Genomic DNA, 144,179 nt, shown 5'->3' with positions numbered 1-144,179 from the left:
TCATGACAGCAGTGTACAAAAGAGAGACAGAGACAGAGAGGTAGGAAGGACATACTGTGTTCTTTTAAAGTAGAAACTATTTTGTCACTGTCATCTTGGACAGAGAGTACAGGCACGGGACCAGGTAGCTGGCCTTCATCCAGTCAGGCTCCCTTCTTACCTCAGATTTGATTCCTTATCTGGTGTCACCAGGTCTTGTCAGGTTGCCATCAGAAGAGAGAGCTGTCTGTTCTCAGACTCTGAAGGAGTGAGGAAGACTTTATTTCAGTCACAATCAGGCTGCATTCCTGGAGATGAAGATAGAAGATTAATTGTGGATGATGACATTGCTCATGTTGATGAGAACTGGATGTTTTGAATACACCCAATTTCTGAAAATGTTCAGTCTTTTTCTATTGTCTCATATTAGTGAACATTCTTCCAGTGCTGCTCATATGAATGGAAAAAGCTTACTGTGCTCAGACATTGGTGATTTACATTAAAACCTGTGGGTGGTGGGTTCTCTTAGATAATGAGCTAAAGCTGAGCAGACCACAGAAGACACTGGAGCCTCTTACTCCCCAGCCTCCATCTCTGCACCTGCTATTTTTAACTGTGGGAGTTTGGTGGTTCCGCTTGTCCCCTGCTGACCCTGTCCCTTCAGGGAGGAAACGCTCTTCTCAGGCTTCACTTGAGTCCCCTCACTGTCTCTTCTGCACAGCACTCCATGCCGGGTCCTTGAGCTCACAGAGTCCTGCTGCAGAGTTCTACTTGTGACCGTGGCTCTGGAGATGGAAGTGGAGCCCGTGTGGGAGGGCTGCAGCTAATGAGACCACCACAGATTGCATGCCCAACACTCCAAGCTCTTCCGGACAGTGAGGGTCTGGTGGTGCTGATGGAGTTGTCCAGAGTCAGCGCAGGTGAGAGACAGGGTGTGTGAGAGCTTCACCAGCCAGCAGGGCCTCCTCCCACAGCACCTGGACAGCACACCTGAGGACAGAGAGCCACCAACCCTAGCCAAATCGCCCCAATCTGGGCACACACCCCAGGGATCCTCCATGTTCTTGCAGACTAGACCAGAAACAGTAGAACCTATCTTGAAGCGTGTGGATAACACAAATGTAATATACATCAATCTGATTACCCAGCCAGATAGTTATAGTTTCATGGGGGATTTATACATATATGTGAAGACCTGAGGGGAGGAGAGGGAGGAAGGGAAAGACACAGCACACTTGTCCTTACCCAGGATCCCCTGAATTGTAGATTCAGCTTTGCCCTCAAGAGAGCTCAGTCTGGATCTAGTCTCCAGTTCATCAAGGCCAGCATTCATCCTCACAACACCAGATTGGACATGTGGTAGGGGAGCTGTTCAGGGACCTGGAGGTATTCACAGAGGAAAGACAGTAGGGAATATGGAAACCTCCCTTCCCATCCCAGGGATTCGAAGGTATTTACACATCGACATCCACACATGTAAATATTGCATATGCAATTACATACACATAATCACACATGTGACATACCTATGTAAATGCCTTATGTGTATATACAAACAGATAAATACATATGGTGTATTTGTATTGCATACACATCCACACACCCATCATATATACAAACTATAGGCTGGCTGTGTGAATATGTATGAATTATATACACACAAAATTTAGATCAACACACACACATGTACACTCTTACCTATGAGCTTTCAAGACCAGGTACGGACTAGTTCAATTGGAAAGTTACTTTTCTAGTGTTTCATTTTTTTAAGTCAAACATCAAAACTCAAACTTGGTGCCTGATGCTTTTACTCATTGTTTCAAGGTCTGCCAACAGAGCCAGGCCTCTTAACCTGGAGATTCTTTGCACAATGTTGCCCACATTTTATTTGTGACACACAATGTAAATCCATGTGAGAACAAAGCAGGGCTGGCAATGTTTCATTGGGGCAGCACAGGTACTGACATTTTCTTCAACTTGAGGCCCCAGGCCTGCTATGAAGGTGTTCTAGCACTGGGCAGAGTTCCAGTCTTTGATGGTATCAGTGCCATTTTTGAGAAGGGTCTGGTGATTTGGGTCATATTCTCACCTGGAGCTCCATCTTCCTAAGTGAAGTTTCCATCATGGCTGGGATTATAAGTACATGTCAGCACACTGAGCATCTTTCTCTGAGATGGAGTCTCATGAAAAGCTTGGCCTGGCTGTGCTGGCCTGGTGAGCTGCTCTTAGTCTGCAGGAGTCCAGCTGACACACACAGACCACATCCAGCTATTGGTTGAAAAGTGTTTCCTGAAAGGTCTTGCTAGGGTATATCTCCAGCTACAAACACCCTGTGCTCTGTCTCCAGACAGCTCTGCTTATGGGCCTGGACCACGGGTACCTGTCCTGAGCACTGTAGGCACAGCAGTCACCTTCTTGTCTGTGTCCTGTCCGGTACTGTTCAGGGCATTTGCAAGAGCCTCTGGGCCCTGTGAGACACTGGCTTGTCAGAGAACAGTGAGGCTGAACCTCTGGAGGTGTGGAAATAGAGGCACCTGGAGAAAGGCCCTCAGGGCTGTCCTGGAGAGGGCCAGTGTGTGGTCTTCACACGTGTCTGTGTCCCAGTGATCAGCAGTGCTTTACACAACTGGGTTGTGAAGTTGATGGCGTCTGCGTCATGTTTTCCCTTCTTGGTCTTATGTGTACATTTCCATCATCAGTGTTGGACAGCTACATGCACAATCCACCTGAAACTTTTGCTTTCCTGGTTTTGTCATGTTTGCCTGACTTGTCCTTGAGCTCTGGATGTTCAGTGAACATCCAGAGTGTGCTGACACACTTCCATTAGTGAACAATTCTGTGTTCATGGTCAGCAAGAACTAACTTCTATCATGACAGATACAAGCCTGCAGGCTGCATTTTTTTGTGCTGTCCTGGGGATTGGAACGCAGGGCCTGGACCCAGACCATGAACTGTTGCTGAAGGCAACACTCTACCACTTGAGCCACAGCTTCCCTACTGCCATCTTGGATCATTAGATTTAGCAGCACAGACTTGCCTGCACAGGCTGGCTTCCCACATGAGCTTCAGATGTCAGACCCCGGAATAGCTAGGGTCAGAGGCTCCACTTTTCTTTTGAAAGCAGAGCCCAGGATCTCTTCATGAACATTTGGCAAGGAAGCTGAGATGTGAACTTAGAGAAGAAACAGGAAACCACCTGAGACCCTGAGGGGAAGAGGAAAGCCCAGAGGCTGCCAGGAAAGAGCAGCAGCTGCACCTTCCTGATGCCACAGTTCCTGCTGTGTTCCAGGAGAATGGTGCTCACCTGTGAGCTCTGCAGATCCTCCTTCCTGACCTGAGATCAGGTGTGGCTTTGCTGCACTTTACTTCATTCTGACCATCAACCAAGACAGCCAGGGTTCAGGCAGATTCCTGACACTGGGCTCTGGTGTATCATTTCTCACTGTCAAGCTTTCCTGTTTTTTTTTTTTTCTCCTGGTTCATATGCAGTGTGTATGTGTGACAATATCACATGTATTTTTTTGGGGGGTATCCAGTTGTGGGGCCTGAACTCTGGGCATGGACACTGTCCCTCAGCTCTTCAGCTCAAGGCTAGCGCTCTACCACTTGAGCCACAGCGCCACTTCCGGCTTTTTTCTTTTTGCTTATGTGGTACTGAGGAATCAAACCCAGGTCCTCATGCATGCAAGGCAAGCACTCTACCACTGAGCCACCTTCCCAGCCCCACGTGTATTGTATATTGTCATAACCTCAATGAGTCACTACATGTAACAGATTTCTCATAGGTAACCATTGATTTGGTAACTATCGATACATTATTTTCATGTTCTTCAAATTGATTTACCAACCATTTGATTCCTTGTTTCATACAATTTTGTACCCAACTTCCAACTTCCCTCTAATCCCATCCTCCCTCGATCCTTCCTCATTCTCTAGTAATCAACACTTCCTTTTCTGTTCTGTGCAGTCTATTTCTTCTAGACATAATGTGATACTGGTTTTTCTATGGTTGCTTTATTTCCTTTAAGCTAACTTCCTTTAGGTATATCACAAATGACAGTCTTTCTTCCATTCTGTGGGTTAGTTCTATTCCATTGTCCACACCTATCCCATTTCCTTTTTCTATTCTTCTCTTGTTGGACCTTTACTTTCATCTCAGGAACTTACTAAAATTAAAAATGTTAAAAAAAATCCCCTGAAAACCAGCACAAATCTTTGGAGTGTGCATTCTCAGCAGAAGAACTCCTCCCCACACTCTACCAGAAGACCAACATTTATTTTCTTCGATGTTTGTGATAACAGTCATGCTGACTTAGGTGAGGTAATATTCCACTACCATATTTTTTTGTGCTTGAATATTTGTTTATCTTTTTCAGGAACTGTCAATGCAGGATTTTGATCATTATGTTATTGAGTTCTAGACTTAGTTGTTTTCTTGAGACCTTTGTTTGGATGATACACCATGTACAGTAAATCACTTTAGAGACATTATCACTACTATCCTTATGATGAAGCTTTACTCTTTTGCATTATTTCATGTTGCTGAAGAGGTGTTCCCAGCAATCTCTTTGTGCCTTTATGTCTTTATTTTAGGCTGTTGCTGTCATATGGAGTAGGAGTGCAGTCACAGGAATGAGCGTGTCGTCTACATTTTAACGTCAGATCTGGCAGCACCACGTTCACTTCTCTCCCTTCCCTGTGTGTCACTGGTGGACATGGATTAAGGGAGTGCTGGTTCTCCCCTCTCATGCATTCAGTGAGCGGTTCTGACCTGCTGTGTGTGCAGAGGAGGAACTCACCTTCCTTGCCCCAGGCTGAGGTGAAAACCCAAGAGCCTGTCCTTTCTAGGCTCTCCCAAGTCATTTCACAGTTTCCTGAGAGGCTTCTCTGGTCTCTGTCACCAACCCTTTCCTCCCTCTGTATGTGAGTGTGTGGGATTATCAGACACGACATCCACACTGAACGTTGGTCAGGTCTCGGTCTTTGCCTTGCACCATATGGATTGTGGCCTTGGCAGGAATGTTGCCACCACGGAATCTGTCCTGAGCTTCGAAGGGTCCTCTGCTCCCACAGACTCATCAGTGATGGAAATGACAGTCTTTCCCGCTTCCCCGCTTTAGTGTGAGTACAGATTATCAGACACGACATCCACATCCAGTGTTGGTTCCGTCTCTGCCTTGTGTGGCTGTACAGACCATCTGTGCTGCAGGAGAGGTTCTGTGGCTGTGGTACCATCGATCTCTGTCCTGAGATCAGTTACTGACTGTTAAGCCCCCGGTGATAAGCTCACTCGCGTGCTAAGTTGTTCTGGGCCATTTCTGCCCTGAAGCAGGACCCTGGGCCTCGCTGCTCTGTCACACACCTGCCTGTTAAATTGTCTTGCATTAATTTAATGCTGAAGGGAAGGGTATGCTATTTACTGAATTTTATCATTACATATTACATTAGCATATCAAATTACTAAGATCTCTCTTCTAAATGTGTTGTGTAAATTTAAAGTATACAAATGTATCTTAGTGGTAGAACACATACATGATATTTAGGTTCAAATTGTAGGAGGAAATATAATTGTGCATGAATGGGGAGAAAGTTTCAATGGGTGACATTGATGGACACATGTTGATCAAACTGATTTCTTTCTTTTTATGTCTTTGTTATTGGTGGGCGTTGAACTCACCATGTGGGCACTGTCTGTGAGTTCCTTTGCTCAAGGCTAATGCTCTACCACTTTGAGAGACAGCGCCATGCGGTTTCTGAGTGGGTAATTGGAGATAAGAGTCTTGTGAGGACTTCTCTTCCCAGGATGTTTGGAACCTTGATCCTGAGATCTCAGCCTTCTGAGTACCTAGGATTACAGCCGTGAGCCTGGGATTTAAAAGCAGTCCTGTGAGACTGTCTGAAGACAGAATGCTCAGCTTCCATGGGGAGAATCTAGGAGAATCATGGAAAGCACCCGCCCTGCTTTCTAATCTCTTCTGAATCACCATCCAGATGTCTGCCTCTGCAGAAAGAAACTCACTATCTCAAAAATACACAATGGTGAAGAGTGCTGCAGGCCTGATTCTGCAGCAGATCATCGGATTAGCAAGTGTAAAGCATGGAGTTCGAATCACTTCACCACAAACAGCAAACTAGGAGCTTAGCACCATCCTCCATTCTTCTAATGCCCTGCATCAGTGAGAAGGCTCAGGGTCCCAAATGACAGATGGTGCTCAGAAGATAGGAAGACAGAAAGAGCCTCAGGAATCATGAAAGTGTAAACAGCACCAATCAAACCACGGAGAAACAGAACCAAGGCATGTCCAGAGGGACTGTGGGGTACTGGGGAGGTGTCCAGGCAGACCTCGGGAATGGGGGGAGGGAGCGTCACAGAACCTGACACCCAGCTCCCACCCAGCTTCTGGGGTGAGATCCAGGGCTGCTGGCCCTGAGCACCTCCACAGCTCAGGCTCAGGGTCCGGTGGACAGTCTGTGTCAGGACTCACACTGATGTCTCTCCTGGTGTCTCTTGCACAGTATTCCATGGCTGGGTTCCCGGTGGCCCCCCGCTCAGCTCATGGACATCTGTTTCTTGGCTGTGTCCTCAGATACTGTGACTCGACTCCTGAGAGACGGCTGCAGTTGAAGATGTCTCCTGTCCTTCCCAGCAGCTTCCCTGGGGCTGTGGGACCCAGCTCCATCAGTAATGACAGCCAGTGCCACCTACATGGTGCAGGCAGTGGACAGAGACCACGTGTGGGCTTGGCCAGGCCAGGCTGTGACTCCTGCAGCTGCTGGGACAGAATATCTGCGGACAGAGAACCTCAGGGCCAGGAATGGGGAGACACGGTGTGTTCCGAGTTCGGATGCAGCGTCCTCACAACATCCTAACTACATCCAGATGTTCTACACCCAGGAACGGCCAGCAAGGAAACAAAGGCCCACTCGGCATTCCAGGCATCAGGAAGATGTCTGTGACTCACAGGAAGTATTTCCAGGGTCTGGTAGAGGCTGAGTGTAAACAAGTGTCTCTGGCTCATGCCTGTAAATCCAGGTACTCAGGAGCCTGAGATCTGAGGATGGTGGTTCAAAGCCAGCCCAGGCAGGAAAGTCCCTGAGACTCTTATCTCCAATAAACCCCAGAAAACCGGAACTGGCGCAGTGGCTTAAGTAGTAGAGTGCTCCACTTGAGCTGAAGAGCTGAAGGACAGCGCCCAGGCCCAGAGTTCCAGCCTAAGGGCCTACCTAAAAAAAAAAAAAAAAAAAAAAAGTGAGCAGCGAGTGTCTGCTCTTCCTCTAGGAAGATGAAGGACAGCATGGGGAAGGGCAGATGGACTCTGCTCAGGATCTCTGCAGATGGAGAGAAACCAGTGGAATTGGAGAGCAATGTCCTCACCCAGCAAGGAGCCCTTAACACCCTGGACAGCTCTGTGGGGGACGCTGCGTCCTGTGGAGAGGCCAGACACACAGAGGAGTCAGGGCCTGAGCTCCACAGCTGCTCCTGTGACTGCCATGACCTCAGTGTGTGCCCAGCGCCCCCTGCTGGTGCTGAGCGCCCTGCAGGGAGGTTTGTGTCTGGCCCACACTGGATTTCCTGCACTGTGCCTCTAGCACAGTAATAGACGGCCGTGTCCTCCACTCTCAGTCTGTTCATCTGCAGGTAAAGTGTGCTCTTGCTGTTGTCTCTGGAGATGGTGAAGCGGCCCTTCACAGAGTCTGGATACCATGTGCTACCACCACCATTACTGATGGATGAAATCCACTCCAGCCCCTTCCCTGGAGCCTGGCGGACCCAGCTCATGCCATAGCTACCGAAGGTGAATCCAGAGGCTGCACAGGAGAGTCTCAGGGACCCCCCAGGCTGCACCAAGCCTCCCCCAGACTCCACCAGCTGCACCTCACACTGCACACCTGCAAACACAGAGAATCCTGGTCAGCAATGGTCACACACATCCACTGTTCCTCCCACTCATGTGCATTTGCACACTCAGTGTCCCTTGCTCCCCATGAATCACCTTTCAACAGAGCAACAAGGAGAACCCAGCGCAGCCCCAGCTCCATGGTGGTGGTCTGTGCTCAGTCACTGGTGGAATCAGCTCACAGAGCTCAGGTCAGGGATGGGCTGGTTTTCATGGGCAGAGGGACCTCCTATTTGCATGTCCTCTGCTATAAAGCAGCTCTGGGGCAGAAGTCTCAGCAGGGCAGTGCACAGAGGAGATGCAGTGGAAGACAGAGTTTGTTAGTTGAGTGGATAAACTGTGAAATTTCTCTAATCAATTAGCTCCAAGAAAACCAGATTGAATATGAACTTCTTTACAGAAGTTTAACTCTGCTTCCATTAGTCAAGATTGCTGAGCCATTTGCTTTTTAAAAAACATTTTCCCATTTCCTTTTGTATTGTTTACTAATTGTTTGTATTTGAGAAAGAATGGAGTCACATAAAATCTGGACAGGATGAATAAATATCACAGTGATAGTTACCAAACACTGGGGAAAATGGAGTGGAAATCTTATGGGTGGGGACAGGAGGGAAGGATTGGGAGAGAGCAACAGAAGGGGAAAATGGTTCATAAAGAACTGCACTGAGGACTGGGAAGGTGGCTCAGTGGTAGAGCGCTTGCCTTGCATGCCTGAGGTCCTGGGTTCGATTCCCCAGCACCACATAAGCAAAAAGAAATAAAGCTGGAAGTGGTGCTGTGGTGCAAGCTATAAAGCGCTAGCCTTTAGCTGAAGAGCTGAGGGACAGCGCCCAGGCCCAGAGTTCAGGCCCTACAACCGGACCACACCCAAAAAAAAAAAAAAAGAACTGAACTGATTGTACCTGATTCACGTAACTTTAACCGCTCTGTACATCAACTGCACAATTTTTATAAATTAAATAAAAACAAAATATAAAAAGTTGCTCTATGAAGGTGTTGCCGTTCAGTGAGGCAGTTTATGAACACACTGAGGCTTGATCAACATTGCCCCTTTCAACATTCCTGCCCACCCCTCCACCACCTCTTCCCTCTCTCTGCTTAATGTTCAGGACATGTATGCTGACATCATTGAACAAAGCAGTTTGTGGATTCAAGGCATGTGGATCTGTGTCATTCCTTCCTCACCTTTCCCCTTTGACCCACCCTTAGCTCAGTGTTCTCAATTCTGTGGCATAGGCACTGTATTCTTGCCTGCATTCTCCACGTTGTCTCCCTCATTCTTCTACCATTTGCCCCTCATCTCTCCACTCCCAGTACCCTCTTTCTGGTGCTTACTTTGTTGGTCTTTGACTTAGTCTTTGTGAAGAGCTGTACTCTTTGATCTCTCCATAGGGTCTATTGTATGTGTCTCCCAGTGAGACCTGTAACAACAGCAGGAGAGGACCATTAGCATCGTTGATCTGGGAAGCAGGGATGACCTGAGCTCTCTGCTCTTACTGCACATGGAGCACTGCTCTCATCCACGCACATTGTGAGAAACCTGTCAGCCAGGAAGGTGGCCACGCTAGACCCAGGTCCCCACCGCCACATTGTCCCCACTCCTCACTTGTCTCTGAGGAGCCTTTTCTCCAGTCCTTTACACAAACACAGCCTAGATACTGAGGCGCAGCACACTGGGTTTTGAGTGACCTAGGACTGGAAATACCCCCGGCAGATCAATGCCGCACATTAAAACCAAGCCTGTTGAAGCCTGCAGTGGAGGTGTTGTGTGGATGGAATGACATTCCTCACTAATTCCTCTCTGGCAACCTGGGTGGATCTGAGTGGGAACAGCCTAGAGAGGATGACATTCCACCACAGAGGCAGCGTCTGCAGCAGGCTCTGCGGGAGGTTCTAGATCTCTTCCTGACGGGTAATCCCAGGAGCTCCCACCCACCCTGCACCTCCACAGCCCACGTGCTCCAGGAGGACCTGGCCCCAGCCGGTCCTCAGTCCCATGTGCACAGGCTCAGGACAGTGAGGTGATGCAGGTGAAATCCCAAGTGACGACTGTTTCTACACTCATCCATGTGCCCTTAGCTACAGATATCCCCTGAGCTTCCCGCCAGAGTCCATAGAGAGGAGGACAGGACAGTCCAGGGCACGCAGCCTGGGGACACCAGTGAGTTCTTCCCAGGCATGCAGGAGCCAGGGCCACAGCCTCATTGACCTCCAGGTCCCAGTACTGGGCCTGGGGTCTAGAGATTGCATACAGGCCAAGTCTGCAGGGGATTTAGTGTGAAGGACAGGTGTGGACAACACAGAGACAATTAAGAGCACATGAGTCCTTCTAGGATCAAGCAGTGACCATATCCAGAACTGTGGCTGAGAACCCCATCCAACCTCGTCATCTACAGCGTGTGTAGAAAGGGATGGAGGCAGAGGAGCTGGTGGGGGTCACTGGGCCTCTGCAGGTAACCACAGCTCAGCTGTGCCTACGACTGGGCTCTGTGGGTCACAGAGCAGCCCCTGGTCCTGACCGATGGCCCCTCACATGTCACCAGCAAGAGGAAAGTGGACAACGGGATCAAAGCCGGGCTGGACGCCTGGGCTGTGTGAGCAGAACCGTGGGCCTTGAAATCCATCCGTGACATGGAGGCCCTGGCTCTGCACAACATCCCGTGCCCTCCGACCTGAGGATAAAGACTGACCTAGCCAGGGAGTCCACTGCGTCTCTCCCGAGTCTGAGAGGAGAGGACTGAGCAGGGATCTTGACCTTCCTCAGATTTGACCCCAGTGATCTCAGCAGTGTCCACCGACCGTGCATGGTGCTGTGTCTGGTCCTCTCAAGGATGCATCATCAACCACAACAGAACCACGACAATGGAGGATGGAAAAAGCTGTGTGCTGAGGGGTTGGAGAACAGCAAGAGCACAGTGGACAGCTCTGTGGGGGACGCTGCATCCTGTGGAGAGGCCAGACACACAGAGGAGTCAGGGCCTGAGCTCCACAGCTGCTCCTGTGACTGCCATGACCTCAGTGTGTGCCCAGCGCCCCCTGCTGGTGCTGACTGAGCATGACCTCAGTGTGTGCCCAGCGCCCCCTGCTGGTGCTGACTGAGCATGACCTCAGTGTGTGCCCAGCGCCCCCTGCTGGTGCTGAGCGCCCTGCAGGGAGGTTTGTGTCTGGATTTTCTGCACTGTTTGTCTGTAGCACAGTAATAGACAGCCGTGTCCTCCACTCTCAGGCTGTTCATCTGCAGGTAAAGTGTGCTCTTGCTGTTGTCTCTGGATGTGGTGAAGCGGCCCTTCACAGAGTCTGCGTAGTATGTGCTACTACTACCATAAATGGATGAAATCCACTCCAGCCCCTTCCCTGGAGCCTGGCGGAGCCAGTCCATGTAGTAATTACTGAAGGTGAATCCGGACACTGCACAGGAGAGTCTCAGGGACCCCCCAGTCTGCACCAAGCCTCCCCCAGACTAGACCAGCCATACCTCACACTGCACACCTGCAAACACAGAGAATCCTGGTCAGCAATGGACACACACATCCACCGTTCCTCCCATTCAGCTCCATTCACACACCCAGTGTCCCTTCCTCTCTGCAAAATATCTTGTAAAATGGCCATAAGGAAAACCCAGGTCAGAGCCCCCTCCATGGTGGAGGTCTGTGCCCAATGTTGATGTCAGGATGGACCCCCTGGACATCAGGCCTGATCTGCAGAGCTGCAGCTTTTCATGAGCAGAGGGAGGCCCCATTTGCATGTCCTCCTGTTATATAGCCAGCTCTGGGGTGGAATCCGAGCAAAGGCAGTGCAGAGAAGACAGGAGAATCAGGCAGTCAACAGTGACAATGATTATATGGAAGAGAACACAGACCTCATCACGAAGCAGAGCGAATGCTTTAGGAGACCTCATCTTACTTAATTTTACAGAGCACAGACAGTCATCGCTCACATTAGGTGTCATGATGTGTGCATGTGTCACATTGTTGGTGGTATGAATTTGTAATTGAAGAGTCTCTTGATTGCTAGAGAGGTGCACGGCCCCTTGAGCTGCGTGTCCAGCCGTCTTTGCTGTATTTTTCTTTAGTGATTTTGGGATATGGCCATGCATTTTTCCTGGTGTTATGGGCTGTGTTCTCCTATCTGTGCTTTCTGTGCAGCTGAACGGATTGCTGTGCATGACCGTGTTTATCTCTGGGCTGATACTGTGTCTCTGGGACTGGCTCCAGTCATTCCGGCCAGTCTCCCCTACCGAAGAGGGGCAACCAACCCATCTGACCATTTTGTCACTTTTAAACTATGGAAATGCACTTATTTTATTTGGTGGAAACTTGTTCAGCTTTACCACATAGAGGAGTTGTTTATAACATTTCATAAGCACCGCAGCACAGGGAAATCTGCTTCACCAGCAGCAGAGCCAGGAAATGGGGCATTCTTCCGGAAGCAAGTCCTTGGCTTCCGCTCTACCCCTCCTCCCACCAGCAGTGGTTGTGGGTTAAGGAAGGCTGTGTGCTTCCTACTGCAAATATGCTAAGGGGATCATTTTAGGGTGGTTGTTTTATGTTCACTTTTCATCTACATTTATTTTTGGATTTGAAATCTCAGCCTGTGTTTGCTCAGCAAGCTCTCTACTATGTCTTCAGCTCCTTTGACTGTATGATGTTTTTCACTTAGGGTGAAATGACTTTGTCCAGGGCTGGCCTCATGCTGTCATATTCCTAGGATGCCCATTATATTTGAGTTTACAGCTGTGGGCCCCATGCCTGGATTATTGTGAGACACGGTCTCATCAACTTCTTGTGCAGGCTGGCCTCAATCCATAGTTTGCTGGATGTTTTCCCCTGCATAGCCACCAAGTTCAGCTCAGTGGTGTCTTAGTCCATTCTTGGTGGTATAAAGGTATCCCCGATGGGGAAACTTATACAGGGTGAGGATTTGTTTCTCATAGTCTGGGGTCAATGTGTTCAAAGTCAAGCACTATACTGTCTGCTTTGGGCTGTTTTTCTGCTTCCTAGGTGGTCTACATGCTGTTTCCTCGTGTGGCAGAAGAGACACCTGCGTCCTTCCCTTGCAGGATGGGAAGGAAAGATCAGCTCCCTTCCTCAAGGGGACAGGAGGACACTCACCATCCATGAGTCAGGCTGCCTCCCTGCAAGGGTTAAATTCCAGGTCATGAATGTTGGGGAGCCAAGGCACGCACCCCATAGCTTCCCACCTCGGCCTGGACTCTTTTCCCATTGTACCTTCCAGATGATTTATCCATAGCACCCGCAGCAAAGCACTAGTGCCCCCAGGGCTAATTTTACATTCAGATTCCAATGTTTTACTATCGTCTGAATCACAGGGTGTTGAGTCACAAGTTACTTGTGTTGTAAATACAACATGAGCCTGGAATAGTGCAAATACTCCCAGAGGGATGATGGGAAAGAAAGGGTAACCATAGTTACCAACGAAATCCAAACATCAACTAGGAGACATGAAGCCTGAGAGACTGAATGATTTTCCTTGACTTGAGTTCCAGCTGGGTGCACACAGTGTGGACGTGTACACATGAGGTTTCACTCATTTATATATTGTACTGGGTACAGTTGTGCATACACAGTGTGGACTTGGACACATGAGGTCTCTCTCTCTCTCTCTCTCTCTCAAACACACACACACACACACACACACATGGTACTGGGAACACCTGGGCAAGGAGCCCCGTGCATGGGGTCTGTGGGTCTGCAACTCTCCCAGGCTGGATTTTCACTGAGCTCTGTCACCTGCAGTACTGAGCACAGGTCACTCCACAGGTCAGTTAGGCTTTGCCTCTCTGGGGTGCTGAGCCCATAGTTCTGAGGACGCTGTCTAGTGATCTTCCTTCGCTGTCCCCATTTCTCTAGTTGTCTCTGCCTGTCCCCAGCCATCCATGAGTCAGACAGTCTCCACACATCCATCTTGGATTCTATGCCCTGCAGAGAGACCATGTGACACCCCGAGGCCCGAGCTCCGTACAGGGTCAGCACTGAGCCCCACGCTGCCAGGACACAGCAGTCACCCCTGGGAAGACTGAGGTGGCCACATGGGCTTGCAGGGCAGTGTGGAGGGGTCTGTCCAGGGCGTCCTGGGCTGCACGGTGCCTTCACCATTCATGCCCGCTCTGTCCTCATCCTGAGCCCTGTGTCTGTGATGGAGTGGCTGCTCCAAGGCTCCTTTCAGGTCTCAGCTCAGGGAGCTGCACTTGGCTTCCTCTTTCCATCACAGTCTCTTATCAGAGCTCCTGGACCACTCCAGCGTTCATGCCGAAGCTCATCTCTCTGCTCTGTCGGGTTTTCTGTTTACTTCTTTATTTCCAGCTAGTCCTGGGCCTTGAACCAGGGCCTGGACTCTTTCCCTGAGCTCCGTTTGCTCAGGGCTCCCCCTCTACCACCAGAGCTAGCACCACGCCTGGCTTTGTCTGTGATTAATGGGAGATAAATGTCTCACGGAATTTCTGGCATAGGATGATTTTGAACTGTGATCTCCAGATCTGAGCCTCCTGAAAGCTAGGTTGACTGGTGTGAACCACCAGTGTTGGGCCACTTTTTCTTTTCAAATTAGCTTCATTATACCAAATAATGGGTTTCCTTATGACATTTTCACACGAGTGTGTAATGTACTTTGATTGCACCCTCTCCTGCCCCAGATCAATCTTGCTGGCTTCCACATGCTCTTGCCATTCCAATTTAATATTCTTGCTTTTGATCTTCTCCAGATCTTTATTCTACCTAAGAGACAAACACGCAGTATTACTCCTTTGGTGTCTGGCTTATTTTCATCAGCAAAGTGTTCTCTATTTTTTCAATTTTCCTTCCAGTGAAGTAAGTTCATTGCTCTTTATAGCTGAGTAATTCCATTCTATATACATTATTTCTCTTTATAGCTGAGTAATTCCATTCTGTATAGATAACAAACTTTCTAGGTTCATCCATTAAGGAATCCATGAAGGGACCCAGTCTGATCCCCAAACCTTTCCGATTGTGGACAGTTCAATACAAACACAACTGTGTAGTCACTATATCATAGACTGCCCGAGACCCCTTGGGTGTGTGCAGGAGTGAGGAGAAGGATCATTGGTGGCTTGGCTTTTAGTCTGTGGAGGGTTTTCCATTCTGAGTCCCATAGTGCACTCGCTCACATTCTGAGGGCACCACGGAAGGTTTCTTTTCTTGCAGGTTTGCCAGTTCTTGTTTGTTCTCTTTATGATTGACAGGGTACAGTTGGAATGCAGTGCAGTCATGATGTTCATTTCGTTTATGACTGAGAATATTGAAAGTCTTTTATGTGTTATTGGCCATACGAGATTCTTATTTTGAGCTCTGACCAATTCCTCTATATATTTATTAATGGAATTGTGTGTACTGGTGTTTAATTATTTGAGGGATTCATGTATCCTGGAAATTCATCCTCTGTCAGATGCATGTATTGCCAAGATTTCTTCCCCTTCTGCATATCCTGTGTTTAATGTAGGAATTGAATGTTATTCTCTCCTTAGTGGCAAAATGTGAATTAAGTCTTATCCTCTTCAAGCACTACTCCTTTTGCTCAAGGTCTTTGGTACTTCCACATGACATTTAAAATCACTTTCATTTTCCATTTCTGGGAAGAAGGCCATGGGACTTTTGATGGAGGTTGATCGAGTCTTTAGACCTCTTTTGGTAATATGGCCATTTTCACAGTATCCGTTTTCTCGATCCTTGTAACAATGTTCTTCCACTCCCCTGATTTTTATTACTGTCCCCTTCAATTACTTACGTCAGTGTTTTAGAGTTGTTATTGTAGAGGGCCTTCTGTCCTTGGGTATATTTATTGCTGGGCATTTTATTTTTTTACTGTTTTTGTTGTGAAAAGACTGTACAGAGGGGTTAGAATTACATGGGCAAGATAATGAGTACATTTCTTATCAAGCATTGTAGGCTCCTCCTTTGTTTCCCCTTCCCATCCCTTTCCAGCCTCTTCCCGCCCCTCCATCCAATCCTCCTCCTCCCCCACAACCAAAGTTGTAAAGTTCATTTTTGGATAATGACTTGTACATCTCATTGTTGCAATAGGTCCACCTGTATCCCTATTTAAATGATCTTTTTTTCTCTTCCCCTCCACAAATTACACCGACATCAAATAAAGTAAAAGGAGGGGTTATATGGTGGGGGAGGGATATAAAAAGCAACAAAATAATCTTATAAATGTGTTAGAAACAATCGCGTGAAAGGAAAAAAAAACATTTGAATACTTATCTTAGGTTTCCTTTCCCTAACATCAACTTATCTGACCTTTTCTGCTTGACTCAGACATATACTAGTTATTGCAAATAAGGGAAACCATGGGACCTATGTTTCTTTGGGCCTGGCTTACTTCACTTATTTTCCAAGCCTTTCCATTTCCTAACAAATGGGGCAATGTCATTCTTTCTGATGGAGGCATAGAATTCCATTGTGTATATATACCACATTTTCTTGATCCATTCATATTCTGAGGGGCATCTGGGTTGGTTCCATATCTTAGCTATAATAAATAATGCTGCAATAAACGTAGTCACGCTGGTAGCTTTAGATACACAGTTATTTTAGAATGGTGTATTTGTATGTGTGCATACACATTGACACACCCATCATATATACAAACTATAGGCTGGTGTGTGTAAATATGTATGAATTATATACACACATAATTGAGACTAACACACACTTACCTATGAGCTTTCAAGACAAGGAATGAAGTAGTTCAATTGGAAAGATACTTTTCTAGTCTTTTTTTTTAAGTCTAAGATCAAAACTCAAATTGGTGCCTGATGCTTTTACTCATTGGTTGGAGCTCTACCAATGGAACCAGCCTCCAAACTTGGAGATTATTTCTGCAATGTAGCCCACATTTAATTTAATTTAATTTAATTTTTTTTGGGTCTGGTCGGGGGGCTTGAACTCTGGGCCTGGGCGCTAATCCTCAGCTCTTCAGCTCAAGGCTAGCTCTCTACCACTTGAGCCACACTGCCACTTCTGGCTTTTTTTTACTTTTTGCTTATGTGGTGCTGAGGAATCAAACCCAGGGCCTCAGGCATGCAAGGCAAATGCTCTACCACTGAGCCACCTTCCCAGCCCCCCACATTTTATTTCTGACACACAATGTAAATCCACTCACACTGTGTGCATGTGAGTACATAGCAGGGCTGGCAATGTTTCATTTGGGCAGCACAGGTACTGATGTTTTCTTCAACTCGAGGCCCCAGGCCTGCTATGAAGGTGTTCAAGCACTGGGCAGACTTCCAGTCTTTGATGGTATCAGTGCCATTTTTGAGAAGGGCCTGGTGATTTTGGTCATATTCTCACCTGGAGCTCCATCTTCCTATGTGAAGTTTCCATCTGGGGATTATAGGCACATGTCAGCACACTGACTTTCTTTCTCTCAGATGGAGTCTCATGAACTGCTTGGCCTGGCTGTGCTGGCCTGAATCTCAGTCTACAGGAGTAGGGCTGTCACACACACACACACACACACACACACACACACACACACACACACACACACACACACACACACACACAGCAAATGGTTGAAAAGAGTTTCCTGAAATATCTACCTAGAATAGATCTCCACCTTCAAGTAGAACAGCTCTGCTTACCGGCCTGGACCACGGGTACCTGTCCTGAGCACTGTAGGCACAGCAGTCACCTTCCAGTCTGTGTCCTGTCCGGTACTGTTCAGGGCATTTGCAAGAACCTCCGGGGCCTGTGAGACGCTGGCTTGGCAGAGAACAGTGAGGCTGAACCTCTGGAGGCCTGGAAATAGAGGCACCTGGAGAAAGGCCCTCAGGGCTTCGCTGGGGAGGGCCAGTGTGTGGTCTTCACACGCGTCTGTGACCCAGTGATCAGCAGTGCTTTACACTACTGGGTTGTGAATTTGATGACGTCTGTGTCATGTTTTCTCTTCTCGGTCTTATGTGTACATTTCCATCATCAGTGTTGGACAGCTACATGCACAATCCACCTGAAACCTTTGTTTTCCTGGTTCTGACATGTTTGCATGACCAGTCCCTGAGCTCTGGATATTCATTGAATTCTAGTTGTGAGTGTGCTGACACACTTCCATTAGTGAACAATTCTGTGTTCATGGTCAGCAAGAACTAACTTCTATCATGACAGATACAAGCCTGCAGGCTGCATTTTTTTGTGCTGTCCTGAGGATTGGAACCCAGGGCCTGGACCCAGCTCATGAACTTTTGCTCAAGGCAACACTCTACCACTTGAGCCACAGCTTCCCTACTGCCATCTTGGATCATTAGATTTAGCAGCACAGACTTGCCTGCACAGGCTGGCTTCCCACATGAGCTTCAGATGTCAGACCCCGGAATAGCTAGGGTCAGAGGCTCCACTTTTCTTTTTAAAGCAGAGCCCAGGATCTCTTCATGAACATTTGGCAAGGAAGCTGAGATGTGAACTTAGAGAAGAAACAGGAAACCACCTGAGACCCTGAGGGGAAGAGGAAAGCACAGAGGCTGCCAGGAAAGAGCAGCAGCTGCACCGTCCTGATGCTCGGGGCCAGTACAGAGCTGAGGCCCAGCCTGAGATCTTGTGCAGGAGGCCCCTGTGGCTGTGCCTCTGTGGTTTCTAGCACAGTAATAGGTGGCTGTGTCTGCAGAGTCCACGCTGTCCAGTGTGAGGAACACCTGGCTGTTGGAGCTGTCCTTGGAGATGGAGAGCCGGCTCTTCAGGGCTGGGTTGTAGTACTTATCATCATCCCACCACACATTTGCCAGCCACTCCAGGGTCTTCCCTGGGGGCTGCCGGATCCAACTCACACCCACACCAGTAGTACTCAGAGAGAATCCCGAGATGGAGCAGGTGAGGCTGAGGGTCTGGGAGGGTGGCAGCAGCCCAGGGCCAGACTCCTTCAGGGTGATCTGGGCCAGGGCCCCTGTGGAGAAACAGCAGGTGGAGGTGAAGCAGGGTCGGGGGAGCACAGGAGACTTCCCACCCCAGGGCCCTGAGCAGAGCACTCACAGGAAGGGAGAGTGAGCAGCAGGAGGGTAGAGCACAGCCTGTCCATCCTGTCCTGTCCACAGCCGTCCTCAGCCAAGCTCGGTGCTGGTCTTTTCAACCCAGGCGTGGGAGGGGCCGGGTGCATTTGCATTCCTCTCACCTGGGTGCTGACTCCACCTCCTCCACTCAGGCTCCTGGCTCAGGAGGGGGAGTCTGAGAAGGGCAGGTCTGGTGCACTGTTGGGCAGCGTCCACGTCTGCTGGATGGGGATGGCCAGTGACACTCAGAACCAGGTTCTGAGCACAGCTTTGGTTCAATGCTGTGGTTCGGAGGCAGTGAGGCTCTGGGCCTCTCTCGGGAAGACAGGACCTATCCCCAGACTTTAAGGCAGAGACCCTGCACCTGGTTCAATCTGGAGAGGGTGGGAGAGACCAAGAGAGATGGAGCTCATTTTGTCCTCAGAGGAGGAGACTGTGTCTAGGGCAGGCAGGGAGGTTCCCCCGTGTCCTGCAGCTCTTGACCAAATGCTTCACGTTCACTCAGGTAAGAGGGCTCACATAAGGAGGCTCCATGCAGACACCTGGCCAGCTCCCCAGATGAAGCACAACGAGCGTGTGCCAAGTTCCCCAGCAGGCAGCAGACACGCTGAACACTCACCTGTGTGTTTGTGTTGTTGGTGCAATTGGGAAATTCTAGTGTTTCATTCATTTATTTGAGAGACACATGGAGAAACTTAAAAGTACTTTCATATCACATCTCACGTTTGAACCTGGAGGTTTTATCAGGTGACACATCACTGATTGAGGTTGATCTTCAGTCGTCAATGAGGTAACACCTCACCATGTAACATAACCTATTGTCCTTAGTGACACCTTCTCCAGCTGACAAGCACAGAGAGAAGACGCAGCTGACCTCAGGAAGGACTTCCAGCAGGGCTGAGGTTGGAGTTTGGAGTCCCAAGGTTTCCTGTGGATCTCGTGGGCAGACATGGCTGATGGCGGCATGCAGTGGTGAAGATTGGAGTCTGTGTGGCACCATGGACCATGCTGGGTCGTTGTGTCTGATATGTCTGAGTGACATGCAGCTGTCCTGAACTGGGAGGTCTGACCACCACACTTGGGCTCACATGGTGGGTCGAGGTCCTTTGTCATGTGGGCTGATCTCACACGTCTCAGCCTGGGACAAGTGTGTGCTACACAATGAACCAGGAATGTCTGGAAGGCCTGGACTGCCACTGGGCTCAGGAAACCAGTGAGGCACCTGATTCCTTGGTGTCCCACCAAGGTGTTCTCCTCATTCTGTAAAGGTTCAAGGCAAAGGCAGAGTCTGGGCAGCTGCTGGCCCAGCACGGTGCCCATGGGGAGGAAGACAGACCTCTGTTCACAAGACGGTGACAGCTGGAGACCCGCATCGCCAAGGCTCCTGTAGGAAGGCACTTGGCTCAGCAGGATGCTGGCTCACACATGTGCTCTGTCCACTCTGCTGTTATCCACGGGGTCCTGCTGCTCAGGGACACCGGGAACAGCAGCCAGGGTGTCACTGCTGATTAGCTAAGAGGCTGGGGCAGAGCCCTCACAGGAGATGCTAAGTCTGATAGTGATGTGAAGATCCATGGAAGCAGAGTGAATCTCACTCAGGTAGACAGGATTCCTATGAAATGTAATGTGTAAGAAAGCAGACAGAGAGGAAGAAGGAGGAGCAGTAGGAAGCAGAGGTGGAGAAGAAGAGAGAACAGAAGGAAACATTAAAAGGATGTGAGGATGGGAAGAAGAGCAGGAGGAAAACTATTAAAATGATCTCAAATGTAAGGGGAGGTAGAAAAAGTGAAGGGCTGGTCTGTGAGTTCATAGAAGTAGAAATCCCAATTTTAGTATTTTCAGTGAAGAAGTAGAAAAGGTAGCTGCTTAGCTTTTGTCTCTACACCCTAGAATTCCATCTCTCTCGCTCATTTAAGTCCATCCACAGGTAAAATTTCATGTACTGGATGACATTGTCCAAAAGAATCTACTCATTACCTGAGTTAGGAAATGGTAACTCGTCTGGAGAACACTTTAATAATGACAGTAACCTTATATTAAAAGCTGCGTGTACTAACTGTTGGGGAACAAAATATCTTCATATTTGGTGTTCCACAAATATATAATCACCTGAAATGTGCACTTATTTCTGTAAGCAAACATAAAAATAAAACATAAGCCATTCATGTCCAATTTAAATGTAAAAATATTCTGACAAGCTCTGGATCTATTGCTCTACAGTTGTACTAAGAATATTTCAAACTCTCTTCCAATAAAAAGGAATTAAAATCATCTGGTACTGTAGCTTATGAGTATAATCCCAGCTCCCTGGGAAGCTGATTTGTGAGGATCATGGTTTGAAGCCAGCCCGGGTAGGAAATTCCATGGCACTAACATCTCCATTAACTGCCAAAGTGGGTGTGTGTTGTATTGTACACCTGCACCTTCCCCAGGCACAGGCACAGGCCTGAGAAGATAAAGTACTTTCTAGTTGACTTCCTGGTTCATTCTGAGCAAATCTGGGCTTGCACTGCCCTCTAGTGCTGACGTAATGACAGCACACCAGCAGCGACTCCCAGCAAAGCTAGACTTCAGCAGCCTCCAGGCAGGCAGAGTGGAAGTGACCAGCACTGCAGAGAGAGCAAGGAACTGAGCCAAGGCCCGGAACAGCCCGGGTGCCCCTCACTGGACGAATGGACGGAGTGGTGTAGGAGCACCATGGAATTACTCATCTACTAGAAAGAATGATTTTACCTCATTCGCAAAGAAATGCACAGGCCTGGCAAAAGTTAGCTTAAGTGAGGTAAGTCAGCCCATAGAGACAAGGATGCAAGTTCTCCCTCCTGTGTGGAAGCCGGATCTAATCCATACATGTGCCCGTGAACACCGACGGGATTGTGTACAAGTGCACACAAATGTGTTACCTGACTCTGGTGTCTGCAATGCAAATGGTGTAATTCCTTAGAATACTAGCTGACACTCCAAGATGAGTAGCAGGCACTAGCTCTGGAAAGGTGTTGGAGGGGAAGGGGAGGGGTGAGAAAGCAGCCATGATATCAATGCATCTCTGAGGAAACTAAACAAATGAGAGGAGGGGAAGGGTCGGGAGGCTGAGGAGAACGATGAAAGGGTCACTTTGCTCAAGGAGGATTGTTCGTATGAACAGATTGGCTGAGGAGTCACTTCTTTGTACTACTTAAAGATAGTAAATATAAGTTCACTAAAGAAAGCAGCTTGAGTTTCTCTCTCCTATTTTTCTTCTTTGTCAGTCGTGGGCTTGAACTCAGGGCCTGAGTGCTGTTCTGGAGCTCTCTTTGCTCAAGGCTAGCTCTCGACTCCTTTGAGCCACAGTGCCACTTTCAGTTTTTGAGTGGTCAACTGGACGTAAGAGTCTCACAGGACTTTCCTGCCCAGGTTGGCTTTGAACCATGATCCTCAGGTCTCCGCCTCCTGAGCAGCCAGCATTACAAGGCATGAGCCACTGGTGCTCAGCTCACCTTTGAAGTTCTAGAAAGAGAAGGAAAAACATAGGTTGATAAGATGGACTGGAATAAATACCTGGCCCTCGATTGTCTAGAGGATATCATTTGTCAGCAAGTATGGAATAGTCACATATGGAGAATCATGTCCCATGTCAGTTATCACATCCCCCTGTAGTTTAGATCTAATTCCCACATATCAGAAGACCGTGGGCCATTTGTCTCTCTGAGCTTGGCTTACCTCATCACACAGTTTGTTCTAGGTCCATCCATTTCCCTGCAGATGACAACTTTGTTCTTCCTAATGGCTGTGTAAAATGCCCTTGTGTGTAGGTACCACAGCTTTGGATCCACTCCTTCATTTGGGCGTCCGGGCGGTTTCCACATCTTGGCTATTGTGATTAGCCTGTCGATGGACATGGACGGGCAGCTGTCCTCATATCCTGGCTCCTGATGTCAGGGTCAGTGCCCAGGAGGGCTATGGCTAGGTCTAGGGAGGCTCTGTCTTTCAACAAATATGTAATGGTCACATATGGAGAACTTATGTCACCCCCCCCCACATACACAGACACACACAGACACAGACACACAGACACAGACACACACACACTGAGGGGGGACGTGCATCTGGGCTGATTCTATACCTTAACCTGAAGACTCCAAAGCATCCTGGTTTTTAATCTTCTGGATAAATTGCCAGGAGTGGATTGCTGGACTACAGAACAGTTCAATGTTAATTTTCTTTAATATTTACAATGTTATTGAAAAGCTCATATACAGAGGGGTTACAGTTACCCAAGTCAGGTGATGAGGACATTTCCATTTGAACAGTGTCACACATTCCCGCATTTCCACAGTTTTTCTCCTCCTGACTCTCTTTCCTTCCCCCACAAAGTGGAGATTATCTTGCTTCCTGCACACATCTGTGTCCACGTGGACACAGAATTGATGCTTCTAAACAAGTGAATACTTGGTCTGATTATCCACAAAAACTGTCCCGGGAAAGCCTCAGATCTCGCAAGTCTTCTTCCTAAAGCCTGTAGAGTGCACACACAGGTTCTTGTTCAGGAAGTGAAGCTTGCTCTTCTCTGATCAGGATGTAATGGAGAAATAAACAAGGACCTGTTTGAGCAGGTGGGGGTGTTCGGGATGCAGGGAGCTCAGTCAGATTGCTGTGAGATCACCTGGGCCAGCCCCTCGTGCCCACGATGCGCGTGCACAGTGACAGTGCTCATGACGGAGCCTCAGGGACCCGGCCTCCATCCCAGACGGGACATCCACAGGACTCCAGAGCCATCGTGATGGAGGAAACCCCAGGACAGACGGGACCCAGCAAGGTCAGTCTACATGCACATGGCCTGTTGTCTGTCCAGTCCAACCCAGACTCCTTATGTCCACTTCCATGTCCCCATGGAGGACAGCAAGAGGGTCTGGTCAGGGGAGACTGAGGAGTCCACCAACATTTCCCAGGGCGCAATAGACTGAGCTTCAGGGGTATGGCCGACTCTGTGTTTTATGACTTGGGTCCCCAAGTACGTTTGGAGGTTGGGCAAAGAAAAAAGGAGGCTGAGAATATGAGGGTCACTGAGGAGGAAAATGAATTAATGGAAGAATTCTGAAGCCCCATGCTCAGTGCTACAGGTGAAGGAGAAAGGAAGGATTTGAGGCCTATTAAGATTCCTGAGTTAGTGAGCTGAGCTGTTTGTGTCTCTGTATCTGTCTCTGTGTCTGTCTCTGTCTCTCTGTCTCTGTCTCTCCTATATTGAACTCAGGGCCTCTTTTGTGAGGCTCAAACCTGCCAATTTAACCATGTTTCAACTTTTCAAATCTTAGTTATTTTTCTGGTACTGTGCTGTGGTTTTGCCTGGGGCAGGTTCCAGACAGTGATTCCACACTTGAATTCTGTGTAGCTGGAATCACAGGAAACAGCTGCCACATTCAGCTTATTGATTGAGATGAGGTCCTCAAAATCATTTTTCTCTCCTCCTCCCAAGTCTCTAGCATTACAGACACCAGTCACCATGCCAGGCGGTTTCCCTCTTGTTCGCAGAACAAATTCTAACTCTGTGAATCCTGGGATCTTTGTCCTGAGTCTCATGGGGTCTCCAGGGTCCCTGAGCTTCTTCAGGATCAAATACTGGTCCACACTGTAGCGCCATTTTTGCTTCCACCGGGATACTCTGTTCATTCTTAAAGTCCCAGCAAAGGACTGGAGACATCACAGAGGAGTGCGGGTCATGAACTCAGGAGAGATGCTGTCACACTGTGGACACAGAGGCAGGGCAGACAGCAGGAGAGCAGCCCTGGGCTCTGTGTGCAGCTGCTCCTGAGCTGACCCGGCTCCAAGCTGTGCCCAGCCTCCACTGCTGGTGCTGAGCGCCCTGCAGGGAGGTTTGTGTCTGGACCACACTGGATTTCCTGCACTGTTTGTCTAGCACAGTAATAGACGGCCGTGTCCTCCACTCTCAGGCTGTTCATCTGCAGGTAAAGTGTGCTCTTGCTGTTGTCTCTGGAGATGGTGAACCGGCCCTTCACAGAGTCTGCATAGTATGTGCTACTACCACTACTGATGTATGAAATCCACTCCAGCCCCTTCCCTGGAGCCTGGCGGACACAGCTTATGTCATAGTTACTGAAGGTGAATCCGGAGGCTGCACAGGAGAGTCTCAGGGACCCCCCAGGCTGCACCAAGCCTCCCCCAGACTCCACCAGCTGCACCTCACACTGCACACCTGCAAACACAGAGGATCCTAGTCAGCAATGGTCACACACATCTATGGTCCCTCCCACTCATGTCCATTTGCACACTCAGTTTCCCTTGTTCCCCATAAATCACCTTTCAACAGAGCAACAAGGAGAACCCAGCGCAGCCCCAGCTCCATGGTGGTGGTCTGTGCTCAGTCACTGGTGGAATCAGCTCACAGAGCTCAGGTCAGGGATGGGCTGGTTTTCATGGGCAGAGGGACGTCCTATTTGCATGTCCTCTGCTATAAAGCAGCTCTGGGGGGAAGTCTAGAGATTGGGCTCCCAGAGCAGAGGTGACTGTGCTGGAGCAGTTTGGTGACAATGGTCACCTTGGAGACATCCTGACGCACTGACCACGTGCTGTGGTTCACACTGTACCTGCAGCTCCTTGGGAGCCTGAGGCAGAGTGTGAAAACATTGAGAGCTGTCTGGGGTGCAGAGGGACACACATGTCCTCTCACTCTGCCATTGTGCCTGGTGATCGTTCTGTCAGCATTTCTGATCACACACAAAACACAAAGTGCAACACGCGTGTGACCTCCTTTTGCACTCGCACGAGTGTAAAACAATAGTGAATGTGTTTCCACACTGGCAGTGTCTCTCGTGGTATGAGCTCCATGGCTGGTCCGGGCTTGCACAGTCAAGGAGGGCCCACAGTTCCTGGTGTGTTCCAGGAGAATGGTGCTCATCTGTGAGCTCTGCAGAGCCTCCTTCCTGAGCCGAAATCAGGTGTGGCTTTGCTGCACTTTACTTCATTCTGACCACCAACCAGGATGGCGAGGGTTGAGGCAGATGCTTGATAGTGAACTCTGGTGTGTCAGTTGTCACAGTCTTTGTTGTTTGTTTTTGTCAGTCATATGTATTGTGTATTTGTAATAATTTCACATGTATTATGAAACACGTATTGTCATAACCTCAGTGAGTCACTGCATGTAACATACAGTGCTCATAGGTAAACACTGATTTGGTAACTGGTGATAAATTATTTTCATGTTCTTCATATTGTTTTATCAATCGTTTGATTCCTTATTTGCTTGCAATTTTGTACCCAACTTCCAACCTCCATGTAATCCTGTCTTTCCTCCATCCTTCCTCATTCTCTAGTAACCAACACTTCCTTTTCTGTTCTATGCAGTCTATTTCTTCTAGACATAATGTGATACTGGTGTTTCTATGGTAGGTTTATTTCCTTTAAGCTAACTTCCTTTAGGTCTATCACAAATGACAGTCTTTCTTCCTTTCTGTGGGTGAGTACTGTTCCATTGTCCACACTTATCCCATTTCTTTTATCTGTTCTCTTGTTGAATCATTACTTTAATCTCAGGCCCTTCCTCAAACTAAATGTGTAAAAAATATCCACAAAACAACACAAAACTTTGGAGTTTGCATTCTCAGCAGAAAAACGCTTCCCCACCCTCTACCAGAAGACCAGCATTTATATTTTCCATGTTTGTGATAACAGTCATGTTGACTTAGTTGAGGTGATATTTCACTGTGAGATTGATTTGCATTTCATTGATATTAGCATATTATCTTGTACTTCAATATTTTCTTTTTGTTGGCAGTCTTGGGGCTTAAACTTTGGGCTTGGGCACTGTCCCTGCCCTCTTCAGCTCAAGGCAAGAGCTCTACTGCTTGGGCCACTGTTGCACTGCTGGTTTTCTAATGGTTTATTGGAGATCAGAGCCTCACAGACTTTCCTGCCTGAGCTTGCTTTGAAGCATGATCCTCAGATGTCAGCCTCCTGAGTAGCTAGGATTAAAGACTCGAGCCACCAGCACCCGGATTATTTATCTTTGTAAAGAACTGTCAATGCAGGTCTTGTGATCATTATTTCACTGGGTTTTAGACTTGTCTTTTGTTGTTTCCTTGAGACATTTGTTTGGATGATACACCATGCACAGTAAATCACTTTAGAGACATTATCACTACTATCCTTATGATGAAGCTTTACTCTTTTGCATTATTTCATGTTGCTGAAGAGGTGTTCCCAGCAATCTCTTTGTGCCTTTAGGTCTTTATTTTACGCTGTTGCTGTCATATGGAGTAGCAGTGCAGTCACAGGAATGAGCGTGTCGTCTACATTTTAACGTCAGATCTGGCAGCACCACGTTCACTTCTCTCCCTTCCCTGTGTGTCACTGGTGGACATGGATTAAGGGAGTGCTGGTTCTCCCCTCTCATGCATTCAGTGAGCGGTTCTGACCTGCTGTGTGTGCAGAGGAGGAACTCACCTTCCTTGCCCCAGGCTGAGATGAAAACCCAAGAACCTGTCCTTTCTAGGCTCTCCCAGGTCACTTCACAGTTTCCTGAGAGGCTTCTCTGGTCCTTCCATAATGTCACCAACCCTTTCCTCCCTCTGTATGTACCTGTGTGGGATCATCAGACAAGACATCCACACTGAACGTTGGTCAGGTCTCGGTCTTTGCCTTGCACCATATGGATTGTGGCCTTGGCAGGAATGTTGCCCCCACGGAATCTCTCCTGAGCTTCGAATGGTCCTCTGCTCCCACAGACTCATCAGTGTTGGAAATGACAGTCTTTCCTGCTTCCCTGCTTGAGTGTGTGTGCAGATTATCAGACACGACATCCACATCCAGTGTTGGTCCCGTCTCTGCCTTGTGTGGCTTTGCAGAGAATCTGTGCTGCAGGAGAGGTTCTGTGGCTGTGGCACCATGGAACTCTGTCCTGAGATCGGTTTCTGACTGTTATGGCTGCGGTACTAAGCTCATTCCCTGTGCTGAGTTGTGCAGCACTGGTCTTTCCTGGGTCTGGTGCAGTGCTCTGTTGCTGACCGACACCACACTCTTCTCAGGTTTAGAGGACAGATTTCAGAGACCTGGTAATTCACTGTCTCTGGAGACAGATGTGCACATTTGCACAGGATGTTCTGGCCTTGCGGCTGTTATAAGCATACTAGCAGTTCCTCTTCAATGTCCTCTTCACGGGGCAGGGCCTTGGCCCGCTGACCTGTGCAAAGGTGCTGAGACCAGGCCTGGAATCACACTGCTGAGAGGCAGGGCGCTTCTGTGTGGCTGCCGTGGTAGCAGCTCTCGCTGGGGCAGCAGTGTGGGAACAACACCCCTGGTTCCTCTCTGCCTCAGTTGGTGGACCCAGCCCGCAGGACGGCAGTTAGCAGAGAGAAGGTGCTGCCGCCGTCCTGAGCCGCGGACTCCTAGTTCTCAGGTCTCAGGTCTCTCCTGCAGCAGTAAAACCTGCTGAGAGCATTGCCCAGCATTGAGGAGAGCATGGACAACGGCGCCTATTGTAATGTTACAAGTAATATACGTAGTTATTTTATGCACGGGCACATGTGGTGCATCTGTAGTAATTTTGCCTCCATGAAGCAATAAGATAACTTTTCCCCAGTTCTCGAGAACGTGTGAGTGCACATCTCTGTAAACGTCAGAGTTCGGTGGGTAGCAGTGGCCACGCACAGCTGCAGTCACCGTCCCCGCCCCACAGCCCAGGCTGCCGTGAGCCCCGTCAGCTGCTCCTGGGACCAGAGCCGAGCCCAAGCCGGTCAGCTGGGAGGCACAGGAGACCAGGCCACTCCATGGGGTGGAGCCCCACAGCTGAGGTCTGTGTCTGCACCCGAGTCACACTCGTCTGTGACAGCCCCGCTGCCAGCTGTCATTCTCTGGAGATCCTGGGAATAGACTGAGAATTCCCACCGTCTGTTCCCAGAGCCCAGAACCACGCTGACACCTGACTCCACACAGGAGGCTGAGCCTGCGCTTTACAGCACCTCGCCCACAATGTGCATTGTCCAGTGGAGAGAGAAGGAGAGGTGTGAGAATGAGTGTCACTGCGTGAGAAACTAAACTAGTTAAAAAGTCAGTTGGGTCAAATTCTGTCCTCCATGTGTCCAGCTCTACAGGCCTGGAAGCCCAAGAGACCAGTGAGGCTCATGGTCAGTGACACGGCTCTAATCTGTTCACCACGTGCATTCCAAGCTCTGTGCTGACCAGGAAAACCCAGGCACGGCTGCCAGGCTTCACCGGGGCTTCAGCAGAGAACCTACTTTCCTCAGGATGAGATTCTGCTGACCAAGTCAGTCACCTCCGTCAACACAAGGGTGGTGTATGTTTCATTCATGGGATGAGGGTTGTTGTCATTTTAAATTCACAGCAGAATCCAGAACTCTCTGAAATTGAGGTTTATTGGCCGGTGTTGGCTGTACAAGGAACCACATTATAACTCTCCATACCCGCACATGGTGTCCCCTGACAAACGCAGCTCCTCCGGCCTCCGCCTCCTCCCCTCCATCCTTCATCAACCTCATCAGGTTCCACTTTCTATTTGTATCAAGTATTTGGACTCAACTTAATATCCACTTCCTGCCTCACTTGCTCTGTTCTTCTGAGTGGACACACCCCAAACTAGAATGATTGGGAGATGTCTGGGAGGAAGAAGAGGGTCGAGTATGTTCAAGATTAAATAATATGAAAATATGTTGTGTCTGTGCATGAAGATGGCGTAAGGAAGCTCACAAACGCTGTAGAAAAGTAGAGGGATAAGGAGAATGTGGAAAGAATAACAGACGGGATTAATCCACCTACAGTGTAATACATGCCCTATGAGCTCCTAGGCTGAAACTCCTTTACATCATGATTAACCAGGGAGGAAAATGGAGGCCGGGCCTGGCTGTGTTGTGGACATCACAGGAGAGGTGGATCCTAAATCTAGACAGCAATCCTTAACCACCGCTGGACAGAGACCAAGCTCCAACACTCAGGCAGCCGGCCTTTGACCGTGCCTGCTGCTCCTGAGGTCCTGTGCTTCCTGTGTGCTGAGCTCTCTGTTCCTGAGTGTCCTGTGCTTCCTGTGTGCTGAGCTCTCTGCTCCTGATGGTCCTGTGCTTCCTGTGTGCTGAGCTCTCTGCTGCGGAGGGTCCTGTGCTTCCTGTGTGCTGAGCTCTCTGTTCCTGAGGTCCTGGGCTTCCTGTGTGCTGAGCTCTCTGTTCCTGATGGTCCTGTGCTTCCTGTGTGCTGAGCTCTGTGCTCCTGGCACCCGTGCAGGATGTTTGTGTCTGGGCTACCACTGAAGTTGCCTCACAGTGTCTCTGGCACAGTAATACACAGCCGTGTCCTCCACTTTCAGGCTGTTCATTTGCAGGTAAGTCATGCTTTTGGAATCATCTCTGGAGATAGTGAACCGGCCTTTCACAGATGCAGCATATTCTGTTGTGTGACCATTAGCTTTGTTTCTAATATAACCGACCCACTCCAGCCCCTTTCCTGGGGCCTGGCGGATCCAGTACATATAGTAATCACTGAAGGTGAAACCAGAGGCTTCACAGGAGAGTCTAAGGGACCTCCCAGGCTGCACCAAGCCTCCCCCAGACTCTACCAGCCGCACCTCACACTGCACACCTGCAAACACAGAGAATCCTGGTCAGCAATGGTCACACACATCCACTGTTCCTCCCACTCATGTCCATTTGCACACTCAGTGTCCCTTGCTCCCCATGAATCACCTTTCAATAGAGCAACATGGAGAACCCAGTGCAGCCCAAGCTCCATGGTGGTGGTCTGTGCTCAGTCACTGGTGGAATCAGCTCACAGAGCTCAGGTCAGGGATGGGCTGGTTTTCATGGGCAGAGGGACGTCCTATTTGCATGTCCTCTGCTATAAATCAGCTCTGGGGGGAAGTCTAGAGATTGGGCTCCCAGAGCAGAGGTGACTGTGCTGGAGGAGTTTGGTGACAATGGTCACCTTGGAGACATCATGACGCACTGACCACGTGCTGTGGTTCACACTGTATCTGCAGCTCCTTGGGAGCCTGAGGCAGAGTGTGAGAACATTGAGAGCTGTCTGGGGTGCAGAGGGACACACATGTCCTCTCACTCTGCCATTCTGCCCGGTGATCATCTGTCAGCATTTCTGATCACACACAAAACACAAAGTGCAACACGCCTGTGACCTCCTTGTGCATAGGCAAGAGTGTAAAACAATGGTGAATGTGTTTCCACACTGGTAGCATCTCCCGTGGTATGAGCTCCATGCCTGGTCTGGGCCTGCACAGCCAAGGAGGGCCCACAGTTCCTGGTGTGTTCCAGGAGAATGGTGCTCATCTGTGAGCTCTGCAGAGCCTCCTTCCTGAGCCGAGATCAGGTGTGGCTTTGCTGCACTTTACTTCATTCTGACCATCAACCAGGATGGCCAGGGTTCAGGCAGATGCTTAATAGTGGGCTCTGGTGTATCATTTGTCACTGTCAATCTTTGTTGTTTTTGTCAGTCATATGCACTCTGCACTTCTGACAGTATCCCATGAATTGTATATTGTGATAACCTCAATGATTCACTACATGTAACATACACTGCTCATAGGTGAACACTGATTTGGTAACTGTTGATAAATTGTTTTCATGTTCTTCACATTATTTTATCAATCATTTGATTCCTTATTTGCTTGCAAATTTGTACCCAACTTCCGATCTCCTTGTAATCCCGTCCTCCCTCCATCCTTCCTCATTCTCTAGTAACCAACACTTCCTTTTCTGTCCTATGCATTCTATTTCTTCTAGACATAATGTGATACTGATGTTTCTATGGTTGGTTTATTTCCTTTAAGCTAACTTCCTTTAGGTTATCACAAATGACAGTCTTTCTTTCATTCTGTGGGTTAGTTCTATTCCATTGTCCACACTTATCCCATTTCGTTCCTGTTCTTCTCTTGTTGAATCTTTACTTTATCTCAGGCCCTTCCTCAAACTAAATGTGTAAAAATTACCCACAATACAACTTAAAACTTTGGAGTTTGCATTCTCAGCAGAACTCCTCCCCACACTTTACCAGAAGACCATCTTTTATATTCTTCCATGCTTGTGATAACAGTCATGCTGACTTAGGTGAGGTGATATTCCACTGTGGAATTGATTTGCATTTCATTGATATAAGTATATTATCTTGAACTTGAATATTTGTCTTTTTGTTGTCGGTCGTGGGGATTAAACTCTGGGCTTGGGCGCTGTCCCTGGGCTCTTCAGCTCAAGGCAAGAGCTCTACTGCTTGGGCCACTGTTGCACTTCTGGTTTTTTAATGGTTTATTGGAGATCAGAGTCTCACAGACTTTCCTGCCTGAGCTTGCTTTGAACCACGATCCTCAGATCTCAGCCTCCTGAGTAGCTAGGATTAAAAATGAGAGCCACCATCACAAGGATTATTTATCTTTTAAAGAACTGTCAATGCAGGTCTTCTGATCATTATTTCACTGGGTTTTAGACTTGTCTTTTGTTGTTTCCTTGAGACATTTGTTTGGATGATACACCATGCACAGTAAATCACTTTAGAGACATTATCACTACTATCCTTATGATGAAGCTTTACTCTTTTGACATTATTTCATGTTGCTGAAGAGGGGTTCCCAGCAATCTCTTTGTGCCTTTATGTCTTTATTTTACGCTGTTGCTCTCATATGGAGTAGGAGTGCAGTCACAGGAATGAGCGTGTCGTCTACATTTTAACGTCAGATCTGGCAGCACCACGTTCACTTCTCTCCCTTCCCTGTGTGTCACTGGTGGACATGGATTAAGGGAGTGCTGGTTCTCCCCTCTCATGCATTCAGTGAGCGGTTCTGACCTGCTGTGTGTGCAGAGGAGGAACTCACCTTCCTCTGCCCCAGGCTGAGATGAAAACCCAAGAACCTGTCCTTTCTAGGCTCTCCCAGGTCACTTCACAGTTTCCTGAGAGGCTTCTCTGGACTTTCTGAAATGTCACCAACCCTTTCCTCCCTCTGTATGTACCTGTGTGGGATTATCAGACACGACATCCACACTGAACATTGGTCTGATCTTGGTCTTTGCCTTGCACCATATGGATTGTGGCCTTGGCAAGAATGTTGCCACCACGGAATCTGTCCTGAGTTCAGAAGGGTCCTCTGCTCCCACAGACTCATCAGTGATGGAAATGACAGTCTTTCCTGCTTCCCTGCGTGAGTGTGTGCAGATTATCAGACATGACATCCATACCCAGTGTTGGATTCTGTCTCTGCCTTGTGTGGCTCTATAGACTATCTGTGTTGCAGGAGAGGTTTTGTGGCTGTGGTACCATGGAACTCTGTCCCGAGATCGGTTGCTGATTGTTAAGCCCCTGGTGATAAGCTCACTCCCGTGCTAAGTTGTTCTGGGCCATTTCTGCCCTGAAGCAGGACCCTGTCCCTTGCTGCTATGTCTCGCACCTGCCTGTTAAATTGTCTTGCATTAATTTAATGCTGAAGAGAAGGGTATGCTGTTCACTGAATTGTATCATTACCCATTACATTAGCATATCAAATTACTAAGATCTCTCTCCTAAATGTGTTGTGTCAATTTAAAAGTATACAAATGTATCTTAGTGATAGAACACTCAACATAAATGATGTTTAGGTTCAAATTGTAGGAGGAAATATAATTGTGCATGAATGGGGAGAAAGTTTAAATGGGTGACACTGATGGACACATGTTGATCAAACTGATTTCTTTCTTTTTATGTCTTTCTTGTTGGTGGGAGTTGAACTCACAATGAGGGCACTGTCTGTGAGCTCCTTTGCTCAAGGCTAATGCTCTACCACGTTGCGAGACAGCACCATGCGTCTTTGTTTCCTTTTTGCTTATGTGGTGCCCAGGAATTGAACCCAGGGCCTCAGGCATGCAAGGCAAGAACTCTACCACTGAGCCACCTTCCCAGCCCAGCCATGCGGTTTTTGAGTGGGCAATTGGAGATAAGATTCTCGTGAGGTGCAGCATGATTTACCATAGCTAAGATATGGAACCAACCCAGATGCCCCTCAGTAGATGAATGGATCAAGAAAATTTGGTATATATACACAATGGAATTCTATGCCTCCATCAGAAAGAATGACATTGCCCCATTTGTTAGGAAATGGAAAGACTTGGAAAAAATTATATTAAGTGAAGTAAGCCAGGCCCAAAGAAACATAGGTCCCATGGTTTCCCTTATTTGCAATAACTAGTATATGTATGAGTCAAGCCAAAAAGGTCAGATAAGGTGATGTTAGGGAAATGAACCCTTAGATATGTATTTAAATGTTTTTTTCTTTCATGCATTTGTTTCTAACACATTTATAAGATTATCTCTTTGTTGCTTTCTATGTCCCTCCCCCCAGCATACCTCCTACTTTTGCTGTATTTGATGTCAGTATAATTTGTGGAGAAGAAGGGGAAAAACAATTCGTTTAAATAAGGATACAGGTGGACCCATTGCAACAATGAGAAGTACAAGTTGTCATGTCGAAAATGAACTTTACAACTTTGGTGGGGGAGGGAGGAGTGGAGAGGGGGTGGGGGGGCTTGGAAGGGATGTGAAGGGTAAACAAAGGAGGAGGCTACAATGATTGATAAGAAATGTACTCATTATCTTGCCCATGTAATTGTAACCCCTCTGTAAAGTATGTTCACAAAAAAAAAAAAAAAAAAGAGTCTGGCGAGGTCTTTTCTGCCCAGGCTGTTTGGAACCATGATTCTCAGATCCCAGCCTGCTGAATAGCTAGGATTACAGGTGTGAGCCTGGGATTTAAAAGCAGTCCTGTGAGACAGTCCTAAGACAGAATGCTCAGGTTCCATGGGGAGAATCCAGGAGAATCATGGAAGGCACCCGCCGGGCTTTCCATTCTCTTCTGAATCACCTTCCAGATGTCTGCCTCTGCAGAAAAAACTTACTATCTCAAAAATACACAATGGTGAACAGTGCTGCAGGCCTGATTCTACAGCAGATTATTGGATTAGCAAGTGCAAAGTGTGCAGTTCAAATCACTGTACCACAAACAGCAAACTAGGAGGTTAGCACCATCCTCCATTCTTCTAATGCCCTGCATCAGCGAGAAGGCTCAGGGTCCCAAATGACAGATGGTGCTCAGAAGATAGGAAGACAGAAAGAGCCCAGGAATCATGAAAGGGTAAACAGCACCATTCAAACCACGGAGAAACAGAACCAAGAAGAAAAAGGTCTACAGTTTGAAGCCCACCTCCCAGTGTAAAGAGAGGCCGAGGTCGGCAGTGCCTTGAGCCAGGCAGCTGTGGTGGCTGCAGAGGGCGGGATGAAGGCTCCTCGGCCTCTGTGGATGGTCCCCATGACAGGAGACGGCTGCACTCGGCTCACTTCCTCATTTAAGCCTGGAGTCATGGGACAGCACATTGTCTCTTTGTTTCACGTACATTTATTGGTTTCATAGGTAAACACATTTCAGTCCCTAGCTGAGGATACTCTTGTTCGAGGGATTTTTAGTGCAACTGAGTCTGCATTGTCAACCATGTTGGAACACCCCCTGAGAGACAGTCGGGCCTCCGTTAGACCCCTGGAAACCCCTGGGTGGGAGGGCTTTCCTCTCTGCCCTTGCTCTGCCCCTGCTGGGGACTGAGAGCTCAGGTGGATCTCCATCCCCCTCCATCCTGAGGGTGTAGACAGAGTGGAAATGACCCTCAGCAGCTGCCGTGCGCTGTGAAGCAGGAGTGTCCACAGAGTGGACAGCACGGGGGCTGAGGGGAAGAGGAAGGGAGGCCGCTCACCTGAGACAGGTGTGGGCATCAGGGAAGAAGGACACAGGAAGTGGCAGTGCTCCACAGGAAGCTGATGGCTGATCCCATCTCATCCACACACACAGGAAGTCCTTCCCTCCCACAGAGCCCCAGTGAGCACGTGAGGAAGAGGAAACAAAGGAAGGCAGGCATGTCCAGAGGGAATGTGGGGTGCTGGGGAAGTATCCAGAGGGACCCCGGGAATGGGAGGAGGGAGCGTCACAGAACCTGACACCCAGCTCCCACCCAGCTTCTGGGGTGAGATCCAGGGCTGCTGGCCCTGAGCACCTCCGCAGCTCAGGCTCAGGGTCTGGTGGACAGTCTGTGTCAGGACTCACACTGATGTCTCTCCCAGAGTCTCTTGCACAGTGATCCATGGCTGGGTCCTAGTGGTCACCGTGCTCAGCTCATGGACATCTGGTTCTTGGCTGTGTCCTCAGACACTGTGACTCGACTCCTGAGAGACGGCTGCAGTTGAAGATGTCTCCTGTCCTTCCCAGCAGCTTCCCTGGGGCTGTGGGACCAGGCTCCATCAGTAATGACAGTTAGTGCCACCTACGTGGTGCAGGCAGGGGACAGAGATCGTGTGCGGGCTTGGCTAGGCCAGCCTGTGACTCCTGCAGCTGCTGGGACAGGACATCTCAGGACAGAGAACCTCAGTGCCGGGGATGGGGAGACACGGTGTGTTCCGAATTCGGATGCAGCGTCCTCACAACATCCTAACCACATCCTGATGTCCTACACCCAGGAACGGCCAGCAAGGAAACAAAGGCCTGCCGGGCATTCCGGGCGTCAGGAAGATGTCTGACTCACAGGAAGTATTTCCACGGTCTGGCAGAGGCTGAGTGTAAACAAGTGAGTATGAGCACAGTGTCACTGGCTCACGCCTGCAAACCCAGGTACTCAGGAGGCTGAGATCTGAGGATGGTGGTTCAAAGCCAGCCAGGGAAGGAAAGTCCCTGAAACTCTCAGGGACTTTATTAGAGAATAAACCACAAGAAAATCAGAATTGGTGTTGTGACTTAAGCGGTAGAGTGCTTTCCTTGAGCTGAAGAGTTGAGGGACCGCCCCCAGGCCCAGAGTTCCAGCCCAAGATCCTACCAAAAAAAAAAAAAAGCAGCAAGTGTCTGCTCTTCCTCTAGGAAGACGAAGGACAGCATGGGGAAGGCCAGATGGACTCTGCTCAGGCTCTCTGCCGATTGAGAGAAACCAGTGGAATTGGAGAGCAATGTCCTCACCCAGCAAGGAGCCCTTAACACCCTAGACAGCTCTGTGGGGGACGCTGCGTCCTGTGGAGAGGCCAGACACACAGAGGAGTCAGGGCCTGAGCTCCACAGCTGCTCCTGTGACTGCCATGACCTCAGTGTGTGCCCAGCGCCCCCTGCTGGTGCTGACTGAGCATGACCTCAGTGTGTGCCCAGCGCCCCCTGCTGGTGCTGAACGCCCTGCAGGGAGGTTTGTGTCTGGCCCACACTGGATTTCCTGCACTGTGCGTCTAGCACAGTAAGAGACGGCCGTGTCCTCCACTCTCAGGCTGTTCATCTGCAGTAAAGTGTGTTCTTGCTGTTGTCTATGGAGATGGTGAAGCGGCCCTTAACGGAGTCTGCGTAGTATGTGCTACTACTACCATAGATGTATGAGAGCCACTCCAGCCCCTTCCCTGGAACCTGGCGGACCCAGTTCATGCAAAGCTACTGAAGGTGAATCCGGAGGGTGCACAGGAGAGTCTCAGGGACCCTCCAGGCTGCACTAAGCCTCCCCCAGACTCCACCAGCTGCACCTCACACTGCACACCTGCAAACAGAGAATCCTGGTCAGCAACGGTCACACACATCCACTGTTCCTCCCACCCATGAGCATTTGCACACTCAGTATCCCTTGCTCCCCATAATCACCTTTCAACAGAGCAAAAAGGAAAACCCAGTGCAGCCCCAGCTCCATGGTGGTGGTCTGTGCTCAGTCACTGGTGGAATCAGCTCACAGAGCTCAGGTCAGGGATGGGCTGGTTTTCATGGGCAGAGGGATGTCCTATTTGCATGTCCTCTGCTATAAAGCAGCTCTGGGGGGAAGTCTAGAGATTGGGCTGCCAGAGCAGAGGTGACTGTGCTGGCAGAGTTTGGTGACAATGGTCACCATGGAGACATCATGACACACTGACCACGTGCTGTGGTTCACACTGAACCTGTAGCTCCTTGGGAGCCTGAGGCAGAATGTGAGGACATTGAGAGCAGTCTGGGGTGCAGAGGGACACACATGTCCTCTCATTCTGAAATTGTTTTTGTATGTCTAATTGTTGCAACGTGTCCACCTGGATCCCTATTTAAATGATTTTTTTTCCTTCCACTCCACAAATTATACGAATATCAATTACAGTGAAAGCCGGGGTTATACCCTTGGCGAGGGACATACAAAGCAACAAAAAATCATCTTATAAATGTGTTAGAAACAATCGGAAGAAAGATAAATCATTTGAATCTTTATCTTGGGGTTCACTTCACCTAACATCAACTTGTCTGATAGTTTCTATTTTTCTTAGACATATACTAGTTATTGGAAATAAGGCATAAGGTGATACTGGTGGTTCTATGGTTGGTTTATTTCCTTTAATCTAACTCTCTTTATATCTATCACAAATGACAGTCTCTCTCCCAGTCTGTGGGTTAGGTCTATTCCGTTGTCCACACTTTTCCCATTTCCTTTATCTGTTCTTCTCTTGTTGGACATTTACTTTAATCTCAGCCCTCCTCTGCCACGTTCTCCCTAGGATGTCCTGTGCTCCATGCTCCACTGCCCTGTCCCTAAGTTCTATCTGAGAAACATCAGAATGGCCTTTGCCATGCATCTTGCCAACTTCCTGTTAAGAACACGTAGCTATAAGCAGTTCATCTCACAACAATGTTTGGGCAGTGATGATCAGGATATATAAAATTGTCCCACAGAATTATGGTGCAGATAAAACATTCCTATTATTAGTGACCTTGTGATTGTTGTAATATCATAGCATCACACACCTTGGCATGTTCATGTAGATGATGGTAACTAGCCTAGGCTGCTACTAGTTGCATAAAATCTAGTAATACATTGATGTACAGTTTACATTTGATATGATAGTAAATGTGTTTCCTCATATTCTTGAATTCTGTACATCGTGAAACACATTATGTAAATTATGTCTCAGTGTTTCTGGGAGATTTGTTGGCAGCATTTTCTGTTATGCTTGGGTGGATTTGTGTTTTTCATCTCTAGCCTTCCTCAGATCTGATCTTGGAGATCATGGCAAAGTCACTTTCCCCAATGTGTTATTCTCCGTGCTCTGTTGAAGTGAAGTCTCCCTATGTTTAAGTAAACCTCACAGTGGAAAGCAGAACATCTGATCCAGACAGTCAAGGATGACTACAGACACAGACATGGAGAAGTCCCTGGGAGACTGTCAGGGGATGAGCAGAAGTAGGGCAGACACAGAGGAGAGCTGGGGCAGGAAGAATAGAGGCAGGGCCAATGCATTTGTTTACCAATTATTTTAGTTATTATTATAAAGGATATACGTTAACAGGTACTGGTTATTATTCAACAGGTATATACATTGTTAAATGACTAACATCTAAGTAGACACTTTCCTTTCTTCATCTTTTTACAATGATTAGTGTTGTGCTACAAGATACCAGCTCCTCCTGATGAGTTTTCACATCCAAATGAGGACCCAAGACACCACAGTCTCCACATGGACAGAGTAATGGATGCCTCTTGGTGAGATGAATGATTTGTCTCATCATCCACAGAAACTGTCCAGGGGAAAACCTCAGAACTTGCAAGTCTTCTTCCTAAAGCCTGTACAGTGCACAGACACGTTCTTGTTCAGGAAGTGAAGCTTGCTCTTCTCTGATCAGGATGTAATGGAGAAATAAACAAGGACCTGTTTGAGGAGGTGAGGGGGTGTCTGGGATGCAGGGAGTTCAGTCAGATTGCTGTGAGATCACCTGGGACCAGCCCCACGTGCCCACGATGAGCGTGCACAGTGACAGTGCTCATGACGGAGCCACAGGGACCCGGCCTCTCTCCCAGACAGGACATTCGAAGGTCTCCAGAGTGATCGTGATGGAGGAAACCCCAGGACAGACGGGGCCCAGCAAGGTCAGTCTACATGCACATGGCCTGTTTTCTGTCCAGTTCAACCCAGACTCCTGGTGTCCACTTCCACGTCCCCTGGAGGACAGCAAGAGACCCTGGTCAGGGGAGACTGAGAAGTCCACCAACATTTCGCAGGGTGCCATGGGCAGAGCACAAAGGGTATGGCCAACCCCTGTGTTTTATGATTTGGGTCCCCAGGGATATTTGGTGGTTGGACAAAGAGAAAAGGAGGCTAAGAATATGAGAATCACAGAGGAAGAAAATGAATTAATGGAAGAATTCTGAATCCCCATGCCCAGTGCTACAGGTGAGGGAGAAAGGCAGGGTTTGAGACCTGTTAAGATTCCTGAGTCAGTGAGCTGAACTGTCTCTGTCTCTGTTTCCATTTCTCTCTGTCTCTGTCTCTCTCTCTCCCCTATTTTGAACTCAGGGCCTCTTTTGTTAGGCACATACCTCCCACGTTAGCCCTTCCTGCAGCTTTTCTGATTTTATTAATTATCTGGTAGAGTGTTGTGGATTGGCCTGGGGAAGGTTCCAGACAGTGATTCCACACTTGCCTCTGGTTTAGCTGGAATCACAGGAAACAGCTGCCACTTCCAGGGTATTGATTGAGATGAGGTCTTCAAAATAATTTACTCTCCTCCTCCAAAGTCTCTAGGATTACAGACACCAGTCACCAGGCCAGGCTGTTTCCGTCTTGTTCACAGAACAAATTCCAACTCTGTGAATCCTGGGATCTTTGTCCTGAGTCTCATGGGGTCTCCAGGGTCCCTGAGTTTCTTCAGGATCAAATCCTGGTCACCACTGCAGAGCCATTTTTGCTTCCACCATGATACTCTGTTAATTCTTAAAGTCCCAGCAGAGGACTGGAGACATCACAGTGGAGTGTGGGTCATGAACTCAGGAGATATGCTGTCACACTGTGGACACAGAGGCAGGGCAGACAGCAGGAGAGCAGCCCTGGGCTCTGTGTGCAGCTGCTCCTGAGCTGACCCGGCTCCAAGCTGTGCCCAGCGCCCCCTGCTGGTGCTGAGCGCCCTGCAGGGAGGTTTGTGTCTGGCCCACACTGGATTTCCTGCACTGTGTCTCTAGCACAGTAATAGACGGCCGTGTCCTCCACTCTCAGGCTGTTCATCTGCAGGTAAAGTGTGCTCTTGCTGTTGTCTCTGGAGATGGTGAACCGGCCCTTCACAGAGTCTGGGTACCATGTGCTACCACCATCTTTATCAATTTGTGCAACCCACTCCAGCGACTTCCCTGAAGCCTGGCGGAACCAGTCCATGTAGTAATCACTGAAGTCAAATCCAGAGGCTGCACAGGAAAGTCTCAGGGACACCCCAGGCTGCACCAAGCCTCCTCCAGACTCCACCAGCTGCACCTCACACTGCACACCTGCAAACACAGAGAATCCTGGTCAGCAATGGTCACACATGTCCACGGTTCCTCCCACTCATGTCCATTTGCACACTCAGTATCCCTTTCTCCTCATACATCACCTTTCAAGAGAGCAACAAGGAGAACCCAGCGCAGCCCCAGCTCCATGGTGGTGGTCTGTGCTCAGTCACTGGTGGAATCAGCTCACAGAGCTCAGGTCAGGGCTGGGCTGGTTTTCATGGGCAGAGGGACGTGCTATTTGCATGTCCTCTGTTATAAAGCAGCTCTGGGGGGAAGTCTAGAGATTGGGCTCCCAGAGCAGAGGTGACTGTGCTGGAGAAGTTTGGTGACAATGGTCACCTTGGAGACATCATGACGCACTGACCCCGTGCTATGGTTCACACTGTACCTGCAGCTCCCTGGGAGCCTGAGGCAGAGTGTGAGAACATCTAGAGCTGTCTGGGGTGCAGAGGGATACACATGTCCTCTCACTCTGCCATTCTGCCTGGTGATCGTTCTGTCAGCATTTCTGATCACACTCAAAACACAAAGTGCAACACGCCTGTGACCTCCTAGTGCACATGCAAGAGTGTAACTCAATGGTGAATTTGTTTCCACACTGGCAGCGTCTCCTGTGGTACGAGCTCCATGCCTGGTCTGGGCCTGCACAGCCAAGGAGGGCCCACAGTTCCTGGTGTGTTCCAGGAGAATGGTGCTCATCTGTGAGCTCTGCAGAGCCTCCTTCCTGACACGAGATCAGGTGTGGCTTTGCCACACTTTACTTCATTCTGACCACAAACCAAGATGGCCAGGGTTCAGGCAGATGCTTGATAGTGGGCTCTGTTGTATCAGTTTCACAGTCTGGCTTTTTTGTTTGTTTTTCTGGTTCATATGCACTCTGCATTTCTGACAGTATCCCATGTATTGTATATTGTGATATCCTCAATGAGTCACTACATGTAACATACAGTGCTCATAGGTAAACACTGATTTGGTAAATATCGATAAAGTATTTGTTTGTTCTTCAAATTGTTTTAAAAACCATGGGATTCCTTATTTGCTTGCAATTTTTTTTATTGTTGAAATACCGTACAGAGTGGTTACAATTACACGATCACGATCATGAATATGTTTCTTATTAAGCATTGTTGACACCTCCTTTGTTTCCACTTCCCATCCCTTCCATTCTCCCTCTCCCACATCCCCCTCCCCCCATTCCTTCCCCCCCCCCACGTCCCGCACCCAGGCAAAAGTTGAAAAGTTTGTTTTCGACATAACGACTTGTATATCTGATTGTTGCAACGTGTCCACCTGTATCCCTATTTAAACAATTTTTTCCCTTCCCCTCCACAAATTATACCAACATCAATTGCAGTGAAAGCAGGTGTTATACTGTGGGGGAGGGACATACAAAGCAACAAATAATCATCTCATAAATATGTTAGAAACAATCAAAAGAAAGAAAAATCATTTGAATCTTTATCTTGGGGTTCACTTCACCTAACATCAACTTGTCTGACAGTTTCTGTTTGTCTCAGACATATACTAGTTATTGCAAACCAGACATAACATGATACTGGTGTTTCTATGGTTGGTTTATTTCCTTTAATCTAACTCTCTTTAGATCTATCACTAATGACAATCTCTCTTCCAGTCTGTGGGTTAGTTCTATTCCATTGTCCACACCTTTCCCATTTCCTTTATCTGTTCTTCTCTTGTTGGACATTTACTTTAATCTCAGCCCTCCTCTGCCACGTTCTCCCTAGGATGTCCTGTGCTCCATGCTCCACTGCCCTGTCCCTAAGTTCTATCTGAGAAACATCAGAATGGCCTTTGCCTTGCATCTTGCCAACTTCCCGTTCAGAACACGTAGCTATGAGCAGTTCAAACAATGTTTGGGCAGTGATGATCAGGATATATGAAGCTGTCCCACAGAATTATGGTGCAGATAAAACATTCCTATTATTAGTGACCTTGTGATTGTTGTAATATCATAGCATCACACACCTTGGCATGTTCATGTAGATGATGGTAGCTAGACTAAGCTGCTGCTAGTTGCCTAAAATCTAGTAATGCTTTGATGTACAGTTTTCATTTGATATGATAGTAAATGTGTTTCCTAATATTCTTGAATTCTGTATGTCTGTATATATGTTTCATTATGTCTCAATGTTTCTGGGAGATTTGTTGGCAGCATTTTCCGTTAGGCTTGGGTAGATTTTTTTTTTTCATCTCTAGCCTTCCTCAGATCTGATCTTGGAGATCATGGCAAAGTCACTTTCCCCAATGTGTTATTCTCTGTGCTTTGTTGAAGTGAAGTCTCCCTATGTTTAAGTAAACCTCACAGTGGAAAGCAGAACATCTGATCCAGACAGTCAAGGATGACTACAGACACAGACATGAAGTCCCAGGGAGACTGTCAGGGGATGAGCAGAAGTAGGGCTGCCACAGAGGAGAGCTAGGGCAGGAAGAGCAGAGGCAGGGCCAATGCATTTGTTTACCAATTAATTAATTTAGTTATTATTATAAAGGATATACGTTAACAGGTACTGGTTATTATTCAATACAGTTATACATTCTTAAATGACTAATAGTCTAAGTAGTCACATGCTCTAAAGTATTGATGATTTTGTTTTGGTGAAATCTTTCCTTTCTCCATCTTTTTACAATGATTAGTGTTGTGCTAAGAGATACCAGCTCCTCCTGATGGGTTTTCACATCCAAATGAGGACCCAAGACACCACAGTCTCCACATGGACAGAGTAGTGGATGTCTCCTGGTGAGATGAATGATTTGTCTCCTCATCCACAAAACCTGTCCAGGGGAGCACCTCAGAACTTAGAAGTTTTCTTCCTAAATCCTGTATAGTGCACAGACACGTTCTTGTTCAGGAAGTGAAGCTTGCTCTTCTCTGATCAGGATGTAATGGAGAAATAAACAAGGACCTGTTTGAGCAGGTGAGGGGGTGTCCGGGATGCAGGGAGCTCAGTCAGATTGCTGTGAGATCACCTGGCCAGCCCCTTGTGCCCACGATGCGCGTGCACAGTGACAGTGCTCATGACGGAGCCACAGGGACCCGGCCTCCATCCCAGACGGGACATCCACAGGACTCCAGAGCCATCGTGATGGAGGAAACCCCAGGACAGACGGGGCCCAGCAAGGTCAGTCTACATGCACATGGCCTGTTGTCTGTCCAGTCCAACCCAGACTCCTCGTGTCCACTTTCACGTCCCCATGGATGACAGCAAGAGGCCCTGGTCAGGGGACACTGAGGAGTCCACCAACCTTTCCCAGGGTGCCATGGGCTGAGCTCCAGGGGTATGGCTGACTCTGTGTTTTAAGCCTTGGGTCCCCAAGTACATTTGGAGGTTGGGTAAAGAAAAAAGGAGTATGAGAGTCACTGAGGAGGAAAATGAATTAATGGAAGTATCTGAAGCCCCATGCCCAGTGCTACAGCTGAGGGAGAAAGCCAGGGTTTGAGGCCTGTTAAAAAACCTGAGTCAGTGAGCTGAGCTGTCGCTGTGTCCATCTCTCTCTCTGTCTGTATCTGTCTCTCTGTATCTCTGTCTCCCCTATTTTGAACTCAGGGCCTCTTTGGTTAGGCACACACCTCCCACTTTAACCCTTCCTGCAGCTTTTCTGATTTTATTTGTTTTCTGGTACTGTGCTGTGGTTTTGCCTGGGGCAGGTTCCAGACAGTGATTCCACACTTGCCTCCTGTGTAGCTGGAATCACAGGAAACAGCTGCCACATGCAGCTTATTGATTGAGATGAGGTCCTCATAATCATTTTTCTCTCCTCCTCCCAAGTCTCTAGGATTACAGACACCAGTCACCATGCCAGGCTGTTTCCAACTCTGTGAATCCTGGGATCTTTGTCCTGAGTCTCATGGGGTCACCAGAGTCCCTGAGTTTCTTCAGGATCAAAAACTGGTCACCACTGCAGAGCCATTTTTGCTTCCACCGTGATACTCTGTTCATTCTTAAAGTCCCAGCAGAGGACTGGAGACATCCCAGAGGAGTGCGGGTCATGAACTCAGGAGAGATGCTGTCACACTGTGGACACAGAGGCAGGGCAGACAGCAGGAGAGCAGCCCTGGGCTCTGTGTGCAGCTGCTCCTGAGCTGACCCGGCTCCAAGCAGTGCCAAGCGCTCCCTGCTGGTGCTGAGCGCCCTGCAGGGAGGTTTGTGTCTGGCCCACACTGGATTTCCTGCACTGTGTGTCTAGCACAGTAATAGACGGCCGTGTCCTCCACTCTCAGGCTGTTCATCTGCAGGTAAAGTGTGCTCTTGCTGTTGTCTCTGGAGATGGTGAACCGGCCCTTCACAGAGTCTGGGTAGTTTGTGCTACTGCCACTTGGATTAATTTTTCCAAGCCACTCAGGAGTCTTCCCTAGAGCCTGGAGGATCCAGCTCATTCAGTAATTACTGAATTCGAATCCAGAGGCTGCACAGGAGAGTCTCAGGGCCCCCCCAGGCTGCACCAAGCCTCCCCCAGACTCCACCAGCTGCACCTCACACTGCACATCTGCAAACACAGAGAATCCTGGTCAGCAATGGTCACACACATCCACTGTTCCTCCCACTCATGTGCATTTGCACACTCAGCATCCATTGCTCCCCATGAATCACCTTTCAAGAGAGCAACAAGGAGAACCGAGCGCAGCCCCAGCTCCATGGTGCTGGTCTGTGCTCAGTCACTGGTGGAATCAGCTCACAGAGCTCAGGTCAGGGCTGGGCTGGTTTTCATGGGCAGAGGGACGTGCTATTTGCATGTCCTCTGTTATAAAGCAGCTCTGGGGGGAAGTCTAGAGATTGGGCTCCCAGAGCAGAGGTGACTGTGCTGGAGGAGTTTGGTGACAATGGCCACCTTGGAGACATCATGACGCACTGACCACGTGCTGTGGTTCACACTGTATCTGCAGCTCCTTGGGAGCCTGAGGCAGAGTGTGAGAACACTGAGAGCTGTCTGGGGTGCAGAGGGACACACGTGTCCTTTCACTCTGCCATTGTGCCTGGTGATCGTTTGTTGGGAGCCGACAGTAAAACTCCAAGGTCATCTTGACCCTTGTGCTCACTTGAAGGCACGTACGAGGAACTGGCTTTCATGAATAACACCAGGTGTCCGGGTTTGCCTTGCTATGTCTGTAGAATTTGCTTTACTTTCTATCAGTTGACCTTGTCTTGTTTCTTTCTGCACCCTTGTTTTTATTAAAGGCTTTTCTTGCTTTTCTGCACTATGGTGACCTTAGGTTACCTCGTGACTTCTAATTGTATAAATAAGGAGAGTTAAAAATAAACAGGGCTGCAGTCTTGAGCTGCAGACCTCCCAACCCCATCCTTTGTCTTATGTCTTTATTTTTCCGTCATCGCCCCCTAAATCAGGAGTCCCTTTCGTTGCCGGCTGCTTCAGGCAAGTGGCGCCCGAACAGGGCCCCTGAAAACCTGGGATCAAGGCAGAGGACCCCGCTAAGGTAAGAAGACGTGTCCAGAAAAAGAGCGGGTGATAGTATAGTCGGGAGTAAGAAATTATGGGGCAAGGAAACGGCCACACGTTATATGTGCAGGCTCTCAAGGGTATGCTTCACGCTCAAGGAGTGAAAGTTAGACAGAGTCAGTTAGAATGTTTCACTTTGTTGAGGAAGTATACCCCTGGTTCCCGGAGGAAGGAACCATTAGCTTTATAACTTAAAAAAAATTTTTTTTTTTTGGAAAAAAGGATTCAGGGACACCTTGATGCAAATGGCCTGTAAGTTAAAACATTGCGGCTTTGTAATTGTCTGGTATCTGTGTAGCCTGCAGGTTCTGTATTGGGGTTGGCAAGAGTCTTGGTGGATGCGCTATAAGACAGCCAATGGGACCGGTGGGAGACGTCCCCCGGATCCCCATCAGGGTAAACTATCCACTAGTGCGGACATTTGGGCCCATCTGTAGTCCGGCACCTTCTGTCTGACAGCCTACAACGAGCATGCTGTAAATGTGTTTTTTCTCAATGTTTGTGTATGTATTTTGGAATTCTTGGAATGTTTCTTCTCTCAGATTCATCCTGATGCGAGAGCCCGGAGGAAACTGGCTAACATCCCCTCAATATCTGTTTCTCTCTAGCTCCTTCTTTTTTACTTACACTTTAAACTGACCCCCTTTCTACCCTTTACTGCCACCTCCTCCACCCTCTCTGGATCCAGAAGTAGGGGAGTGATGGGTGGTGAAAAACCTGGAGGTTCTAACAATAACTTAAAAGGGGCCAGCAGGGAGAACTCGCAGCCAGATAAAACTGCCACTGACCACCTGCAAGTGACACCAGCATGATCTTAGCCTCGGGTCTTGGCCCAGGGGGTCTGAGAATGGGGGAGAACCTGTCAGTCTGAGGGGACGGCCGCTAGGGACTTCTTTCCCTTGCCCCAAGATGGCTGGGAATTCTCCTCCACCTTGGAAGGCCCCTGGGTCAATGTTTGCAGGAATCTAAAAGAAAAATCCTCCGGAGGTGAGTAGAGGGGGTCCGAGTCCCCGGGGCCGAGTCCCCTGGTAAGTGGGTTTGAATCTCACTTGTGAATGGTGGTGAGATGTTGCCCCACTCACTGAGACCTGATTTTGTCTTTGTGGCCACTTGTTTGTCTTGTTTACTTTAGTGTGTTTGTTTGCTCTATGTTTTCTGAGGTAGGGAAGTTCTGGGTGAGCGTGGCAAGCTCACTCAGAGACTTTGGATTCAGCTTGCTGAGTGAAAACAGCACAGAGTTCTGGTAGAGATAAAGATAAACTGGGGCCCATTAGTCCCAACTCAGCCTTTGGTTGTTGTCTTGTCTAGTTCTGTTTTAGAATTGGTACCAGTTTTAAATGTACGTACAACTGATTTTGATTCTTAAGCGCTTTAAGATCTGTGTGTGTTTTGTATGTGATTGTGAACATGTTCAAGATAAAAATTATCAGCATGCTGTAACAATTGGGTGAGTTTAAGTTTAAAATTCAAAAGGTTATGAGGTTTGGACATTACCAAAAATTTTAAAGAATTTTCACATTGTTTTAAATGACTTTTTAAGGATTCTTTAACTTTAAAAAAACCTGGTATTTTAAATGCATAAGGCTGTTTTCACTGTAATCAAGTTATCTGGCTTAACAAAAATGCATTGGCTGTTTGAAATTTAGTTCTCTTGGCTAAAATTTGGGGATAAATATTAAAAGTTTAAATATAAAAGTTTGTTTAACACTGTAAAAGACATTACCTGTTCTGTCTGTCTAAAACTGTGTATTTTCATTCAATAACCAAGAGATAAGAAAAGGAAAAAACTTTAAAGCCAACAAAAGACCTATCTTTGGGGGTAAGGGTTAAACAGGTAAAAGTGCAGTTCAGCTGGTCATACATGGTGGGACCGGCCATGGGAGGAGTCCACGCGTGGTGAAAGAGGACAAGCTGGCACAAACGCAGTTCATCTAACCCTAAAGAGTGAGATTAGGTGTGTGCCCATTCCACAGGAGGGGCCAAGTGGCCCAGCTTTGTTCTGTCCTTTTTCTCTACAGATAAATACTAAAAACATGATGGTAAATATTAGTGATGTGATGATCTGATTAGTATTGCTAAAACTGCCCCTTGGACTTAAAAAAGAGGGTTAAAAAATGTTTTTTGTATAATGTGACTTGCTTTCAATGATGTTCTATAATTAGGATATGTTTTTAAAAGTCATATATGTGTTAAGTTTAACTTCTTGGTACAGTGATGGTGATTGTAATTCTTGCATTAAGAAAAAATTTGAGTTTAAAAGTTTTAATGTGTATCTGTTTTAAAACAAGCAGCCAAGAGACAATGAATGACACTTGGCCTCAAGATTTTAAGGGATTTTTTTAATGTAACTAAAAACTAAAATATAAAATAATTAAAAGAGATTAATAGGAGGCTTAAAAAATAGGAATGGATTTTTGGATATAAAGTTTAAAAGTAAACTTGTTCTTAACATTTGCCTCAAAGTGAAAAAATTAGGATTACCAAAATAATGGCTTAATTGCTATTCCAGTTTGCTCTTATAGGCTTTTTAAGTTTCCAGCAAGCCAAGAGCAAAGCACAGAGGATTCTTATAAGTTTGTCAGATGTAACTTTGGCTCTTAACAAGTTTCAGGTAAGAGCATGCTTAATAGCTACTTCTATGTTGACCACCTTGTTGCTTTTAATTGGAGTAAAGTGGCCTTTTATAAGACTCATTGATCTGCAAACTGGTTCAAAGCCAGCCCAGGCAGAAAAAGGTCCCTGTGAGACTGTCACCTCTACTCAGCCAGCAGAGTGCTGAAAGAGCAAGCAGAGTTGCTTTGGGACTCATAGTGGCAGAGTGCTAGCCTTGAGCTGTAGAGCTGAGGGACAGCACTCAGGTCTGAGTTCAAGTCCAGCAACCAGCTAAAGGAAATGCAAATGAGGCATTTATCTCAGTGTAGAGAAAACACTACTGGGCCAAGAGCAATGGAGGAGCATCCAGAGGCAGTAAGCCACTGCTTGGATGGCAGAAATGTCAGATCCTAGAGTCATTTGTGAGTGGCCCTTCAAAAATTGGTCAGAGCCAGGAGGTCATGGGAAGATAGGTTGTAAGCATGCCTAATATCCATGACTATCTACTTTGTAGGGACAGAAACTTATAATAGTACTAAAAGGCTAAAGTTATAAAATGTGGGGTATGGTTTAAATCCCAACCCCTGTATGTGCCAAAAGCCCTAATTGACAGTAACTTTTGAGCTAACATCAGTTACATAAAATTTATCTGATCAAGAAAAAGGTTTGTAAACCTGAGAGTGTGTTTCTATTAACATCTGTCTAAAGGCCTGCACAGGTGACTTAGGCATTGTTAGAGTCACTAGAGGTCACATTCCTAAAGATGCTATTACAAACCAGAGTGTGAAACAAGCTACACTGCTGTAGCCAGAGAAAAAGTCTGTGCATTTGTCAAAGTTAAAATATTGTTCTTAATGACATGTAACCCTGGTAACCTCTTTGTAAAATAGACTAAGGTTATAGGTTCCTGGCTAGGTAAGACAACACCCCTGAGTCAGCTTGAAGAAGTTACAGAAGATGAATCTTCGCCCATCATCCCCTTTTTAGAACAAGGGACAAGAGTCATAAAAAAAAAAGGTGACAAAATAGACAAAAGAAAAAGACATGGAAAATAGTAGTACAGGCCTGAGCTCTCTATATCAGCCTAGAAAATCAGCCTTATTAAAAGAACTAACTAGTTAAAAAAGTTGTCATCTTGGTAAATTGTCCTGGGCTATTGTCTAGTCTTAAAAACTAGTGGGGCCACAACCTGCCAAGCCTATATATTACTTGTATCCTTAACCAGTCTGTATAGAAATTTACAGCCCAACACAAGGTGTGACAGTCCCTTGGAGCCACTGAGAGACCCTGCTGCTGCTGCTGCTGCTGCTACAGCCTGACAGTCACCTGGAGAAAATCTACATCGTTACCCTGACCACCTCCACCGTGGAAAAAGTAGACTACACTCCTGCCTGATTCCATCTTTTGGATGGCTTTGCTTTGTCCATGTTACCACATACTTATTCTAATTTTATTATGGCTACACCCCTTGCTGGGGAGACTAGCAAGCATTGTATTTCCCATTCTCTGCGTTGTTTCACCACTATGGGACTTCCTAAATATATTAAAACTGACAATGGTCCAGGATATGTTGGACAAGCTTTTCAAAATTTTTGTAACTCTTATCAGATTATTCACACTACAGGTATTCCCTATAATCCTCAAGGTCAAGGAATTGTTGAACGAGCTAATGGTTTGCTCAAACTTCAAATTTTTAAATTAAAAGGTGGGGAATTATACCCCATATCTCCTGTTAATATTCTTTCTCATGCTTTGTTTGTACTAAAATTTTTAAACATAGATTGTAATGGCCTTACTGCAGCACAGTGGTTTTGGGAAAAAAGAGAGCAAAGAGCTTTTGCAAGTAAAGTGGAAGGATCCTTTAACAGGTGCTTGGCATGGGCCTGATCTGGTTTTAACATGGGGTCGAGGACATGTTTGTGTTTTCTCGCAGGAAGAAAATGACGCCCGCTGGTTGCCTGAACACTGAGTTAGGATTGTGGAGACTCATTCAGATGACACAAATGCTGACACATTGGGCTTACGTGCCAGATCCCCCGATTGTGCACCCAGCGACCTGGGAGGGAGTTGAAGTAATCATTCACGTGAATAGATCAGCATTCAATACAGCCCCCGATCCCTTCATCCAGCACACCAAGATGAGAGATATCTCAGCTTCAGATATTGGAACTCCTTTTTGCTTTACCACCAGCTCTTAAGGCTCCATTCCAGGCTGTATTATAATGCTATCCATGACTCATAAAATTTGATTCCCAGACAAAAATCAAATGTACTATATACAGATGACATCTTTGCCAACTGGGCACTTAGTTTATGCAAATTCTACTCCATCCTTTAGGATACCCCGTTGCATTAATTCTTCACAAGTAGTAGAATCTACAGGAGAGCCTCATCCAATAAGGTGTAGGCATGTGCAGCCATTTGTTACCAATATTTCTGGAACTAATTCTCAATTAATGGACTGGACTGGAGCTAATCTTACTAATAAGTACAATCTTGGACTGTGGTGGATGAATGGGCATCCTCAACATCATGTTTGGATGCTGGTAGCTGCACTCAACAACATAACCTGGCCCAATTCATCCCTTTTAAAAAATATTATAAATTGTGTATCACCACCCCATGTCATTATGTATAGACCATTCAATATCTCTATAGGAGCTAATTATTTTAATGTCACCTGTTCTAATTGTTCTTTTATTAATTGCTTGTATAGCAGCATAACTGAATCCATACTTATTGTTAGACAACCATCTTTTGTTATGCTTCCTGTAAATATTTCTGAAACTTGGTATAAAGATTTTGGTATTCAGGTGTTAAAACAATTGAAAGAACTAATGCGCCCTCTTCAATTTGTTGGGCTACTTGTAGCTCATGTTTTGGCCTTTATTTCGTTAGCTGCCTCTGCAGTGGCAGCTGCTGTAGCACTAACACAAAATGTACAAACTGCCCATTATCTTAATCAGCTTGCTCATAATACTACACAAGCTATACCTCTGGACTCTAAAGTGGCAAAAACTGTTAAAAAACTGTTTAAAGGGGCTGGGAAGGTGGCTCAGTGGTTAAAGCGCTTGCCTTGCATGCCTGAGGCCCTGGGTTCGATTCCTCAGCACCACATAAGCAAAAAGAAAAAAGCCGGAAGTGGCGCTGTGGCTCAAGTGGTAGAGCACTAGCTTTGAGCTGAAGAGCTGAGGGACAGTGCCCAAGCCCAGAGTTCAGGCCCCATGACCGGACCCAAAAAAATTTAAAAAAAAAACTGTTTAAACAATTTCAATGCTATATCCCTTCCCTGACTTATGTTAAAGGATGCTAATGTCATTGCTTGGCCTGGGAATGCTTTTGTTGATGGTTTTCTATGCCTTCCTTGTATTACATGCACTACAAAACTCTCTTATGAGTTTAGCCAGCCAGATACATAAGATCAAGCTCCAAATAAATGAATTACCCCGAGAGGAACTGCAGCCAGAGATGGGTAAGAGGGGGTGCCAGTCTGACCAACCTAAGACAGGGCCTTCAGCTTTGCTCTGAAGAAGTTCCCAAAGATGGGTAAGACAGACAAGATGATCCACCTAACCTAAGACAGGCGGGTTCGCTTCTTCAAAAAAGAGACGAGGGAGATGTTGGGAGCCGACAGTAAAACTCCAAGGTCATCTTGACCCTTGTGCTCACTTGAAGGCACGTACAAGGAACTGGCTTTCATGAATAACACCAGGTGTCCGGGTTTGCCTTGCTATGTCTGTAGAATTTGCTTTACTTTCTATCAGTTGACCTTGTCTTGTTTCTTTCTGCACCCTTGTTTTTATTAAAGGCTTTTCTTGCTTTTCTGCACTATGGTGACCTTAGGTTACCTCGTGACTTCTAATTGTATAAATAAGGAGAGTTAAAAATAAACAGGGCTGCAGTCTTGAGCTGCAGACCTCCCAACCCCATCCTTTGTCTTATGTCTTTATTTTTCTGTCATCGCCTCCTAAATCAGGAGTCCCTTTCGTTGCCGGCTGGTTCCGGCAATCGTTCTGTCAGCATTTCTGATCACACAAAACACCAAGGGCCACATGCGTGTGACCTCCTTGTGCACACCCAAAAGTGTAAATCAATCGTGAGTGCATTTCCACACTGGCAGTGTCTTACGTGGTATGAGCTCCATGCCTGGTCTGGGCCTGCACAGACAAGGAGGGCCCACAGTTCCTGGTGTGTTCCAGGAGAATGGTGCTCATCTGTGAGCTCTGCAGAACCTCCTTCCTGAGCCGAGATCAGGTGTGGCTTTGCTGCACTTTACTTCAATTTGACCATCAACCAGGTCGGCCAGGGTTCAGGCAGAGGCTTGACAGTGGGCTCTGGTGTATCACTTATCACAGCCTAGCTTCCTTGTTTGTTTATCCTGTTTATATGTGTTTATTTGTAACAATATCATGTGTGTTGTTAATCTCAATAAAAAAATCTCAATTAGTCACAATGCATAACAATGTGCTCATAGGTATATTGGTATTTGGTAATTATGGAAAATGCCTTGTGTCTTCTTCAGATTGTTTTATCAACCATTTGGCAGTTTCCTTGCATCTGTCTTTCAGGTCATTGGTTACAGTGATTCCTAGTGCTGGACAAGATGGTGAGCTGAAGGTGAACAGCACTTTTGTTCATGAACAAGAATCCACTGACACAAAGCTGAGCAGATTCTGAGGAAGAGAGGAAAGGAGAAGGGACAGGGAGATCCAGGGACCCAGGACATGGCAGAGAAGCAGTCAGGGTGGAGAAACTGTGGCACTGAGCTCTGACCTGTGTGCAGCTCTCCTGCTGGGGAAGAGAGCTGAGCCGTCAGCAGGTACCATCAGGTGTGCTCATAGAAGGACTGGCAGCTCCGCCGAGGGACACACAGCTGGGGACCTCGCTGCCACCCCAGAGTCTTGCGGGTGGAGACAGATCTGCTGTGAGAAGCTCTCAGTGTAAAGAGAGGCCGAGGTCGGCAGTGCCTTGAGCCAGGCAGCTGTGGTGGCTGCAGAGGGCAGGATGAAGGCTCCTCGGCCTCTGTGGATGGTCCCCATGACAGGAGATGGCTGCTCTAGGCTCACTTCCTCATTTAAGCCTGGAGTCTTGGGACAGCACATTGTCTCTTTGTTTCACGTACATTTATTGGTCTCGTAGGTAAACACATTTCAGTCCCTAGCTGAGGATACTCTTGTTCGAGGGACTTTTAGTGCAACTGAGTCTGCATTGTCAACCATGTTGGAACACCCCCTGAGAGACAGTCGGGCCTCCGTTAGACCCCTGGAAACCCCTGGGTGGGAGGGCTTTCCTCTCTGCCCTTGCTCTGCGCCTGCTGGGGACTGAGAGCTCAGGTGGATCTCCATCCCCTTCCATCCTGAGGGTGTAGAGAGAGTGGAAATGACCATCAGCAGCTGCCGTGCGCTGTGAAGCAGGAGTGTCCACAGAGTGGACAGCACGGGGGCTGAGGGGAAGAGGAAGGGAGGCCGCTCACCTGAGACAGGTGTGGGCATCAGGGAAGAAGGACACAGGAAGTGGCAGTGCTCCACAGGAAGCTGATGGCTGATCCCATCTCATCCACACACAGAGGAAGTCCTTCCCTCCCACAGTGCCCCAGTGAGCACGTGAGAAAGAGGAAACAAAAGGAAGGCAGACATGTCCAGAGGGACTGTGGGGTGCTGGGGAAGTATCCAGAGGGACACCGGGAATGCGAGGAGGGAGTGTCATAGAACCTGACACCCAGCTCCCACCCAGCTTCTGGGGTGAGATCCAGGGCTGCTGGCCCTGAGCATCCCCACAGCTCAGACTCAGGGTCTGGTGGACAGTCTGTGTCAGGACTCACACTGACGTCTCTCCCGGTGTCTCTTGCACAGTAATCCATGACTGGGTCCCCGGTGGTCACACGCTCAGCTCATGGACATCTGTTTCTTGGCTGTGTCCTTAGACACTGTGACTCGAATCCTGAGAGACAGCTGTAGTTGAAGATGTCTCCTGTCCTTCCCAGCCGTTTCCATGTGGCTGTAGGACCCGGCTCCATCAGTAATGACAGCCAGTGCCACCTACATGGTGCAGGCAGGAACAGAGACCACGGGGGCTTGGCCAAGCCAGGCTGTGGGATGCCTGCAGCTGCTGGGACAGGACATCTGAGGACAGAGAACCTCAGTGCCAGTGATGGGAAGACACGGTGTGTTCCGTGTTCGGATGCAGCGTCCTCACAACATCCTAACCACATCCTGATGTCCTACACCCAGGAACGGCCAGCAAGGAAACAAAGGTCCACCCGGAATTCCAGGCGTCAGGAAGACATCTGTGACTCTCAGGAAGTATTTCCATGGTCTGGTAGAGGCTGAGTGTAAATAAGTCAGTGTGAGCCCAGTGTCGCTGTCTCATGCCTGCAAACCCAGGTACTCAGGAGCCTGAGATCGGAGGATTGTGGTTCAAAGCCAGCCCCGGCAGGTAAGTCCCTGAGACTCTTATCTCCAACAAACCACCAGAAAACCAGAAGTGGCCCTGTGGCTAAAGCGGTAGAGTGGTCTCCTTGAGCCGAAGAGCTGAGGGACAGCGCCCAAACCCAGTGTTCAAACACCATGACCAAAAAAAAACCCAAAACAAAACAAAACAAAAAAAAAGAGTGAGCAGCGAGTGTCTGCTCTTCCTCTAGGAAAATGAAGGACAGCATGGGGAAGGCCAGATGGTCTCTGCTCAGGATCTCTGCAGATGGAGAGAAACCAGTGGAATTGGAGAGCAATGTCCTCACCCAGCAAGGAGCCCTTAACACCCTAGACAGCTCTGTGGGGGACGCTGCGTCCTGTGGAGAGGCCAGGCACACAGAGGAGTCAGGGCCTGAGCTCCACAGCTGCTCCTGTGACTGCCATGACCTCAGTGTGTGCCCAGCGCCCCCTGCTGCTGCTGACTGAGCATGACCTCAGTGTGTGCTCAGCGCCCTCTGCTGGTGCTGAGCGCCCTGCAGGGAGGTTTGTGTCTGGCCCACACTGGATTTCCTGCACTGTGTCTCTAGCACAGTAATAGATGGCCATGTCCTCCACTCTCAGGCTGTTCATCTGCAGGTAAAGTGTGTTCTTGCTGTTGTCTCTGGAGGTGGTGAAGCGGCCCTTCACGGATTCTGCATACTTTATGTAACTACTATCACTATTGATGTATGAGAGCCACTCAGGCCTCTTCCCTGGAGCCTGGCGGATCCAGTGCATGTAGTAACTACTGAAGTCGAATCCAGAGGCTGCACAGGAGAGTCTCAGGGACCCCCCAGGCTGCACCAAGCCTCCCCCAGACTCCACCAGCTGCACCTCACACTGCACACCTGCAAACACTGAGAATCCTGGTCAGCAATGGTCACACATCCACTGTTCCTCCCACTCATGTCCATTTGCACACTCAGTATCCCTTGCTCTCCATGAATCACCTTTCAACAGAGCAACAAGGAGAACCCAGCGCAGCCCCAGCTCCATGGTGGTGGTCTGTGCTCAGTCACTGGTGGAATCAGCTCACAGAGCTCAGGTCAGGGATGGGCTGGTTTTCATGGGCAGAGGGACGTCCTATTTGCATGTCCTCTGCTATAAAGCAGCTCTGGGGGGAAGTCTAGAGATTGGGCTCCCAGAGCAGAGGTGACTGTGCTGGAGGAGTTTGGTGACAATGGTCACCTTGGAGACATCATGACGCACTAACCACGTGCTGTGGTTCACACTGAACCTGCAGCTCCTTGGGAGCCTGAGGCAGAGTGTGAGGACATTGAGAGCTGTCTGGGGTGCAGAGGGACACACATGTCCTCTCACTCTGCCATTCTGCCTGGTGATTGTTCTGTCAGCATTTCTAATCACACACAAAACACAAAGTGCAAACGCATGAGACCTCCTAGTGCACAAGCAAGAGAGTAAAACAATGGTGAATTGTTTCCACACTGGCAGCGTCTCCTATGGCATGAGCTCCATGCCTGGTCTGGGCCTGCACAGCCAAGGAGGGCCCACAGTTCCTGGTGTGTTCCAGGAGAAAGGTGCTCATCTGTGAGCTCTGCAGAGCCTCCTTCCTCAGCCGAGATCAGGTGTGGCGTTGCCACACTTTACTTTATTCTCACTACAAACCAGGATGGCCAGATTCAGGCAGATGTTTGACAGTGGGCTCTGGTGTATCAGTTTCACAGACTAGCTTTCTTGTTTGTTTTTCTGGTTCATATGCACTCTGCATTTCTGACAGTATCCCATGTATTGTATATTGTGATAACCGCAATGAGTAACTACATGTAACATACAGTGCTCGGAGGTAAACAGTGATTTGGTAGCTATTGATAAAGTATTTGTGTGTTCTTCAAATTGTTTTAAAAACCATGGAATTCCTTATTTGCTTGCAATTTTTTTCATTGTTGACACACTGTACAGAGTGGTTACAATTACATGGTCAAGATCATGAGTACATTTCTTATCAAGCATTGTTGACACCTCCTTTGTTTTCACTTCCAATCCCTTCCATTCTTCTCCTCCCACATTCTCCCCACTTTTTTCTCCCACCCCCCACTTGCCCAGGCAAAAGTTGAAAAGTTTGGGTTTCGACATAACGACTTGTATATCTCATTGTTGCAACATGTCCACCTGTATCCCTATTTAAACAATTTTTTCCCTTCCCCTCCACAAATTATACCAACATCAATTACAGTGAAAGCAAGGGTTATACCGTGGGGGAGGGACATACAAAGCAACAAAAAATCATCTTATAAATGTGTTAGAAACAATCACCAGAAAGAACAATCATTTGAATCTTTATCTTGGGGTTCACTTCGCCTAAAATCAACTTGTCTGATAGTTTCTGTTTGTCTTAGACATATACTAGTCATTGGAAATAAGACATAACGTGATACTGGTGTTTCTATGGTTGGTTTATTTCCTTTAATCTAACTCTCTTTAGATCTATTACTAATGACAGTCTCTTTTCCAGTCTGTGGGTTAGTTCTATTCCATTGTCCACACCTTTCCCATTTCCTTTATCTGTTCTTCTCTTGTTGGACCTTTACTTAATCTCAGCCCCCCTCTGCCACGTTCTCCCTAGGATGTCCTGTGCTCCATGCTCCACTGCCCTGTCCCTAAGTTCTATCTGAGAAACATCAGAATGGCCTTTGCCTTGCATCTTGCCAACTTCCCGTTCAGAACACGTAGCTATGAGCAGCTCAGCTCACAACAATATTTGGGCAGTGATTATCAGGATATATAAATTTGTCCCACAGAATTATGGTGAAGATAAAACATTCCTATTATTAGTGACCTTGTGATTGTTGTAATATCATAACATCACACACCTTGGCATGTTCATGTAGATGATGGTAGCTAGCCTAAGCTGCTGCTAGGTGCCTAAAATCTAGTAATACATTGATGTACAGTTTACATTTGATATGATAGTAAATGTGTTTACTAATATTCCTCAATTCTGTATATCTGTATATATGTTTCATTATGTCTCAATGTTTCTGGGAGATTTGTTGGCAGCATTTTCTGTTAGGCTTGGGTGGATTTGTATTTTTCATCTCTAGCCTTCCTCAGATCTGATCTTGGAGATCATGGCAAAGTCAGTTTCCCCAATGTGTTATTATCTGTGCTTTGTTGAAGTGAAGTCTCCCTATGTTTAAGTAAACCTCACAGTGGAAAGCAGAACATCTGATCCAGACAGTCAAGGATGACTACAGACACAGCCATGGAGAAGTCCCTGGGAGACTGTCAGGGGATGTGCAGAACTAGGGCAGACACAGAGGAGAGCTGGGGCAGGAAGAGAAGAGGCAGGGCCAATGCATTTGTTTACCAATTAATTAATTTAGTTATTATTATAAAGGATATACGTTAACAGGTACTGGTTATTATTCAATATGTATATACATTGTTAAATGACTAATAGTCTAAGTAGACACATGCTCTAAAGTATTGATAATTTTGTTTTGGTGAAATCTTTCCTTTCTTCATCTTTTTACAATGATTAGTGCTGTGCTATGAGATACCAGCTCCTCCTGATGAGTTTTCACATCCAAATGAGCACCCAAGACACCACAGTCTCCACATGGACAGAGTAATGGATGTCTCCTGGTGAGATGAATGATTTGTCTCATCATCCACAAAAACTGTCCAGGGGAAAACCTCAGAACTTAGAAGTCTTCTTCCTAAAGCCTGTAGAGTGCACACACAGGTTCTTGCTCAGGAAGTGAAGCTTGCTCTTCTCTGATCAGGATGTAATGGAGAAATAAACAAGGACCTGTTTGAGCAGGTGGGGGTGTTCGGGATGCAGGGAGCTCAGTCAGATTGCTGTGAGATCACCTGGCCCAGCCCCTCGTGCCCACGATGCGCGTGCACAGTGACAGTGCTCATGACGGAGCCACAGGGACCCGGCCTCCATCCCAGACGGGACATCCACAGGACTCCAGAGCCATCGTGATGGAGGAAACCCCAGGACAGACGGGGCCCAGCAAGGTCAGTCTACATGCACATGGCCTGTTGTCTGTCCAGTCCAACCCAGACTCCTCATGTGCACTTCCACGTTCCCTGGTGGACAACAAGAGGGCCTGGTGAGGGGACACTGAGGAGTCCACCAACATTTCCCAGGGTGCCATGGACTGAGCTCCAGAGATATGGCCGATCCCTGTGTTTTATGATTTGAGTCCCCAAGTACATTTGGAGGTTAGACAAAGAGAAAAGGAGGCTGTGAATCACTGAGTCAGAAAGTAAATGAATGGAGCAATTCTTTTAGGTCAGAAAGTGAATGAATGTAACAATTCTGTCAGGTCAGTTCTGAACCCCAGAGCAATGCCACAGGTGGAGGAAGGAGGGCAGCATTTGAGGCCTGTTAAGAGTCATGGGTCAATGGGCTGTGCGCTCTCTCTCTCTGTCTGTCTGTCTCTGTCTCTCTTTCGGTCTCTCTCTCTGTCTATTCCCCCACCTCGTACAGTTTTGAACTCAGGACGTCTTTTGTTAGTCACACACCTGCTATGCTACTTTAATGATGTTCCTACTTTCCTAATGTTAGACATTGTCTGGTACTGTGCTGTGTTTTTGCCTGGGGCAGGTGTAGACAGTGATTACACACTTGCCTCCTGTGTAGCTGGAATCACAGGAAACAGCTGCCACATGTAACTTACTGATGAGATGGGTTCTCATTAAGGTTTTGCCCATTTGGCCTCCACAAATACTCATTTTTCTCTCCTCCTCCCAGGTCTATAGGATTACAGACACCAGTCACCATGCCAGGCGTTTTCCCTCTTGTTCACAGAACAAATTCCAACTCTGTGAATCCTGGGATCTTTGTCCTGAGTCTCATGGGGTCTCCAGGGTCCCTGAGCTTCTTCAGGATCAAATACTGGTCACCACTGCAGAGCCATTTTTGCTTCCACCGGGATAATCTGTTCATTCTTAAATTCCCAGCAGAGGACTGGAGACATCTCAGAGGAGTGCGGGTCATGAACTCAGGAGAGATGCTGTCACACTGTGGACACAGAGGCAGGGCAGACAGCAGGAGAGCAGCCCTGGGCTCTGTGTGCAGCTGCTCCTGAGCTGACCCGGCTCCAAGCTGTGCCCAGCGCCCCCTGCTGGTGCTGAGCGCCCTGCAGGGAGGTTTGTGTCTGGCCCACACTGGATTTCCTGCACTGTGTGTCTAGCACAGTAATAGACGGCCGTGTCCTCCACTCTCAGGCTGTTCATCTGCAGGTAAAGTGTGCTCTTGCTGTTGTCTCTGGAGATGGTGAAGCGGCCCTTCACAGAGTCTGCATACTCTGTGTCACTACTATCATCGCTGATGTATGAAAGCCATTCAGGCCTCTTCCCTGGAACCTGGCGGATCCAGTGCATGTAGTAATCACTGAAGTCAAACCCGGAGGCTGCACAGGAGAGTCTCAGGGACCCCCCAAGCTGCACCAAGCCTCCCCCAAACTCCACCAGCTGCACCTCACACTGCACACCTGCAAACACAGAGAATCCTGGTCAGCAATGGTCACACACATCCACTGTTCCTCCCACTCATGTCCATTTGCACACTCAGTGTCCCTTGCTCCCCATGAATCACCTTTCAACAGAGCAACAAGGAGAACCCAGCGCAGCCCCAGCTCCATGGTGGTGGTCTGTGCTCAGTCACTGGTGGAATCAGCTCACAGAGCTCAGGTCAGGGATGGACTGGTTTTCATGGGCAGAGGGACGTCCTATTTGCATGTCCTCTGCTATAAAGCAGCTCTGGGGGGAAGTCTAGAGATTGGGCTCCCAGAGCAGAGGTGTCTGTGCTGGAGGAGTTTGGTGACAATGGTCACCTTGGAGACATCATGACACACTGACCATGTGCTGTGGTTCACACTGTACCTGCAGCTCCTTGGGAGCCTGATGCAGAGTGTGAGGACATTGAGAGCTTTCTGGGGTGCAGAGGAACACACATGTCCTCTCACTCTGCCATTCTGCCTGGTGACCGTTCTGTCAGCATTTCTGATCACACACAAAACACAAAGTGCAACATGCCTGTGACCTCCTTGTGCACACGCAAGAGTGTATAACAATGGTGAATTTGTTTCCACACTGGCAGTGTCTCACATGGTATGAACTCCATGCCTGGTCTGGACGTGCACAGCCAAGGAGGGCCCATAGTTCCTGGTGTGTTCCAGGAGAATGGTGGTCATCTGTGAGCTCACAGAGCCTCCTTCCTGAGCCGAGATCAGGTGTGGCCTTGCCACAATTTACTTCATTCTGACCACCAACCAGGATGGCCAGGGTTCAGGCAGAGGCTTGATAGAGGGCTCTGGTGTATCATTTGTTATAATCTATTTTTCTCATTCATATGTATTGTGTATTTGGGACGAAATCATGTGTATTGTGAACTTGTAATAACCTCAGTGAGTCACACACAGAGTTAAACATAGGTAAATGAGTATTTGGTAACTATCAACAAGTGACTTGTGCCTTCTTCAAATTGTTTTATCAATGTTTTGGCAGTTTCCTTGCATCTGTCTTTCGATTCATTGGTTGCAGTGATTCCTAGTGCCGGACAAGATGGTGAGCTGAAGGTGAACAGCACTTTTGTTCATGAACAAGAATCCACTGACACAAAGCTGAGCAGATTCTGAGGAAGAGAGGAAAGGAGAAGCAACAGGGAGATCCAGGGGCCCAGGAAATGGCAGAGAAGCAGTCAGGGTGGAGAAACTGTGGCACTGAGCTCTGACCTGTGTGCAGCTCTCCTGCTGGGGAAGAGCAGCTGAGCAGTCAGCAGGTGACATCAGGTGTGCTCACAGAGGGACTGCCAGCTCTGCCGTGGGACACATGGCTGAGGACCTGTTAACTAGCAAAAACCATGAAATGAAGGAAACGAAAAGAAATAATCAACCCTGGTGTTGGTGGCACGGCTCAGTTGTTAGGCAGTTAGTCAATGAGAGAACACATCAGGTTCTGACTTTGAGTCCTAGTCATGGATACAAAAGGGAAAAGAAAATTGAGGCCTGACTCAAATGGTAGAGAACCAGCCTTGAGTGAGAAAGCAGAGGGAGAGTGCAAGGTCCCTGTTTATGCAAAAGTGCACAATAAAAATGCTCTAAAACATGACAGATACCGAGTGTTGGGGGCCAAGCTGGTTCATGTAAAGCAGGCAGGCTGACAGTGAGAATGTAAGTAAGAACGTGACTGGAAGTTGTACCATGGTCCATGAGCACACAAACATTAGAAATGCCATCGATTCCAAACTCCGGTAATGTCCAGTGGCTCATTTGTTTCTTATCTTCGGTTGGGGTCGCATTGTTTACATCAGCAAGCCAGGAGATTAACCCAGGTGTCCATGAGAGAAGGAATGGAGAAAGGAAATGTGGTGTCTTTGCAAAACAGGAGATTGTTCATCCATGGAAGGGAGGAAGTCCTGGCATTTGTGACAACATAGATGACTCTGGGGAGTTCACGTGAAGTGTGGTAATGCAGCTCAGAAAGACAAAGGAGGGCTTTTGACACCTGTGTGGTCTGTATTTGTGAAAACGTGTAAGTCAGCAGACCGCAAGCTTCCTCACTGTCAAAGAATGGAACCTGTGCGTGGTGTACCATCCTTAGCCCTGCGTTGACAATGGTTCCACAGCATTTGTGTGCATTGTCACGTTGCAATCTAAGTGTGAATATGCATCGTTTTAATTGTCAATGTTATGTCAAGGAAGTAGAAATAATTACAAAACTTTCTGACCTTGAGAACTTTTAGCAAAGTGGTGAGAAGGACACCAAATGTCACCATCTCAGCAGGAGCAGGGCACCATTGCCGTCCCTCCCTCTTCCCAGAACCCGACGCTCTCGGGGGCTCAGTCATCCGGAGCATGTGGGCTGAGCCCTCTCCTGAGCAGGGCCTAGACACCAGCAGCCCCTCCACAAGGTGAGCCTTAACTTTCCCGATGCTCTTCCTTATCTGTTATTTGAACTGACACTAAACAGAGTGGGCAGCCTGTCAGGTTTACTGCATGTATCTGTTGTATACTGTTTAGATCCTGTTAAACAGTTATATCCTCAAGCATTTATCAATTCTTAATGGTGTTTTGTCTGGGTTCTGGAATGTTCAGACTAGAGTATTTATTTATGTCCACACATGTTGCAATATGTGGAGCCTGGACTCTGGACAGTAATGGACACAGGTATGCAATCAGATTTCGGGACGCCTGGGTCCTAAAGCCTTCCACCAGCTTCAGGTGCTCTGGGGCCATTTTACAAGGTATTTATTGAGTAGGGTGCAGAGTGTACCTCAGAGAGTGAGGTCACAATGTCCTTAAAGTCACAAGCACCAACCAAGTGGTCTAATCACACTCCAGTGATAATGACCTCTTTATCTTAAGAAGCCAAAATAAGTAGTAATTGAGTCTTCTCTAGCCTAAGCTTCCAGAAAGCCTGGTGTGAAATTAGCCTACACCAGCATAGAAAGCTGCATTCCCATCAGGTCAGGACTGAGTGACCTTTTTAGGAAAGTCTCAGTGCTCTGAGGGTTCATGTGGGAGGTGGCAATGCATCCTCCCTATCCTTTTGGGTCTCAGAGCTTGAATTTTAGGACTCTCATGACATAGCAATGGCATTATATGCCCTTAATATTGAAATTCCACTTCTGTGTGCAATCCTTCAGTAGCAGATACACATTGGAAAGACCCACACAATGCAATCTTCATGTCAGCCAATATGGTGGAAGGATGACACTGATAATGCCTGGAATCCTGGAACTGTCAAAGTACGAGGTGGTGGGTTTGCTGGTGCGTCCAAAGGCTCAGTGGACGTCTGCCTACCAGCCCGGAAATTAAAGCCCAGAAATGTACAATCACCCAACGTCCAGGAGGCTGTGCAGGGAGCTTCAGGAGGATGAGGAAATCTATGGGCTTAGGGAGAACAGGGAGAACCAGGTTGACATCGATCCACCCTGGGGCAAATAAGGAAGTTTTCTCAAGAAGCAGGAGGAGCTTATAGGAGAATGGAGAGGAAATCAACAGGAAGTATCTGTACCCATGGTGGTGGTATTCACACTGCTGGTGTCTGTGTGGGGGCTCCTATGCTGGGTAAACTGTTGTATGGAAATGTGGTGTGGTATGTAACAACTCAGTGTTCAGCTTGAGGAAGGCTTTGCCATCCTGGAGGCCAAAATCTGAGTTCCACAGCTTGGTGTCTTTACTGTGGTGTCTGCGGTCACCATGGCTGCGGGACACACGGGCACCAGGATCCCAGGCCAGCAGATCACTGCACCCCTCCTGCTCCACACACACTCAGCAGGTACCTGGAGCGTGCTGTCTCCTGGTGAGGAGAAGGGTTTGTGATTCCACAGGATGAAACCTTCTCAGGTGGAAGACGCCTTTCCTAAGCCATGGAGTTCAGACAAAAATCCTTCCTCCAGAAATGAGCCTTGTTCCTTCGGGTAATGATGTGGTGAGGGAACAGGGCGTGATTTGTCTTTGTCTCAGGGAGGGGAGTGTGAGAGGAGAGTGAGGAGCAGCACCACAGGGGCCAGGATTTGGGGCAGAGGCCTCGGGAGGCTGCTCTGCTCAGCACAGGGTTCAGGGTGAGCAGCAGTGCCCAGACATGCACAATGCCAGGATTCACGGACACCTGCCCTCAGTCCCAGGCCTCACAGCACAACCAGGCAGCCCATGTGTCCATTTCCCCAGAGCCGTGGATGGTGGAGGTGAAACCAAGTGGACAGACTGGACAAGGCTAAGCTCTGCATCTCCGTCCCACGACTCCTGTTCAGCCTCCCTCCAGACCTGACGTCCACCTCCATTCCCACAGGAGGCCTGCTGAGAGGCAGCAGGAGAGGGCTGATGCACGCATGCTGAGACGTGTCACCGGCACTTTCCCCAGGTCTGCAGAAGCCCCGGCCTGAGCAACACCTGACACCAGGTCCTCACCTGACCTGGGGTTCAGTCCACATACTTACAATGGCCATTTCTGCTGACCAGAGAAAAGAACACACAGAGAGGAGAGTCTCTTGGCAGGAAAATGAGTCCACTGACACTACCCCATTGTCCAGTCATGAGCTGGATGTGCACAGGCGGGAATGGGAGAAAGGGAAGGTTTGCTAGCTCCAGGGGTGGTGGTCTGGCTTCTCCTCACAGGATTTGGAAGTACTGGGTTAGAACTCAGGCCTGTGCTCGTTGGGCCGTCGTGCCGTGACTGGCCATGCCTCTCATTTTGCTGTCAGCTGTTATTCGGGCAGAGCCTTGGTGTTGACTGAGGCTGGACTCGGAGCTCAAACGCTGTGTCCATAGCTCTGGTGTAGCTGGGGGCCCTGTGGGCCTGGGCTGTCACCCCCAGCTCCTTGACTGAGATATAGCCTGGCTAGTGTTTTCCCAGGCTGGATTCGAACCACGATCCTCCAGTCCCCACTTCCCACACAGCCTGGATTGCAGGGAGGACCTGTAGGTAGCCATGTCCCTCACGTTTTCAACGGGAATTTCAGAGCCTCCTCAGCAGGGAACCCCAGAGTGTCTCCCCAGGTCTGATGGGAAAGTGATCGTCAGGTCCCCTGGCCTTCCTCTTGGCCTGGGGACCACTGCTGTGTTGTTGCCATTTCCAGGACGATGCACTGATCTCATTGATGAGGGAGCATGCTTTATCGTTTGAAGATCATAACACGATCACATTGTGAACTCAGAGATACCACGGAGTGGCAGCCTTCCAGATCCAGAGGGGATCCCTGGCAGTCGGCTGGACAGACGCAGCCAGACGGCGACACCAGCCCTGAGCTGCACGTTGTGTTCTGGATGGACTCTGGGCTTGGGCGTGCTGGGCGTCCTTGAGGGTCCTGTGCGTCCTTGTGGCAGACTTGTGTCAGGGCTCACACCCGGTCGCCTCACTGTGTCCTACACAGTAGTGCAAGGCCGGGTACTAAGTGGTCACGGAGCTCAGCTGCAGGGAGCACTGGTCCTTGGAGGTGTGCACTGGCATGGTGACTCTGCTCTGGAGGCTCGGGCTGTACGCGCTGCTCCCACGTTTATAGATGTGTCCAGTCCACTCCACCGTTTTCCCTGAGGCCTGTCGGATCCAGCTCCGCAGTCACCATGCTGACGGAGTCACCAGAGACCGCACAGGAGAGGGACGGCGTCTGCACGGGCCTCGGCAGGCCAGCGCCTGACTCCTGCAGCTGCACCTGGGACAGCACAGCTGTGGACAGAGGAGCAGCTGCGTCTCGGCCCAGACGCCGCATCCCACGCTCCTGCCCAGTCCCAAGTCACCATCGCTGTGAGCTGCCAGCAGGAGCCCAAAGACCACACCTGCTCCACGGTCACAAGGTCACGTCTGTCACACACAGACAGCATTTCCAGAGTGCGGAAGAGCCTGAATTTAAGCGAGGGTGCGACTTCTCCGGGTGTGTATGCGGGAATTTGCATGTGGGGTCACTCTGCTTGTGGCTGCATACGAGGGGCAGCGTCCCTGTCACCTGTCCCCCAGGGGAGGTGACCGCGGGTCTCTCACAGATCGCACCCCTGTCTTGACAAGCTCTCCCCTCGGGGCCCTGACCTTTCAAGAAGGACGTGAGGTGAAGGCTATGAGGAGAGACCAAGAGATTTAATGTGTGCAATCAGCACAGTGTCTCTCTGTATCACACACACAGATAAACCCTACATGTATCTCTACACTCACCAGCAAAACAGACCTGCAGGAACATTGAAACACACACATCATTTATATTTGTATAACCACAGAAACACATATATACACAAACACACAGATACATACATTCACAGAACCTCAGAACCTTGATCAGGAAGTAGATCCAATGTGTGTCAATGGAGGGAAAGGGAAATAACAAGCATGCAGAAGCAGGAGAATCCTTGTGGACCAAGTGTTCTGGGACTGCAGGGCTTGTCCTGGTCTTCAGAGGTGTACTGAACTGGGAGGGAGATTGGTAGAAGTGACCGCTCATGAGAATGTCTGCATTCTGATAGATTGGCTCACTCCCATTTCTGCCATACCACCACTTCTGGCTTTTTGGCTGTTAAGGAGATAAGAGTCTCAAAGCCTTTCCTTCCTGCACTGGCTACAGTGTGATCCCCAGATCTGTGTGTGGTCCTCTCCTGAACTGCTAGGATGAGAAGGAGAGCACTGGGGCCTGGCTCCACTTGCTTATTCTAAACCACCCATTTCCTCATCAGTGTCACTGGGACACTGGGTTGGTGTTGAAATGCACACACTGCTGTGCAGCATCGGTCTCAAACAGTGAACAAGTAGTGACATCACTGATCCCGAGAACCGGGTCTCTCAGGGATCAGACTGTGATGGTGGAGAGGGAAAGTCTTCTACCTGTGCCACGGATGTACAGAGACTTACTAACCGTTTGTTCACTCCTTATTGCTGACCCGTGTGCTCTTGATATAAGGGAGCAGACGCCAGTTCCCACTGTGTGGCGACAGATGGCATTCTGCAGGGCAGGAGTGTCCTTATCGGCCTCGTAATGGGAGATGATCTTGCTTCCTGGAACAAAGACGCACAAAGCACCAGTGTATACACCCACTCCCCATCTGCTGTGACAAGTGCAGTGTTTCTCTTCCTGCTGTCTGTGGAGACGTCTGAATGAGACGGGACAGCAGGAGCCCACGGTGCTCCCTCACAGTCCTCATCCCGCCTCCATGTCACCCGGAATTCTTGGTCTCTGGAGCAGAGCTGAGCAACTCTTTCCAGAGAATTCCACATTTGACTGCTCAGCCCATGATTCTGGCAGCAGCAGATGGCAGAGGATGCAAGCCAGAAGACACAGGTCAGACCACGGAGCAAACGCCCTCCACGGGAGTTCATGCGTGGAATCCACGTCCCTGGAGGGTCGGCAGCAGGCCGGCCCCTGTGGTGACCCGGTGAGTCTGTCACTCGCGCCTCAGGCACAGGGTAGAACGACAGCGTCAGGCTCAGGACGTGGCCTGTCCTCACCCCGACCCCTGGAGGAGAAGCTCTGAGGAGCACAGGGCTCTGTGAGCGCTGCCGCTGCCTGCGCTGCGCTCTGAGGAGCCTTCCAATTACGGTGTCCGTTCCTCCTCCACTGCGCTTTCCTCGTCTTGAGTTCTTGGCTCTTTTTCAGTGGTTTGCCTTGCTGTCTCTTCTAAATATATGAATACGACTGTCATCCAATAGTGCTGAGAGGGGACACCACGGTGACACCACATGCTCTGTCCAGTAATGAAGACACAGGACACATTTCTGGTGGCGGCGTCTTGACCTTCACGGTCTCTCTGGAGAAGCACCAGTCAACCCGCTGTTGCTCCTTATACACGCACATGAAATACTGGAGCTAAAGTGAAGGTGACAGATGATTACTTTTTTATTTCTGGTGGTGGTCCTGGGCCTTGAGCTCCAGGACAGCCTGGGTGCAGTCTCTGCTCATTTCTGCTCCAGGCTCCGGCTCTACTACTGAGCCCCAGCTCCATTCCTCGCCTTTGGTGGTTAATTGGAGATCAGAGTCCTATGGACTTTCCTGCCCAGCCTAGCTTAGAACACAATCCTCAGATGCCATCCTCCTGAGTTGCTAGAATTACACGCATTATTGACAAGTGCCCAGCTAGGTGATGACAAGTTCAGGATCTAACAGTGTTTGCAGAACACGTAATGTAATGGCTCCAGAACACATCTTCTCGTCAGCACAGGGCCCGTCCTCCACGAGTGATCCTACAGCAGCCTCAGGACAAGTCTCAGAAATCCACAAGGCTGCAAGGAGGCCATTTCTTCAACAACAAGGAGGTTTCAAGTCTCAGAACCTAGAAGACATCATCTCTGCAGAATATGGAGGAGTGCATGTAAGGTGATGCTCTGTGGATTAGCTTTATTTAGACAATGGTTTCACATTAACTGCATCCTCGGGATCATGGGGCTGCACAGAAGTGGAAGGAAAATGCTGAGCAGAGGCAGCAGTGGTACTCACTAGACACTGTGTTGACGATGACTTATACAACTGATGGAGGGAGAAATGGAGAGATAGGGAAGGGTGGTATTGTCCAAAGAAAAATGTATTCTTTCTCTAACTTATGCAACTGTAATCCCTGTGAACAGCACATTTATAATAACAATAATAATTTTGGAAATGCTGCAAATCTAAATACATGTATATTTAATCATGAATTTGTTCCCATAGAGGTGGAACAATATTTTCCATTTTATAAAAATTTTGAAAAGTGTTTTCAGGAAACCAAAATGAGCACCAATATCAGAAGTATTCACACGTGCCCTGAGATGTTCCTTCCCAGTCCCCGTTACCCATGAAACACAGTGTGGCACAGTGCCTGGACCCTGAGGTCTACACACCGCTGACCTGCAGGCCCCTAGACATCAGTAGAGCTCACAGAAGGTTAATTGTATGTTTCCTAATTTATTCACTTTGGAATTAATTAATTTAGTTATGTTTTCATTATAATGGACACATGCCAAAAACAGGAGAGTATATAGTATTCAATACAAGCATACATTGCTAAATGTTCAGTAGGTTAAGATTTATGTCAAAACTATTGATGATTTCTGTTAGGTACAGATCTTCCCATCCTGTCTTCACTCTTTACAATGATGAATACAGAAGTGTCTTCCACAGTCCCCTTCCTGTGCTACGGGAACCAGGGCCTCCTTACAAGAGTTTTCTTTTCCACATGAGGTCATATCTGTCTCCACATGGACAGAGTAATGGATGTCTCCTGGTGAGAGGAATGATTTGTCTCATCATCTACAGAAACTGTCCAGGGGAAAACCTCAGAACGTAGAAGTCTTCTTCCTAAAGCCTGTAGACAAGTTCACACACACAGGTTCTTGTTGAGGAAGTGAAACTTGCTCTTCTCTGATCAGGATGTAATGGAGAAATAAACAAGGACCTGTTAGAGCAGGTGGGGGCGTCCGGGATGCAGGGAGCTCAGTCAGATTGCTGTGAGATCACCTGGCCCAGCCCCTTGTGCCCACGATGCGCGTGCACAGTGACAGTGCTCATGACGGAGCCACAGGGACCCGGCCTCCATCCCAGACGGGACATCCCAGGACTCCACAGCCATCATGATGGAGGAAACCCAGGATAGACGGGGCCAACGTTTCCCATGGCGCAATAGGCTGAGCTCCAGGGGTATGGCCAACCCCTGTGTTTTATAACTTGTGTCCCTGAATACATTTGGTGGTTGGACAAAGAGAAAAGCAGGCTGAGATAACAAGAATCACTGAGTCAGAAAGTGAATGAATGTAACAATTCTGTTAGGTCAGTTCTGAACCCCTGAGCAGTGGTACAGGTGGAGGGAAGAGGGCAACATTTGAGGCCTGTTAAGAGTCATGGGACAATGGGCTGTGTGCTCTTTCTCTCTCTCTCCCTCCCTCTCCCGTTCTCTCTATCTCTCTGTCTCTCTGTCTCTCTGTCATTGTCTCTGTCTCTGTCTCTCTGTCTCTCTCTCTGTCTCTCTGTCTCTGTCTCTCTCTCTCTGTCGCTCTATGTACTGTTTAGAACTCTGGGCTGCTATTTTAGGCACACACATGCATTTCAGCCCTTTCTGCATCTTTTCTGATGTTATTTATTTTCTGCTACTGTGCTGTGTTTTTGCCTGGGGCAGGTTCCAGACAGTGATTCCACACTTGTGTTCTGAGTAGCTGGAATCACAGGAAACATCTGCCACATGCAGCTTATCAATTGAGATGTGTTGTTAAGGTTTTGCCCATTTGGCCTCCATAAATACTCATTTTAATCTCCTCCTCCCAAGTCTCTAGTATTGTAAGCATGAGTCACCATGCCAGGATTTTTCCTTTTGTTCACAGGACAAATTCCAACTCTTTGAATCCTGGGGATCTTTGTCCTGAGTCTCATGGGGTCACGAGGGTCCCTGAGTTTCTTCAGGATCAAATACTGGTCACCACTGCAGAGCCATTTTTGCTTCCACCGTGATACTCTGTTCATTCTTAAAGTCCCAGCAGAGGACTGGAGACATCCCAGAGGAGTGCAGGTCATGAACTCAGGAGAGATGCTGTCACACTGTGGACACAGAGGCAGGGCAGACAGCAGGAGAGCAGCCCTGGGCTCTGTGTGCAGCTGCTCCTGAGCTGACCCAGCGCCAAGCTGTGCCGAGCGCCCCCTGCTGATGCTGAGCGCCCTGCAGGGAGGTGTGTGTCTGGCCCACACTGGATTTCCTGCACTGTGTCTGTAGCACAGTAATAGACGGCCGTGTCCTCCACTCTCAGGGTGTTCATCTGCAGGTAAAGTGTGCTCTTGCTGTTGTCTCTGGAGATGGTGAAGCGGCCCTTCACGGAGTCTGCGTAGTTTATGTTACTACTATCACCACTAATGTATGAGAGCCACTCAGGCCTCTTCCCTGGAGCCTGGCGGAACCAGTCCATGTAGTAACTACTGAAGGTGAATCCGGAGGCTGCACATGAGAGTCTCAGGGACCCCCCAGGCTGCACCAAGCCTCCCCCAGACTCCACCAGCTGCACCTCACACTGCACACCTGCAAACACAGAGAATCCTGGTCAGCAATGGTCACACAAATCCACTGTTCCTCCCATTTATGTCCATTTGCACACTCAGTATCCCTTGCTCCCCATAAATCACCTTTCATCAGAGCAACAAGGAGAACCCAGCGCAGCCCCAGCTCCATGGTGCTGGTCTGTGCTCAGTCACTGGTGGAATCAGCTCACAGAGCTCAGGTCAGGGATGGGCTGGTTTTCATGGGCAGAGGGACGTCCTATTTGCATGTCCTCTGCTATAAAGCAGCTCTGGGGCAGAAGTCTCAGCAGGGCAGTGCACAGAGGAGATGCAGGTGGAAGACAGAGTTTTTTAGTTGAGTGGACAAACTATTAATTAGCTTCAAGAAAAACCATTGATTGAATCTGAATTTCTTTAAGAAACTTTAACTCTGCTTCTGTTAGTCAAGATTACTGAGCCATTTGCTTTTCAAAAAATATTTCCATTTTCCTTTTGTCTTGTTTGTTATTGTGTTTATATTTGGGATGGTAAGGGGGTCACATATAAGCTGGAACAAAAATGAACAAACACAATAGTGATACTCAGCAGACGCTGTGGAAAATAAACTGGAAATATTATGGATGGGGACAGGAGGGAAGGATTGGGAGAGAGCAACAGAAGGGGAAAATGGTTCATAAAGAACTGCACTGATTATACCTGATTCATGTAACTGTAACCGCTCTACATCAACTACACAAAAAACAATTTAAAAAATTCAATAAAATATTAAATAAAACATTTTGATCTTTAAGTCGTTCTATAAAGGTGTTGCTGTTCAGTGAGGCAGTTTATGAACACACTGAGGCTTGATTAATGTCACACCTTTCAACATTCCTGCCTACCTCTCCAACCTCCTCTTCCCTCTCTCTAATTAGTGTTCAGGACATGCATGCTGACATCATTGAACAAAGCAGTTCATGGATACAAGCATGTGGATCTGTGTCATTCCTTCCTCACCTTTCCCCTTTGACCCACCCTTAGTTCAGTGTTCTCAATTCTGTGGCATAGGCACTGTATTCTTGCCTGAGTTCTCCATGTTGTCTCCTTCATTCTTCTACCATTTCCCCCCATCTCTCCACTCCCAGTACCCTCTTTCTGGTGCTTACTTTGTTGGTCTTTGGCTTAGTCTTTGTGAAGAGCTGTACTCCTTGATCTCTCCATAGGGTCTATTGTATGTGTCTCCCAGTGAGACCTGTAACAACAGCAGGAGAGGACCATTAGCATCGTTGTTCTGGGAAGCAGGGATGACCTGAGCTCTCTGCTCTTACTGCACATGGAGCACTGCTCTCATCCACGCACATTGTGAGAAACCTGTCAGCCAGGAAGGTCACCACGCTAGACCCAGGTCCCCACCGCCACATTGTCCCCACTCCTCACTTGTCTCTGAAGAGCCTTTTCTCCAGGCCTTTACACAAACACACCCTTGATACTGAGGCGCGGCGGCCTGGCTTTTGAGTGACCCAGGACTGGAAATACCCCCGGCAGATCAATGCCGCACATTAAAAGCCAAGCCTGTTGAAGGCTGCAGTGGAGGTGTTGTGTGGATGGAATGACATTCCTCACTAATTCCTCTCTCGCAACCTGGGTGGATCTGAGTGGGAACAGCCCAGAGAGGATGACATTCCACCACAGAGGCAGCGTCCGCAGCAGGCTCTGCGGGAGGTTCTAGATCTCTTCCTGACGGCCAATTGCAGGAGCTCCCACCCACCCTGCACCTCCACAGCCCACGTGCTCCAGGAGGACCTGGCCCCAGCCGGTCCTCAGTCCCATGTGCACAGGCTCAGGACACTGAGGTGATGCAGGTGAAATCCCAAGTGACGACTGTTTCTACACTCATCCATATCCCCTTAGCTACAGATATCCCCTGAGCTTCCCGCCAGAGTCCATAGAGAGGAGGACAGGACAGTCCAGGGCACGCAGCCTGGGGACACCAGTGAGTTCTTCCCAGGCATGCAGGAGCCAGGGCCACAGCCTCATTGACCTCCAGGTCCCGGTACTGGGCCTGGGGTCTAGAGACTGCATACAGGCCAAGTCTGCAGGATATTTAGTGTGAAGGACAGGTGTGGACAACACAGACAATTAAGAACACATGAGTCCTTCTAGGATCAAGCAGTGGCAAGATCCAGAACTGTGGCTGAGAACCCCATCCAACCTCGTCATCTACAGTGTGTGTAGAAAGGGACGGAGGCAGAGGAGCTGGTGGGGGTCACTGGGGCTCTGCAGGTAACCACAGCTCAGCGGTGCCCAAGACTGGGCTCTGTGGGTCACAGAGCAGCCCCACGTCCAGACTGATGGCCCCTCACATGTCACCAGCAAGAGGAAAGGGGACAACAGGATCAAAGCCGGGCTGGACGCCTGGGCTGTGTGAGCAGAACGGTGGGCCTTGAAATCCATCAGTGACATGGAGGCCCTGGCTCTGCACAACATCCCGTGCACTCCGACCTGAGGATACGGACTGACCTAGCCAGGGAGTCCACTGCGTCTCTCCCGAGTCTGAGAGGAAAGGACTGAGCGGGGATCTTGACCTTCCTCAGATTTGACCCCAGTGATCTCAGCAGTGTCCATCGACCGTGCATGGTGCTGTGTCTGGTCCTCTCAAGGATGCATCATCAACCACAACAGAACCACGACAATGGAGGATGGAAAAAGCTGTGTGCTGAGGGGTTGGAGAACAGCAAGAGCACAGTGGACAGCTCTGTGGGGGATGCTGCGTCCTGTGGAGAGGCCAGACACACAGAGGAGTCAGGGCCTGAGCTCCACAGCTGCTCCTGTGACTGCCATGACCTCAGTGTGTGCCCAGCGCCCCCTGCTGGTGCTGACTGAGCATGACCTCAGTGTGTGCCCAGCGCCCCCTGCTGGTGCTGACTGAGCATGACCTCAGTGTGTGCCCAGCGCCCCCTGCTGGTGCTGAGTGCCCTGCAGGGAGGTTTGTTTCTGGATTTCCTGCACTGTGTGTCTGTAGCACAGTAATAGACAGCCTTGTCCTCCACTCTCAGGCTGTTCACCTGCAGGTAAAGTGTGTTCTTGCTGTTGTCTTTGGAGATGGTGAAGCGGCCCTTCACGGAGTCTGCGTAGTATGTGCTACTACTTCCATCCATGGATGAAATCCACTCCAGCGCCTTCCCTGGAGCCTGGCGGATCCAGTTCATCCAATAACCACTGAACGTGAATCCAGACGCTGCACAGGAGAGTCTCAGGGACCCCCCAGGCTGCACCAAGCCTCCCCCAGACTCCACCAGCTGCACCTCACACTGCACACCTGCAAACACAGAGAATCCAGGTCAGCAATGGTCACACACATCCACGGTACCTCCCATTCAGCTTCACTCACACACCCAGTGTCCCTTCTTCTCTGCAAAATACCTTGTAAAATGGCCATAAGGAAAACCCAGGTCAGAGCCCCCTCCATGATGGAGGTCTGTGCCCAGTGCTGATCTCAGGATGGACCCTCTGGACGTCAGGCCTGACCTGCAGAGCTGCAGCTTTTCATGAGCAGAGGGAGGCCCCATTTGCATGTCCTCCTGTTATATAGCCAGCTCTGGGGTGGAATCTGAGCAAAGGCAGTTCAGAGAAGACAGGAGAATCAGGCAGTCAGCAGTGACAATGATTATATGGAAGAGAACACAGACCTCATCCCGCAGCAGAGCGAATGCGTTAGGAGACCTCATCTCACTGCATTTTACACAGCACAGACAGTCATCGCTCACATTAGGTGTCATGATGTGTTCATGTGTCACATTGTTGGTGGTATGAATTTGTAATTGAAGAGTCTCTTGATTGCTAGAGAGGTGCATGGCCCCTTGAGCTGCGTGTCCAGCCGTCTTTGCTGTATTTTTCTTTAGAGATTTTGGGGATATGGCCATGCATTTTTCCTGCTGGTATGGGCTGTGTTCTCATATCTGTGCTTTCTGTGCAGCTGAACGGATTGCTGTGCATGACCGTGTTTACCTCTGGGCTGACACTGTGTCTCTGGGACTGGCTCCAGTCATTCCTGCCAGTCTCCCCTACTGAGGAGGTGCAACCAACCCATCTGACCATTTTGTCACTTTTAAACTATGGAAATGCACTTATTTTATTTGCTGGAAACTTGTTCAGCTTTACCACAGAGAGGACTTGTTTATAACATTTCATAAACACTGCAGCACAGGGAAATCTGCTTCACCAGCAGCAGAGTCAGGAAATGGGGCATTCTTCCGGAAGCAAGTCCTTGGCTTCTGCTCTACCCCTCCTCCCACCAGCAGTGGTTGTGGGTTAAGGAAGGCTGTGTGCTTCCTACTGCAAATATGCTAAGGGGATCATTTTAGGGTGGTTGTTTTATGTTCACTTTTCATCTACTTTTATTTTTAGCACTTGGGTTTGAAATCACAGCCTTGTGTTTGCTCAGCACGCTCTCTGCCATGTCTTCAGCTCCTTTGACTCTATGCTGTTTCTCACTTAGGGTGAAATGACTTTGTCCAGGACTGGCCTCATGCTGTCATCTTCCTAGGATGCCCATTATATTTGAGTTTACAGCTGTGGGCCCCATGCCTGGATTATTGTGAGATACGGTCTTATCAACTTCTTGTGCAGGCTGGCCTCAATCCATAGTTTGCTGGATGTTTTCCCCTGCATAGCCACCAAGTTCAGCTCAGTGGTGTCTTAGTCCATTCTTAGTGGTATAAATGTATCCCCAACTGGGAAACCTATACAGGGTGAGGATTTGTTTATCATAGTCTGGGGTCCAGGTGCTCAAGATCAAGCACTTTTCTGTCTGCTTTGGGCTGTTTTTCTGATTCCTAGGTGGTCTACATGCTGTGTCCTCATGTGGCAGAAGAGTCACCTGCGTCCTTCCCTTGCAGGATGGGAAGGAAAGATCAGCTCCCTTCCTCAAGGGGACACTCACCATCCCTGAGTCAGGCTGCTTCCCTGCAAGGGTTAAATTCCAGGTCATGAATGTTGGGGAGCCAAGGCATGCACCCCATAGCTTCCCACCTCGGCCTGGACTCCTTTCACATTGTACCTTCCAAATGATTTATCCATAGCACCCGCAGCAAAGCGCTGGTGCCCCCAGGGCTAATTTTACATTCAGATTCCAAGGTTTTGCTATTGCCTGAATCACACAGTGTTGAGTCACAAGTTACTTGTGTTGTAAGTACAACATGAGCCTGGAATAGGGCAGACATTACCAGAGGGATGATGGGAAAGAAAGGGTAACCATAGTTACCAACGAAATCCAAACATCAACTAGGAGACATGAAGCCTGAGAGACTGAACATTTTTCCATGACTTGAGTTCCAGCTGGGTGCACACAGTGTGGACGTGTACGCATGAGGTCTCACTCATTTATATATTTACTGGGTACAGTTGTGCATACACAGTGTGGCCTTGGATACATGAGCTCGCTCTCTCTCTCTCTCTCTCTCTCTCTCTCTCTCTCTCTCTCTCTCTCTTACACACACACACACACACACACACACACACATGGTACTGGGCACACCTAGGCAAGGAGCCCCGTGCGTGGGGTCTGTGTGTCTGCAGCTCTCCCAGGCTGGATTTTCACTGAGCTTTGTCACCTGCAGTACTGAGCACAGGTCACCCCACAGGTCAGTTAGGCTTTGCCTCTCTGGGGTGCTGAGCCCATAGTTCTGAGGACGCTGTCCAGTGGTCTTCCTGCGCTGTCCCCATTTCTCTAGTCGTCTCTGACTGTCCCCAGCCATCCATCAATCAGACGGTCTCCACACATCCATCTTGGATTCTGTGCCCTGCAGAGAGTCCATGTGACACCTGAGGCCTGGGCTCTGTACAGGGTCAGCACTGAGCCCCACGCTGCCAGGACACAGGAGTCACCCCTGGGAAGACTGAGGTGGCCACATGGGCAGGCAGGGCAGTGTGGAGGGGTCTGTCCAGGGCGTCCTGCGCTGCACAGTGCCCGCACCTTTCATGCCCACTCTGTCCTCATCCTGAGCCCTGCGTCTGTGACAGAGCGGCTGCTCCAAGGCTCCTTTCAGTCTCAGCTCAGGGAGTGGCACTTGGCTTCCTCTTTCCATCACAGTCTCTTATCAGAGCTCCTGGACCACTCCAGCGTTCATGCCGAAGCTCATCTCTCTGCTCTGTCAGGTTTTCTGTTTACTTCTTTTCTCCAGCTAGTCCTGGGCCTTGAACCTGGGCCTGGACTCTTTCCCTGAGCTCCATTTGCTCAGGGCTAGCGCTTTTCCACCAGAGCTAGCACCACTCCTGGCTTTGTCTGTGATTAATGGGAGATTAATGTCTTATGAAAATTCTCAAATAGGGCAATTTTGAACTGTGATCCTCAAATCTTAGCCTTCTGAATGTTAGGATGACTGGTGTGAACCACCAGTGTTGGGCCACTTTTTCTTTTAAATTAGCTTCATTGTATCAAGTAATGGGTTTCCTTATGACATTTTCACACGAGTGTGTAATGCACTTTGATTGCATGCTCTTCTGCCTGTTACCAATGTTGCTGGCTTCCGCATGCTATTGCCATTCCAATTTCATATTCATGCTTTTGATCTTCTCCAGATCTTTAGTTTACCTAAGAGACAAAAACGCAGTATTACTCCTTTGGTGTCTGGCTTATTCTCATCAACAAAGTCTTCTCTATTTTTTTAGTTTTCCTTCCAGAGATTTAAGTTCATTCCTCTTTATAGCTGAGTAGTTCCATTCTGTATACATCATTCCTCTTCATAGCTGAGTAGTTCCATTCTGTATACATTATTTCTCTTTATAGCTGAGTAATTTCATTCTGTATACATAACATACTTTCTAGGTTCATCCTTTGAGGAATCCATTGAAGGGACCCAGTCTGATCCCCAAACCTTTCCTATGTGGACAGTTCAAGACAAACACAACTGTGTGGTCACTATATCATAGACTGCCAGAGACCCCTTGGGTGTGTGCAGGAGTGAGGAGAAGGATCATTGGTGGCTTGGCTTTTAGTCTGTGGAGGGTTTTCAATTCTGAGTCCCATAGTGCACTCGCTCACATTCTGAGGGCACCACGGAAGGTTTCTTTTCCTGCAGGTTTGCCAGTTCTTGTTTGTTCTCTTTATGATTGACAGGGTACCTTTGGAATGCAGTGCAGTCATGATGTGTGTTTCATTTATGGCTGAGGATATTGAATATCTGTTATATGTTGTTGGGCATAGTAGATTCTTATTTTAGGTCTGACCAATTCTTATAAGCATTTATTAATTAAATTGTGTGTACTGGTGTTTAATTATTTGAGGGATTCATGTATCCTGTTAATGCATCGCTGTCAGATGCATGTATGGCCAAGATTTCTTCCCCTTCTTCATATTATGTGTTTACTGTAGGAATTGAGTGCTATTCTATCCTCAGTGGCAAAATGTGAATTAAGTTTCTAATTTTATTTTTATTTTTTTGTCGGTCATAGGGCTTGAACTCCGGGCCTGGGTGCTATCTCTCAGCTCTTCAGCTCTAGGTGAGTGCTCTACCGCTTTAGCCACAGCGCCACTTCTGGTTTTCTAGTGGTTTAATGGAGATAAGATTTTCATGGACTTTCCTGCCTGGACTGGCTTTGAACCCTCATCCTCAGATCTCAGCCTCCTGAGTAGCTAGGATTACAGGCGTGAGCCACTGGCTCCTGGCGTTAATTTTTTGTTCCATTTCCAGCAGCTTTTGCTCAAGGTCTTTGGTACTTCCACGTGATTCTTAGCATCACTTTCATTTTCCATTTCTGGGAAGAAGGCCATAGGGCTTTTGATGGAGGTTGATCAAGTCTTTAGAACTCTTTTGGTAATATGGCCATTTTAACAATGTCTGTTCTCTTATCCTTGTAATTTAAAGTCATTCCACTCCCTTGATTGATAAGACTGTCCCCTTCTATTCTTTTTGTCAGTGTTTTAGAGTTGTCATTGTAAAGGGCTTTCTGTCCCTAGGTATATTTATACTGGGCATTTTATTTATTTTCTGATGGTCTTGTAAATGGCTGTTTTCCTGTTTTGTTTCTCACTAGGGTACCGGTAAAAGAGAAGGAGCTGATTTTTAATGCTGATTATCCATGTTGCTGAAAATTACTTCTCATATCCAAAGGCTTTGGTGGAATCTTTTGGTCATCTGGTAGTGCAATATATTCAGCAAGGAAGGTATTTTAACAGCATCATTACTTTGTAATCCCTTGCTTGGCACATAGGAAGATGAGAGAATACTTTTGCTGTGAATAGCACCTTGAAAAGAATGAGTAAAAAGGAATTGAGGCAGTCATGGAATTGTTCTTTGTCTTTATACTCTGAAGTAATATGTAGGATTCATGTAGTAGATCTATTTTTAATGTATTGAGGAAGCACTGTACTGTCTCCATAGTGAGCTGTCTGATCTGCCCTCTTCTGGCACTACAAGCGATGGAGTCAGAGGTCTCAGCTCCTAAGAGAGGATTTCACTATAGACTCTTCAGTGTCTTTATGCTGAGAGCTGTTAGGGGAGCAATGTTCACTCCACAAATTAGTGCCTGGTGCAATCAATTTCTCTCCCATTCCAGGACCTGTCAACATCTTGGTGAAATTATTCTGCAGATGAGCAAAGCTCTCTTTCCTACCTTTCCCAGCTCTAAATCACAACCTCCACCACAGGCTGTGTGCAGCTAGTGCTGCTGTCTGGTGAGCAGGAGCAGCTTCTCTCTCAGTTTCTGATGCCTTCTGGATGTGGTTTCCTCATCGAGTCTTGCACAGTAGTACACAGCCATGTCCTCGGCCTTCAGGCTGCTGATGTGCAGATGTGCTGTGCTAACAGAAGTTTCTGGGAGAAGATGAATTGTCCTTTGAAGTCCTCAGTGTAGGCTGGATTTCCAGTGATAGTGTTGATCCACCCCATCCACTGCAAGCCACCTCTTGGCTCCTGCTGCATCCAGTTAATAGCATAGCTAGTGAAGGTGTATCCAGAAGCCTTGCAGGAGATCTTCATGGCCTCTCCAGGCTTCTTCAGCTTAGGCCCAGATTGCACCAGCTGCACCTGGGCGTAGGTTCCTATAGGGGAGACACTGGAGTTAGGGCAGGGAGCTCCTGTGTGTCCTTGGCAGCCCAGGCCTGGGGTCCTCACCTGGGGCCACCAGCAGGAGAAGGAGCCTCCACGTCCACTCCATGCTCTAGGGATGTGGACCGAGGGTCTATAGAGACTGGAGGGCCAGGCCTGTGTGTATGAGTCAGAGGAGCCTGGCCTTTCTACTCTTTGGGCCTGGGAGATTTGCATATGGCCCTGCCCTTTTCACCTACTGGGCTAATCTACCCATGGTTTTCCTGACTCCTTAGACCCAGGCACAGATCCCACCCCAGCAGAAGTGCAAATGGCCTCTCTGGTGGGTGCAAGGTCCCAGTGTTCTCATGAGTTCCCTGCCTCCTGCCTGATATCAGATCTATGAACTGGGATGGTGGGACCCAGTCAGCCCAGAACCACCACCACCCAGGACCCACAGCCCCCCTGGCCCACGGATGGCCTTCCATAAGTCATGAGTGGAGGAGGTGAGAGCAGGAGGGAGACCCGATGACGTCATCTCCTTCTTGAGAAGATCCACCATTTCCCGATGGCAGGGGTGTCCACTGTAGGTTCACATGAATCTGTGCCGTCTATGTGAGGACAGCGTCCTGAGAAGCACACTGAGCTTCCTTCAGTTTATCCAGCAGCATTTAATCCAGGGTGTGTGGTACCTCCCCTTCCTCCTTCCTCTGTGTCACTTGTGTGTGACCCCAGGGCCTCCATGTTGAAACTGATGGCACATGCAGGGAGCAGAGGCCCGTCACAGGTGCTGGGAGACAGTGAGGGAGAAAGCTGTGTCTCCTTTTCAGAGACCAGAACTCCAAACCTGAGCTTCACCTGAGCTCCTGGTCAAGGTCCTGTATCCTCAGAATGAAGTTGACCCAAAAAAGAAGAAAAGTAAGCTGTGGGAATACATCCTGTTTTCCTGGACTAATTGAACAGAGGAGCTACTTTTCACCAGGCAGTATGTCTGCCTTGAGCCATGCTGGGGACTCTGGTTATTAATGTTTACTAGTGAGTAGTGATCACATAACAAGGTTTGTCACAATATCTTCACATATTCCTGCAGTTTGCCTTCATCACAGTCACCTTTGTGATCTACTGTCCTCTCTTTTCCCCCATTAATGGTTCAATGATTCTACTCTAATTCATGCATACAATGCATTTGTTGTCCATTTCTTTCTCTGTGGACAGTGCTGGGTTGTCCCCGGGGCCTGGGTGCTGTTCTTGAGGTTTGGTGCTCACGTCTGGAGCTCTATCCCTTCAGCAGCAGCTTCCTCTCTGGGTTTGGGTGTGTCGTCTGAGCCGGGATTCTCGTTGATTTCTTACCAAGCTGGCTTGAAACTGTACTGCTCAGATTGCAGGCTCCCCACAGCTGGGGTCACAGGTGAGATCCTCTAGCCCTGGCTCCTATCTGAGCCAGTGTTAACAGGACACACATTTCACTGGCACAGGACACACCCAGGTCATCTGAGCATGAACAGCAGGCCCTGCCCAGCTCAGCGTGTGCCAGGCGCCCCCTGCTGGTGGCCATTGGCCCTGCAGGTGTCTGAAGTCCACATCCTCCCCAGGTGGACAGCAGAGCTCTGTGGTGTGGAGGATGGGGCTCTGCTGTCTGTCTCAGGTGCACATGTGTCTGTGGAGGTGACTTCGATGTCACCGTGTCTCCTGTCCAGTGCAGCCCCTCCTCATGAGTCAGTGAAGCCAATGCCAGAGGCACCGCTGGTCCTGATGGAGCTGGAGGCCAGCAGTGAGCTTCGGGACCTCAAGGGTTCACAGGCCGATCCTGACTCTGACCACACCTGGACAGCACACATGGGCAAGGAGAAACACGTCTGTCGGCACCTGCAGCCACAATCCCTCCGAATCACACACGTGGACCTGCGCAGATCCACCGGCACAGAGCACCCAGCGTGTGACCTCCTGACCACTGCTTGTCTGTCCACAAGTCCTCGGCCCCGTGTAACAAGACTGTGAGCTCCATGTGGCAGACGGAAGTTTATCCTAGAGTTGGAAGACACAGTCACAGGCCAGTGTGACCTTGAGTCAGAGGACAGCACAGCCAGTCCCTCTTCCACAAGGACTGCTGGGACCCGCGTCTCCTCAAAGCACACAGGGCACAATTCTGGGCTGGGGCAGTGTTCCACCCACAAGACTCCCATGGGGCATTCCTTAGATCACAATGCCCCAGCCTCAAGACATCATCTTTCCAAATACATTCTTAAGAAAACTATTTCAATGCAGGAGATGGTTCTTTTTTTGTAACATAAAATAGAACAAACCGTTTATCCTTTGACTTCAGTTAGACCAAGGCTTTTATTTTCAGGAAATATAGTGGTTTACACCCTTGGGTGGGTCACTTCACAGATAAAGGTTTGTTTGGTTCGCTGGGCAGGAGGGAGAGGAAAGGCATTCACCTTGAAGGTCTTCTCAGCTTCACAGCTGAGGGAAGTCAAATACTTGGAACCTCTCTGCAGGTCTGTGCAGGTGCTGTGGGCTGCCCGGCACTGCCAGGCCATTTGGAGCTGCTCCTCTGGGAAATGTAACTCAGTTCTCTCACACATGTTGATAGGCCGTTACCTTGTATTGGAGAGCTCTGTTCAATTCATGACTCTAAATTTTTATCATTTCTCATCTTTAGGAAATGGAAGGAAGACGTTAGGCTACTTTGACTCGAGGCATATGAAAATGTGTATTTAATACAAGCAGAAATTGCACTACTTGTCCAGTGTAGAACTGACACAGGGGATGCAAAGCTCACCAGAATACATTCTAAGAATGATGGCATTCTAACTATTGGACATCATTCTTATTTTTCCTAAGAAGGAATTCCACCTGATCCCACACAACCCAGTCACTTTGGAGACTTGGGAGTTCACGTGACTGGAAATCATGGAGGTTCTCAAGTGCAGCAAGTTTCCATGACCACCATTTTCACCAATTTTCCTTACGTAGCAGAGCACAGCACCATGACAGGACTGTGAGATGATGGTGCGATGGTGCATGGCTGTTGGTCCATTCATGATCTGGGTACGTCACCGGAGTGTGTGTGGTCTTGGTACACCCATGTAACTCCATTTACTGCAATTCAGTTATGACCCCAGATAAGGTCACTGGGACTGTAGGAGGACATGGTACATCCATGTAGGTCCATGTACTCTACTCCATGTATGACCCCACAGCAGGCTCTGGGTTCTGGGGAAGTCTGTGGATGGGTAGGCCTAGGAACCTGTGTAATTCTCTGATCTAGCCTCTGGATTTTGTTATGGACACTACCTGGTGCTAAATAAAATGTGCTACATAAAAATGGCACCTATTTTGTGGGTATTTCACAAGAATTATACTTAGACTTAATGTGTGATCAATGTTCCATATTGTAGCAGAATAGGTTCTCTACAAGCAGAAATATTACAATGAGGATGAACCTGAATTTAATCAAATATGGTTTGTGAATTATTCTGGTTTGATATTTGCATGGGGGTTATTCTCTTTATGTGAGTGTATAAGGGAGAAAAGTGGTCCTGTGTGAAGTGAATGTATAAGGGAAGAAAAGAGGTCCATTGTGAAGTGAATGTTTAAGTGGATGAGAAGACGTCCCATGTGAAGTGAACGTGTAAGAGGAGGGGAAGAGGTCCCAGGTGAATATTCCCTGCAGAGTAGGGTTTGATTAGCCCGTACTCCCTTGTCTGGCTAGTTAGGTTCACAGTACCCAAATGAGAGGAAACAGACTTTCAGGTTCTAGATGTTTTCCCAGGTGATGGACAGTGCAGGGAATATGAAAACTCCCCTCATATTCCAGTGATAAGAGGGTCGATAAATCTCTGTGTTTGTGTACGTAACTGTACATTGCAGATTTGCATATGAACATGTACATATAGACAGAAACTACATGAAAGCAAATTAGATTTGTATATGTATGTAAATGTGTGAAGTTATAGAGTACACATTAGAGCAACATATACACACATATGAAACATATGTGGAATACATTTATACTACACATATCTACATGTGTGCATGTCTATACAGCTTTGTATGCTTGTGTATATCTAGAACAAAAAAAATGATCATCTTGATGCAGAAAATCCTGTAACAAATTAGAGCATCCTTTTATGCTAAATGCTCTATACTAGGGGATCAGTTGACTGGAAAATGTGTTCACATGACTATTAGCTGATAGTGTTTGCCTGGCTTTATTCACTGGGAACCCCTTGCTGTCTGTGTTTTCTGAGAATGGGATGGGTGGAACATTTCCCTCACTCAGAATGGGCTTGGGTCTGCAGCACTTGGCTCAGAATCATCTCTGTGTTCTAAGCAGCGCTCAGGGAATCAGCCTTCTCCTTACAGCCCGAGGCAGCTGCCTTGCCTCAGGTTTCTGACACACTCAGGATGTGGGTGTGCACACTGTGCCTCGCACAGTGGTACATGGCCGAGTCTTCCGCTGTCAGCCTGCTCAGCTCCAGGGATGCTGTGCTGGAGGAGGTGTCTGCAGTCAGGGAGACCTTGCCCTGAAACTTCTGAGTGTATTTGGTCTCACCATATCTACGATCGATCCTTCCAATTCACTCAAGCCCCTGTCCTGCGTTCTGCTTCACCCAGTGCATATAATAGCTGGTGAAGGTGTATCCAGAGGCCCTGCAGGCCAGCCTGACCGAGTCTCCAGGTCTCCTCACTTCAGCCCCAGGCTGCTCCAGCTGGACCTGGGAGTGGACACCTGCAGAGGAGAGGGAGGTATGAACTCTCTAATGAGGGTCTGGACCCTTGGGGCTGGTCCTGGGCAGCGCTCACCTGTAGCTGCAGCCACCAAGAAGAGGAAGCTCCAGTTCAGGTGCATCCTGGGCTCTGAGCTCTGGGTGTCACAGAAGCGGTGAGGGCAGGCTGCTTTGGGAAGCAGTTGTCTATGTTGTCCACCGCAGATGCTGCTTGTTTGCATATTCATGAAGCAGGTGCTTGTTAGCTCAAGAAGTGACCCAGGGTGAGAGAGAAGGGGAGGGAGGCGGCCCTCTGATGTGTGGGGCTGTGTGTGACCTCACTGAACTCGGAGCCCAGGGGAACCATGGTGGATGGACTCAGGTCTGCACAGCCTCCCTCAGGAACCTGTGCTGTCAATATGGTCACATCTCATTCCTGTTTTCACAAACAGAACTCTGCAGTGCTCACAGATGGTCAGTGTTGGTCACAGGTGCTCGAGTTCCTGTTGTTCCTGGTTGACCTGCTCACTAAGCTGACCACTCTCTGAGGAACCCTGTGGGTACCATTTAGGATTGGGGGTCCCTGGTCCTGTGTTTGTTGGGGCTCCGTCCAGGCTGCTCATGGAGGGCTCCACTTGGGGAAGGAGGCTGGGCCTCACCTGTGTAGGGGCTCCATTGCAGGACTGCCTCATGTTCAGTTCCAGACTCCACCACAGAACAATTGAGGAAATCACCTTGTGTCCAGGACACGGGTCAGCACCCTGTCCAGGACCCCATGAGCAAGGCTGAGAGTGTCCTGTCCAGTGGGGCGTCCAATGTCTGAAGAGAGCTGGGCACAGCAGCAAGGCCAACAGCCTCCACTCAGAGTAGAGTCTTTGCTGTACAGCGCAGAGCCCGTCAGGAGGGAGAATGAATTCACCTGTGAAGGACCCCAGAGGGGTATGGAGACCCCCCCTTCCAGCCCTGATGGAAGTGTGTGTGTGTGTGTGTACACTGTGAATATATATATGTGTACCCTTTCCCTTCTATTCCAGTGGTAAAAGTGTCATTTGAGTTAGAATTATCTAGATCCCACAGAATCCAGAGTTCATGTTTATATCTAGACGCCATTGTTTAGGAATACACAATGAGATGAATGCGTGCACATGGATGTGCGTGTCTACATATGTGCGCGCGTGTGCACACACACTAGGGACATGCATTTGTGAATAAGGTGTATAGATACATACTCACGCTGACGTGGACAGGGCTGAGCGCCTCTGTATCCACAGAGCATGCGCAGACCCGTCCCGCTGTGCTGAGCAGGACACAAGGACACAGGTGAGCGTGGTTCGGGGCGGGGCCCGCGCGTTCCCCGCATGCGCACATCGCCGCTCCCGTCCTCCTGTAGGAGGCGCCATGGAGACCGCGCCTGCGCCTTGCACGCGGAGCGGCCCGTGCTGAGCAGCACAGGGCGGCAGCGGACCTAGGAGAGAGAAGTGTCCTGAGGGGCGCATGCGCCTGGTCAGCGGAGCTCGCGGGACGCGGTGCAGGGTGGGTGGGAGGAAGCCTGGAGCCGCGTGGGGAGCGTGCCGCGTGCGCAGGCGCACACCCGCCCACACCACGTGACGGGTCCGGAGCGGCCTGGCCCGGCCCGAGCCGCAGCCGCGCGACGCCTGGAGACGCGGCCTAGGGAGGCGGACAGACGCCCGCCGCGGGCTCGGAGCGGCGCCCAGATGGCCACTGTCCACACCCCGCGACCCGAGGTGCGGCTCCGCATGGACGGACGGACGGACAGCGCGCTCGCCGCCATCGCCCGTCCGCCGTCCTCCCGTCCTCCCCGTGCACGGCCGCGTCCTGTGACCGAGCAGGAGGACGCGCCGGCCGTGCTCGCCGCCCCGGCCGCCACCGCCTCCAGACGACGAGCCACGGGCACCGCGGGAAGACGCGCCAGAGCGAGGGGAGCCCAGGGCGCACGCGCAGCCCAGTGCGGCTGCGCACGCGTGAAGGGAGGGGAGCGCGGGTGATGACGTCAGCCGGGCCCTGCTGCGCGCGCACCGGGCCCACCCGGGTCTGTGAGCGCGGGAGACCCCAGCTGGGTCCTGCAGCCCTGGGAGGGTGCGGCCAGACCCCAGGGCCACCTCCTCGCCACCCCTGCAGCTGACGCGGCTCAGCGCCTGCTGGCCTAGGCCGCTGCACTGTGTGTCTAGGCCCCACTGGCTCCTCTCCCTGAGCCCTGCACAGTGATACAGGGCCGTGTCCTCGGTTCTCAGGCTGCTCATTTGCAGGTACAGCGTGCTTTGACTGTTGTCTCTGCAGAGGGTGAACCGGCCCTTCACAGAGTCTGCGTACCATGTGCTTCCACCCCCTGGATCAATTCGTGCAACCCACTCCAGCCCCTTCCCTGGAGCCTGGCGGACCCAGTGCATGTAGTAATCACTGCAGGTGAATCCGGAGGCTGCACAGGAGAGTCTCAGGGACCCCCAGGCTGCACCAAGCCTCCCCCAGACTCCACCAGCTGCACCTCACACTGCACACCTGCAAACACAGAGAATCCTGGTCAGCAATGGTCACACATCCACTGTTCCCCCCACTCGTGTCCATTTGCACACTCAGTATCCCTTGCTCCCCATGAATCACCTTTCAACAGAGCAACAAAGAGAACCCAGTGCAGCCCCAGCTCCATGGTGGTGGTCTGTGCTCAGTCACTGGTGGAATCAGCTCACAGAGCTCAGGTCAGGGCTGGGCTGATTTACATGGGCAGAGGGACATCCTATTTGCATGTCCTCTGCTATAAAGCAGCTCTGGGGGGAAGTCTAGAGATTGGTCTCCCACAGCAGAAGTGTCTGTGCTGTAGGAGTTTGGTGACAGTGGTCACCTTGGAGACATCATGACGCACTGACCATGTGCTGCGGTTCACACTGTACCTGCAGCTCCTTGGGAGCCTGAGGCAGAGTGTGAGAACATTGAGAGCTGTCTGGGGTGCAGAGGGACACACGTGTCCTCTCACTCTTCCATTGTGCCTGGTGATCGTCTGTCAGCATTTCTGATCACACACAAAACACAAAGTGCAACATGCCTGTGACCTCCTTGTGCACACCCAAGAGTGTAAAACAATGGTGAATGCATTTCCACACTGGCAGCTTCTCACGTGGTGTGAGCTCCATGCCTGGTCTGGGCCTGCACAGCCATTCCAGGAGAATGGTGCTCATCTGTGAGCTCTGCAGAGCCTCCGTCCTGAGCCGAGATCAGATTTGGCTTTGTCACACTTTACTTCATTCTGACCACCAACCAAGAAGGCCAGGGTTCAGGCAGACCCTTGATAGTGGGCTCTGGTGTATCATTTGTCACTGTCAATCTATGTTGTTTGTTTTTGTCAGTCATATGCACTCTGCACTTCTGACAGTATCCCATGAATTGTATATTGTGATAACCTCAATGAGTCACTACATGTAACATACACTGCTTATAGGTAAACACTGATTTGGTAACTGTTGATAAATTATTTTCATGTTCTTCACATTGTTTTATCAATCGTTTGATTCCTTATTTGCTTGCAATTTTGTACCCAACTTCCGATCGTGTAATCCTGTCTTCCCTCCATCCTTCCTCATTCTCTAGTAACCAACACTTCCTTTTCTGTTCTATGCAGTCTGTTTCTTGTAAACATGATGTGATACTGATGTTTCTATGGTTGGTTTATTTCCTTTAAGCTAACTTCCTTTAGGTTATCACAAATGACAGTCTTTCTTCCTTTCTGTGGGTTAGTTCTATTCCATTGTCCACCCCTATCCCATTTCCTTTCTGTTCTTCTCTGGCTGAACCTTTACTTTAATCTCAGGCCCTTCCTCAAACTAAATGTGTAAAAATTACCCACAATACAACTTAAAACTTTGGAGTGTGCATTCTCAGCAGAACTCCTCCCCACACTTTACGAGAAGACCAACTTTTACATTCTTCCATGTTTGTGATAACAGTCACGCTGACTTAGGTGAGGAGATATATTCCACTGTGGAATTGATTTGCATTTCATTGATATAAGTATATTATCTTGTACTTGAATATTTGTCTTTTTGTTGTCAGTCGTGGGGCTTAAACTCTGGGCTTGGGCGCTGTTCCTGAGCTCTTCAGCTCAAGGCAAGAGTTCCTCTGCTTGGGCCACTGTTGCACTTCTGTTTTTCTAATGGTTTATTGGAGATCAGAGCCTCACAGACTTTCCTGCCTGAGCTTGCTTTGAACCACGATCCTCAGATCTCAGCCTCCTGAGTAGCTAGGATTAAACAGGAGAGCCACTAGCATCTGGATTATTTATCTTTTTAAAGAACTGTCAATGCAGGTCTTCTGATCATTATTTCACTGGGTTCTAGAGTTTTCTTTTGTTGTTTCCTTGAGACATTTGTTTCCATGATACAATGTGGATAGTAAATCATTTTAGAGACATTATCACTACTATCCTTATGATGAAGCTTTACTCTTTTGACATTATTTAATGTTGCTGAAGAGGTGTTTCCAGCAATCTCTTTGTGCCTTTATATCTTTATTTTATGCTGTTGCTGTCATATGGAGTAGGAGTGCAGTCACAGGAATGAGCGTGTCGTCTACATTTTAACGTCAGATCTGGCAGCACCACGTTCACTTCTCTCCCTTCCCTGTGTGTCACTGGTGGACATGGATTAAGGGAGTGCTGGTTCTCCCCTCTCATGCATTCAGTGAGCGGTTCTGACCTGCTGTGTGTGCAGAGGAGGAACTCACCTTCCTTGCCCCAGGCTGAGATGAAAACCCAAGAACCTGTCCTTTCTAGGCTCTCCCAGGTCACTTCACAGTTTCCTGAGAGGCTTCTCTGTTCTTTCTAAAATGTCACCAACCCTTCCCTCCCCTCTGTATGTGAGTGTGTGGGATTATCAGACACGACATCCACACTGAACGATGGTCAGGTCTTGGTCTTTACCTTGCACCGTATGGATTGTGGCCTTGGCAAGAATGTTGCTACCACGGACTCTGTCCTGAGCTTAGAAGGGTCCTCTGCTCCCACAGACTCATCAGTGATGGAAATGACAGTCTGTCCCTCTTCCCTGCGTGATTGTGTGTGCAGATTATCAGACATGACATCCATATCCAGGGTTGGTCCTGTCTCTGCCATGTGTGGCTTTACAGACAATCTGTATTGCAGGAGAGGTTCTGTGGCTGTGGTACCATGGAACTCTGTCCTGAGATCGGTTGCTGATTGTTAAGCCCCCGGTGATGAGCTCTCTCCTGTGCTAAGTTGTTCTGGGCCATTTCTGCCCTGAAGCAGGACCCTGGGCCTCGCTGCTCTGTCACGTACCTGCCTGTTAAATTGTCTTGCATTAATTTAATGCTGAAGGGAAGGGCATGCTATTTACTGAATTTTATCATTACAAATTACATTAGCATATCAAATTACTAAGATCTCTCTAATAAATGTGTTGTGTCAATTTAAAAGTATACAAATGTATCTTAGTGGTAGAACACTAAACATAAATGATGTTTAGGTTCAAATTGTAGGAGGAAATATAATTGTGCGGGAATGGGGATAAAGTTTAAATGGGTGACACTGATGGACACATGTTGATCAAACTGATTTCTTTCTTTTTATATCTTTGTTGTTGGCGGGGGTTGAACTCACAATGTCGGCACTGTCTGTGAGTTCCTTTGCTCAAGGCTAATGCTCTACCACATTGCGAGACAGCACCATGCATCTTTTTTTTCTTTTTGTTTATGTGGTGCTGAGGAATTGAACCCAGGGCCTCAGGCATGCAAGGCAAGTGCTATACCACTGAGCCACCTTCCCAGCCCAGCCATGCGGTTTTTGAGTGGGCAATTGGAGATAAGAGTCTCGTGAATTGCAGCATTATTTACCATAGCTAAGATATGGAACCAACCCAGATGCCCCTCAGTTGATCAATGGATCAAGAAAATTTGGTATATATATACAATGGAATTCTATGCCTCCATCAGAAAGAATGACATTGCCTCATTTGTTAGGAAATGGAAAGACTTGGAAAAAATTATATTAAGTGAAGTAAGCCAAGCCCAAAGAAACATAGGTCCCATGGTTTCCCTTTTCTACAATATCTAGTATATGTATGAGTCAAGCTGAAAAGGTCAGATAAGGTGATGTTAGGGAAATGAACCCTTAGATATGTATTTAAATGTTTTTTTTTCTTTCATGCATTTGTTTCTAACACATTTATAAGATTATTTCTTTGTTGCTTTGTATGTCCCCCCCTCCCAGTATACCTCCTACTTTCGCTGTATTTGATGTCAGTATAATTGGTGGAGGAGAAGGGGAAAAACAAGTTGTTTAAATAAGGATACAGGTGGACCCGTTGCAACAATGAGAAGTACAAGTTAGCATGTCGAAAACGAACTTTATAACTTTGGTGGGGGAGGAGGCGTGGGTAAGGGGGTGGGGGGGGGGGCTGGGAAGGAATGTGAAGGGTAAACAAAGGAGGAGGCTACAATGATTGATAAGAAATGTACTCATTATCTTGCCCATGTAATTGTAACACCTCTGTACAGTATGTTCACAATAAAATATTTTTTAAAAAAAGAGTCTGGTGAGGACTTTTCTGCCCAGGCTGTTTGGAAGCATGATTCTAAGATCTCAGCCTCCTGAATAGCTAGGATTACAGGCATGAGTTTGGGATTTAAAAGCAGTTCTGTGAGACTATCCTAAGACAGAATGCTCAGCTTCCATGGGGAGAATCCAGGAGAATCATGGAAAGCACCCGCCTATCTTTCTACTCTCTTCTGAATCACCATCCAGATGTCTGCCTCTGCAGAAAAAATTTACTATCTCAAAAATAAACAATGGTGAACAGTGCTGCAGGCCTGATTCTGCAGCAGATTATTGGATTAGCAAGTGCAAAGTGTGCAGTTCAAATCACTGTACCACAAACAGCAAACTAGGAGCTTAGCACCATCCTCCATTCTTCTAATTCCCTCCATCAGTGAGAAGGCTCAGGGTCCCAAATGACAGATGGTGCTCAGAAGATAGGAAGACAGAAAGAGCCCAGGAATCATGAAAGGGCAAACAGCACCATTCAAACCACGGAGAAACAGAACCAAGAAGAAAAAGGTCTACAGTTTGAAGCCCACCTCCCAGTGTAAAGAGAGGCCGAGGTCGGCAGTGCCTTGAGCCAGGCAGCTGTGGTGGCTGCAGAGGGCGGGATGAAGGCTCCTCGGCCTCTGTGGATGGTCCCCATGACAGGAGACGGCTGCACTCGGCTCACTTCCTCATTTAAGCCTGGAGTCATGGGACAGCACATTGTCTCTTTGTTTCACGTACATTTATTGGTCTCGTAGGTAAACACATTTCAGTCCCTAGCTGAGGATACTCTTGTTCGAGGGATTTTTAGTGCAACTGAGTCTGCATTGTCAACCATGTTGGAACAGGCCCTGAGAGACAGTCGGGCCTCCGTTAGACCCCTGGAAACCCCTGGGTGGGAGGGCTTTCCTCTCTGCCCTTGCCTCTGCCCCTGCTGGGGACTGAGAGCTCAGTGGTCCTCCATCCCCCTCCATCCTGAGGGTGTAGACAGAGTGGAAATGACCATCAGCAGCTGCCGTGCGCTGTGAAGCAGGAGTGTCCACAGAGTGGACAGCACGGGGGCTGAGGGGAAGAGGAAGGGAGGCCGCTCACCTGAGACAGGTGTGGGCATCAGGGAAGAAGGACACAGGAAGTGGCAGTGCTCCACAGGAAGCTGATGGCTGATCCCATCTCATCCACACACAGAGGAAGTCCTTCCCTCCCACAGTACCCCAGTGAGCACGTGAGGAAAAGAAAACAAAAGGAAGGCAGGCATGCCCAGAGGGACTGTGGGTGCTGGGGAGGTGTCCAGAGGGACCCTGGGAATGGGAGGAGGGAGCGTCACAGAACCTGACACCCAGCTCCCACCCAGCTTCTGGGGTGAGATCCAGGGCTGCTGGCCCTGAGCACCTCCTCAGCTCAGACTCAGGGTCTGGTGGACAGTCTGTGTCAGGACTCACACTGACCTCCCTCCCGGTGTCTCTTGCACAGTAATCCATGGTCCCCGTGGTCACCGTGCTCAGCTCATGGGCATCTGTTTCTTGGCTGTGTCCTCAGACACTGTGACTCGACTCCTGAGAGACGGCTGCAGTTGAAGATGTCTCCTGTCCTTGCCAGCAGCTTCCCTGGGGCTGTGGGACCCGGCTCCATCAGTAATGACAGCCAGTGCCACCTACATGGTACAGGCAGGGGACAGAGACCACGGGGGCTTGGCCAGGCCAGGCTGTGGGATGCCTGCAGCTGCTGTGACAGGACATCTGAGGACAGAGCACCTCACTGCGGGGCATGGGGAGACACGGTGTGTTCTGAGTTCAGATGCAGCGTCCTCACAACATCCTGACCGCATCCCGATGTCCTACACCCAGGAACGGCCAGCAAGGAAACAAAGGCCCACCCGGCATCCAGGCCTCAGGAAGATGTCTGTGACTCACAGGAAGTATTTCCAGGGTCTGGAAGAGGTTGAGTGTAAACAAGTGAGTATGAGCCCAGTGTCACTGGATCATGTCTGCAAAACCAGGTACTCGGGAGCCTGAGATCTGAGGATGGAGGTTCAAAGCCAGCCCGGGCAGGAAAGTCCCTGAGACTCTTATTGCAAATAAACCACCAGAAAACCGGAAGTGGCGCTGTGGCTCAAGTGGTAGAGTGCTCTTCTTGAGGTAATAAGCTAAGGGACTGAGACCAGACCCAGAGTTCCAGCCCCACAACTGACCAAAAAAAAAAAAAAAAAATTGAGCAACGAGTGTCTGCTCTTCCTCTAGGAAGATGAAGGACAGCATGGGGAAGGGCAGATGGACTCTGCTCAGGATCTCTGCAGAAGGAAAGAAACCAGTGGATTTGGAGAGCAATGTCTTCACACAGCACAGGAGCCCTTAACACCCTAGACAGCTCTGTGGGGGACACTGCGTCCTGTGGAGAGGCCAGACACACAGAGGAGTCAGGGCCTGAGCTCCACAGCTGCTCCTGTGACTGCCATGACCTCAGTGTGTGCCCAGCGCCCCCTGCTGGTGATGACTGAGCATGACCTCAGTGTGTGCCCAGCGCCCCCTGCTGGTGCTGACTGAGCATGACCTCAGTGTGTGCCCAGCGCCCCCTGCTGGTGCTGAGCGCCCTGCAGGGAGGTTTGTGTCTGGCCAACACTGGATTTCCTGCACAGTGTCTAGCACAGTAATAGATGGCCATGTCCTCCACTCTCAGGCTGTTCATCTGCAGGTAAACTGTGTTCTTACTGTTGTCTCTGGAGGTTGTGAAGCGTCCCTTTACGGAGTCTGCATAGTATGTGCTACTACTAGCATAGATGTATGAAATCCACTCCAGCCCCTTCCCTGGAGCCTGGCGGACCCAGTTCATGCCATAGCTACTGAAGGTGAATCCAGAGGATGCACAGGAGAGTCTCAGGGATCCCCCAGGCTGCACCAAGCCTCCCCCAGACTCCACCAGCTGCACCTCACACTGCACACCTGCAAACACAGAGAATCCAGGTCAGCAATGGTCACACACATCCACTGTTCCTCCCACTCATGTCCATTTGCACACTCAGTATCCCTTGCTGCCCATGAATCACCTTTCAACAGAGCAACAAGGAGAACCCAGTGCAGCCCCAGCTCCATGGTGCTGGTCTGTGCTCAGTCACTGGTGGAATCAGCTCACAGAGCTCAGGTCAGGGCTGGGCTGGTTTTCATGGGCAGAGGGACGTCCTATTTGCATGTCCTCTACTATAAAGCAGCTCAGGGGGGAAGTCTAGAGATTGGGCTCCCAGAGCAGAGGAGACTGTGCTGGAGGGGTTTGGTGACAATGGTCACCTTGGAGACATCATGATGCACTGACCCCGTGCTGTGGTTCACACTGTACCTGCAGCTCCTTGGGAGCCTGACACAGAGTGTGAGAACATTGAGAGCTTTCTGGGGTGCAGAGGGACACACATGTCCTCTCACTCTGTCATTGTGCCTGGTGACCGTTCTGTCAGCATTTCTGATCACACACAATACACAAAGTGCAACATATATGTTACCTCCTTGTGCACTCGGTAGAATGTAAAACAATGTTGAATTGTTTTCACACTGGCAGCATCTCACGTGGTATGAGCTCCATGCCTGGTCTGGGCCTGCACAGCCAAGGAGGGTCCACAGTCTCTGGTGTGTTCCAGGAGAATGGTGCTCATCTGTGAGCTCTGCAGAGCCTCCTTCCTGAGCAGCAATCAGGTGTGGCTTTCCCATACTTAACTTCATTTTGACCATCAACCAGGTCGGCCAGGGTTCAGGCAGAGGCTTGATAGAGGGCTCTGGTTTATCATTTGTTATAATCTATTTTTCTCATTCATATGTATTGTGTATTTGCAACAAAATCATGTGTATTGTGTACTTGTAATAACCTCAGTGAGTCACACACAGAGTTAAACATAGGTAAATGAATATTTGGTAACTATCAAGAAGTCACTTGTGTTTTCTTCAAATTGTTTTATCAACCCTTTGACAGTTCCCTTGCATCTGTCTTTCAATTCATGGGTTACAGTGATTACTAGTGCTGAACACCTGGTGAGCTGAACGTAAACAACACTTTTGTCCATGAACAAGAATCCACTGACACAAATCTGAGCAGATTCTGAGGATGAGAGGAAAGGAGAAGCAGCAGGGAGTTCCTGGGGACCCAGGACATGGCAGAGAAGCAGTGAGGGTGGAGAAACTGTGGCACTGAGCTCTGACCTGTGTGCAGCTCTCTGCTGGGGAAGAGAGCTGAGCTGTCAGCAGGTGACAGCAGGTGTGCTCAGAGAGGGAATGCTAGATCTGCCATGGGACACATGGCTGAGGACCTGTTAACTAGCAAAAACCCTGAAATGAAGGAAATGAAAAAAAAATAATCAACCCTGGTGTAGGTGGCGTGGCTCAGTTGTTAGGCAGTTAGTCAATGAGAGAACACATCAGGTTCTGACTTTGAATCCCAGTCATGGATCCAAAAGAGAAAAGGAAATTGAGGCGTGACTCAAATGGTAGAGAACCAGCCTTGAGTGAGAAAGCAGAGGGAGAGTACAAGGTCCCTGTTTGTGCAAAAGTGCACAATAAAAATGCTTATAAACACATGAGAGATACCGAGTGTTGGGGGCCAACCCGGGTCATGTAAAGCAGGCAGGCTGACAGTGAGAATGTAAATAAGAACGTGACTGGAAGTTATACCACGGTCCATGAGCACACAAACATAGAAATGCCATCGATTCCAAACTCCAGTAATGTCCAGTGGCACATTTGTTTCTTATCTTCAGTTGCTGTTGCATTGTTTACATCAGCAAGCCAGATTAACCCAGGTGTCCATGAGAGAAGGAATGGAGAAAGGAAATGTGGTGTCTTTGCAAAACAGGAGATTGTTCATCCATGGAAGGGAGGAAGTCCTGGCATTTGTGACAACATAGATGACTCTGGGGAGTTCATGTGAAGTGTGGTAATGCAGCTCAGAAAGACAAAGGAGGGCTTTTGACACCTGTGTGGTCTGTTTTTGGGAAAACATGTAAGTCAGCAGACCGCAAGCTTTCTCACTGTCAAAGAATGGAACCTGTGCGTGGTGTACCATCCTTAGATCTGCGTTGACAACGGTTCCACAGCATTTGTGAGCATTGTCACGTTGCACTCTAAGTGTGAATGTGCATCGTTTTAATTGTCAATGTTATTTCAAGGAAGTAGACATAATTACAAAACTTTCTGACCTTGAGAACTTTTAGCAAAGTGGTGAGAAGGACACCAAATGTCACCATCTCAGCAGGAGCAGGGCACCATCGCCGTCCCTCCTTCCTTCCCAGAACCCGACTCTCACGGAGGCTTGGTCATCCGGAGCATGTGGGCTGAGCCCTCTCCTGAGCAGGGCCTAGACACCAGCAGCCCCTCCACAAGGTGAGCCTTAACTTTCCCGATGCTCTTCCTGATCTGTTATTTGAACTGACACTAAACAGAGTGGGCAGCCTGTCAGGTTTACTGCATGTATCTCTTGTATATTGTTTAGATCCTGTTAAACACAGTTATGTCCTCAAGCATTTATCAATTCTTAATGGTGTTTTGTCTAGGTTCTGGAATATTCAGTCCAGAGTAGTCATTTATGTCCACACATGTTGCAATATGCAGTGACTAGGAACAGGACAGTAATGGACACAGGTCTGGAATCAGGTCTGGGGTGCCTGAGCTCTGAAGCCTTCTACCAGTTTCCGGTGTCCTGGGGCCATTTTACAAGGTATTTATTGAGTAGGGTGCAGGGCGTACCTCAGAGAGTGAGTCACTAGCACCAACCACGTGGTCTAATCACACTCCAGTGATAATGACCTCTTTATCTTAAGAAGCCAAAGTAAGCAGTAATTGAGTCTTCTCTAGCCCAAGGTGCCAGAAAGCCTGGTTTGAAATTAGCCTACACCAGCATAGAAATCTTCATTCCCATCAAGTCAGGACTGAGTGACCTTTTCAGGATAGTCTCAGTGCTCTGAGGGTTCATGTGGGAGGTGGCAATGCATCCTCCCTATCCTTTTGGGGTCTCAGAGCTTGAGTTTCGGGGGCTCTCATGACATAGCAATGACATTATATGCCCTTAATATTGAAATTCCATTCCTGTGTGCAATATTTCAGTAGCAGATACACATTGGAAAGACCCACACATTGCAATCTTCACATCAGCCGATATGGCCAAAGGATGACACTGATAATGCCTGGAAGCCAGGAACTGTCAAAGTACGGGGCGTTGGTTTTGCTAGAGCGTCCAAAGGCTCAGTAGACGTCTGCCTACCAGCCCGGAAATTAAAACCCAGAAATGAACAATCACCCAATGTCCAGGAGGCTGTGCAGGGAGCTTCAGGAGGATGAGGAAATCTATGGGCTTAGGGAGAACAGGGAGAACCAGATTGACACCGATCCACCCTGGGGCAAATAAGGAAGTTTTCTCAAGAAGCTGGAGGAGCTTATAGGAGAATGGAGAGGAAATCAACAGGAAGAATCTGTACCCATGGTGGTGGTATTCACACTGCTGGTGTCTGTGTGGGGCCTCCTATGCTGGGTAAACTGTTGTATGGAAATGTGGTATGATATGTAACAACTCAGAGTTGAGCTGGAGGAAGGCTTTGCCATCCTGGAGGCCAAAATCTGAGTTCCACAGCTTGGTGTCTTTACTGCGGTGTCTGTGGTCACCATGGCTGTGGCACACACGGGCACCAGGATCCCAGGTCAGCACAGCACTGGGCCCCTCCTGCTCCACACACACTCAGCAGGTACCTGGAGCGTGCTGTCTCCTGGTGAGGAGAAGGGTTTGTGTACTGTCCAAATGATTCCACAGGATGAAACCTTCACAGGTGAAAGACGCCTTTCCTAAGCCATGGAGTTCAGACAAAAATCCCTCCTCAAGAAATGAGCCTTGTTCCTTCGGGTAATGGTGTGGTGAGGGAACAGGGCGAGATTTGTCTTTGTCTCAGAGATGGGAGTATGAGAGGAGAGTGAGGAGCAGCACCACAGGGGCCAGGACTTGGGGCAGAGGCCTCGGGATGCTGCTCTTCTCAGCACAAGGTTCAGGGTGAGCAGCAGTGTCCGGACAGTGCACAAAACCAGGACTCACGGACACCTGCCCTCAGTACTGGACCTCCCAGCACAAACAGGCAGCCCATGTGTCCATTTCCCCAGAGCTGCGGACGGTGGAGGTGAAATCATGTGTTCAGAGTGGACAAGGGTGAGCTCTGCATCCACATCCCAGGACTCCTGGTCAGCCTCCCTCCAGACCTGACGTCCACCTCCATTCCCACAGGAGGCCTGCTGAGAGGCAGCAGGAGAGGGCTGATGCACGCAGGCTGAGACGTGGCACCGGCACATTCCTCAGATCTGCAGAAGCCCCGGCCTGAGCAACACCTGACCCCAGGTCCTCACCTGACCTGGGGTTCAGTCCACACACTTACAACAGCCATTTCTGGCTGAACAGAGAAAAGACACATGGAACAGAGTCTTTGACCAGGAAAATGAGTCCACTGACACTACCCCATTGTCCAGTCATGAGCTGGATATGCACAGGCAGGAATGGGAGAAAGGGAAGGTTTGCTAGCTCCAGGGGTGGTGGTCTGGCTTCTCCTCACAGGATTTGGAAGTACTGGGTTAGAACTCAGGCCTGTGCTCGTTGGGCCGTCGTGCCGTGACTGGCCATGCCTCTCATTTTGCTGTCAGCTGTTATTCGGGCAGAGCCTTGGTGTTGACTGAGGCTGGGCTCGGAGCTCAAACGCTGTGTCCATAGCTCTGGTGTAGCTGGGGGCCCTGCGGACGTGGGCTGTCACCCCCAGCTCCTTGACTGAGATTCAGCCTGGCTAGTGTTTTCACTGGCTGGATTCAAACTACAATCCTCCCATCCCCACTTCCCACACAGCCTGGAGTGCAGGGAGGACCTGTGCGTAGCCATGTCCCTCACGTTTTCAACGGGAATTTCAGAGCCTCCTCAGCAGGGAATCCCAGAGTGTCTCCACAGGTCTGATGGGAAAGTGATCATCAGGTCCCCTGGCCTTCCTCAGTCCTTGGGACCACGGCTGGGTCGTTGCCGTTTCCAGGGCGATGCACTGGTCTCATTGATGAGGGAGCATTCTTTATTGTTTGAAGATCATAACAACATGATCACATTGTGAACTCAGAGACACCATGGAGTGGCAGCCCCCCAGATCCAGAGGGGATCCCTGGCAGTCGGCTGGACAGAGAGCAGTCAGATGGTGACAACAGCCCTGGGCTGCACGCTGTGTTCTGGATGGACTCTGGGCTCGGGCATGCTGGGCGTCCCGGTGGGTCCCGTGCATCCTTGTGGCAGGCTTGTGTCAGGGCTCACACCCGGTCTCCTCAGTGTGTCCTACACAGTAGTGCAAGGTTGTGTCCTCCATGGTCACGGAGCTCAGCTGCAGGGAGCACTGGTCCTTGGAGGTATGCACTGGCATGGTGACTCTGCTCTGGAGGTGTGCACTGGCATGGTGACTCTGCTCTGGAGGCTCGGGCTGTACGCGCTGCTCCCACGTTTATAGATGTGTCCAGTCCACTCCAGCATTTCCCCTGAGGCCTGTCGGATCCAGCTCCACAGTCACCATGCTGACGGAGTCACCAGAGACCGCACAGGAGAGGGACGGCGTCTGCACGGGCCTCGGCAGGCCAGGGCCTGACTCCTGCAGCTGCACCTGGGACAGCACAGCTGTGGACAGAGGAGCAGCTGCGTCTCGGCCCAGACGCCGCATCCCACGCTCCTGCCCAGTCCCAAGTCAGCACCGCTGTGAGCTGCCAGCAGGAGCCCAAAGACCACACCTGCTCCACGGTCACGAGGTTACAGCTGTCACGCGCAGACACATTTCCAGAGTGCAGAAGAGGCTGAATTTAAGCGAGGGTGCGACTTCTCCGGGTGTGTATGTGGGAATTTGCATGTGGGGTCACTCTGCTTGTGGCTGCATACGAGGGGCAGCGTCCCTGTCACCTGTCCCCCAGGGGAGGTGACCGCGGGTCTCTCACAGATCGCACCCCTGTCTTGACAAGCTCTCCCCTCGGGGCCCTGACCTTTCAAGAAGGACGTGAGGTGAAGGCTATGAGGAGAGACCAAGAGATTTAATGTGTGCAATCAGCACAGTGTCTCTCTGTATCACACACACAGATAAACCCTACATGTATCTCTACACTCACCAGCAAAACAGACCTGCAGGAACATTGAAACACACACATCATTTATATTTGTATAACCACAGAAACACATATATACACAAACACACAGATACATACATTCACAGAACCTCAGAACCTTGATCAGGAAGTAGATCCAATGTGTGTCAATGGAGGGAAAGAGAAAGAACAAGCAAGCAGAAGCAGGAAAATCCTTGTGGACCAAGTGTTCTGGGACTGCAGGGCTTGTCCTGGTCTTCAGAGGTGTACTGAACTGGGAGGGAGATTGGTAGAAGTGACCGCTCATGAGAATGTCTGCATTCTGATAGATTGGCTCACTCCCATTTCTGCCATACCACCACTTCTGGCTTTTTGGCTGTTAAGGAGATAAGAGTCTCACAGCCTTTCCTTCCTGCACTGGCTACAGTGTGATCCCCAGATCTGTGTGTGGTCCTCTCCTGAACTGCTAGGATGAGAAGGAGAGCACTGGGGCCTGGCTCCACTTGCTTATTCTAAACCACCCATTTCCTCATCAGTGTCACTGGGACACTGGGTTGGTGTTGAAATGCACACACTGCTGTGCAGCATCGGTCTCAAACAGTGAACAAGTAGTGACATCACTGATCCCGAGAACCGGGTCTCTCAGGGATCAGACTGTGATGGTGGAGAGGGAAAGTCTTCTACCTGTGCCACGGATGTACAGAGACTTACTAACCATTTGTTCACTCCTTATTGCTGACCCGTGTGCTCTTGATATTAGGGAGCAGACGCCAGTTCCCACTGTGTGGAGACAGATGGCATTCTGCAGGGCAGGAGTGTCCTTATCGGCCTCGTAATGGGAGATGATCTTGCTTCCTGGAACAAAGACGCACAAAGCACCAGTGTATACACCCACTCCCCATCTGCTGTGACAAGTGCAGTGTTTCTCTTCCTGCTGATCTGTCTGTGGAGACGTCTGAATGAGACGGGACAGCAGGAGCCCACGGTGCTCCCTCACAGTCCTCACCCCGCCTCCATGTCACCCGGAATTCTTGGTCTCTGGAGCAGAGCTGAGCAACTCTTTCCAGAGAATTCCACATTTGACTGCTCAGCCCATGATTCTGGCAGCAGCAGATGGCTGAGGACACAAGCCAGAAGACACAGATCAGACCACGGAGCAAAGGTCCTCCACGGGAGTTCATGCGTGGAATCCACGTCCCTGGAGGGTCGGCAGCAGGCCGGCCCCTGTGGTGACCCGGTGAGTCTGTCACTCGCGCCTCAGGCACAGGGTAGAACGACAGCGTCAGGCCCTGGACGCGGCCTGTCCTCACCCCTGCCCCTGGAGGAGAAGCTCTGAGGAGCACAGGGCTCTGTGAGCGCTGCCGCTGCCCGCGCTGCACTCTGAGGAGCCTTCCAATTATGGTGTCCGTTCCTCCTCCACTGCGCTTTCCTCGTCTTGAGTTCTTGGCTCTTTTTGAGTGGTTTGCCTTGCTGTCTCTTCTAAATATATGAATACGACTGTCATCCATTAGTGCTGAGAGGGGTCACCACTGTGACACCACATGCTCTGTCCAGTAATGATGTCACAGGACACGTTACTGGAGGCTGCGTCTTGACCTTCACGGTCTCTCTGGAGAAGCACCAGTCAACACGCTGTTGCTCCTTATACACACACATGAAATACTGGAGCTAAAGTGAAGGTGACAGATGATTACTTTTTTATTTCTGGTGGTGGTCCTGGGCCTTGAGCTCCAGGACAGCCTGGGTGCAGTCTCTGCACATTTCTGCTCCAGGCTCCGGCTCTACTACTGAGCCCCAGCTCCATTCCTCGCCTTTGGTGGTTAAATGGAGATCAGAGTCCTATGGACTTTCCTGCCCAACCTAACTTAAAACACAATCCTCAGATGCCATCCTCCTGAGTTGCTAGAATTACACGCACTATTGACAGGTGCCCAGCTAGGTGATGACAAGTTCAGGATCTAACAGTGTTTGCAGAACACTTAATGTAATGGCTCCAGAACACATCTTCTCATCAGCCATGAGTGATCCTACAGCAACCTCAAGACAAGTCTCAGAAATCCAGAAGCCTGAAACCAGGTCATTTCTTCCACAATAGGGACGATCCAAGTCTCAGAACCTAGAAGACACAATCTCTGAAGAACATGGAGGAGTCCATGTTCTGTGATGTTCTGTGGATTAGCTTCATTTCGACAATGGTTTCACAGTAACTGCACCCTTGGGATCATGGGGCTGCACAGATGGGAAGTAAAAGGCTGAGTAAAGGCAGAAGTGCTACTCACTAGACACAATGTAAACGATGACTTATACAACGATGGAGGGAGAAATGGGGAGAGAGCTAGGGAAGGATTGATATTGTCCAATTAATTGTATTCTTTATCTAACTTATGCAACTGTAACCCCTGTAAACATCACATTTATAATAACAATAATAATTTTGGAAATGCTGCAAATCTAAATCCAAATACACTTAATTATGAATTTTGTACTAATAGAGGTAGAAAAAATATGACATTCTGAAGAAACTTTGAAAAATGTTTTCAGGGAACCAATATGAGCACCAATATCAGAAGTATTCACACGTGCCCTGAGATGATCCTTCCCTGTCCCCGTTACCCATGAAACACAGTGTGGCACAGTGTCTGGACCCTGAGGTCTACACACCGCTGACCTGCAGGCCCCTAGACATCAGTAGAACTCACACAGGGTTAATTGTATGTTTCCTCATTTATTCATTTTGGAATTAATTAATTTAGTGATGTATTCATTCATTCTAATGGACACATGCCAACAACAGGAAACTATAAAATACACAATACACACACACATTGGTAGACGTTCAATAGGTTAAGTAGATTCTGTCTAAACTATTGATGATTTCTGTTAGGTACAAATCTTCCCATCCTGTCTTGACTCTTTACAATGATGAATACAGAAGTGTCTTCCACAGTCCCCTCCCTGTGCTACGGGAACCAGACACTCCTCACCACAAGTTTTCTCTTCCAAACGAGGTCACATCTGTCTCCACATGGACAGAGTAATGGATGTCTCCTGGTGAAATGAGTGATTTGTCTCATCATCTACAGAAACTGTCCAGGGGAGAACCTCAGAACTTGGAAGTCTTCTTCCTAAAGCCTGTAGAGTGCACACACAGGTTCTTGTTCAGGAAGTGAAGCTTGCTCTTTTCTCTGATCAGGATGTAATGGAGAAATAAACAAGGACCTGTTTGAGCAGGTGGGGGTGTCCGGGATGCAGGGAGCTCAGTCAGATTGCTGTGAGATCACCTGGCCCAGCTCCTTGTGCCCACGATGCGTGTGCACAGTGACAGTGCTCATGACGGAGCCACAGGGACCCGGCCTCCATCCCAGACGGGACATCCGCAGGACTCCAGAGCCATCGTGATGGAGGAAAGCCAGGACAGACGGGGCCCAGCAAGGTCAGTCTACATGCACATGGCCTGTTGTCTGTCCAATCCAACCCAGACTCCTCCTGTCCACTTCCACATCCCCTGGAGGACAGCAAGAGGCCCTGGTCAGGGGAGACTGAGGAGTCCACCAACATTTCCCAGGGTGCCATGGGCAGACCTCCAGGGGTATGGCCAATCCCTGTGTTTTATGACTTGGGTCCCCAAGTACATTTGGTGGTTGGACAAAGAGAAAAGGAGGCTGAGATACCAAGAATCACTGAGACAGAAAGTGAATGAATGGAGCAATTCTGTCAGGTCAGTTCTGAACCCCTGAGCAGTGCTACAGGCGAGGAAGGAGGGCAGCATTTGAGGCCTGTTAAGAGTCATGGGTCAATGGGCTGTGCGCTCTCTCTTTGTCTGTCTGTCTGACTTAGTCTCTGTCTCTCTGTCTCTCTGTCTTTTTCTCTGTCTCTGTCTCTCTGTCTCTCTCTCTGTCTCTGTCTCTGTCTCTCTCTCTCTGTCACTCTATGTACAGTTTTGAACTCTGGGCTACTATTTTAGGCACACACATGCATTTCAGCCCTTTCTGCATCTTTTCTGATGTGATTTATTTTCTGGTACTGTGCTGTGTTTTTGCCTGGGGCAGGTTCCAGACAGTGATTCCACACTTGTGTCCTGAGTAGCTGGAATCACAAGAAACAGCTGCCACATGCAGCTTATCGATTGAGATGTGTTGTTATTAAGGTTTTGCCCATTTGGCCTCCATAAATACTCATTTTAATCTCCTCCTCCCAAGTCTCTAGTATTGTAAGCATGAGTCACCATGCCAGGATTTTTCCTTTTGTTCACAGGACAAATTCCAACTCTTTGAATCCTGGGATCTTTGTCCTGAGTCTCATGGGGTCACGAGGGTCCCTGAGTTTCTTCAGGATCAAATACTGGTCACCACTGCAGAGCCATTTTTGCTTCCACCGTGATACTCTGTTCATTCTTAAAGTCCCAGCAAAGGACTGGAGACATCACAGAGGAGTGCAGGTCATGAACTCAGGAGAGATGCTGTCACACTGTGGACACAGAGGCAGGGCAGACAGCAGGAGAGCAGCCCTGGGCTCTGTGTGCAGCTGCTCCTGAGCTGACCCGGCTCCAAGCTATGCCCAGCGCCCCCTGCTGGTGCTGAGTGCCCTGCAGGGAGGTTTGTGTCTGGCCCACACTGGATTTCCTGCACTGTGTCTGTAGCACAGTAATAGACGGCCGTGTCCTCCACTCTCAGGCTGTTCATCTGCAGGTAAAGTGTGCTCTTGCTGTTGTCTCTGGAGGTGGTGAAGCGGCCCTTCACGGAGTCTGCGTAGTGTATGCTACTACTATCACCACTGATGTATGAGAGCCACTCCAGCCCCTTCCCTGGAGCCTCTCGGACCCAGTTCATGCCATAGCTACTGAAGGTGAATCCGGAGGCTGCACGGGAGAGTCTCAGGGACCCCCCAGGCTGCACCAAGCCTCCCCCAGACTCCACCAGCTGCACACCTGCAAACACAGAGAATCCTGGTCAGCAATGGTCACACACACCCACTGTTCCTCCCACTCATGTCCATTTGCACACTCAGTGTCCTTTGCTCCCCATAAATCACCTTTCAACAGAGCAACAAGGAGAACCCAGCGCAGCCCCAGCTCCATGGTGCTGGTCTGTGCTCAGTCACTGGTGGAATCAGCTCACAGAGCTCAGGTCAGGGCTGGGCTGGTTTTCATGGGCAGAGGGACGTTCTATTTGCATGTCCTCTGCTATAAAGCAGCTCTGGGGCAGATGTCTCAAGAGAGCAGCCCATAGAGGAGATGCAGATGGAAGACAGAGTTTGTTAGTTGAGTGTATAAAATGTGAAATTTCTCTAATCAATTGGCTTTAAGAAAACCAGATTGAATATGAACTTCTTTACAGAAGTTTAACTCTGCTTCCATTAGTCAAGATTGCTAAGCCATTTGCTTTTTAAAAAACATTTTCCCATTTCCTTTTGTATTGTTTACTAATTGTTTTATTTGAGAAAGAATGGAATCACATAAAATCTGGACAGGATGAATAAATATCACAGTGATAGTTACCAAACACTGTGGAAAATGAACTGGAAATCTTATGGGTGGGGACAGGAGGGAAGGATTGGGAGAGAGCAACAGAGGGGAAAATGGTTCATAAAGAACTGTACGGAGGACTGGGAAGGTGGCTCAGTGGTAGAGCGCTTGCCTTGCATGCCTGAGGCCTCGGGTTCGATTCCCCAGCACCACATAAGCAAAAAGAAATAAAGCTGGAAGTGGTGCTGTGGCTCAAGTGGTAGAGCGCTAGCCTTTAGCTGAAGTGCTGAGGGACAGCGCCCAGGCCCAGAGTTCAGGCCCCACAACCGGACCCCATTCAAAAAAAAAAAAAAAAAGAACTGCACTGATTGTACCTGATTCACGTAATTCTAACTGATCTGTACATCAACTAAACAATTTTTTAAATTAAATAAAAACAAAATAAAAAAGTTGCTCTATAAAGGTGTTGCCGTGCAGTGAGGCAGTTTATGAACACACTGAGGCTTGATCAATGTCGCCCCTTTCAACATTCTTGCCCACCCCTCAAAACTCCTCTTCCCTCTCTCTGCTTAATGTTCAGGACATGTATGCTGACATTATTGAACAAAGCAGTTTGTGGATTCAAGGCATGTGGATCTGTGTCATTCCTTCCTCACCTTTCCCCTTTGACCCACCCTTAGCTCAGTGTTGTCAATTCTGTGGCATAGGCACTGTATTCTTGCCTGCATTCTCCACGTTGTCTCCTTCATCCTTCTACCATTTGCCCCTCAGCTCTCCACTCCCAGTACCCTCTTTCTGGTGCTTACTTTGTTGGTCTTTGGCTTAGTCTTTGTGAAGAGCTGTACTCCTAGATCTCTCCATAGGGTCTATTGTATGTGTCTCCCAGTGAACCTGTAACAACAGCAGGAGAGGAGCATTAGCATGGTTGTTCTGGGAAGCAGGGATGACCTGAGCTCTCTGCTCTTACTGCACATGGAGCACTGCTCTCATCCACGCACATTGTGAGAAACCTGTCAGCCAGGAAGGTGGCCACGCTAGACCCAGGTCCCCACCGCCACATTGTCCCCACTCCTCACTTGTCTCTGAGAAGCCTTTTCTCCAGGCCTTTACACAAACACAGCCTTGATACTGAGGAACGGCAGCCTGGCTTTTGAGTGACCCAGAACTGGAAATATCCCCGGCAGATCAGTGCCACACATTAAAACCAAGCCTGTTGAAGGCTGCAGTGGAGGTGTTGTGTGGATGGAATGACATTCCTCACTAATTCCTCTCTGGCAACCTGGGTGGATCTGAGTGGGAACAGCCTAGAGAGGATGACATTCCACCACAGCGTCTGCAGCAGGCTCTGCAGGAGGTTCTAGATCTCTTCCTGATGGCCAATCGCAGGAGCTCCCACCCACCCTGCACCTCCACAGCCCTCGTGCTCCAGGAGGACCTGGCCCCAGCCGGTCCTCAGTCCCATGTGCACAGGCTCAGGACATGAGGTGATGCAGGTGAAATCCCAAGTGACGATTGTTTCTACACTCATCCATGTGCCCTTAGCTACAAATATCCCCTGAGCTTCCCACCAGAGTCCATAGAGAGGAGGACAGGACAGTCCAGGGCACGCAGCCTGGGGACACCAGCGAGTTCTTCCCAGGCATGCAGGAGCCAGGGCCACAGCCTCATTGACCTCCAGGTCCCGGTACTGGGCCTGGGGTCTAGAGACTGCATACAGGCCATGTCTGCAGGGGATTTAGTGTGAAGGACAGGTGTGGACAACACAGAGACAATTAAGAACTCATGAGTCCTTCTAGGATCAAGCAGTGGCAAGATCCAGAACTGTGGCTGAGAACCCCATCCAACCTCGTCATCTACAGCGTGTGTAGAAAGGGACGGAGGCAGAGGAGCTGGTGGGGGTCACTGGGGCTCTGCAGGTAACCACAGCTCAGCAGTGCCCAAGACTGCGCTCTGTGGGTCACAGAGCAGCCCCATATCCTGACTGATGGCCCCTCACATGTCACCAGCAAGAGGAAAGGGGACAACAGGATCAAAGCCGGGCTGGACGCCTGGGCTGTGTGAGCAGAACGGTGGGCCTTGAAATCCATCAGTGACATGGAGGCCCTGGCTCTGCACAACATCCCGTGCCCTCTGACCTGAGGATAAAGACTGACCTAGCCAGGGAGTCCACTGCGTCTCTCCCGAGTCTGAGAGGAAAGGACTGAGCAGGGATCTTGACCTTCCTCAGATTTGACCCCAGTGATCTCAGCAGTGTCCACCGACCGTGCATGGTGCTGTGTCTGGTCCTCTCAAGGATGCCTCATCAACCACAACAGAACCACGACAATGGAGGATGGAAAAAGCTGTGTGCTGAGGGGTTGGAGAACAGCAAGAACACAGTGGACAGCTCTGTGGGGGATGCTGCGTCCTGTGGAGAGGCCAGACACACAGAGGAGTCAGGGCCTGAGCTCCACAGCTGCTCCTGTGACTGCCAGGACCTCAGTGTGTGCCCAGCGCCCCCTGCTGGTGCTGACTGAGCATGACCTCAGTGTGTGCCCAGCTCCCCCTGCTGGTGCTGAGCGCCCTGCAGGGAGGTTTGTGTCTGGATTTCCTGCACTGTTTGTCTGTAGCCCAGTAATAGACAGCCGTGTCCTCCACTCTCAGGCTGTTCATCTGTAGGTAAAGTGTGTTCTTGCTGTTGTCTTTGGAGATGGTGAAGCGGCCCTTCACGGAGTCTGCGTAGTATGTGCTACTACTACCATCGATGGATGAAATCCACTCCAGCCCCTTCCCTGGAGCCTGGCGGAGCCAGATCATCCAATAACCACTGAAGGTGAATCCGGAGGCTGCACAGGAGAGTCTCAGGGACCCCCCAGGCTGCACCAAGCCTCCCCCAGACTCCACCAGCTGCACCTCACACTGCACACCTGCAAACACAGAGAATCCTGGTCAGCAATGGTCACACACATCCACGGTACCTCCCATTCAGCTTCACTCACACACCCAGTGTCCCTTCTTCTCTGCAAAATATCTTGTAAAATGGCCATAAGGAAAACCCAGGTCAGAGCCCCCTCCATGGTGGAGGTCTGTGCCCAATGTTGATGTCAGGATGGACCCCCTGGACATCAGGCATGACCTGCAGAGCTGCAGCTTTTCATGAGCAGAGGGAGGCCCCATTTGCATGTCCTCCTGTTATATAGCCAGCTCTGGGGTGGAATCTGAGCAAAGGCAGTTCAGAGAAGACAGGAGAATCAGGCAGTCAACAGTGACAATGATTATATGGAAGAGAACACAGACCTCATCCCGAAGCAGAGCGAATGCTTTAGGAGACCTCATCTCACTGCATTTTACACAGCACAGTCAGTCATCGCTCACATTAGGTGTCATGATGTGTGCATGTGTCACATTGTTGGTGGTATGAATTTGTAATTGAAGAGTCTCTTGATTGCTAGAGAGGTGCACTGCCCCTTGAGCTGTGTGTCCAGCCGTCTTTGCTGTGTTTTGCTTTAGTGATTTTGGGATATGGCCATGCATTTTTCCTGGTGGTATGGGCTGTGTTCTCCTATCTGTGCTTTCTGTGCAGCTGAACGGATTGCTGTGCATGACCGTGTTTATCTCTGGGCTGACACTGTGTCTCTGGGACTGGCTCCAGTCATTCCTGCCAGTCTCCCCTACCGAGTAGGGGCAACCAACCCATCTGACCATTTTGTCACTTTTACACTATGGAAATGCACTTATTTTATTTGCTGGAAACTTGTTCAGCTTTACCACATAGAGGACTTATTTATAACATTTCATAAACACCACAGCACAGGGAAATCTGCTTCACCAGCAGCAGAGTCAGGAAATGGGGCTTTCTTCCGGAAGCAAGTCCTTGGCTTCTGCTCTACCCCTCCTCCCACCAGCAGTGGTTGTGGGTTAAGGAAGGCTGTGTGCTTCCTACTGCAAATATGCTAAGGGGATCATTTTAGGGTGGTTGTTTTATGTTCACTTTTCATCTACTTTTATTTTTGGCATTTGGGTTTGAAATCACAGCCTTGTGTTTGCTCAGCACGCTCTCTGCCATGTCTTCAGCTCCTTTGACTCTACGCTGTTTCTCACTTAGGGTGAAATGACTTTGTCCAGGGCTGGCCTCATGCTGTCATCTTCCTAGGATGCCCATTATATTTGAGTTTACAGCTGTGGGCCCCATGCCTGGATTATTGTGAGACACAGTCTCATCAACTTCTTGTGCAGGCTGGCCTCAATCCATAGTTTGCTGGATGTTTTCCCCTGCATAGCCACCAAGTTCAGCTCAGTGGTGTCTTTGTCCATTCTTGGTGGTATAAAGTTATCCCCGATGGGGAAACCTATACAGGGTGAGGATTTGTTTCTCATAGTTTGGGGTCAATGTGTTCAAAGTCAAGCACTATACTGTCTGCTTTGGGCTGTTTTTCTGGTTACTAGGTGGTCTACATGCTGTGTCCTCATGTGGCAGAAAAGACACCTGCGTCCTTCCCTTGCAGGATGGGAAGGAAAGATCAGCTCCCTTCCTCAAGGGGACACTCACCATCCCTGAGTCAGGCTGCTTCCCTGCAAGGGTTAAATTCCACGTCATGAATGTTGGGGAGCCAAGGCATGCACCCCATAACTTCCCACCTCAGCCTGGACTCCTTTCCCATTGTACCTTCCAGATGATTTATCCATAGCACCCGCAGCAAAGCACTAGTGCCCCCAGGGCTAATTTTACATTCAGATTCCAATGTTTTACTATGGTCTGAATCACAGGGTGTTGAGTCACAAGTTACTTGTGTTGTAAATACAACATGAGCCTGGAATAGGGCAAATACTCCCAGAGGGATGATGGGAAAGAAAGGGTAACCATAGTTACCAATGAATCCAAACATCAACTAGGAGACATGAAGCCTGAGAGACTGAACGATTTTCCATGACTTGAGTTCCAGCTGGGTGCACACTGTGTGGACGTGTACACATGAGGTCTCACTGATTTATATATTGTACTGGGTACAGTTGTGCATACACAGTGTGGACTTGGACACATGAGGTCTCTCTCTCTCACTCTCTCTCTCTCAAACACACACATACACACACACACACACACACACACACACACACACACACACACACACACACACACACATGGTACTGGGCACTCCTGGGCAAGGAGCCCCGTGCGTGGGGTCTGTGGGTCTGCAGCTCTCCCAGGCTGGATTTTCACTGAGCTTTGTCACCTGCAGTATTGAGCACAGGTCACTCCACAGGTCAGTTAGGCTTTGCCTCTCTGGGGTGCTGAGCCCATAGTTCTGAGGACGCTGTCCAGTGGTCTTCCTGCACTCTCCCCATTTCTCTAGTTGTCTCTGCCTGTCCCCAGCCATCCATGAATCAGACGGTCTCCACACATCCGTCTTGGATTCTGTGTCCTGCAGAGAGACCGTGTGACACCCGAGGCCCGAGCTCCATACAGGGTCAGCACTGAGCCCCACGCTGCCAGGACACAGGAGTCACCCCTGGGAAGACTGAGGTGGCCACATGGGCAGGCAGGGCAGTGTGGAGGGGTCTGTCCAGGGCGTCCTGGGCTGCACAGTGCCCGCACCTTTCATGCCCGCTCTGTCCTCATCCTTAGCCCTGCGTCTGTGACGGAGTGGCTGCTCCAAGGCTCCTTTCAGTCTCAGCTCAGGGAGCTGCACTTGGCTTCCTCTTTCCATCACAGTCTCTTATCAGAGCTCCTGGACCACTCCAGCGTTCATGCCGAAGCTCATCTCTCTGCTCTGTCGGGTTTTCTGTTTACTTCTTTATTTCCAGCTAGTCCTGGGCCTTCAACCAGGGCCTGGACTCTTTCCCTGAGCTCCATTTGCTCAGGGCTAGCGCTTTTCCACCAGAGCTAGCACCACTCCTGGCTTTCTCTGTGGTTAATGGGAGATCAATGTCTCACGGAATTTCTGGCATAGGATGATTATGAACTGTGATCCCCAGATCTGAGCCTCCTGAAAGCTAGGATGACTGATGTGAACCACCAGTGTTGGGCCACTTTTTCTTTTCAAATTAGCTTCATTATACCAAATAATGGGTTTCCTTATGACATTTTCACACGAGTGTGTAATGCACTTTGATTGCACCCTCTCCTGCCCCAGATTAATCTTGCTTGCTTCCACATGCTCTTGCCATTCCAATTTAATATTCTTGCTTTTGATCTTCTCCAGATCTTTATTCTACCTAAGAGACAAACACGCAGTATTACTCCTTTGGTGTCTGGCTTATTTTCATCAGCAAAGTGTTCTCTATTTTTTCAATTTTCCTTCCAGTGAAGTAAGTTCATTGCTCTTTATAGCTGAGTAATTCCATTCTATATACATTATTTCTCTTTATAGCTGAGTAATTACATTCTGTATAGATAACAAACTTTCTAGGTTCATCCATTAAGGAATCCATGAAGGGACCCAGTCTGATCCCCAAACCTTTCCGATTGTGGACAGTTCAATACAAACACAACTGTGTGGTCACTATATCATAGACTGCCCGAGACCCCTTGGGTTGTGCAGGAGTGAGGAGAAGGATCATTGGTGGCTTGGCTTTTAGTCTGTGGAGGGTTTTCCATTCTGAGTCCCATAGTGCACTCGCTCACATTCTGAGGGCACCATGGAAGGTTTCTTTTCCTGCAGGTTTGCCAGTTCTTGTTTGTTCTCTTTATGATTGACAGGGTACAGTTGGAATGCAGTGCAGTCATGATGTTCATTTCGTTTATGACTGAGAATATTGAAAGTCTTTTATGTGTTATTGGCCATACGAGATTCTTATTTTGAGCTCTGACCAATTCCTCTATATATTTATGAATGGAATTGTGTGTACTGGTGTTTAATTATTTGAGGGATTCATGTATCCTGGAAATTCATCCTCTGTCAGATGCATGTATGGCCAAGATTTCTCCCCCTTCTGCATATCCTGTGTTTAATGTAGGAATTGAATGTTATTCTCTCCTTAGCGGCAAAATGTGAATTAAGTTTTGTCCTCTTCAAGCACTACTCCTTTCGCTCAAGGTCTTTGGTACTTCCACGTGATATTTAAAATCACTTTCATTTTCCATTTCTGGGAAGAAGGCCATGGGACTTTTGATGGAGGTTGATCCAGTCTTTAGACCTCTTTTGGTAATATGGCCATTTTCACAGTATCTGTTTTCTCGATCCTTGTAACTTAATGTTCTTCCACTCCCCTGATTTTTATTAGTGTCCCCTTCAATTACTTACGTCAGTGTTTTAGAGTTGTTATTGTAGAGGGCCTTCTGTCCTTGGGTATATTTATTGCTGGGCATTTTATTTTTTTTACTGTTTTTGTTGTGAAAAGACTGTACAGAGGGGTTAGAATTACATGGGCAAGATAATGAGTACATTTCTTATCAAGCATTGTAGGCTCCTCCTTTGTTTCCCCTTCCCATCCCTTTCCAGCCTCTTCCCGCCCCTCCATCCAATCCTCCTCCTCCCCCCCAACCAAAGTTGTAAAGTTCATTTTTGGATAATGACTTGTACATCTCATTGTTGCAATAGGTCCACCTGTATCCCTATTTAAATGATCTTTTTTTCTCTTCCCCTCCACAAATTACACCGACATCAAATAAAGTAAAAGGATGGGTTATACGGTGGGGGAGGGATAAAAAAAGCAACAAAATAATCTTATAAATGTGTTAGAAACAATCGCGTGAAAGGAAAAAAAAACATTTGAATACTTATCTTAGGTTTCCTTTCCCTAACATCAACTTATCTGACCTTTTCTGCTTGACTCAGACATATACTAGTTATTGCAAATAAGGGAAACCATGGGACCTATGTTTCTTTGGGCCTGGCTTACTTCACTTATTTTCCAAGCCTTTCCATTTCCTAACAAATGGGGCAATGTCATTCTTTCTGATGGAGGCATAGAATTCCATTGTGTATATATACCACATTTTCTTGATCCATTCATCTACTGAGGGGCATCTGGGTTGGTTCCATATCTTAGCTATAATAAATAATGCTGCAATAAACGTAGTCACGCTGGTAGCTTTAGATACACAGTTATTTTAGAATGGTGTATTTGTATGTGTGCATACACATTGACACACCCATCACATATACAAACTATAGGCTGGTGTGTGTAAATATGTATGAATTATATACACACATAATTGAGACTAACACACACATGTACACACTTACCTATGAGCTTTCAAGACAAGGAATGAAGTAGTTCAATTGGAAAGATACTTTTCTAGTCTTTTTTTTTAAGTCTAAGATCAAAACTCAAATTGGTGCCTGATGCTTTTACACATTGGTTGGAGCTCTACCAATGGAACCAGCCTCCAAACTTGGAGATTAATTCTGCAATGTAGCCCACATTTAATTTAATTTAATTTAATTTTTTTTGGGTCTGGTCGTGGGGCTTGAACTCTGGGCCTGGGCGCTAATCCTCAGCTCTTCAGCTCAAGACTAGCTCTCTACCACTTGAGCCACAGCGCCACTTCTGGCTTTTTTACTTTTTGCTTATGTGGTGCTGAGGAATTGAACCCAGGGCCTCATGCATGCAAGGCAAGCGCTCTACCACTGAGCCACCTTCCCAGCCCCCCACATTTTATTTCTGACACACAATGTAAATCCACTCACACTGTGTGCATGTGAGAACATAACAGGGCTGGCAATGTTTCATTTGGTCAGCACAGGTACTGACGTTTTCTTCAACTCGAGGCCCCAGGCCTGCTATGAAGGTGCTCTAGCACTGGGCAGACTTCCAGTCTTTGATGGTATCAGTGCCATTTTTGAGAAGGGCCTGGTGATTTTGGTCATATTCTCACCTGGAGCTCCATCTTCCTATGTGAAGTTTCCATCTGGGGATTATAGGCACATGTCAGCACACTGAGCGTCTTTCTCTGAGATGGAGTCTCATGAACTGCTTGGCCTGGCTGTGCTGGCCTGAATCTCAGTCTACAGGAGTAGGGCTGTCACACACACACACACACACACACACACACACACACACACACACACACACACACATACACACACACACAGAGCAAATGGTTGAAAAGAGTTTCCTGAAATATCTACCTAGAATAGATCTCCACCTTCAAGTAGAACAGCTCTGCTTACCGGCCTGGACCACGGGTACCTGTCCTGCGCACTGTAGGCACAGCAGTCCCCTTCCTGTCTGTGTCCTGTCCGGTACTGTTCAGGGCATTTGCAAGAGCCTCAGGGGCCTGTGAGACGCTGACTTGGCAGAGAACAGTGAGGCTGAACCTCTGGAGGTCTGGAAATGGAGGCACCTGGAGAAAGGCCCTCAGGGCTGGGCTAGGGAGGGCCAGTGTGTGGTCTTCACACGTGTCTGTGTCCCAGTGATCAGCAGAGCTTTACACTACTGGGTTGTGAATTTGATGACGTCTGCGTCATGTTTTCTCTTCTTGGTCTTGTGTGTACATTTCCATCATCAGTGTTGGACAGCTACATGCACAATCCACCTGAAACCTTTGTTTTCCTGGTTCTGACATGTTTGCATGACCAGTCCCTGAGCCCTGGATATTCATTGAATTCTAGTTGTGAGTGTGCTGACACACTTCCATTAGTGAACAATTCTGTGTTCATGGTCAGCAAGAACTAACTTCTATCATGACAGATACAAGCCTGCAGGCTGCATTTTTTGTGCTGTCCTGGGGATTGGAACCCAGGGCCTGGACCCAGACCATGAACTGTTGCTGAAGGCAACACTCTACAACTTGGGCCACAGCTTCCCTACTGCCATCTTGGATCATTAGATTTAGCAGCACAGACTTGCCTGCACAGGCTGGCTTCCCACATGAGCTTCAGATGTCAGACCCCGGAATAGCTAGGATCAGAGGCTCCACTTTTCTTTTTAAAGCAGAGCCCAGGATCTCTTCATGAACATTTGGCAAGGAAGCTGAGATGTGAACTTAGAGAAGAAACAGGAAACCACCTGAGACCTGAGGGGAAGAGGAAAGCCCAGAAGCTGCCAGGAAAGAGCAGGAGCTGCACCGTCCTGATGCTCGGGGCCAGCACAGAGCTGAGGCCCAGCCTGAGATCTTGTGCAGGAGGCCCCTGTGGCTGTGCCTCTGTGGTTTCTAGCACAGTAATAGGTGGCTGTGTCTGCAGAGTCCACGCTGTCCAGTGTGAGGAACACCTGGCTGTTGGAGCTGTCCTTGGAGATGGAGAGCCGGCTCTTCAGGGCTGGGTTGTAGTACTTATCATCATTCCACCACACATTTGCCAGCCACTCCAGGGTCTTCCCTGGGGGCTGCCGGATCCAACTCACACCCACACCAGTAGTACTCAGAGAGAATCCCGAGATGGAGCAGGTGAGGCTGAGGGTCTGGGAGGGTGGCAGCAGCCCAGGGCCAGACTCCTTCAGGGTGATCTGGGACAGCGCCCCTGTGGAGAAACAGCAGGTGGAGGTGAAGCAGGGTCGGGGGAGCACAGGAGACTTCCCACCCCAGGGCCCTGAGCAGAGCACTCACAGGAAGGGAGAGTGAGCAGCAGGAGGGTAGAGCACAGCCTGTCCATCCTGTCCTGTCCACAGCCGTTCTCAGCCAAGCTCAGTGCTGGTCTTTTCAACCCAGGCGTGGGAGGGGCCGGGTGCATTTGCATTCCTCTCACCTGGGTGCTGACTCCACCTCCTCCACTCAGGCTCCTGGCTCAGGAGGGGGAGTCTGAGAAGGGCAGGTCTGGTGCACTGTTGGGCAGCGTCCACGTCTGCTGGCTGGGGACGGCCAGTGGCACTCAGAACCAGGTTCTGAGCACAGCTTTGGTTCAACGCTGTGGTTTGGAGGCAGTGAGGCTCTGGGCCTCTCTCTGGAAGACAGGACCCTATCCCCAGACTTTAAGGCAGAGACCCTGCACCTGGTTCAATCTGGAGAGGGTGGGAGAGACCCAGAGAGATGGAGCTCACTGTGTCCTCAGAGGAGGGGCTGTGTCTAGGGCAGGCAGGGAGGTTCCCCCCTGTCCTGCAGCTCTTGACCAGCAATGCTTCACGTTCACTCAGGTAAGAGGGCTCACATAAGGAAACTCCATGCGGACACCTGGCCAGCTCCCCAGATGAAGCACAACGAGCGTGTGCCAAGTTCCCCAGCAGGCAGCAGACACGCTGAACACTCACCTGTGTGTTTGTGTAGTTGGTGCAATTGGGAAATTCTCGTGTTTCACTCATTTATTTGAGAGACACATGGAGAAACTTAAAAGTACTTTCATATCACATCTCACGTTTGAACCTGGAGGTTTTATCAGGTGACACATCACTAATTGAGGTTGATCTTCAGTCGTCAATGAGGTAACACCTCACCATGTAACATAACCTATTGTCCTTAGTGACACCTTCTCCAGCTGACAAGCACAGAGAGAAGACGCAGCTGACCTCAGGAAGGACTTCCAGCAGGGCTGAGGTTGGGCTTTGGAGTCCCAAGATTTCCTGTGGATCTCGTGTGCTGAGATGGCTGATGGCGGCGTGCAGTGGTGAATATTGGAGTCTGTGTGGCACCATGGACCATGCTGGGTCGTTGTGTCTGATATGTCTGAGTGACATGCAGCTGTCCTGAACTGGGCTCACACTTGGGCTCACATGGTGGGTCGTGGGTCGAGGTCCTTTGTCATGTGGGCTGAGCTCACACGTCTCAGCCTGGGACAAGTGTGTGCTACACAATGAACCACGAATGTCTGAAAGGCCTGGACTGCCACTGGGCTCAGGAAACCAGTGAGGCACCTGATTCCTTGGTGTCCCACCAAGGTGTTCTCCTCATTCTGTAAAGGTTCAAGGCAAAGGCAGAGTCTGGGCAGCTGCTGGCCCAGCACGGTGTCCATGGGGAGGAAGACAGACCTCTGTTCACAAGACGGTGACAGCTGGAGACTCGCATCACCAAGGCTCCTGTAGGAAGGCACTCGGCTCAGCAGGATGCTGGCTCACACCTGTGCTCTGTCCACTCTGCTGTTATCCACGGGATCCTGCTGCTCAGGGACACCGGGAACAGCAGCCAGGGTGTCACTGCTGATTAGCTAAGAGGCTGGGGCAGAGCCCTCACAGGAGATGCTAACTCTGATAGTGATGTGAAGATCCATGGAAGCAGAGTGAATCTCACTCAGGTAGACAGGATTCCTATGAAATGTGATGTGTAAGAAAGCAGACAGAGAGGAAGAAGGAGGAGCAGTAGGAAGCAGAGGTGGAGAAGAAGAGAGAACAGAAGGAAACATTAAAAGGATGTGAGGATGGGAAGAAGAGCAGGAGGAAAACTATTAAAATTATCTCAAATGTAAGGGGAGGTAGAAAAAGTGAAGGGCTGGTCTGTGAGTTCATAGAAGTAGAAATCCCAATTTTAGTATTTTCAGTGAAGTAGAAAAGGTAGCTGCTTAGCTTTTGTCTCTACACCCTAGAATTCCATCTCTCTCGCTCATTTAAGTCCATCCACAGGTAAAATTTCATGTACTGGATGACATTGTCCAAAAGAATCTACTCATTACCTGAGTTAGGAAATGGTAACTCGTCTGGAGAACACTTTAATAATGACAGTAACCTTATATTAAAAGCTGCGTGTACTAACTGTTGGGGAACAAAATATCTTCATATTTGGTGTTCCACAAATATATAATCACCTGAAATGTGCACTTATTTCTGTAAGCAAACATAAAAATAAAACATAAACCATTCATGTCCAATTTAAATGTAAAAATATTCTGACAAGCTCTGGATCTATTGCTCTACAGTTGTACTAAGAATATTTCAAACTCTCTTCCAATAAAAAGGAATTAAAATCATCTGGTACTGTAGCTTATGAGTATAATCCCAGCTCCCTGGGAAGCTGATTTGTGAGGATCATGGTTTGAAGCCAGCCCGGGTAGGAAATTCCATGGCACTAACATCTCCATTAACTGCCAAAGTGGGTGTGTGTTGTATTGTACACCTGCGCCTTCCCCAGGCACAGGCACAGGCCTGAGAAGATAAAGTACTTTCTAGTTGACTTCCTGGTTCATTCTGAGCAAATCTGGGCTTGCACTGCCCTCTAGTGCTGACGTAATGACAGCACACCAGCAGCGACTCCCAGCAAAGCTAGACTTCAGCAGCCTCCAGGCAGGCAGAGTGGAAGTGACCAGCACTGCAGAGAGAGCAAGGAACTGAGCCAAGGCCCGGAACAGCCCGGGTGCCCCTCACTGGACGAATGGACGGAGTGGTGTAGGAGCACCATGGAATTACTCATCTACTAGAAAGAATGATTTTACCTCATTCGCAAAGAAATGCAGAGGCCTGGCAAAAGTTAGCTTAAGTGAGGTAAGTCAGCCCATAGAGACAAGGATGCAATTTCTCCCTCCTGTGTGGAAGCCGGATCTAATCCATATATGTGCCCGTGAACACAAACGGGATTGTGTACAAGTGCACACAAATGTGTTACCTGACTCTGGTGTCTGCAATGCAAATGGTGTAATTCCTTAGAATACTAGCTGACACTCCAAGATGAGTAGCAGGCACTAGCTCTGGAAAGGTGTCGGAGGGGAAGGGGAGGGGTGAGGAAGCAGCCATGATATCAGTGCATCTCTGAGGAAACTAAACAAATGAGAGGAGGGGAGGGGTCGGGAGGCTGAGGAGAACGATGAAAGGGTCACTTTGCTCAAGGAGGATTGTTCGTATGAACAGATTGGCTGAGGAGTCACTTCTTTGTACTACTTAAAGATAGTAAATATAAGTTCACTAAAGAAAGCAGCTCGAGTTTCTCTCTCCTATTTTTCTTCTTTGTCAGTCGTGGGTTTGAACTCAGGGCCAGAGTGCTGTTCTGGAGCTCTCTTTGCTCAAGGCTAGCTCTCGACTCCTTTGAGCCACAGTGCCACTTTCAGTTTTTGAGTGGTCAACTGGATGTAAGAGTCTCACAGGACTTTCCTGCCCAGGTTGGCTTTGAACCATGATCCTCAGGTCTCCGCCTCCTGAGCAGCCAGCATTACAAGGCATGAGCCACTGGTGCTCAGCTCACCTTTGAAGTTCTAGAAAGAGAAGGAAAAACACAGGTTGATAAGATGGACTGGAATAAATACCTGGCCCTCGATTGTCTAGAGGATATCATTTGTCAGCAAGTATGGAATGGTCACATATGGAGAATCATGTCCCATGTCAGTTATCACATCCCCCTGTAGTTTAGATCTAATTCCCACATATCAGAAGACCGTGGGCCATTTGTCTCTCTGAGCTTGGCTTACCTCATCACACAGTTTGTTCTAGGTCCATCCATTTCCCTGCAGATGACAACTTTGTTCTTCCTAATGGCTGTGTAAAATGCCCTTGTGTGTAGGTACCACAGCTTTGGATCCACTCCTTCATTTGGGCGTCCGGGCGGTTTCCACATCTTGGCTATTGTGATTAGCCTGTCGATGGACATGGACGGGCAGCTGTCCTCATATCCTGGCTCCTGATGTCAGGGTCAGTGCCCAGGAGGGCTATGGCTAGGTCTAGGGAGGCTCTGTCTTTCAACAAATATGTAATGGTCACATATGGAGAACTTATGTCACCCCCCACACAGACACACACAGACACAGACACACAGACACAGACACACACACACTGAGGGGGGACGTGCATCTGGGCTCATTCTATACCTTAACCTGATGACTCCAAAGCATCCTGGTTTGTAATCTTCTGGATAAATTGCCAGGAGTGGATTGCTGGACTACAGAACAGTTCAATGTTAATTTTCTTTAATATTTACAATGTTATTGAAAAGCTCATATACAGAGGGGTTACAGTTACCCAAGTCAGGTGATGAGGACATTTCCATTTGAACAGTGTCACACATTCCCGCATTTCCACAGTTTTTCTCCTCCTGACTCTCTTTCCTTCCCCCACAAAGTGGAGATTATCTTGCTTCTTGCACACATCTGTGTCCACATGGACACAGAATGGATGCTTCTAAACAAGTGAATACTTGGTCTGATTATCCACAAAAACTGTCCCGGGAAAGCTTCAGAACTCGCAAGTCTTCTTCCTAAAGCCTGTAGAGTTCACACACACGTTCTTGTTCAGGAAGTGAAGCTTGCTCTTCTCTGATCAGGATGTAATGGAGAAATAAACAAGGACCTGTTTGAGCAGGTGGTGGCGTCCGGGATGCAGGGAGCTCAGTCAGATTGCTGTGAGGTCACCTGGCCCAGCCCCTCGTGCCCACGATGCGCGTGCACAGTGACAGTGCTCATGACGGAGCCACAGGGACCCGGCCTCCATCCCAGACGGGACATCCACAGGACTCCAGAGCCATCATGATGGAGGAAACCCAGGAGAGACGGGGCCCAGCAAGGTCAGTCTACATGCACATGGCCTGTTGTCTGTCCAATCCAACCCAGACTCCTCCTGTCCACTTCCACGTCCCCCGGAGGACAGCAAGAGGCCCTGGGCAGGGGAGACTGAAGAGTCCACCACGTTTCCAGGGCTCCATAGGCTGAGCTCCAGGGATATGGCCGACCCCTGTGTTTTATGACTTGGGTTCCCAAGTACCTTTGTTGGCTGGACAAAGAGAAAAGCAGGATGAGAGTATGGGAGTCACTGAGTCAGAACGTGAATGAATGGAGCAATTCTGTCAGGTCAGTTCTGAACCCCTGAGCAGTGCTACAGGTGAGGAGGGAGGGCAGCATTTGAGGCCTGTTAAGAGTCATGGGTCAATGGGCTGTGCGCTCTTTGTCTCTCTCTCCCTCCCTCTCCCTTTCTCTCTTTCTGTCTGTCTGTCTGTCTCTCTCTCTCTGTACTGTTTTGAACTCAGGGCTAGTATTTATGCACACACATGCATTTCAGCCCTTTCTGCATCTTTTCTGATGTTTTTTATTTTCTGGTACTGTGCTGTGGTTTTGCCTGGGGCAGGTGCAGACAGTGATTCCACACTTGCCTCCTGAGTAGCTGGAATCACAGGAAACAGCTGCCACATGCAGCTTATTGATTGAGATGAGGTCCTCAAAATCATTTTTCTCTCCTCCTCCCAAGTCTCTAGGATTACAGACACCAGTCACCAGGCCAGGCGGTTTCCCTCTTGTTCACAGAACAAATTCCAACTCTGTGAATCCTGGGATCTTTGTCCTGAGTCTCATGGGGTCTCCAGGGTCGCTGAGTTTCTTCAGAATCAAATCCTGGTCACCACTGCAGAGCCATTTTTGCTTCCACCGTGATACTCTGTTCATTCTTAAAGTCCCAGCAGAGGACTGGAGACATCACAGAGGAATGCGGGTCATGAACTCAGGAGAGATGCTGTCACACTGTGGACACAGAGGCAGGGCAGACAGCAGGAGAGCAGCCCTGGGCTCTGTGTGCAGCTGCTCCTGAGCTGACCTGGCTCCAAGCTGTGCCCAGTGCCCCCTGCTGGTGCTGAGCGCCCTGCAGGGAGGTTTGTGTCTGGCCCACACTGGATTTCCTGCACTGTGTGTCTAGCACAGTAATAGACAGCCGTGTCCTCCACTCTCAGGCTGTTCATCTGCAGGTAAAGTGTGCTCTTGCTGTTGTCTCTGGAGATGGTGAAGCGGCCCTTCACAGAGTCTGGGTAGTTTGTGGTACCACCACCTTGATTAATTTCTCCAAGCCACTCCAGCCCCTTCCCTGGAGCCTGGCGGATCCAGCTCATCCAGTAATTACTGAAGGTGAATCCGGAGGCTGCACAGGAGAGTCTCAGGGACCCCCCAGGCTGCACCAAGCCTCCCCCAGACTCCACCAGCTGCACCTCACACTGCACACCTGCAAACACAGAGAATCCTGGTCAGCAATGGTCACACACATCCACAGTTCTTCCCACTACTGTGCATTTGCACACTCAGTGTGTCTTGTCCCCATACATCACCTTTCAGCAGAACAACAAGGAGAACCCAGCGCAGACCCAGCTCCATGGTGAGTGCTCTGTGTCAGCCTGAGCCCTGAACGGTTCACCTGGAATCCAGGGCTGACGTCTCTCCACGCCTTCAGGTCAGGGCTGGCTGGTTTTAGTGAGTAGAGGAAGGCCCTATTTGCATGTCTTCTGCTACATAGTGAGAGCCTGGGTGGAGGTGTCAGAGAGGGCAGTGCTGAGGCAGAAGTGAGAGTCCTGAGGGGCAGTGCTACAAAGATGGCCTCCCAGAACACACGGCATCCATTGCTTCCACCTGCTGGTTACCCACGTATTCATCCCACGTTGATCTGAATATTACAGTCACCTCCCTGCATAGACGGGAAAGTACACACAGGTTCCACACAGCAGTGTGCTCTGGGGAGAAGATCTCATGTCTGCTACGTCATCTGTCCTTCCTCTCCCTCATTGCTGAGGTCGGTGTCCTCTGCTCCATTCTTGAGCTGAGTGGTCACGGTCCTCTAGTGAGAGCAGGAGAGACGAGATGCACTGCAGGAACTGCTGAAAGAAGACTCAGAGAGCCAGGCTCATGGGGACCCTGCTGACAAGCCTGCATGTCTTCTGTCATCATCTGCATGTCTGTCACTTCCTCTCATCTCATCGACTGCTCACTGCCAACAACCTCACTGAGGATAAATGCTGATATGAACCTCACAGTCACCAAGTGTGCACCTGACATGCATTGGCATATGGACAACTACACAATATCTGTACAAGTCTTTGCCAGTTCATCAATGGGTTTTCCAACAGTTGAGTGTTGAGGGTTCCTCTCACAGTCTGGATGCACAAATGCCGTTGAGTGTGGGATTTGCCAACATTTCTTCCTCTCCAAAGCATGTCATTTATTTATTTTTCACTTGAACAGGAATTTGATGAGTTTTAAGTCACATATTTAATTGATCCTGATATAAAATCTAAATTATCCGTTGGCTATTCCATGGGCTCTATATTCTGCATAGAAAGCCTTAATTTTCCTGTGTCTTCATTAGAAACCTGACCAGTTGTTGATGTATTTGGACATGAATGTGAATGGGAGACCTGACCTGTTATTGATGTGTGTGCATGTGTCTGAGCATGTGTGTACAGATGCATTCATATGGCACACTTTCCATAATACTACTCACAAGTGTGGCTTCTTACTCAAACTTGAGTCAAAGTGTCAGGAGGGTTGTGCTTCTGGGTTCCATAACTTGGAGGTCCAAGTGGAAAGTCAGGTCTTGGTCCCCAGCATGTCAGCACAGAGAGGAGGTGAACGTTCAGAATGGGGCCTGGTGGGAGGGGTGCAGGCCCTGGGCCTGGGGTTGAACAGGACAGAGCCTCGCTCAGGACCAGAGGCCCTGATGTCCCACAGTCATTTCAGTCCCTGAGGGTGACGTTTAAAGTGTGTGTATGTCTTATGTTAAAATCTCAGCAGAACACAGAAGGTGCTGCGCTGTGGGTCTGGGTTGGGCGTGGCTGCCTCTGACATGTCCCTGGTTCTCCCTTCTATTTTCCTGGTCAGCAGCCCCGGCCTCTCTCTGCCCACAGCAAATCTTAGGATTTGTTCCTCTGGCCACTGCCATACTGCCGCACCTCCTTAGAGACCTCTCTGTTTGTTACCAGTTCACTCTTTCTTACTTTACACTTATCCTTTTGTTCTCTTCTCTCGTTTTATTACAAGAAGTCAAAGAATGCATTCCAGAATACTTGACTCTGCTGAGAGATTCACACTCCCATAGCTTGCTGGCCTACCCAGGTGGACTTCTACAGCCATCCAATATGTGAACGTACCTCAGCCACTTCTGCCACGTCCTCCCTAGGATGTCCTGTGCTCCATGCTCCCTGCCCTGTCCCTAATTTCTATCTGAGCAGCATCAGAATGGCCTTTGCCATCCATCTTCCTGCCAACTTTCTGAACATGTAGATATGAGCAGCTCAGCTCACAACAATGTTTTGGGCAGTGAAGTTCAAGATATATAAAGGTTGTTCCACAGAATTAAGGTGCAGATAAAACATTTCTTTTATTTAGTGGCCTTGCAGTTGTTGTAACGTCACAGCATCATTCATCCCAGCATGTTCCTGGTGATAATGTAGCTAATGTGCTTCTAGTTGCATGAAGTGCGCAATATATTGATGTGCAGTTTAAATTTGACATGACAGTAAATGTGTTTCCTAACATTCTTGAATTCTCTCTATCATGAAACACTTTGTGTTCCATTATGTCTCAATGTTTCTAGGAGATTTGTTGGCAGCATTTCTGATTATATTTGGGTTGATCTTGTGTTGTTTGTTTTATCTCTAGCCTTCCTCAGATCTAATCTTGGTGGACATGGCAAAGTCAATTTCACCAGTGTGTTATTCTCTGTGTTTGTTCAGGAAGTGGCATCCTATGTTTAAGTAAACCTCACAGTGGCAGGGCAGATACAGAGTGGAACTGGGGTAGGATGAGCAGAGGCAGGGCAGATACAGAGGAGAACTGGGGTAGGATGAGCAGAGGCAGGGCAGACAGAGAGTGGAACTGGGGTAGGATGAGCAGAGGCAGGGCAGACACAGAGGAGCACAGCTGGAAGTTTCCCTCTGCTCCTGGCCCTGGGGCTGAGCCTGAGCTCCCTGTGTGTTGAGCGCCCCCTGCAGGCCAGAGCCCAATGCAGGGAGGTTTGTGTCTGGGCTCTCACTGAACTCCATGCACAGTGTGCAGCACAGTAATACGTGGCCGTGTCCTCTGCTTTCAGGCTGTTCATTTGCAGGTACAGCATGTTCTTGGAGTTGTCTCTGGAGATGGTGAACCGGCCCTTCACAGACTCCACGTATTTTTGCTGGCTTCCATCATACCATATAACCGCCACCCACTCTAGCCCCTTCCCTGGAGCCTGGCGGACCCAGTTCATGCCAGAGTTACTGAAGTCAAATCCAGAGGCTGCACAGGAGAGTCTCAGGGACCCCCCAGGCTGCACCAAGCCTCCCCCAGACTCCACCAGCTGCACCTCACACTGCACACCTGCAAACACAGAGAATCCTGGTCAGCAATGGTCACACACCTCCATGGTTCCTCCCACTCTTGTCCATTTGCACACTCAGTATCCCTTGCTCCCCATGAATCACCTTTCAACAGAGCAACAAGGAGAACCCAGCGCAGCCCCAGCTCCATGGTGGTGGTCTCTGCTCAGTTACTGGTGGAATCAGCTCACGAAGCTCAGGTCAGGGATGGGCTGGTTTTCATGGGCAGAGGGACGTCCTATTTGCATGTCCTCTGCTATAAAGCAGCTCTGGGGCAGAAGACTCAGGAGGGCAGTGCACAGAGGAGATACAGGTGGAAGACAGCATTTGTTAGATGATTGGATGAACTAAAATGGCTCTAATTAATTGGCTTCAACATTAAACACTAATTTATAATGAACTTCTTTAAAGAAGTTTATCTATCCTTAGGTTAGTCAAGATTGCTGAGCCAGTTGGTTTTTAAAAATTGTATTTCCCTTTTCCTTTTGAATTTTCCTTACTGTGTTTGTATTTGGGAGGGTGATGGGGACATATGAAAGGTAGAACAAGGAAGAACTAATACAACAGTGATACTCACCAGATACTGTGTGCAAAATGAACTGGAAATCTTTTTTTTTCAGTCCTGGGCCTGAACTCTGGGCCTGGGCGCTGTCCCTCAGCTCTTCAGCTCAAGGCCAGTGCTCTACCACTTGAGCCACAGCACCACTTCTGGCTTTTTCTGATTTTGTGGTGCTGAGTAACTGAACCCAGGGCCTCAGGCATGCGAGGTAAGCACTCTACCACTGAGCCACCTTCCCACCCTGAAATGGAAATCTTATGGATGGGGACAGGAGGGAAGGATTGGGAGAGAGGGACAGAAGGGAAGAACGGTTCATAAAGCACTGCACTGATGGTACCTGATTCACGTAACTGCAACCACTCTGTACATCAGCTACACAAAAAACAGTTTTTAAAAATTAAATTAAAAATAAAACACATTGATCTTTAAGTGGCTCTATAAAGGTTTTGCCGTGCAGTGAGGCAGTTTATGAACACACTGAGGTTGATCAACCTTCCCCCTCAACATTCTTGCCCACCCCTCCACCACCTCTTCCCTCTCTCTGCTCAATGTTCAGGACATGTATGCTGACATCATTGAACAAAGCAGTTTGTGGATTCAAGGCATGTGGATCTGTGTAATTCCTTCCTCACCTTTCCCCTTTGACCCACCCTTAGCTCAGTGTTCTCAATTCTGTGGCATAGGCACTGTATTCTTGCCTGTGTTCTCCACGTTGTCTCCTTCATTCTTCTATCATTTGCCCCTCATCTCTCCACTCCCAGTACCCTCTTTCTGGTGCTTACTTTGTTGGTTTTTGACTTAGTCTTTGTGAAGAGCTGTACTCTGATCTCTCCATAGGGTCTATTGTATGTGTCTCCCAGTGAGACATGTAACAACAGCAGGAGAGGACCATTAGCATGGTTGTTCTGGGAAGCAGGGATGACCTGAGCTCTCTGCTCTTACTGCACATGGAGCACTGCTCTCATCCACGCACATTGTGAGAAACCCGTCAGCCAGGAAGGTGGCCACGCTAGACCCAGGTCCCCACCACCACATTGTCCCCACTCCTCACTTGTCTCTGAAGAGCCTTTTCTCCAGGCCTTTACACAAACACAGCCTTGATACTGATGCGTGGCAGCTGGCCTTTGAGTGACCCAGGACTGGAAATACCCCCGGCAGATCAATGCCCCACATTAAAACCAAGCCTGTTGAAGGCTGCAGTGGAGGTGTTGTGTGGATGGAATGAAATTCCTCACTAATTCCTCTCTGGCAACCTGGGTGGATCTGAGTGGGAACAGCCCAGAGAGGATGACATTCCACCACAGAGGCAGCGTCTGCAGCAGGCTCTGCGGGAGGTTCTAGATCTCTTCCTGATGGGCAATCGCAGGAGCTCCCACCCACCCTGCACCTCCACAGCCCACGTGCTCCAGGAGGACCTGGCCCCAGCCGGTCCTCAGGCCCATGTGCACAGGCTCAGGACATTGAGGTGATGCAGTTGAAATCCCAAGTGACGACTGTTTTTACACTCATCCATGTGCCCTTAGCTACAGATATCCCCTGAGCTTCCCACCAGAGTCCATAAAGAGGAGGACAGGACAGTCCAGGGCACGCAGCCTGGGGACACCAGTGAGTTCTTCCCAGGCATGCAGGAGCCAGGGCCACAGCCTCATTGACCTCCAGGTCCCGGTACTGGGCCTGGGGTCTAGAGACTGAATACAGGCCACATCTGCAGGGGATTTAGTGTGAAGGACAGGTGTGGACAACACAGATAATTAAGAGCACATATGTCCTTCTAGAATAAAGCAGCGACCAGATCCAGAACTGTGGCTGAGAATCCCATCCAACCTCGTCATCTACAGAGTGTGTAGAAAGGGACGGAGGCAGAGGAGCTGGTGGGGGTTACTGGGCCTCTGCAGGTAACCACAGCTCAGCAGTGCCCACGACTGCGCTCTGTGGGTCACAGAGCAGCTCCCGGTCCTTACAGATGGCCCCTCACATGTCACCAGCAGGAGGAAAGGGGACAACGGGATCAAAGCCGGGCTGGACGCCTGGGCTGTGTGAGCAGAACAGTGGGCCTTGAAATTCATCAGTGACGTGGTGTCCCTGGCTCTGCACAACATCCCATCTGCTCTGACTTGAGTTTAAAGACTGACCTAGCCAGGGAGTCCATTTCGTCTCTCCCGAGTCTGAGAGGAAAGGACTGAGCAGGGTTCTTGACCTTCCTCAGATTTGACCTCAGTGATCTCAGCAGTGTCCACCAACTGTGCATGGTGCTGTGTCTTGTCCTCTCAAGAATGTATCATCAGGAGGGGGAATCACGATGGCTATAGGACAATAGGGAAATGCCACAGCTCTCTCCTACCAAAAAGAGAGTTCAAGTTCCAATGCTTAATTTCCCCAAGGGACTGACAGCAACAGAAAGACAAATACCCAGAGAAAAACCGGAGGGGGAAAAATAAAGTAAGAAAAGGAAGAATTTCAGAACAGAGAAGCGTGAAGACCCCTCCTCCAGCCTTTACTGGATGTGCGGCAACGCGCCAAGCCACAGCCAGCCTGGCCCAGTGGGGGCTTCTGGAGTCCCCAGAGACACAGGGGTCATCTGCATATCACCTGTGCAGAAGACACCTAAGTACCAGTGTCAGGCCCGCTGATTGTGAAGAACAGAGAAACCTCCAAGCCAGGAGCCTGTACAAAGATCCCACCCTCACCCCTCACTCTCTGAGCAGAGGGGCTCCATCCTGCCAAAGCCATTTGGCCCCACAGCAGGAACCCCAGAAATACACGGGTCACCCACATAATGCTAGAGCAGAAGACCTGCAAGGTACTTGTGCTGATCCGAAGAGCACAAACAGAGACAAACCCAGCACTAAGAACCTGTATGGAGATCCCTCCCTCACCCTTTGGCTGGAGACCAATCCCGCGGCACTGACTTGAACAGCATCAACAGAGGCAGTGACAGAGGAGAAACATGCAGAGCCACCACTGCCTATTCCAGCCCACAAGCACCTCAACTAAACTCTGCAGCGGCAACCAGTTACCTACATCACACAGAAACAACAAGTAGCTCCAGGGTGAGTACCCCATAGTGGACAGTGTGTCCCTCAAGGGAGACCAGAGCTGGTGGGAACCCCCAGACCTTGACCCAGACCCCTACCCCAACACCTGAACTACAGGACCCACTAAAACTGGGAACTTTTTGAGAGCTCCACCAGCCCAGGGAGCACATCCAGCTGGCCAGGCTAGATCAAGAGCATCCCTGGAAGGGAGCTTAAACACCCAAGCCAGGAACAACGCCCTTGGGTCACAACAGCCAACAGGAGAAAAACTTGAACTGTGTACTCCAAGCTGCATAACCCAGGTGTGATACACAGCAGAACAGGTCCAACTGGCATGCCTCAGGCCGGGGACTGGGAGCCAGGACTAGGCCTGGGGATTGGGTGCCTGAGCAACACAACCAATTTCTCCCGATTAAAGCCAGAATCTGAGCATACACCTCAGCAGAGGGGGGGGAGGGAACTGCACCCCCTGGGAATCATGCCTGTGACAGCAAAAGACCTGGGTGTCCAGAGCAAGAGAACCAGAAGCCCAAACCCCACCAGAACCCAACCCATATATCCCAGGCTGGGAATTGGACAACTCAGGCTGCCAGGACTTAATAATAGTCAGGAGCTCAGGCAGGTAAGTTGGCTCAGCAGTACAGTGCTTGTCTTGTGTGCATAAGACCCTGGATCTGATCCCTCAGCACCACACAAGCAGAAAGGGCCAGAAGTGGCACTGTGGTTCAAATGGAGGGCGCCAGCCCTGAGTTGAAGAGCTGAGGGACAGCACCCAGGCCCAGAGTTAATGCCCACAACCAGCCAAAAATAAAACAAAACAACAACAACAAAAAAAAAAACATCAGGAGCCCATAGCAGACTCCAGAGAGTACATCCAGCACACCCAATCTTGCCAAGAGCACCTGTAAGAGTAAACAGGAGTAGTCTAGTCCACTCAATCCTTCTAAAGGTGGGAACTGCCAGTGATCTACAGCAGAGAGCCGAGAGCACTATGTGGGTCAGACCAGCAGCTGGAGGTTTGCCCCCAACAGAACCGAGACCAGGTACAGACTCTCTCTGCCAGCCCAGAAACAGCAACCAAGCAAAGACAGACACCTATTGACCAAAACAAAATTTCAGATTAGTCTCCAATAATCCCTGAATCCCCATGCAAAACTCACAGAGAAAAATTACAAGGTTTATCAACACCCAGGATAGCAAGCTACCCCCAAAAGCCAGCAGTCACCCAGGGGAGAGCCCCAGTGGGGGCAAAGCAGGAATGGAAGATGAAAGCTACATCCAAGAGATGCTGGAAGAAATGACTCAAGAATTAAAGTGAGAAATAGTCCAGAAATTTAAATAACACCGGGAACAAACTATTGAAAGAGATGCAGGGTCTCAAACAGGAGGTACATGAAAAAATAGAGGCAGTATGGGCTGGGAAGGTGGCTCAGTGGTAGAGTGCTTGCCTTGCATGCCTGAGGCCCTGGGTTCGATCCCTCAGCACAACATAAGCAAAAAGAAAAAAAGCCGGAAATGGCACTGTGGCTCAAGTAGTAGAGCACTAGCCTTGAGCTGAAGAGCTGAGGGATAGTGCCCAGGCCCAGAGTTCAGGCCCCACGACTGGACCCCCCCCCAAAAAATAGAGGCAGTACATACCTCACTAAGAGGTGCAATTAGTACTTTGAGAACCAACATCGAATTCATAAATGAGTCCATTTCCTCCATGCAAACCACAATGGAAGCCATAGTTAACAGAGTGAACGAAATGGAATTTAGAGTGTCACATACAGAAGACAGAATACACCAACTGGACCAAAAAGTCACAGATATGGAAAAATCACTTAAATTATGCCAAAGGGAAATCCAAGAGCAAGCAGATAGTTCCAAGAAATTTAACCTTCGTATAATTGAGGTGGACGAAGGTGAAGAATATCAAAGCAAGGGAATGCAACACCTATTCAACAAGATTATCAATGAAAAATTCCCCCATCTTAAAAGAGAACATCTTACCTACATAACAGAAGCATATAGAACACCTAACAAGCAGGATCCCAGGGGAAACACTTCTAGACACATTATAGTAAAAATGATAGATCTGAATAAGGAAATCATCTTGCATACAGTAAAAACAAAGAAGGAGCTATACTACAATGGGAAAAAACTAGAATCACTGCAGATCTCTCCACACAGACACTGAATGCAAGAAAGGCCTGGGAAAGTATGATCCAAGCCCTGAGAACCAATAACTGCCAGCTCAGACTGATATACCCGGCAAAGTTAGCATTCACATTCGAAGGAGAAATTAAAAATTTTAATAGTAAAGAAAACTAAATGAATTCATAAACAATAAGCTAGCATTACAAAGAATACTAAAAGGGGGAACACAACCTGAAGAAAGCAAGCAGGAACAGGAACCTGCACCAGATAGGTATTAATAGAAGTCTAACTTAGTAAGCATGGGAGGAAAGGAAAGAAGAAAAACTTAGGAAAACATGAAATGGCAGGGACAACAATACATCTCTCTATAATAAATGTTAATGGACTTAATTCACCAATCAAAAGAAAAAGAACTGCAGATTGGATCAGAAAACATGACCCATCCATCTGTTGCCTTCAGGAGACCCACCTCTCAGCCAAACATACAAACAAATTTAGAGTAAAGGGTTAGGAAAGGATCTACCAATCAAATGCCCCCAGTAAGAAAGCAGGTGTAGCTATCCTGATATCTGACAAAATAAACTTTTCATTAAAATCAGTACAGAAAGACAAGGATGGACACTACATATTAGTATAGGGAACAATCCAAGAGGAGGATTTTACCATCATCAACTTATATTCCCCAAATATTGGTGCACCCAAATATGTTAAACAAATACTCTCAAACTTACAGAATAAAATAGATCCCAATACGATAATACTAGGAGACTTTAACACACCACTCTCACCAAAGGACAGGTCTACCAACCAGAGGATTGGCAAAGAAGCCACCGAATTAAGTGAGGCCATACTTCAAGCAGAATTAACTGACATCTACTGAGTATTTCACCCTAAAACAACACAGTACACATTCTTCTCAGCAGCTCATGGAACTTTCTCCAAAATAGACCATATCATAGTTCATGCAAGGAACTTAAGCAAATACAAAGGGATCGACATAATCCCCTGTATCCTATCTGACCACAGTGGAATCAAGCTAGTTCTCAATAACAAAGCATACCACAGAAATTTCTCTAATACATGGAAATTGAACAGCATACTTCTTAGCAATGCCTGGGTAATGGAAGAGATCAGAGAAGAAATAAAACATTTCCTACAACTCAATGAAAATGAAAACACCTCACAAAGAAACTTGTGGGAAACAGCAAAAGCAGTCCTGAGGGGCAAATTTATTGCCCTCAGGGTCCACCTCAAGAAAATAGAGACAGACCAAGTGAATAATCTCATGCTGCAATTAAAACAGCTACAAAAACATGAAAAAAAATGGAATCTAAAGTTACTAGATGGAACCAGATAATCAAATTAAGAGTGGAAATTAATGAGATGGAGAATAGGAAAATTATAAATAAAACAAAAAGCTGGTTCCTTGAAAAAGTAAATAAAATTGATAGACCATTGGCAAGATTAATTAAGTAAAGAAGAGAGGAAACCTAAATTAACAAGATCAGGGATGCCACGAGAAAAATCATAACAAATACCCGATATCCAAACAATTATAAAGAACTATTTTCATAAGTTATACTCTCTAAAGAAAGAAAACCTAGCAGAAATTGATGCATTTTTAGAGAAATACAAGTTGCCCAAACTGAGAAAAGAGAAAGTAAATTTATTATATATCTTGCAACAATATATAGGAAGCAATCAGATGTCTTCCAACGAGGAAAAGCCCAGGACCAGATGGATTCACAACAGAATTCTATAAGACCTTTAGAAGAGAACTAATACCCATACTCCTCAAGCTCTTCAGAGAAACAGAGAAGGAGGGAGCTATCCCAAACTCATTCCACGATGCCAGTATCACACTCATCCCCAAACCAGGCAAAGGCCCAACAAAAAAAGGAGAACTACAGACCAATCTCCTTCATGTACACAGATGCAAAGATCCTTAACAAAATTCTAGCTAACAAAATCCAGAAACACATAAAAAAATTCATACACTTCGACCAGGTAGGCTTCATCACAGAGATGCAGGGATGGTTTAACATATGTAAATCAATAAATCTAATCCAACACATCAACAAGGCCAAGGTCATGTGATTACATGATTATCTCCACTGTGCAGAAAAGGCTTTTGATAAAATACAACATTCATTCATGTTGAAAGCTCTGGAGAAAATAGGATTATAAGGAACATTCCTTCAAACAATAAAAGCCATATGCAACAGACCAATAGCCATATTATACTTAATGGGGAAAATCTATAACCAATTCTCCTAAAATCAGGAACAAGGCAAGGATGCCCACTGTCTCCACTCTTCTTCAATATAGTCCTGGAACCCTTAGCCAGGGCAATAAGGCAAGAAAAAAGACATTAAAGGTATCTGCATAGGGAAAGAAGAAGTTAAACTATCCCTTTTTGCATATGACATGATATTATACCTTCATGATCCCAAAAACTCCATCTCCAAACTCTTAGAAATTATAAATCACTTTGACAAAGTAGCAGGATACAAAATCAACCCACAAAAATCAGTCGCCTTCCTGTACACTGACAATGTACAAGCAGAGAGGGAAATAAAGGAAGTAACCCCATTCACAATAACCCGCCAAAAAATAAAAATATTTAGGAATTAACCTAACCAAAGATATAAAAGAACTATTTAATGAAAACTATTAAAACTGAAAGAAAGAAATTACAGAAGGCACCAGGAAATGGAAAGACCTCCCATGCTCTTGGATAGGCAGACTTAATATAGTGAAAATGGCCATGCTGCCAAAATTAATATACAAATTCAATGCAATTCCTATTAAAATCCCAATGACGTACATTTCTGAAATTCAGAACACAGTCCAAAAATTCATATGGAGCAACAAAAGACCTAGAATAGCCAAAACAATTCTAGGCAAACAAGACAACATGGGAGGGATCTCAATGCCAAACTTCAAACTGTACTATAGAGCCATACTAACAAAGACAGCCTGGCACTGGAACAAACACAGACCCGAAGACCAATGGAAAAGAATAGAAGATCCAGAAATAAAACCACACAACTACAGTCAGCTGATATTTGACAAAGGAGCCAAAGACATACAGTGGAAGAAACACAGCCTCTTCAACTACTGGTGCTGGGCGGCCACATCTAGAAAACTAAAAGTGGACCCCAGCCTATCACCATGCACCAACATTAACTAAAAATGGAATAAAGACTTTAACATCAAACCTGAATCTCTGAAACTACTGCAGGACAGAGTAGGAGAGACACTTGAACTAATAGGCACAGGAAGGAACTTCCTGAACAGAGTCCCAGGGTCACAACAAATCAGAGAGAGACTCTACAAATGGGACTACTTTAAAATAAAAAGTTTCAGCACAGCTAAAGTTATAGCAACCAAGCTAGAAAGATAACCAAGTAACTGGGAAATATATTTACCAGCAATATATCAGACAAGGGGTTAATATCCAGTATATACAGGGAACTCAAGAAATGAATCCCTCCCAAACCTAACAAACCAATTACTAAATGGGCAAAAGAGTGACTTCTAAAGAGAGACTTCTCAGATGAGATTAAAGTGGCAAAGAAACACATGAGGAAATGTTCACCATCCCTGGTTGTGAAGGAAATGCAAATAAAGACAACCCTGAGATACCACCTTACTCCAGTCAGAATGGCCCACATCCACAAGTCAGCCAATGACAAATGCTGGAGGGGAAGCAGAGAAAGAGGAACCCTATCACACTGCTGGTGGGAATGTACACTTATACAACCACTTTGGAAAGCGGTCTGGAGGGTCCTCAGAAAGCTAAATATTGACCTCCCCTATGACCTGCCACACCACTTCTGGGCATCTATCCTGAACAATAGGAACCAGGATACAAGGACACATGCACCTCCATGTTTATTTCACCACGGTTCACAACAGCTAGGATATGGAAACAACCCAGATGCCCCACCACAGATGAATGGATCCAAAAATTGTGGTACCTATACACAATGGAATATTATAAAGCCATTAGAAAGGACAAAATAATGGCATTTTCAGGGAAATGGATGGAGCTAGAAGAAATCATGTTGAGCGAGGTAAGCCAAGAGCAAAGAGGCAAATGGCACATGGTCTCCCTGATAAGTGGATGTTAAATCCAACATGTTAGGTGATACAACAAAATTAACAAGACTTAAGAAACAAAGGCCTTCCACTCACCTGGTCGAATCACTACTAAATAACCCCATGCTGCTGATCACATATATGCACACCGGAGGGAAACCAGGAGGATGACACAGAACTAGAGGGAATCGGGGAAAAACATACAACAGCAGGACCCATCAGCTGCACTGGACATTGATCAAAATGAACTGAGCAACTCAATGGCAGTGATGGGTGGAGGAAAGCAGTGGGAAAGAGGGAACAGCTGATGAAATGTAATACCACCCAATGTGGAAGAAATAATGGTATAGTCACAGCTCATAGAACTCATAATTGTTATAGACCATGATAGACAATTTGCCCCCTGAAAGTGAGAATGTGTTTGTGACTTTAACTAAGCATCACTATCCCACAATAAGGTGAAATTTGGGGAATTATGTAATCAAGTAATCACAATACAGAATTTGAAAGAAAAAAAAAGAATACATCATCAACTACAACAAACACATGTCAATGAAAGACAGAACAAGCTGTGTTCTGAGGGGTTGGAGAACAGTAAGGAGAACACAGTAGACAGCTCTGTGGGGGACGCTGCGTCCTGTGGAGAGGCCAGACACACAGAGGAGTCAGGGCCTGAGCTCCACAGCTGCTCCTGTGACTGCCATGACCTCAGTGTGTGCCCAGCGCCCCCTGCTGGTGCTGACTGACCATGACCTCAGTGTGTGCACAGCGCCCCCTGCTTGTGCTGAGCATACTGCACTGTGTGTCTAGCACAGTAATAGACGGCCGTGTCCTCCACTCTCAGGCTGTTCATCTGCACATAAAGTGTGTTCTTGCTGTTGTCTTTGGAGGTGGTGAAGCGGCCCTTCACAGAGTCTGCGTAGTGTATGTTACTATTATCATAGATGGATGAAATCCACTCCAGCCCCTTCCCTGGAGCCTGGCAGATCCAGCTCATCCAGTAATTACTGAAGTCGAATCCGGAGGCTGCACAGGAGAGTCTCAGGGACCCCCCAGGCTGCACCAAGCCTCCCCCAGACTCCACCAGCTGCACCTCACACTGCATACCTGCAAACACAGAGAATCCTGGTCAGCAATGGTCACACACATCCACTGTTCCTCTCACTCATGTCCATTTGCACACTCAGTGTCCCTTGCTCCTCATAAATCACCTTTCAACAGAGCAACAAGGAGAACCCAGCGCAGCCCCAGCTCCATGGTGGTGGTCTGTGCTCAGTCACTGGTGGAATCAGCTCACAGAGCTCAGGTCAGGGATGGGCTGGTTTTCATGGGCAGATGGACGTCCTATTTGCATGTCCTCTGCTATAAAGCAGCTCTGGGGGGAAGTCTCAGGAGGGCAGTGCACAGAGGAGATGCAGGTGGATGACAGAGTTTGTTACGTGAGTGGATGAACTATGAAATGTACATAGTTGGTCCAATGTCTCTAATCAATTGGCTTCAAGACTAACCACTACTTGAATATAGTCCTCTTCCAAGAAGTTTAACTTTGCATCCTTCAATCAAGAATGTTGAGCCATATCGTTTCTTTTTTTTCTTTTATTTTTTTTGGGGGGATCCGGTCATGGGGCCTGAACTCTGGGCCTGGGCACTGTCCCTCAGTTCTTCAGCTCAAGGTTAGTGCTCTACCACTTGAGCCACAGTGCCACTTCTGGCTTTTTGCTTTTTGCTTATGTGGTGCTGAGGAATCGAACCCAGGGCCTCATGCATGCAAGGCAAGTGCTCTACCACTGAGCCACCTTCCCAGCCCGCCATATGGTTTCTTAAAAACTGTTTTTCCCTTTTCCTTTTGTATTGTCTGTATCTAATCACATTGACTGCTAACTGCCAACAACCTCACTGAAGATAAATGATTACATGAACCTCACAGTCACCAAGTGTGCACTTTGACATGCATTGGCATATGGACAACTACACAATATCTGTATAAGTCTTTGCCAGTTCATCAATGGGTTTTCCAATAGTTGAGTGTTGAGGGTTCCTCTCACATTCTGGACATACAAATGTTCTTAAGTATGTGATTTGCCAACATTTCTTCTATTTGAAGGCCTTTCCTTTATTTATTTGATTATTGCTTGAGAGAAAAATAAATTTTTGAAGTTTGATGTGCTCCAACTTACAACTGTAATCCATCCTGATATAAAATCTAAAATTAGCCCAGTGTCAATGGCCACACCTGTAATCCTAGCTACTCAGGAAGCTGAGATCTGAGGGTGGCAGTTCAAAGCCAGCCTGGGCAGGAAAGTCCGTGAGACGCTTATATCCAATAAACCACTCAGAAAACCAGAAGTGGTGCTATGGCTCAAATGTTAGAACACTGGCCTTGAGCTGAAGAGCTGAGGGAAAGCACCCAGGCCCAGAGTTGAGGCCCCACAACTGACAAAAAAAAGTAAAAACATAAAATAAAACCTAAAATTATTAGTTGACTCTTCCATGTGCTCTAACATCCACATAGAAGAAACCATTTTCTTGTGTCTTCACCGGAGATATGACCAGTCATTAATATGTGTGTGCATATGTGTGGGTGTGTGTGAGCATGTGTGCAGAGGCAATAATATGAGACCATTTTATAATACTACTCACAAGTGTGGCTACTTACTCAAACTTGAGTCAAAAGTGTCAGGAGGATTGTGCTTCTGGGTTCCATAACTTGGAGGTTCAAGTGGAAAGTCAGGTCTTGGTCCCCAGCACGTCAGTACAGAGAGGAGGTCTGTAGAGCACATGGGCAGCAAAGATGGCGCTAAGAGGGGGTTGAGTGGGCAGAGCCCAATTTACTGTAGAGCACATGAACAGCAAGATGGTGCTGGGAGAGAGTAGAGCGGGCAGAACCCAATTGACTTTCCGATCAGTGCCTAACCAGCCCGTGAAGGCTTAGGTGCATGATAGGGTGTGACCTTGACAGTGATTGGTTCCTCTTCCTCCCTTGCCAAGCCACCCACCCTTTTTGGCTTTAAAAAGGGCTGCTCTCTTTTAATAAATGAGTTTTCTACCTGCTGGATTTGGCTCCCTGCTGTGTCTGATTGTCTCCCGGGCTGAGGGAGGCTGGGGAATGGGCAAGCACCACACTTACCTTTCCTCGGACCCCATCCATCTTTCATGGGACGGACGAAGACCCAACAGAGGTCAACGTTTAGAATGGGCCTGGTGGGAGGGGTGCAGACCCTGGGCCTGGGGTTGAACAGGACAGAGCCTCCCTCAGGATCAGAGACCCTGATATCGACGTTTAAAATGTGTGTGTGTGTGTGTGTGTGTGTGTGTGTGTGTTATGTTAAAATCTTTGCAGAACACAGAAGGAGCTGCAATGTGGGTCTGGGTTGGGGGTGGCTGCCTCTGGAATGTCCCTGGTTCTCATTTCTGTTTTCCTGGTCAGCAGCCCAGGCCTCTCTCTGTCCACAGCAAATCTTAGGATTTGTTCCTCTGGCCACCACCATACTGCGGCACCTCCTAATAGAACTCTCTGTTCATTACCCATTGATTTTTTTATGACTCCATTATCCTGTTTCCTCTTCTCATATTTTATTAGAAGTAATCAAAGAAAGCAATCCTGAATGCGTGACACTGCTGAGAGATTCACACTCCCATAAGCTTGCTGGCCTACCCTAGGTGGACTTCTACAGTCATCCATGATGTGAACGTACTTCTGTCATGTTCTCCCTAGGATGTCCTGTTTGTTCTATTTGGTGTCAGTCAGTCTGTCTTCCCACTCCATCCTGTCCACAGTCATTTCCTGTCCACCCTTACAGGAAGACAAACAAGGGCTGTGGACACTGGGCCATGCAATCCATCCACCTTCTCCAGACGGACGAGCCATGTGTGATCCCCAGGAAGACGCATCCAGCAGCGTGGCTGAGCCCACAGCGCACATGCAGCCATTTGCAGTTGCACACACATGAAAGCGAGTGTGAACATGAGTGTGTCAAGTCAGACAGCAGATCTGCTGTGCACTCACCTGATCTGACCTGAGTCTGATGAGCCTTGGCCTGTGCAGGAGGATGGAGGCCTGGTCCTGTCAGCTGTGAGTCTGCTGTCACCATTCCATTCACAGCCTGGTCCCATTTCTGTGCTAACCAGGAAGCCCTGTGAGTTTCTGTCCTGAACCTGCTGTGAAAGCACACACTGAGTAGCACTGATCTCTCCAGACCCATCCTGGGGCCTGTGGCAGAGCCATTTCTGCCCTGGCCCTCACTTCTCTGTCAGACCCCTGCCTGGTGTTCAGATGGAAGGAGCCCAGCCTCTGTGTCCGTGCAGCAGCACAGGGGAGACCCCAGCTGGGGTCCTGGGAGCCCTGGGAGGGTGCAGGCCAGACCCTAGGACCACCTCCTCATCACACCTGCAGCTGACGCAGGCTCAGCGCCCCCTGCTGGCCTAGGGTATGTGCATGTTTGTGTCTGGGCTCCCACTGGCCTCCTCTCACTGTGTCTCTTGCACAGTGATACAGGCCGTGTCCTCGGTTCTCAGGCTGCTCATTTGCAGGTACAGCGTGCTTTGACTGTTGTCTCTGGAGATGGTGAACCGGCCCTTCATAGAGTCTGGATAGTATGTGCTACCGCCATCTGGATTAATTTGTGCAACCCACTCTAGCCTCTTCCCTGGAGCCTGGCGGACCCAGCTCATCCAGTAATTACTTAAGGTGAATCCGGAGGCTGCACAGGAGAGTCTCAGGGACCCCCCAGGCTGCACCAGGCCTCCCGCAGACTCCACCAGCTGCACCTCACACTGCACACCTGCAAACACAGAGAATCCAGGTCAGCAATGGTCACACACATCCACAGTTCCTCGCACTCAGCTCCACTCACACACCCAGTGTCCCTTCTTCTCTGCAAATTACCTTGTAAAATGGCCATAAGGAAAACTCAGGTCAGAGCCCCCTCCATGGTGGAGGTCTGTGCCCAGTGCTGATCTCAGGATGGACCCCCTGGAAGTCAGGCCTGACCTGCAGAACTGCAGCTTTTCATGAGCAGAGGGAGGCCCCATTTGCATGTCCTCTTGGTATATAGCCAGCTCTGGGGTGGAATCTGAGCAAAGGCAGTGCAGAGAAGACAGGAGAATCAGGAAGTCAACAGTGACAATGATTACACGGAAGAGAACACGGACCTCATCCCGCAGCAGAGCGAATGCTTTAGAAGACCTCATCTCACTGCATTTTACACAGCACAGTCAGTCATCGCTCACATTAGGTGTCATGACGTGTGCATGTGTCACATTGTTGGTGGTATGAATTTGTAATTGAAGAGTCTCTTGATTGCTAGAGAGGTGCACTGCCCCTTGAGCTGTGTGTCCAGCCGTCTTTGCTGTATTTTTCTTTAGTGATTTTGGGATATGGCCATGCATTTTTCCTGGTGGTATGGGCTGTGTTCTCCTATCTGTGCTTTCTGTGCAGCTGAACGGATTGCTGTGCATGACCGTGTTTATCTCTGGGCTGACACTGTGTCTCTGGCACTGGCTCCAGTCATTCCTGCCAGTCTCCCCTACCGAGGAGGGGCAACCAACCCATCTGACCATTTTGTCACTTTTACACTATGGAAATGCACTTATTTTATTTGCTGGAAACTTGTTCAGCTTTACCACATAGAGGACTTGTTTATAACATTTCATAAGCACCACAGCACAGGGAAATCTGCTTCACCAGCAGCAGAGTCAGGAAATGGGGCATTCTTCCGGAAGCAAGTCCTTGGCTTCCGCTCTCCCCCTCCTCCCACCAGCAGTGGTTGTGGGTTAAGGAAGGCTGTGTGCTTCCTACTGCAAATATGCTAAGGGGATCATTTTAGGGTGGTCGTTTTATGTTCACTTTTCATCTACTTTTATTTTTAGTACTTCGGTTTGAAATCTCAGCCTTGTGTTTGCTCAGCACGCTCTCTGCCATGTCTTCAGCTCCTTTGACTCTACGCTGTTTCTCACTTAGGGTGAAATGACTTTGTCCAGGGCTGGCCTCATGCTGTCATCTTCCTAGGATGCCCATTATATTTGAGTTTACAGCTGTGGGCCCCATGCCTGGATTATTGTGAGATACGGTCTCATCAACTTCTTGTGCAGGCTGGCCTCAATCCATAGTTTGCTGGATGTTTTCCCCTGCATAGCCACCAAGTTCAGCTCAGTGGTGTCTTAGTCCATTCTTGGTGGTATAAATGTATCCCCAACTGGGAAACCTATACAGGGTGAGGATTTGTTTCTCATAGTCTGGGGTCAAGGTGTTCAAGATCAAGCACTTTTCTGTCTGCTTTGGGCTGTTTTTCTGATTCCTAGGTGGTCTACATGCCGTGTCCTCATGTGGCAGAAGAGACACCTGCGTCCTTCCCTTGCAGGATGGGAAGGAAAGATCAGCTCCCTTCCTCAAGGGGACAGGAGGACACTCACCATCCATGAGTCAGGCTGCTTCCCTGCAAGGGATAAATTCCAGGTCATGAATGTTGGGGAGCCAAGGCACGCACCCCATAGCTTCCCACCTCATCCTGGACTCCTTTCACATTGTACCTTCCAAATGATTTATCTATAGCACCCGCAGCAAAGCGATAGTGCCCCAGGGCTAATTTTACTTTCAGATTCCAAGGTTTTACTATCGTCTGAATCACACGGTGTTGAGTCACAAGTTACATGTGTTGTAAATACAACATGAGCCTGGAATATGGCAGATACTCCCAGAGGGATGATGGGAAAGAAAGGGTAACCATAGTTACCAACGAAATCCAAACATCAACTAGGAGACATGAAGCCTGAGAGACTGAACGATTTTCCATGACTTGAGTTCCTGCTGGGCTCACACAGTGTGGATGTGCACATAGGAGGTCTCACACATATATACTGTACTGTGTACAGGTGTGCATAAACAGTGTGGATGAGCATACACGAGGTCTCACACATATATATTGTACTGTGTACAGGTATATGCACACAATGTGGACATGCACACACAAGGTCTCACTCATTTATATACTGTACTGTGTACAGGTGTGCACACACAGTGTGGGCTTGGATACATGAGGTCTCTCTCTCTCTGTCTCTGTCTCTGTTTCTCTCTCTTGTGCGCACACACACACACACACACACAGTACTGGGCACACCTGGGCAAGGAGCCCCGTGCGTGGGGTCTGTGGGTCTGCAGCTCTCCCAGGCTGGATTTTCACTGAGCTTTGTCACCTGCAGTACTGAGCACAGGTTACCCCACAGGTCAGTTAGGCTTTGCCTGTCTGGGGTGCTGAGCCCATAGTTCTGAGGACGCTGTCCAGTGGTCTTCCTGCACTGTCCCCATTTCTCTAGTTGTCTCTGCCTGTCCCCAGCCATCCATGAATCAGACGGTCTCCACACATCCATCTTGGATTCTGTGCCCTGCAGAGAGACCGTGTGACACCCTGAGGCCCAAGCTCTGTACAGGGTCAGCACTGAGCCCCACGCTGCCAGGACACAGGAGTCACCCCTGGGAAGACTGAGGTGGCCACATGGGCACGCAGGGCAGTGTGGAGGGCTCTGTCCAGGGTGTCCTGGGCTGCACGGTGCCCGCACCTTTCATGCCCCACTCTGTCCTCATCCTGAGCCCTGCGTCTGTGATGGAGCGGCTGCTCCAAGGCTCCTTTCAGATCTCAGTTCAGGGAGTGGCAC

At 48.7% G+C, this 144,179-nt stretch overlaps 3 pseudogenes and 7 gene segments (V, D, J or C); all 10 read right to left on the bottom strand.

Moving 5' to 3' along the window:
- Window positions 1-14,971: 14,971 nt before the first annotated feature.
- On the bottom strand, window positions 14,972-18,971 carry LOC138818871 (immunoglobulin heavy variable 2-5-like). The segment is given in 4 exon segments: window positions 14,972-15,143; window positions 17,500-17,656; window positions 18,474-18,791; window positions 18,878-18,971. Coding segments are annotated over 4 exon segments (693 nt in total).
- Window positions 18,972-30,133: 11,162 nt separating this feature from the next.
- On the bottom strand, window positions 30,134-106,525 carry LOC138818880 (uncharacterized; annotated as a pseudogene).
- LOC138818870 (immunoglobulin heavy variable 3-23-like) lies at window positions 40,656-56,674 on the bottom strand. The segment is given in 3 exon segments: window positions 40,656-40,660; window positions 40,806-41,132; window positions 56,602-56,674. Coding segments are annotated over 3 exon segments (378 nt in total).
- LOC138818869 (immunoglobulin heavy variable 3-11-like) lies at window positions 60,643-61,296 on the bottom strand. The segment is given in 3 exon segments: window positions 60,643-60,647; window positions 60,793-61,119; window positions 61,224-61,296. Coding segments are annotated over 3 exon segments (378 nt in total).
- Window positions 80,697-81,194, bottom strand: LOC138818868 (immunoglobulin heavy variable 7-4-1-like; annotated as a pseudogene).
- LOC138818883 (immunoglobulin heavy variable 3-48-like) lies at window positions 93,822-95,435 on the bottom strand. The segment is given in 3 exon segments: window positions 93,822-93,974; window positions 94,940-95,259; window positions 95,364-95,435. Coding segments are annotated over 3 exon segments (519 nt in total).
- Window positions 106,526-123,094: 16,569 nt separating the features above from the next.
- On the bottom strand, window positions 123,095-123,735 carry LOC138818879 (immunoglobulin heavy variable 3-74-like). The segment is given in 3 exon segments: window positions 123,095-123,099; window positions 123,173-123,571; window positions 123,675-123,735. Coding segments are annotated over 3 exon segments (450 nt in total).
- Window positions 123,736-124,413: 678 nt separating this feature from the next.
- On the bottom strand, window positions 124,414-126,863 carry LOC138818878 (uncharacterized; annotated as a pseudogene).
- A 10,420-nt stretch (window positions 126,864-137,283) lies between these two features.
- LOC138818877 (immunoglobulin heavy variable 3-21-like) lies at window positions 137,284-137,813 on the bottom strand. The segment is given in 2 exon segments: window positions 137,284-137,636; window positions 137,741-137,813. Coding segments are annotated over 2 exon segments (399 nt in total).
- Window positions 137,814-140,996: 3,183 nt separating this feature from the next.
- On the bottom strand, window positions 140,997-141,430 carry LOC138818876 (immunoglobulin heavy variable 3-7-like). The segment is given in 2 exon segments: window positions 140,997-141,310; window positions 141,415-141,430. Coding segments are annotated over 2 exon segments (330 nt in total).
- Between the last annotated feature and the right edge of the window lie 2,749 nt (window positions 141,431-144,179).

Source organism: Dipodomys merriami, unplaced genomic scaffold (genome assembly GCF_024711535.1).
Source record: "Dipodomys merriami isolate MVZ:Mamm:240054 unplaced genomic scaffold, mDipMer1.0.p SCAF_786, whole genome shotgun sequence".
NCBI classification, from domain to species: domain Eukaryota; kingdom Metazoa; phylum Chordata; class Mammalia; order Rodentia; family Heteromyidae; genus Dipodomys; species Dipodomys merriami.
Note: the sequence above shows the minus strand (reverse complement) of the source record. Positions and strands in the feature narration are given on the sequence as shown.